A 144179-nucleotide genomic window follows, 5' to 3' on the forward strand; every position below is an offset into this window, starting at 1 on the left:
ATCCCCTCCACCCTTCCACCCTCCCTCACCCTTCCCAACATGTATCCCCTCGACCCTTCCAACCTCCCTCACGCTTCCCTTCCCTCCTCCCCTCCATCCTTCCACCCTCCCCTCACCCTGCCCATCATGCATGCCCTCCACCCTTCCACCCTCCCTCACCCTTCCCAACATGCATCCCCTCCACCCTTCCATCCTCTCTCACCCTTCCCAACATGCATCCCCTCCACCCTTCCACCCACCCTCACCCTTCCCAACATCCATCCCCTCCACCCTTCCACCCTCCCTCACCCTTCCCAACATGCATCCCATCCACCCTTCCATCCTCCCTCACCCTTCACTTCCCTCCTCCCCTCCATCCTTCCACCCTCCCTCACCCTGCCCATCATGCATGCCCTCCACCCTTCCACCCTCCCTCACACTTCCCAACATGCATCCCCTCCACCCTTCCATCCTCCCTCACCCTTCCCTTCCCTCCTGCCCTCCATCCTTCCACCCTCCCTCACCCTGCCCATCATGCGTCCCCTCCACCCTTCCATCCTCCCTCACCCTTCCCAACATGCATCCCCTCCACCCTTCCATCCCCCCTCACCCTTCCCAACATGCATCCCCTCCACCCTTCCACCCTCTCTCACCCTTCCCAACATGCATCCCCTCGACCCTTCCACCCTCCCTCACCCTTCCCAACATGCATCCCCTCCACCCTTCCATCCTCCCTCACCCTTCCCAACATGCATCCCCTCCACCCTTCCATCCTCCCTCACCCTTCCCAACATGCATCCCTCCACCCTTCCATCCTCCCTCACCCTTCCCAACATGCATCCCCTCCACCCTTCCACCCTCCCTCACCATTCCCAACATGCATCCCCTCCACCATACACCCTCCCTCACCCTTCCCAACATGCATCCCCTCCACCCTTCCACCCACCCTCACCCTTCCCAACATGCATCCCCTCCACCCTTCCACCCTCCCTCACCCTTCCCAACATGTATCCCCTCCACCCTTCCAACCTCCCTCACGCTTCCCTTCCCTCCTCCCCTCCATCCTTCCACCCTCCCTCACCCTGCCCATCATGCATGCCCTCCACCCTTCCACCCTCCCTCACCCTTCCCAACATGCATCCCCTCCACCCTTCCATCCACCCTCACCCTTCCCTTCCTCCTCCCCTCCATCCTTCCACCCTCCCTCACCCTGCCCATCATGCATGCCCTCCACCATTACATCCTCCCTCACCCTTCCCAACATGCATCCCCTCCACCCTTCCATTATCCCTCACCCTTCCCTTCCCTCCTTCCCTCCATCCTTCCACCCTCCCCCACCCTGCCCATCATGATGCCCTCCACCCTTCCACCCTCCCTCACCCTTCCCAACATGCATCCCCTCCACCCTTCCATCCACCCTCACCCTTCCCTTCCCTCCTCCCCTCCATCCTTCCACCCTCCCTCACCCTGCCCATCATGCATCCCCTCCACCCTTCCATCCGCCCTCACCCTTCCCAACATGCATCCCCTCCACCCTTCCATCCTCCCTCACCCTTCCCAACATGCATCCCCTCCACCCTTCCACCCTCCCTCACCCTTCCCAACATGCATCCCCTCCACCCTTCCACCCTCCCTCACCCTTCCCAACATGCATCCCCTCCACCCTTCCACCCTCCCTCACCCTTCCCAACATGCATCCCCTCCACCCATCCATCCTCCCTCACCCTTCCCAACATGCATCCCCTCCACCCTTCCAACCTCCCTCACCCTTCCCTTCCCTCCTCCCCTCCATCCTTCCACCCTCCCTCACCCTGCCCATCATGCATGCCCTCCACCCTTCCACCCTCCCTCACCCTTCCCAACATGCATCCCCTCCACCCTTCCACCCTCCCTCACCCTTCCCAACATGCATCCCCTCCACCCTTCCACCTCCCTCACCCTTCCCAACATGCATCCCCTCCACCCTTCCACCCTCCCTCACCCTTCCCAACATGCATCCCCTCCACCCTTCCATCCTCCCTCACCCTTCCCAACATGCATCCCCTCCACCCTTCCATCCTCCCTCACCCTTCCCAACATGCATCCCCTCCACCCTTCCACCCTCCCTCACCCTTCCCAACATGCATCCCATCCACCCTTCCACCCACCCTCACCCTTCCCAACATGCATCCCCTCCACCCTTCCACCCTCCCTCACTCTTCCCAACATGCATCCCCTCCACCCTTCCACCCACCCTCACCCTACCCAACATGCATCCCATCCACCCTTCCACCCTCCCTCACCCTTCCCAACATGCATCCCCTCCACCCTTCCACCCTCCCTCACCCTTCCCATCATGCATCCCCTCCACCCTTCCATCCTCCCTCACCCGTCCCTTCCCTCCTCCCCTCCATCCTTCCACCCTCCCTCACCCTGCCCATCATGCATGCCCTCCACCATTCCACCCTCCCTCACCCTTCCCAACATGCATCCCCTCCACACTTCCATCCTCCCTCACCCTTCCCAACATGCATCCCCTCCACCCATCCATCCTCCCTCACCCTTCCCAACATGCATCCCCTCCACCCTTCCAACCTCCCTCACCCTTCCCTTCCCTCCTCCCCTCCATCCTTCCACCCTCCCTCACCCTGCCCATCATGCATGCCCTCCACCCTTCCACCCTCCCTCACCCTTCCCAACATGCATCCCCTCCACCCTTCCACCCTCCCTCACCCTTCCCAACATGCATCCCCTCCACCATTCCACCCTCCCTCACCCTTCCCAACATGCATCCCCTCCACCCTTCCATCCTCCCTCACCCTTCCCAACATGCATCCCCTCCACCCTTCCATCCTCCCTCAAACTTCCCAACATGCATCCCCTCCACCCATCCATCCTCCCTCACCCTTCCCAACATGCATCCCCTCCACCCTTCCACCCACCCTCACCCTTCCCAACATGCATCCCCTCCACCCTTCCACCCTCCCTCACCCTTCCCATCATGCATCCCCTCCACCCTTCCAACCTCCCTCACCCTTCCCTTCCCTCCTCCCCTCCATCCTTCCACCCTCCCTCACCCTGCCCATCATGCATGCCCTCCACCCTTCCACCCCCCTCACCCTTCCCAACATGCATCCCCTCCACCCTTCCATCCACCCTCACCCTTCCCTTCCCTCCTCCCCTCCATCCTTCCACCCTCCCTCACCCTGCCCATCATGCATGCCCTCCACCATTACATCCTCCCTCACCCTTCCCAACATGCATCCCCTCCACCCTTCCATCCTCCCTCACCCTTCCCTTCCCTCCTCCCCTCCATCCTTCCACCCTCCCTCACCCTGCCCATCATGCATGCCCTCCACCCTTCCACCCTCCCTCACCCTTCCCAACATGCATCCTCTCCACCCTTCCATCCACCCTCACCCTTCCCTTCCCTGTTCCCTCCATCCTTCCACCCTCCCTCACCCTGCCCATCATGCATCCCCTCCACCCTTCCATCCGCCGTCACCCTTCCCAACATGCATCCCCTCCACCCTTCATTTCTCCCTCACACTTCCCAACATGCATCCCCTCCACCCTTCCATCCTCCCTCACCCTTCCCAACATGCATCCCCTCCACCCTTCCACCCTCCCTCACCCTTCCCAACATGCATCCCCTCCACCCTTCCACCCTCCCTCACCCTTGCCAACATGCATCCCCTCCACCCTTCCATCCTCCCTCACCCTTCCCAACATGCATCCCCTCCACCCTTCCATCCTCCCTCACCCTTCCCAACATGCATCCCTTCTACCCTTCCACCCTCTCTCACCCTTCCCAACATGCATCCCCTCCACCCTTCCACCCACCCTCACCCTTCCCAACATGCATCCCCTCCACCCTTCCACCCTCCCTCACCCTTCCCAACATGCATCCCCTCCACCCTTCCACCCACCCTCACCCTTCCCAACATGCATCCCATCCACACTTCCACCCTCCCTCACCCTTCCCCACACGCATCCCCTCCACCCTTCCATCCGCCCTCACCCTTCCCATCATGCATCCCCTCCACCCTTCCATCCTCCCTAACCCTTCCCTTCCCTCCTCCCCTCCATCCTTCCACCCTCCCTCACCCTGCCCATCATGCATCCCTTCCACCCTTCCATATTTCCTCACCCTTCCCAACATGCATCCCCTCCACCTTCCATCCTCCCTCACCCTTCCCTTCCCCCCTCCCCTCCATCCTTCCACCCTCCCTCACCCTGCCCATCATGCATCCCCTCCACCCTTCCATCCTCCCTCACCCTTCCCTTCCCTCCTCCCCTCCATCCTTCCACCCTCCCTCACCCTCCTCATCATACATCCCCTCCACCCTGCCATCCTCCCTCACCCTTCCCTTCCCTCCTCCCCTCCACCATTCCACCCTCCCTCACCCTTCCTTTCCCTCCTCCCCTCCTTCCTTCCACCCTCCCTCACCCTGCCCATCATGCACCCCCTCCACCCTTCCATCCTCCCTCACCCTTCCCAACATGCATCCCCTCCACCCTTCCATCCGCCCTCACCCTTCCCAACATGCATCCCCTCCACCCTTCCATCCTCCCTCACCCTTCCCAACATGCATCCACTCCACCCTTCCATCCTCCCTCACCCTTCCCAACATGCATCCCCTCCACCCTTCCATCCGCCCTCACCCTTCCCAACATGCATCCCCTCCACCCTTCCATCCTCCCTCACCCTTCCCAACATGCATCCCCTCCACCCTTCCATCCTCCCTCACCCTTCCCAACATGCATCCCCTCCACCCATCCATCCTCCCTCACCCTTCCCAACATGCATCCCCTCCACCCTTCCACCCACCCTCACCCTTCCCAACATGCATCCCCTCCACCCTTCCACCCTCCCTCACCCTTAACAACATGCATCCCCTCCACCCTTCCACCCTCCCTCACCCTTCCCAACATGCATCCCCTTCACCCTTCCATCCTCCCTCACCCTTCCCAACATGCATCCCCTCCACCCTTCCATCCTCCCTCACCCTTCCCAACATGCATCCCCTCCACCCTTCCATCCTCCCTCAGCCTTCCCTTCCCTCCTCCCCTCCATCCTTCCACCCTCCCTCACCCTGCCCATCATGCATCCCCTCCACCCTTCCATCCTCCCTCACCCTTCCCAACATGCATCCCCTCCACCCTTCCATCCTCCCTCACCCTTCCATTCCCTCCTCCCCTCCATCCTTCCACCCTCCCTCACCCTGCCCATCATGCATCCCCTCCACCCTTCCACCCTCCCTCACCCTTCCCTTCCCCCCTCCCCTCCATCCTTCCACCCTCCCTCACCCTGCCCATCATGCATCCCCTCCACCCTTCCATCCTCCCTCACCCTTCCCTTCCCTCCTCCCCTCCATCCTTCCACCCTCCCTCACCCTCCTCATCATACATCCCCTCCACCCTGCCATCCTCCCTCACCCTTCCCTTCCCTCCTCCCCTCCACCATTCCACCCTCCCTCATCCTTCCTTTCCCTCCTCCCCTCCTTCCTTCCACCCTCCCTCACCCTGCCCATCATGCATTCCCTCCACCCTTCCATCCTCCCTCACCCTTCCCAACATGCATCCCCTCCACCCTTCCATCCTCCCTCACCCTTCCCAACATGCATCTCCTCCACCAGTCCACCCTCCCTCACCCTTCCCAAGATGCATCCCCTCCACCCTTCCACCCTCCCTCACCCTTCCCAACATGCATCCCCTCCACCCTTCCACCCTCCCTCACCCTTCCCAACATTCATCCCCTCCACCCTTCCACCCACCCTCACCCTTCCCAACAGGCATCCCCTCCACTTTTCCACCCTCCCTCATCCTTCCCTTCCCTCCACCCTTCCACCCTCCCTCACCCTTCCCATCATGCATCCCCTCCACCCTTCCATCCTCCCTCACCCTTCCCTTCCCTCCTCCCCTCCATCCTTCCACCCTCCCTCACCCTTGCCATCATGCATCCCCTCCACCCTTCCATCCTCCCTCACCCTGCCCATCATGCATGCCCTCCACCATTACATCCTCCCTCACCCTTCCCAACATGCATCCCCTCCACCCTTCCATTATCCCTCACCCTTCCCTTCCCTCCTTCCCTCCATCCTTCCACCCTCCCCCACCCTGCCCATCATGATGCCCTCCACCCTTCCACCCTCCCTCACCCTTCCCAACATGCATCCCCTCCACCCTTCCATCCACCCTCACCCTTCCCTTCCCTCCTCCCCTCCATCCTTCCACCCTCCCTCACCCTGCCCATCATGCATCCCCTCCACCCTTCCATCCGCCCTCACCCTTCCCAACATGCATCCCCTCCACCCTTCCATCCTCCCTCACCCTTCCCAACATGCATCCCCTCCACCCTTCCACCCTCCCTCACCCTTCCCAACATGCATCCCCTCCACCCTTCCACCCTCCCTCACCCTTCCCAACATGCATCCCCTCCACCCTTCCACCCTCCCTCACCCTTCCCAACATGCATCCCCTCCACCCATCCATCCTCCCTCACCCTTCCCAACATGCATCCCCTCCACCCTTCCAACCTCCCTACCCTTCCCTTCCCTCCTCCCCTCCATCCTTCCACCCTCCCTCACCCTGCCCATCATGCATGCCCTCCACCCTTCCACCCTCCCTCACCCTTCCCAACATGCATCCCCTCCACCCTTCCACCCTCCCTCACCCTTCCCAACATGCATCCCCTCCACCCTTCCACCCTCCCTCACCCTTCCCAACATGCATCCCCTCCACCCTTCCACCCTCCCTCACCCTTCCCAACATGCATCCCCTCCACCCTTCCATCCTCCCTCACCCTTCCCAACATGCATCCCCTCCACCCTTCCATCCTCCCTCACCCTTCCCAACATGCATCCCCTCCACCCTTCCACCCTCCCTCACCCTTCCCAACATGCATCCCATCCACCCTTCCACCACCCTCACCCTTCCCAACATGCATCCCCTCCACCCTTCCACCCTCCCTCACTCTTCCCAACATGCATCCCCTCCACCCTTCCACCCACCCTCACCCTACCCAACATGCATCCCATCCACCCTTCCACCCTCCCTCACCCTTCCCAACATGCATCCCCTCCACCCTTCCACCCTCCCTCACCCTTCCCATCATGCATCCCCTCCACCTTTCCATCCTCCCTCACCCGTCCCTTCCCTCCTCCCCTCCATCCTTCCACCCTCCCTCACCCTGCCCATCATGCATGCCCTCCACCATTCCACCCTCCCTCACCCTTCCCAACATGCATCCCCTCCACACTTCCATCCTCCCTCACCCTTCCCAACATGCATCCCCTCCACCCATCCATCCTCCCTCACCCTTCCCAACATGCATCCCCTCCACCCTTCCAACCTCCCTCACCCTTCCCTTCCCTCCTCCCCTCCATCCTTCCACCCTCCCTCACCCTGCCCATCATGCATGCCCTCCACCCTTCCACCCTCCCTCACCCTTCCCAACATGCATCCCCTCCACCCTTCCACCCTCCCTCACCCTTCCCAACATGCATCCCCTCCACCATTCCACCCTCCCTCACCCTTCCCAACATGCATCCCCTCCACCCTTCCATCCTCCCTCACCCTTCCCAACATGCATCCCCTCCACCCTTCCATCCTCCCTCAAACTTCCCAACATGCATCCCCTCCACCCATCCATCCTCCCTCACCCTTCCCAACATGCATCCCCTCCACCCTTCCACCCACCCTCACCCTTCCCAACATGCATCCCCTCCACCCTTCCACCCTCCCTCACCCTTCCCATCATGCATCCCCTCCACCCTTCCAACCTCCCTCACCCTTCCCTTCCCTCCTCCCCTCCATCCTTCCACCCTCCCTCACCCTGCCCATCATGCATGCCCTCCACCCTTCCACCCCCCTCACCCTTCCCAACATGCATCCCCTCCACCCTTCCATCCACCCTCACCCTTCCCTTCCCTCCTCCCCTCCATCCTTCCACCCTCCCTCACCCTGCCCATCATGCATGCCCTCCACCATTACATCCTCCCTCACCCTTCCCAACATGCATCCCCTCCACCCTTCCATCCTCCCTCACCCTTCCCTTCCCTCCTCCCCTCCATCCTTCCACCCTCCCTCACCCTGCCCATCATGCATGCCCTCCACCCTTCCACCCTCCCTCACCCTTCCCAACATGCATCCTCTCCACCCTTCCATCCACCCTCACCCTTCCCTTCCCTGTTCCCTCCATCCTTCCACCCTCCCTCACCCTGCCCATCATGCATCCCCTCCACCCTTCCATCCGCCGTCACCCTTCCCAACATGCATCCCCTCCACCCTTCATTTCTCCCTCACACTTCCCAACATGCATCCCCTCCACCCTTCCATCCTCCCTCACCCTTCCCAACATGCATCCCCTCCACCCTTCCACCCTCCCTCACCCTTCCCAACATGCATCCCCTCCACCCTTCCACCCTCCCTCACCCTTGCCAACATGCATCCCCTCCACCCTTCCATCCTCCCTCACCCTTCCCAACATGCATCCCCTCCACCCTTCCATCCTCCCTCACCCTTCCCAACATGCATCCCTTCTACCCTTCCACCCTCTCTCACCCTTCCCAACATGCATCCCCTCCACCCTTCCACCCACCCTCACCCTTCCCAACATGCATCCCCTCCACCCTTCCACCCTCCCTCACCCTTCCCAACATGCATCCCCTCCACCCTTCCACCCACCCTCACCCTTCCCAACATGCATCCCATCCACACTTCCACCCTCCCTCACCCTTCCCCACACGCATCCCCTCCACCCTTCCATCCGCCCTCACCCTTCCCATCATGCATCCCCTCCACCCTTCCATCCTCCCTAACCCTTCCCTTCCCTCCTCCCCTCCATCCTTCCACCCTCCCTCACCCTGCCCATCATGCATCCCTTCCACCCTTCCATATTTCCTCACCCTTCCCAACATGCATCCCCTCCACCCTTCCATCCTCCCTCACCCTTCCCTTCCCCCTCCCCTCCATCCTTCCACCCTCCCTCACCCTGCCCATCATGCATCCCCTCCACCCTTCCATCCTCCCTCACCCTTCCCTTCCCTCCTCCCCTCCATCCTTCCACCCTCCCTCACCCTCCTCATCATACATCCCCTCCACCCTGCCATCCTCCCTCACCCTTCCCTTCCCTCCTCCCCTCCACCATTCCACCCTCCCTCACCCTTCCTTTCCCTCCTCCCCTCCTTCCTTCCACCCTCCCTCACCCTGCCCATCATGCACCCCCTCCACCCTTCCATCCTCCCTCACCCTTCCCAACATGCATCCCCTCCACCCTTCCATCCGCCCTCACCCTTCCCAACATGCATCCCCTCCACCCTTCCATCCTCCCTCACCCTTCCCAACATGCATCCACTCCACCCTTCCATCCTCCCTCACCCTTCCCAACATGCATCCCCTCCACCCTTCCATCCGCCCTCACCCTTCCCAACATGCATCCCCTCCACCCTTCCATCCTCCCTCACCCTTCCCAACATGCATCCCCTCCACCCTTCCATCCTCCCTCACCCTTCCCAACATGCATCCCCTCCACCCATCCATCCTCCCTCACCCTTCCCAACATGCATCCCCTCCACCCTTCCACCCACCCTCACCCTTCCCAACATGCATCCCCTCCACCCTTCCACCCTCCCTCACCCTTAACAACATGCATCCCCTCCACCCTTCCACCCTCCCTCACCCTTCCCAACATGCATCCCCTTCACCCTTCCATCCTCCCTCACCCTTCCCAACATGCATCCCCTCCACCCTTCCATCCTCCCTCACCCTTCCCAACATGCATCCCCTCCACCCTTCCATCCTCCCTCAGCCTTCCCTTCCCTCCTCCCCTCCATCCTTCCACCCTCCCTCACCCTGCCCATCATGCATCCCCTCCACCCTTCCATCCTCCCTCACCCTTCCCAACATGCATCCCCTCCACCCTTCCATCCTCCCTCACCCTTCCATTCCCTCCTCCCCTCCATCCTTCCACCCTCCCTCACCCTGCCCATCATGCATCCCCTCCACCCTTCCACCCTCCCTCACCCTTCCCTTCCCCCCTCCCCTCCATCCTTCCACCCTCCCTCACCCTGCCCATCATGCATCCCCTCCACCCTTCCATCCTCCCTCACCCTTCCCTTCCCTCCTCCCCTCCATCCTTCCACCCTCCCTCACCCTCCTCATCATACATCCCCTCCACCCTGCCATCCTCCCTCACCCTTCCCTTCCCTCCTCCCCTCCACCATTCCACCCTCCCTCATCCTTCCTTTCCCTCCTCCCCTCCTTCCTTCCACCCTCCCTCACCCTGCCCATCATGCATTCCCTCCACCCTTCCATCCTCCCTCACCCTTCCCAACATGCATCCCCTCCACCCTTCCATCCTCCCTCACCCTTCCCAACATGCATCTCCTCCACCAGTCCACCCTCCCTCACCCTTCCCAAGATGCATCCCCTCCACCCTTCCACCCTCCCTCACCCTTCCCAACATGCATCCCCTCCACCCTTCCACCCTCCCTCACCCTTCCCAACATTCATCCCCTCCACCCTTCCACCCACCCTCACCCTTCCCAACAGGCATCCCCTCCACTTTTCCACCCTCCCTCATCCTTCCCTTCCCTCCACCCTTCCACCCTCCCTCACCCTTCCCATCATGCATCCCCTCCACCCTTCCATCCTCCCTCACCCTTCCCTTCCCTCCTCCCCTCCATCCTTCCACCCTCCCTCACCCTTGCCATCATGCATCCCCTCCACCCTTCCATCCTCCCTCACCCTTCCCTTCTCTCCTCCCCTCCATCCTTCCGCCCTCACTCACCCTTCCCATCAAGCATCCCCTGCACCCTTCCATCCTCCCTCACCCTTTCCTTCTCTCCTCCCCTCCAACTTTCCACCCTCCACTTACCCTTCCCATGGCGCATCCCCTCTACCATTCCATCCTACCTCACCCTTCCCTTCCCTCCTTCCCTCCATGCTTCCCCCCCACCCCTCAAATCCTTCCTCCCCTCCACCCTTTCACCCTCCCTCACCCTTCCCTTCCCCCCTCCCCTCCACCCTTCCACCCTCCCTCATTTTTCCCATCTCTCCTTCCCTCCACACTTGTCTCCTCCCTCACCCTTCCCTTCCTTCCTCCCCTCCATTCTTCCACCCTCCCTCACCCTTCCCTTCAAGCATCCTCTCCACCCTTCCATCCTCCCTCACCCTTCCCTTTTCTCCTCCCCTCCACCTTTAAACACTTTCTCACACATTCCTTCCCTACTCACCTCCACCCTTTCACCCTCCCCTCACCCTTCCCATCCCTCCTCCCATCAACCCTTCAACCCTCCCTCCCCTTTCCCTTCCCCCCTCCCATCCACCCTTCCATCCTCCTTCACCTTTCCCATCCCTTCTCCCCTCCACCCTTGGACACTTCCCTCACCCTTCCCAAGGCGCATCTTCTCCACCCTTCCACCCTCCCTCACCCTTCCCATTCCTCCTCCCTGCCACCCTTCCACTATCCCCTCACCATTCACAAGGGGCATCCACTCCACCCCCCTGCCTCCCATCAACCTTTCCACCCTCCCTCATCCATCCCATTACATCTCCCCTCCACCTTTCCTCCCTCCCCTCAACCTTCCCTTCCCTCCTCTCCTCTACCCTTCCACCCTCCCCTCACCCTCTCAAAGGGCATCCCCTCCACCCTTTTACCCTCCCTCACCCTTCCCTTCCTTCCTCCCCTCCACCCTTCCCCCCTTTCTCACCCTTTCCATTCCTTCTCCCCTTAACACTTCCACCTTCCCTCACCCTTCTCATCAGGCATCTCCTTCACTCTTTCACCCTCCCTCAACCTTCCCATGGTGCATCCCCTTCACCCTTCCACCCTCTCCTCACCTTCCCATTCCTTCTCCCTTCCACCCTTCCACCCTCTCTCACCCTTCCCATGGTGCATCCCCTCCATCCTTCCACCCTCTCTTCCTCCTTCTTTTAACATCTTCCTCCATTCTTCCTCTTTTCTCTGTCTTGTTCTGTCCTCTGTTCCTTTCTCTCTTTCTTTTCGTGTTCTCTTCATGTCTCTCCCTTTCCTCTCTGTCTCCCTTTCCCCTTTTTTTTCCTCCCTCTCGGGTCCTTCCTCCTATTTCTACTTTTCTTCATCCTCCATTCTTTCCTTGCTTCCCTCTAACTATTACTCCTCTCTTCTTCTTCCCTCCTTCTTTTTTTCCTTTCCTTCTGTATTCCCTTCCCACCTTTCTTGTTTCAGTACTTCCGTACTTCCTTTTTTCTATCCTTCCTTCCTTTCTCCTGTTTCCTTTCTTTCACTCCCATTCTTTTTTTCCATTTTCTCTCTTTTGTCTCTCCCTTTTTTCTCTCTCTCCTCTCCTTACCTGCATCACATATGCTCATTACTTTGTACTTCCTCTTGTGTCCTTCAACTTTCCCTCATATGTGTCTCCCAGTACTCTCTTTATATTTCATTTATGCTCTTTTTGGAATCTGGTTCATGTTAGCTCTGCAGTATGGAACAGCCACAGTGCACTGTGCTTTTATCCTCATTTCATGATCCGAGCAGGAACATGGAAGTATTGCACTCAAAGTAGAGGAGATCATTATTGCTAACAAGTCTTGGATCAGAGGAGGTGGATTGGATGCACAGAGTGCGCTAAAGGTGGGGAAAGTAGGAGACCTTGATGCAGAGACAGATTGGCCAGTCAATGTGAGGTTCTTTTTCTCTTTGTTTCAGCACTCCAGAAAAGGAGTTTGAGGTGGGTGAGAGATGGATTCCAGGTTCACATGTAAATTACTTCAAGTACAAGCTTTGTGAGTTTGGTCACAGAAAGTAACATTTCTGGTACTCAGTTTTTACTTCTTGAAGATGAAACAATCTTGTGGCACCTACTCCAGAGTTCAGACCAATTTAGAAATATATGTAGAACACTGGTGTTTTTCACATAATATGCAGCAAATTATTATATTTTCAATAAAATACGAAGGTTATCAGCTGAGACTAGGAAGAGTGAAAGAGAAATGAAGGTCAACCTGAAGACATGGAAGCCATCTGCTTATTGGTCATAAGATTCACATGAAAGATTCAAGATGGTCAAATGGTTTTCTTGTGCCACATTTAATCACTTCAGTGCAGACATGGATTAGACCAGGGAGTCTCCACTCTGACTGTACGTCGGAATCTCAGTCTCAGTGCCCCCCACACCCCAATTCTGATTGCAGTCATCTGGGAAGAGGGTCCAGGAGACTTTAGAAGATACCCAGTTGTGTTAGTCAAGTTCCTGCCACTCTAACCAATACCTGGATAGACACATTTATAATTACAGTTTCAGAGGTCTCAGTCCATGATGGAGTGGCCCCATTGTCTTTGGACCTGCCCTGAGGATGCATATCATGGCCAGCTGAGCATGCTCGAGAGTAGCTGCTCCTGTCAGGGCTGCGAGTCAGTGAGAGAGAAGAGGAAGGGGCTGGGCTCCCACTCTCCCCTTCAAGGGTACACCCCAGTGACCAGAAGACCTCCTAGCAGACCTGCCTCTTTTCACTGCCTCCCAACTGTGCCAAGCTGGGGATCCCGCCTGTCACCATGGGCCTCTGGGGGACAGTTAAACTCAAACTAGAGCATGGGAAGAGCTGGGTTTAAGTTAGGATTGGGGTCTTCCCAGGGAAATTCAGAAGAAAATTCAGGCATGAAGGGAAGGGCTAATTATGGAGAGTAGAATCTAAGATAAGGAAAAACTTGAGGGCTTTTGTGATAGACAATGAAAAAGTGGTAAGTCAAGGGCCAGAAGCTTCCAGAACAGAAGTGGGAGGCCTCTGTGAGAGCTCACTTCCACTGAACAAAAAGCAACACAAACAATTAAGTCATTTAGGGCCACAGGGGAATTATCTTTGCTCCAAGGACTCTTTTTTTCCATGTCCAGGTAGAGGTTAGTATCTGAATCCTATTGACTTAAAGTGGTTTTGTTCTAAAAGGATCACAGTGCTGACAGTTCAGATAAAGAGAACAGGATCTACTTGAACCAATTTACGTAGGAAAGCAAGCATTATGGAGTTTTAAGTGGGTTGCAGAATTGATGAGAGGGCAGAAGTTAGACTGGATTTCCAGGAATGGATACTTGCTGGGACTCCACTATGGAACTAGGCTTAGCAATTTTCACGCCCACCCTTGTCCTTGCCCTGCTCCTGTGTCCAGTCGGCATTCAAAGAGCAAAGAGAACCATGAAATAAGAGAAGGCCTCATAGATATTCAGCAGTGTCACCTGAAGTCACCACTCACGGTGCTGCTTAGGTGAGGTAGAAAAGTGCTAAACCCAGTGGGAAAGTGTTTTACTGTACAAGATGTCCACAAAGTCCTTGAAGGTGGAATAAACACATTGTTTAAGAGTTGTTGCCTGCTTTGTAAAATAACACACCCAATATGATATTCTTTATCATTCTCATACCTTTTGGGATGGAGTACTCTAAATTTAATGGTTCAGTTGTTAATCTTAAAAAATATAACAGTCATACTTTTTCCCTGTTTTTATGATTTTTTTCCAGGTTGCCAATTAGACTCATTAATTTAAGAGTATCTTGCTGAACCCTTGTGGGACACATTATTTAAAATTATAAATCATATACTATTTAAACATAAGTTGATTCTGTATTTCTCAACGTTGTAACCATTTTGTAGTCAAAACAGGTATGCCATCTTTCCTTTCCTTATAAAGTTATTTTTCAGAGAAAGAGAAAGAATGAGTTTAAAAACAGATCTAGAGGAAATGCGAAGAATAGATGATTCATGGTAAAGCATTATTCTAGCCAGATGGGAAAAAAGCAGGGTTTCAAAGAGCCACCTGTTCAGTTAAGTGGAGTCGCCTGTTTAGGTTTTAAATTTCACTATCTTATTTTCTTTGTAATTGTTTTTTTTTTTGTGTGTGTGCGCCTCTTTTATATTTTCTTTAGTGCCTTTTCTTTGTTCTCTTTTCTCTTTGCATCCCTCAAGGCTCACAGGAAGCATCAACATTACTAAAAGCAACAGTCCATGTGGGGCCAGAGAGTCTAGATTTCAGCCTAGGCTCTCAAGTAAACTGACTGGGCCTTACATTTGCCCTTGTAACACACATATAACTGTGTTAAGTGGAGCGAGGATCAAGGGTCTTCTCCATGCACTACCCAAATTTCCCCAGCACAATTTTTCAAAGAGACTATCATTTCCCTCTGGCCCTATGTGGTCTGTTGTTATGAAATAGGACAGCATGTGCATGCTTGACTCTGTTTACAGGTTCTCTATCCTTTCTTTGGTTTATTTCTCTGTATGCATATATAGATATGTATATGTGTGTGTGTGTGTGTGTGTGTGTGTGTGTGTGTGTGTGTGTATATATATATATATATATACACACACACACATACTGGGCATATATATATTATGTATATATTATGTATATGTGTATATATACACACTTATATAATTTGTTCTTTTTAGATATAAATGACAGTAGAGTGTATTTTGGCATATTATACATACATGGAGTAAAACTTATTCTAATTAGGATTCCTGTGGTTGTACATGATATAGAGTTGCACTGATCATGCATTCATACACAAACATAGGAAACTTCTGTCTGATTCATTCTACTATCTTTCTATTCCCACCACCTTCCTTTCCTTTGTCTAATCCAATAAACTTCTATTCTTCCCTCCCCCTCCCTTATTATGTGTTACCATCCACATATCAGAGAGAACATCAGGCCTTTGGGTTTGGGGGATTGGCTTATTGCACTTAGTATGACAGTCTCCAGTTCCATTCTTTTACCGGCAAATAATGCCATTATTACATTCTTCTTTATGACTGAGTCTCTGTTTGCTCTTAAACCACGCTGAATCAATTACTATTTACACTAAGGTTCTTTTTGTTATTGTTCTAATGTTATACATGACAGTAAAATGCATTTTGACACATCAACATCAATGGAGTACAACTTCTCATTCTTCCGGTTGTACACAATGTAGAATCTCACTGGTCACATAATCATATGTGGACATAGGATAATAATGTCCAGTTCATTCTACTGTCCTTCCTATTCCCATATTCCCTTCTTTCCCATCACTCCCCTCTCTCTAAACCTAAGTACCTCTACTCGTCCCTAGCTCCTACCCCCTTACTGTGAATTAGCACCCACATATCAGAGAAAACATTTGGCCTTTGGTTTTCTGGGATTGGCTTATTTCACTTAGCTTGATATTCTCCAGCTCCATCCATTTACCGCAAATGTCATCATTTCATTCTTCTTTAAGACTTAGTAATATTCCATTAGTGTGTATATACCATATTTTCTTTACCCATTCATCTGTTGAAGGACATCTAGGTTGGTTCCATAGTTTGGCAGTTTTTAATTGAGCTGCTATACACATTGATAGGGCTGCATCTCTGTAGTATGCTGATTTTAAGTCCTTTGGGTATAAACCAAAGAGTGGGATAGCTGGGTCAAAGTTGGTTCCATTCCAAATTATCTGAGGATCTCCAAACTGCTTTCCATAGTGTACCGATTTGCAGTCCCACCAGCAATGTAACAGTGTGCCTTTTCCTCTACATCCTTGCCAACATTTATTTTTTCCTTGTATCTTTGATAATCGCTATTCTGACTAAAGTGAGATGAAATCTTAGGATACTTCTGATTTGTATTTCTCTAATTGCTAGAGATGTTCAACATTTTTTCATGTATTTGTTGATCAATTGTATTTCTTCTATGAATTATCTTTTCAGTTGCTTAACCCATATATTAATTGGGTTATTTTTTTCAGTGTTAAGTTTTTTGAGTTCTTCATATATCCTGGAGATTGATGCTCTATCTGAGCTGCATGTGGTAAAGATTTTCTCCCAATCTGTAGGCTTTCTCTCCACATTACTTATTGTTTCCTTTGCTGAGAAGCTTTTTAGTTTGGATCCATCCCATTTATTGATTCTTGAATGTACTTCTTGCACTTTAGGAGTCTTATTAAGGAAGTCAGTTCCTAAGCCAAAAAGGTGAGGGCCTCCTTTATCTTCTTTTAGACACAGGGTCTCTGTTCTAATGCTTAAATCTTTGATCCACTTTGAGTTTCATGAAGGGTGAGAGATAAGGATTTAATTTCATTTTGCTACATATGGATTTCCAGTTTTTCCAGCACCATTTGGTAAAGAGGCTGTCTTTTCTCCAATGAATGTTTTGGTGCCTTTGTCTAATATGAGATAACTGTATTTATGTGGGATTTTTTTCTATGTCTTCTGTACCATTGGTCTACAAGTCTGTTTTGGTGTCAATACCATGCTGTTTTTGTTACTATGGCTCTGTAGTACACTTCAAGTTCTGATGTTGTGATATCTCCTGCTTTACTTGCTAAGAATTGCTTTGGCGATTCTGGGTCTCATTTCTCCAAATGAATTTTATGATTGCTTTTTCTAGAATGTCATTGGGATTTTAACAGGAATTGCATTAAATCTGTATGATACTCTTGGTAGTATGGCCATTTTGACAATATTAATGCTGCCTATCCAAGACCATGGGAGATCTTTCCATCTTCTAAGGTATTCTTCAATTTCTTTCTTTATACACTAATGTTCTTTGTCTGTTTGTATAAGCATCCCCCCACCCTTTATTCTTCAAGATTTTCTTGCCTATACATGGCTTGTTGAATTTCCATATAAATTTTAGATGCAACTTGTTATGTTCCAGTGTGAGGGGGGATTTACTGTGGATTTATTGGAATTGTGTTGAATCTTTAGAACAATTTGGAGAGAAGTGATATTTTTAATCTAATATAAGCCACCAAGTAGATCTTCTTTATCTCTGGGATGTTTGAAGTTCTTAATAGAGAAGTCTTATACTTTTTTTCTGTTGGCTTTATCTCTAGGCATATGGTATATTTACAATTATATGATCAAACATTTTTCTTCTTGGTTATTTGCAGCAAACCCAAGGCCAACATCAGACTGAACACAGAAAAACTGAAAGCATTACCTCTAAAGTGAGGAACCAGACAACAATGCCCACTCTCATCACCCTATTCAACATAGTCCTTGAAACACAGACAGAACAATTAGGCAAGAGAAGGAAAATGAAGGGATACATATAGTAAAAGAAGAGGCCAAATTATCAGTCTGCTGATAACATGATCTTATATTTAGAAGACCCCAAAAAACTCCATCAGAAGACTTCTAGAGTTAAAAAAACAGATATAGTAAAGTGGCAGAATACAGATTAACATACATAAGTCAATCACTTTCCTATACACTCCATTAGTGATAATGAATCTGCTGAAATAGAAATTAGGGAAATTATCCCATTCACAATAAGCTCAAAAAATACAATAAATTGCTTGTAAATTAATCTAATGAAGGAGGTGAAGGACCTCTACAATGAAAACTATAGAATACTGAAGGCACTGAAGAAGACCATAGAAGATGGAAAGACCACTCGTATTATTGGATAAGCAGAATTAATATTGTCCAAATTGCTACACTACCCAAAGTGCTATACAGATTCAATGCAATTCCTGTTAAAATCCCAATGACTTTCTTCATGGAAATAGAAAAAAAACAGTCCTAAAATTTATTTGGAAAAATAAGAGACCCAGAATAACCAAAGCAATCCTAAAAAAAAGAAGAGCAATGCTGGAGGCATCTTAACAGCAGATCTCAAATTATATTACAGAGTTATAGAAAAAAAACAGCATGGCATTGACACTAAAATAGACCCAAAGACCAATGGAATAGAAGACACAGACACAAACCCACATACAAGCGGTCATTTTTTATTTTTCATTTTTGTATCAAGGATTGAACCCAAGGGTCTTTAACTACTAAGCAAATTCCCAGCCTTTTTATTTTTTATTTTGAGACAGGGTCTTGCTAGGTTGTTTACAGCTTCACTAAATTGCTGTGACTGGCTTTGAACTTGTGATCCTCCTGCCTCAACCTCCCAAGATGCTGGGATTATAGGCATGCACCACCATGCCTGGTTATACAGTTATCTCATACTACATAAAGGTGCCAAAAACGTGTTGGTTAAAAGGTAGCCTTTTTAAACCAATGGTGCTGGTATAACTGGATATTCCATGTGCAGAAAAATGAAAATTGACCCCTATTTCTCACACCACACAAAAGACAAATGAAGCTGATCACAGACTTAGGAATTAGACCAGAATATGTGCAATTGCTAGAAAAAATGTAGGCCCAACACTCCAACATACTGGCACAGGCATTGATTTCCTTAACAAGACTTCTAAAGTGTAATAAATAAAATCACAAATTAAAAAGTGGGATGGCATCAAATTAAAAAGCTTCTCCACAGCAAAGGAAACAATGAAGAATGTGAAGAGAGAGTCTACAAAATAAGAGAAGATCTTGCCAGCTATTCCCTGGATAGAGGATTAATATCCAGTAAGAAAAAAGAAATTTAAAATCTCAACACACACACACACACACACACACACACACATGCCCATGAAAAAAAAATAGCCCAATCAATAAATTGGCAAAAGAACTAAACAGACTCTTCTCAAAAGAAGAAATATAAAAAAATACAAATGGCCCACAAATATATGAAAAATGTTTAACATCTCTATCAATCAGAGAAATGCAAATTAAAACTACAATGAAATTTCATCTCACTCCAGTCAGAATTGCAATTATAAAAAATACAAATAAGAACTGTTGGTGAGCATATAGGAGGAAAGGTATACTCCAATGTTGTTGGTGAGACTGCAAATTAGTACAATCACTCTGGAAAGCAGTATGGAGATTCCTCAAAATACTAGGAATGGAACCAATATATAACCCAGCTATCTCACTCCTCAGTATATCCAAAAGCTCTAAAATCTGTGTGCTATAGAGATGCAGCCACATCTGTGTTTATAGCAGCACAATTCACAGTAGCCAAGCTATGGAACCAACCTAGATGCCCATCAACAGATGAATGGATAAAGAAAATGTGGTTTATTTACATATGAGAGTATTACTCAGCCATAAAGAAGAATGGAATTGTGGCCTTTGCCAATAAATAGATGGAACTTGAGACTAATGTACTAAGTGAAATAAGGCAGACCCAGAAAGTCAAAGGCTGAATATTTTGTCTGATATGCAAAAGCTAATCAAAAATAAGGGGAAAAAATAGAAAAGAAAAGGGGAAGGATTTCATCAAAATAGAAGAAGATCAGGAAGGGGGTTGAGGAAGAAGCAGGAGGGATGGGATAATTGAAGAGCAGTGGAATGAACAACTTTCCTAGGTACATATATGAATATACCTCAGTGACTCTCACCATTACATATATTCAAAAGGCACTAATTGAAAAGAAAAAATACAAGTAAATAGCAGAAAGATCAGTAGAAAAGAGGGAAGGGAATGGGAGAAGGGAGGATGGAAGGGAAAAGGGGAAATACTAGGGACTGACTTCAAGCAAATTGTATTTCAGACTTTTATAGTTACATCAAAACAGATCCTAATGTAATGCATAACTAAAAAGAACTAATAAAACTGAATAAAAATTTCTCCATGTGTTTATAGCTGCTATAGCTGATTTTAAAAAATTCAACCTGCATTTGATAGGTAACTTTAATAAATTCCATCATTAATTTTAATAGGTTATCTACAAAGTATTTTAGACTTTCTACAAAGCATATGCAAATAGTAACACTGAAAAGCTTCTAATTTTAACATAGTTTCAGACTTACAGGAAAGTTACAAGAACAATGGAGCCTGTAGATTCTTTGTGTACCTTTCCCAAATGTTAACATTTCAATATAGTTGCTTTTATGTCCCTTTCAATATATAAAACTACTTTCTTTTTCCTGGACCACTTGTGAATCAAGTGCAGACATGAGAATAAGTAATATTCACTCCTAAATATTTCATTGTACGTTTCTTAAAAACAAGGCAGTACAAGAATCAAAATCAGGGAATGAACATTCCCACAATACTATCAGCTAATCAAAGTACAAATTTGCCAGTTGTTCCACTATTCCTATCACAAATTGCATTCATCAGATATATGTCTCTAATCAGAATCAGGTTTCCCACATTTACTTATCACTCATGCTCTGCATTTTGAAGTATGCAAGCCAGGAAAGATGCTCCTCAGTAAATATTCTGAGGCTAAGTAAATATCCTATAACTTATTATACTTTTATCCCACTAATTATAGCATTTATTGGTGATTCTTGTCTAAATGACCTAGTACATGTACTAGAGATTTTTGAAATTTATTATCTCGTCTGAGCTCATGCAATGCAATTCTACTGTGAGCAAAATATTTTCTTTATTTATTCATTAGTATTTTAATTTTTTTTATAATTGTATGGGCTTGTGGTTTCTTATTTTACTCAGTGTTATGACCCATTACTATTGTCAACTTACATGCTCAAAATGTCCTCAGATTTGGCAAATGGGAGCCACTTCAAGGTGATAAGTTCATTTCGATGTGCCCCACCATTCTCTGAGCACTTTCTTACTTTTTGGCATAAGATGCTCAAGGCTCATCTCATTCATTCCCAGCCATACTCCTGGAGTCCACTAATTTTCAAAAAATTCTGGTTCCTTTTTGGTGGAGAATGGTATTAAGAAATCAAGGTCTGGGTGCCAAGGGTACTCACCAGTACTCAGGTGATACTGCTGCCAGGACCTCTCAGTAGACATATCCAGGAGTTCATAAAACTCAATTCCAATTCAACACCACAGAGTTTGTTTTAGCCTTCCTCCTTTGCACATTCTGACTCCCGTTATCCATAACATGTGTAGTTATTTTTCAATTTTTCAATCCTATTGCAAAAGTTATTCCAGGCACCTTCTGTTGGGATGATTACATTCTAGGAAATCCCTCAAGGAGGGTTTATGGCTACAAAATTCCCTGAGTTGTAACATATATAAAATGATTTTCTTATAGCCTTTAAAACTAAAGGATAACCATTTTTACTTTCTACAGATTATATTATATATATTACTTTTTTTTAGATTATATTATATATAATATATATATATATATTATAATCTTCTTATTATATATATAATCTTCTTATTCTCTTTTATTGCTGAGTAATATTCTATTGTGCATATATGCCACATCATCTAGGTTGGTTCCACAATTTAAGCATGTGTGTGTGTGTGTGTGTGTGTGTGTGTGTGTGTATCAGCAATAAAAGAGAATAAAATAAGAAGATAGTACTAAGTGAAGTTAGCCAATCCCCAAAAAACAAATGCTGAATGTTTTTTCTGATATAAGGAGGCTGATTCATTGTGGGGTGGGTGGGGGAAACAAGGGAGGAATAGATGAACTATAGATAGGGCAGAGGGGTGGGAGGGGAAGGGAGGGGGCATGGGGTTAGAAATGATGGTGGAGTGTGATGATCATTATTAACCAAAGTACATGTATGAAGACACAAATTGGTGTGAATCTACTTTGTATACAGCCGGATATATGAAAGATTGTGCTCTATATGTGGTAGTAAGAATTGTAATGCATTCGCTGTCATATGTAAATAAAAAATGATTTAAAAAATAGCTCTACTTGTTGGGTAAGTGGAAACATTGTACACAGTTCTCGTGAGTAAATAAGATTTATTTGCTTTTGAGGGGTATTTCTAATCTAAAAGAAAGCCCCTCTTGTTTTATTTGGTGGAAACTGTTTCTTTTTTTTTTTTTTTTTCATTACTTTTTTTGTAGCGGTTTTGAATTTATACAAAATTGAGCCGAAAATAGAGTTCCCCTGTACATGTTCTTGCCCACAAGCAGTTTTCCTTATAAAATGGTGCCCTCCACGAACTTCATTGATATATCTAATTAATTAATGATTGTTTACAGTATTCTCTTATGACATTTATATGTCTATAACATGGTTAGTATTATTATTTTTGTATTGTCTCTCTGATTTTTTCTTTCCTCCTTCTAGCTTTGAGTTCAATCTTCTTTTTTCTAATTCCTTAAAGTTGAGTTATTGGCGTGAGATCCTTTTTAATTTATAGCCATAAATTTCCTGCTGAGTCCTTCTGACTTTGCTACACTTCCTCCTAAGTTCTATTACATTTACACTTTCATTCATCTTAAGTATTTAACATTCATCTTTAAAAGTATTTTCTTCGTAATTCGCGTGTGCTGTGTAATTGCTACATGGAGCATGTTAGAACATGTTAGAATTAATGAATCCATACTGATACATTATCATGGAGTCCACAGTTGACCTTAGGGACTCAGCTTCATGTTGTGCAGTTCATGAGTTTTAACAAATGGCAGACATGAGTCCACCCACACAGTATCATACAGAGTAGTTCCACTGCCCTAAAAACTCCCTGTGCTCCACCTCACCATCCCACTTCCTACCCTCTCCCCTCACTCCTGGCAACCCCTGATTTCTGTCTTTGTAGTTTTGCCTTCTCCACAATATCTTGCATTTGGAATCACAGTCTGTAGCAGTTTCAGACTGGCTTCCTTCCCTTAGGAAACCTTAGGTCAAAGGTTCCTCCATGTCTTTTTGTAGCTTGATAACATTTCTTTTTACCACTGAATAAGACTGGATGGTATGGGCATATCCATTTGTTTATCCATTCACCTTCTGAAGGACATCTTTGTTGCTTCCAAGTTTGGACGATTATAAATTTACTGAGAACACTTCTGAGCAGATGCACTGAATGTAGGTGTATGTGTACTATAAACATTTCTGTGAACATTTGTTGTTGTTGTTGTTGTTGTTGTTTTAATTCAGTTGGGTAAATGCCAAGAAAGGAGAGCAATTGCTGGATTGTGTAGTAATGCTGTATTTACCCTTGTAAGAAAACTGCCTTCCAACATAGCTTGTCACTGTGTACTTCTGTCAGCAATGGATAAGAGTTCCTGTTGCTCCCAATTGTCACCAGCATTTGCTGTTTTCAGTGTATTGGGTTTTAACCATTCTAATAGAAATTTAATGGGATCTCATTGTTGTTTTAATTTGCAATTCTCTAATGATACAAATGTTGAGCATCTTCTCATATGTTTATTTATTATTTATCATCTGTAGTTTTGTGTCTATTTAGATCTTTTACCCATTTTTAATTAAAATTTTTGTTTCTTTCATGGCTTGTGCCTTTGGTGTTTTATCTAAAGGGCCATTACAAAACCCAAAGTATCCTATAAACTTGGTATAATTGCTTATTAGATTCAGCAGATTTTGTTTGGGGGTACTGGGAGTTGAACCCAGCGGCATTCTACCACTGAACTATATCCTCAGCCTTTTAATTTTTATTTATTTATTTTATACTTTGAGACAGGTTCTCAATAAATTGGTAAGGACGGGCTTGAACCTCCTGCCTCAGCCTCCTGGTTCACTGGGATTACAGGTGTGTCCCATGGTGCCCTGTCAGCATGTATTTTTCTGTTGATTATTTGTGATTTTCTACCCAATGATGTCACCTATAAAACGTTTTACTTCTTCCTTTCAAAGCTGTATATTTTAATTTTCTTTTTCTTGCCTTTTTGCATTAGTTATATATAAAGCAAAAACTATTCTAAGCCAGGTATGCTGGTGCACACTTGTAATCCCAGTGACTTAGTAGTCTGAAACCAGAGGATTGCAAACTCAAGGCTAGCTTTAGCAACTTAGTGAGACCCTGTCTCAAAATAAAAAATAAAAAAGGCTGTAGTTCAGTGGTTCAGCACCCCTCGTAACTACCAATAACAAACATACAAAAAAAAAAATAATAATTTTAAGGTTGGTGATGTTTTTAAAATGATTAGAAAAATGCATTCAAGTTTTGGGCCTAGAGTTTTCTTTATGGAAAAGCATTTAGTTAACATGTCAATTTAATATCAGGTAATTCAAATTTTATTTCTTATGTTTTTTTAAAAATAGTGTTTTTCAAGAAATTTAATCAGTTTATCCTAATTGTCAGATTTGTTGGTGTAACCTGATCATCCACCTGTTATCTTTTAAAAATCAGTAAATTCTGTAATGTATTTTCTTTATTCCTGATATTATTAACTTGTATTTTCCTTTTTACTTCATAAATCTGGTTTGGAGTTTATCAGTTTTATAATCTTTTTAGATAATCAATTTTTGGCTTTGTGGATTCTCTACTACATACTTATACACTATTTCATTGATTTCTTCTTATTAATGTACTTTCTTTCTCAAAAAAAAATTTAAAGATTTAATTGCTAGATTTTCTTTTACTTTCCTCAAAGTTTAAACTGTTAATTTGAGGCCTTTCTTTTTGCATACTACACATTCTGAAAGCTGCTTTCTACAAGATTTTAGGAATTTTTCTGTGACATAGCATAAAAGTCATCATTTTAACTGTTTTAAGGTGTCCAGTTCAGTGGAATTAAGTACATTCAACGTTGTGAAACCATCACCACCATCTAGTTAAAACATTTTCTTCATTTCAAATTGAAATTGTGTCCATCAAGCAGTTTTTCCCTTTTCCCTTCTCCTCTCTGTCTCTGACAACCAGGAAGCTGTTCTCTCTATGGATGAGCCTATCTAGATATGTCACACAAATGGAATTATAAAACAAATGTCTTTTGTGCCAGTTCTCAAGGTTCATCCACATTGCAGCATGTATCTGTCTTGTTTCCTGCAATTCTACAGTGAGTTTGGAAATGGAAATTTGTGAAAGACCTCCAACTTTCTTCTTTTTAAAGTTGAATTTAGCTATTGGGAGGCCTTTCAATTCCACTTAAATTTTAGAATTAGCTTTTCTGCAAAAAAATGGCCATTGGGATTTTGATAGGAATTGCATTGATTCTGTAGATCACTTGGGTCATCTTATGGTGCCCTCTCCCCAGTCCTATGTTGAAATGCTAAGCCCTACTGCCATGGTATGGGTGGTGGGGGGGTTGCTTCAAGAGGTAATCAGGTCATGAGGGTAGAGTCCTCATGAATGGGACTAGTGACCTTATAAGGAGACATGCACTTACTTTCTCTGTTCTTCACCATATGAGAATATACAATGATTGCTCTGCACACCAGAAAGTGGGCCCTCATGACACTGCATCTATTAGCACCTTCGTCTTGAACTTCCAAGCATTCAGAAGTGTGAAAAATGTTGCTTGAACCACCCAGGATTCAGTAGCCCAAACTGACTAAGACAGTGAGTACTGCCATCTTAACAATATTGAGCTTTTCAATTCCTGAATATGGGGTATCTTTCTATTTATATTACATTGATTTTCACTTTAATCCAATCTGAATTCCTGGAACAAATCCTACTTGGTCATTGTGTTAGTCAGATTTTCATTGCTCTGACAAAATAGAACTTGGGGGAAGAGAGTCACTTTGGCTCTGTTTCAGAGGTTTTAGTCCATGGTCAGCTTGCTACATTGTTCTGGGCCTGTGGTGAGGTAGGGTATCATGGCAGAAAGGTATGACACAGCAAAGCTGCTCACCTCATGGCAGCTGGGAAACACAGAGGGAGGAAGAGGCCCTGGACAAGATACAGCCCTCAAGGGCACACTGCCAAGGACCCACTCCCTCCAACTAGGTCCCACCACTGTCCAATAACCCATTCAGCTATGGATTTATGGATTAACCCATAAAGAAGGTCAGAATTCTCCCGATCCAATTACTTCCCCAAAGACCCACATCTGCACTGGGGACAGTCTTCAACCCATGAGCCTTTGGGGGGCAATTCAGATGCAAGCCCTGACAGCCATGGTATCTATTCCTTTACCTTACAGAGTTCTGCAGCCACAGTCATCATTGATATTGGTCTATAGTTTTCTTCTAAAGTTTTTGTTTGGTTTTGGTATAAGGCTAATACTCTCCTAAAAGAATGAGTTAGGAGATGATCTTCACCTTTTTTTGGCAAGGTTTGGAAAACATTTGATAGAGTTTGCTGGTGAAGCCAGTAGGTCCCAGAATCTTATTCTGAAAAGTTTTTAAAAAATATTATTTATTTTTAAAATTATTATTTAAACTATTGACTGTTACAATCTCTTTTTTGTTATGCCATATTATAATTTTGTTTCTTCTTAGATTTTGGTAGTTTTTTTTTCTAGGAATTTGACAACTTCATTGGTATATCTAATTAATAACTGTTTACAGTATTCTTTTATGATTTTTATGTCTATAAAATGGTTAGTATTGCTCCAATTTCATTTCTAATTTCATCAAGTAGAGTCTTTTCTTCTTTTCCCTTGGTTTGTCTAATTGAGTCTGCCAATTTTATTGATTTTTTTTTTCAAAGAATGAACGTTTTGTTTCCATACATCTTATTATTTTTGTATTGTCTCTCTGATTTTTTCTTTCCTCCTAGCTTTGGATTCAATCTTCTTTTTTCTAATTCCTTAAAGTTGAGTTATTGGCCTGAGATCCTTGTTAAACAGAGGCATTTACAGCCATAAATTTCCTGCTGAGTCCTTCTGACTTTGCTACATCTCCTTCTAAGTTCTATTACATTTTCACTTTCATTCATCTTAAGTATTTAAAATTCATCTTTAAAAGTATTTTCTTTGTGATTCTTTGACCCCACTGGTAGTTTAAGCGTGTGCTGTGTAATTGCTACTTATAATATTTGGTAGTGATCATCAGAGATCTCCTTCAATGCCGACACTCAGGCTGATTTTTTCCTTGACTGTTCCCTCATTGCTGTACACTCTTGATCAATCTCCAGAGTTCCTACAGTCACATTATGCTTTCTACAATTCCTTAGTTAATTGGCTAATTTTGTAGAGGAACAGGTGGTCCATTGAAGCTCCCTATACACCATTTTTCTCTGATATCTCTCAGTATTCTGTTTTTAATCTAAGAAAGGAGGTGAAAAGTCTATCTACCTATATTGTCTACATAAAGGTTAGGGGAGAAAAAGTAAGTCATACACAAGGATAAAAGCAACCTTTCTTATAAATATATTTTATTTTGTAGATTATGAATCTACATATTATAAATAATTATAAAAAAATAAAATATTAAATAAGCAATACAGAGGAGTTGTGGTTATACTTCAGTGGTAGAATGCTTGCCTAGCACGTGTGGAGGTGCTGGGTTTGATCCTCAGCACCACATAAATAAATAACATAAATGTAATGCGTCTACTTACAACTATTAAAAAAAAAAAAAAAAAAAAAGCAATACCCAAAGCAACTGTTCCCAGAGACAAAGTTGTCCAAGTCTAACTTTATGCTGAGAAGTTGAGATTTGGGTTCAGATATCCTAGAATGCTACAATCTTATTATTCTGCTAAGAGAAGCAGAACATAAAATATCTAGCAAATCAAACATTAGCTCCCTCCTACTAACACCTTTCTCAAGGAGGCAAAATAGTTTTGCCATCTGTACTCCAGGTTCTGTGTAATAGTGAATAAACCAAGGCTACTTTTTGGAGTAATGATGAGGGAGAAATGTGCCTGTTAGAACAAGGCTATATGTTAGTTCACATTTTCCTTTCAAAATTAAGTTTCAATAAAAAAACTTACTTTTGCAAATCATACACACTATGGGTGCTCTACCACTGAGGTACATCCCAAGCTCCTTTAATTTTTGATTGGTGTCTTATAATCCTGCTGCCTTAGCTTCCTGAGCAGCTGGGATTATAGGTGTGCGCCATTTTGCCCAGCTCCCTGCATGTACTTGCGTAAAAGTGTCCACCAGAACTGAATCCCTCAACTCCTACATTCTATTACCACCACCATTTATCCACTAATATCTGAGTCCCACATCTCATTTTCAACACTTACTGACCATTCTGCTCCTTTTAAACTGTATCTTGAATCCAACTCTCATTTTATAAATATTACTGACCTACCGCCTCAGTCTGATTGTGTATTTAACTGTACTATCCAATGACAAACCTTGCCATTTCTGGCCTCCATTCTTAGCTTTTTCTAAATCCATTTTCCATTATGACTTCGCAAAGCTTTTACTAAAATAAATTGAGTGAGGACACTATTTTGCTTATATCCATTATTTGTTTCCCATCATCTACAGCAGTGATTTTTCAATATATTCCTAGAAGACTCAAGATCAACAGAATTGCCTCAGTTTCTAGGGATTAAGGCAGAGCCTCAATGTATGAGATTACCTTGTTGGCCCAGTTCTTCAACCTTCAATTGGCTGCTTCATTTCTTTAAATATTTGTGCAAGTCTCTTTGTAAAAAACATTTCCCGAACTCTTTGTGGTGTTGCTCCTAGATTTCTATTCAGACTTAATTTACTAAATGAAACATTTCTAATTCAGCACACTGGATTCAGAAATGCTTGTGAATATGAATGAATGTGAAAATATGTAGGTATATGTACATGGAAGAACCCTAATTCACCCACCTATAGAAAATATACATGAAATCGCTATGAACCAATCTATATTCATTTAGAAAGTTTAGCATTAAATCTTTTTTAACATATAGGTATATATTCACAAAATATAAAGTTATGTATAAAATACATATATTTATATGTAAGATCATAGGTATCAAGGAATTGAGAATCCCTGAAGTTTCTTTTTTTGACCACACCTTTATTCTTTTTGGATAATATCCTGTTATCCACACAGAATAAGAAAACACAAAGAGGAGAAATTGTTGCAATTTTATTTTATATTTAAAAAAAATTATTTGTCTCATATGCTTCAGTCATAAAGTGAATATAAATAAAGATACATATAGGTGCTTTAAACACTGACAAAATCTATAACAATATATATTTTCAAATCAAATTTCCTATTTTTACAATACAATGAAAAACTATGTTCATAGAAAGATTACATACGAAAATATAATAGTATATTAGTTCATTCTCTGAATATATGGCTCTGAAGGTAGGTTAAAATATTCACTTCACTTGAAAAAAATCCAGACACTACACTGCATGTAGATTTAAATTAAGTATAGTCTTCCTTCCGTTAACAGTTTATTCAGTGTGAATCACAGAAGATCCATGAAGGTTCATCACTTAAGAAACTCTCCTTAGAATCACAATCAAAATTGAAAGCCTGGTTGAGAAGCATGGAAATGCCGGCTCTTGATACAATGAGGAGACCTGAGTATTTCCAACTCAGGCACCACTCTGGCTCTTAACTAAACTCCTCAGTAACCTCAGGGCAAGTAGTACCTCCCTCTGATCAGAGAGAAGTCCTTACTGCTGAGGACACTGGGTCTCCAGAGTGGATTTGGAGGACACGTATACAATAGGGTGTGATTTCTTACAAGGTTCTTTTTCCAATTTGCTTGCAGGTTCTTTCCCTTCATTAACGTCTGTTTGAAGCATTGACTCAGCGGCTAACCTACAGGCATTAAAGCATCCACTCTGAATTCAAATGTAGTTAAGGAAAAAAAATAGAGAAACAAACCCGTAATATATTGAGCCTCTAAGGAGGAATGGTGCTATTTTTTTTTAATAAGGAAAAAAATTAGTTGACTCCAGTACCATTAAAATACTAAATGACTCTTGAAAGGAATTATTCTTATCAATAGACTTAATTTTTAAATGTCTAGTAAATATGTTAAGGTTGATAAAAAAGGCCTGTTAAGGCCTAGATTAAAGAATTAAATCTGATGAGATATCTATCATGATAAGTACACATAACACAAAAATTGAAATGCTGGAGCAGTATTTTAAAGATAACATGACACACAAAAGGCCCATGCACAAGATGAAAACACCATGGGATCCTGGCTGCACAGATGTCTGACTCAGACAATGAAAACACACTCAAACTGAGTTTCAACTAGGAGAATACTTAAAGAAAAATATAAACAGTCGGGAGATAATAAAATAGGCCTGCGAACACTTTAAAGAAGAGCATGAATTAAAATTATAAAGCATGCGACAGTGAAGTTTCCAATAAAAGCCACTTTTGTTATAAAATCATCTTCAGATTGTGTATCTAAGTTAAGCATGCAATACACAAGGTTGGAAATGTCTGCAGTGAGCAGATGGACTCACACACACGCAAAAAAAAAAAAAAAATCAAGTGTTTTGTGGTATTTTATTTGTTTTTGTTTAACTAGCAAGGCAAATAGTTTCCAATATGCAATTTGAGTCAAACAATTTAACTAGATACATTGAAGCAATATTTTTTTCAAGCACAAAAGGGCAGAAGAAGAAATGAAGGCAACATAGCTGGCAAGATATGCACTGATGGGTTCTGGAAATCCACCTCTGGAAGACCATACAGGCCACACACACACCTACACCGTGAGCCACGCAAACCCGCACTGGCCATAGGCACACTCCCACAGTGAGCAACACACACATGCACGGCCTGCGGAACTCGCCTCAGAACAGTTAGCGCTATGGGTACTGACAGGTAGCATCCATTTGTCATTTCCTCAAGAATATCAAGCTCTTATTTTATGTGACTTACAACATTATACGAAAACTCAAGGAAGGAAATAATTAATTAGTCTTCCTTACAATAACAACAGCAGCTAGAGTTTTATCATTGTTGAGTACATTTAGTAGCACTGAAAACTTAAAGAAAAATCAGATAAAACATACAAGGAAGTTCTTTCACATACGATGGACTGTTTTACTTTTTCGATCGAATGCACACAGAAAATGCCTGACTCTGTTCCCTTCTTTCTAAGAACAAAGTAGCCCTAGTAGCACCTTAAAAACCTCACTTCATTGGAGACAACCCAAGCTGGCTACTTTCACAGAAACAAGTTTGAATTTTACATGTCTAAAAAGTGTTTATTTTTAATATACCTGCCATTGTTTTACACAACCTTCATCTTGATTTCCCCTCCATTTCCCTCACTCACTTCTGTTTATCCTACCCAGATCCTGCTGTGCATGCCCAGAACTCCAGCTGCAGCCAGTTACATCCTTTTCCCTCTGTTCACTTGCTCTTACCTTCTCACTTCTATTCCTTTTAAAGGACAAGGCCCTTCAACTGGTCCTTCAGATACACATATCTGACACTTTCTCTTTTAAGTCACAAATTCAATTATGCAGAAATTGGAGGCTTTGATGTTTTAGAAAAAATGGAAACAAAGTACCTTGAATATTTAAAAATGTCAAAATAATTAAAAGTAATGTCTGAAGGACTGGTATAAACATCATCAAAAGCCATAGAAAACTTCACCTACATTTTCTTAACTAAACTGTCTTCAGACTACTGGAAAACCTTTGAGAAGGTAAGTTGATTGTTCCTTCATGGCTACTCCTTTACCAGGAGAAAAGTAATAGCACATTTATTCAAACCAACAAGAGAGATGTGTGGCTTTCTAATGACTCCCTTCTTCAGGAGTCCTTTCCCCTTGCAATCATTTTTGTCTTTCTCAAAGTTTTAGAGAAGTTGAAGGAGGGCAGATGAAACTGGGGGATTAGACTGCATGCAATATTGAGAAGACAGATAAAGAGACAAAGAGCATAGCTCATGCAGCGAGAAGGGAGAGAAAGGGAGGGCTGCTGGCTGCCTTGAAAAGAGGACACTGACCTGAGAGAGCCGGGCGTGTTCTCACTTCTTTTACTGAAGGCTTGAGCAAGCTTCACACATTTCTTCTCCTTCTTTGGCTGCACATCCACGGGCAGATTTTTGTGAGGACAGAGAGGGGCAGTGGGAGTGTTTGCAGACACTGACTTTTCTAACTGCAAGTCACCTTCTGAAGGGTTAGGACAGGACTGTGTCTCCTTGTGAGGTGGGAATCTAGAAGTTCCTTCCCCGGCAGCACCACTGGCACATTCGTCTTCAGCAGGGGTCACATCCAGAGGTAGCACCTCCCGCCTCTTTTTGAGTATAGGAACTTCGATTTTCTCTGAGAATGAAAACCATTAGAAAAATCCAGTCAATGAACAAAAGACAGACCAAGGGAGAGCAGTTATACATAAAGTCTTTTCCTTTTTTCTATTCTTTCAAAATCCACTCATCACCTCACTGAAATCTATTTCTTTTTCTTTCTTTTTCATAGACTGCATTAATTAAAGCTTTTATAGGTTATTTTGACCATAATTTTTTCCTTGGGAACTCAATACAGGAATTCTAGGAATGAATAAAATGTTCTCTTGTGGTATTTTGATAAAAAATTCTGAGGGGAGATGGTTCCTAAGGGAGACCTTGGTGCCATGGAGATAAAGATGCAGTGGCAAACAGTCAGGGAGTTTAGGATCAAGTCTGGCACTTAGCAGCTGGATGAATCTGCAAAATGCGGATTAAAAATACTTACTTTGCTTTGTCTGTTACAAGGGTTAAATGAAAAGAACAGGTCAAACTCTAAATATTGGATATCCCTTGCTGCTCCTTTGAAACCCAGATCATCTGGATTTACTAACCATCCTCCTGTCCCTTTCTGTGTTCCATTCAGCACACTACCCCTGAAATTCCTAATGGGTAATTTTTACTCACAGGAGCTTACTAGGATCAGGGAAGAGAAAAAGGACAAAAGAGAAGTCTTTTAAAACAATATAAAAAACTTCTCATTGTTGACATTTTCCCCACTATTGACCACAATGAACAGAGTTCAGCCTGTCAACAGGGTGGGGGCAGAAACCTCTTGAGAATCCTTAACCTAAAACATGTTGACAATACCTTTTGGGGAGGGGAGGGGAGGGAGTTAGGACCATCACATTCATGGACTTCTTTACATTTGGCCTTTTATTTTAAAATTTATACATAGCAAAGTTCATTTTTTTGTAGTATACAAGAGGCAGAGGGTGTACTGGGCTATTTTTTCTCAGTGATGTGACTTGCTCTAATAACTGTCCAAACATTTTTCCTTAAAGGCTACAACTGTACGAGAAGAGGTCGGGTAGAAATCTCCAGTGATAAATCCCCTACAGAACCACCAAGCTAAATAACTATATGCCACAAAAATACATTCACAAGAACTCAGAAAACCAGAACAGGTAAGTTAGACTGTGAAGCCCACAAGGGGAAAGGTTCCCTGTTACTGCAATCCCTTGTCCCCAAGCTTTCATGGTACCACCCCGCAGAAAGCCCCCAGAACTCAGTGTGTACACTGAAAAAAGTAAGCAAGAAATAGATATTTGACTTCCTCACCACCAGAGTCCCTCTGTGGGAGTCTCACTGCATGGGCTCACAGCAAGCACTGAGAATACTCAGTGGGATGCTCCTGAGACCAGCTAGAAGGAAGGAGAAGTAGGGCTCGAACTAGCACACAGAACTCGGCACTGGCCCTCCATCCCTGCCAGAGGAGACATGCTAGCAGACAGAATGTTTAGGAATGTTTACTGCTGGAGGCGGGGTTCATAGATCCTCTGGACTCAAGAGCCTGACTGGCTCTCCCACATGCCTTGAGTGTACTCCATGAATCTCCCATGGGTCCATCCAGGTTGGAAACTGCACCAGCAGCAGAGTTGTCAAAAAACCTGCATCTAACCTGAGCTCAGGGTGCCCTCTAATGCTGAAATGGAATACCATAGGCAGTCTGCTAAAAATGTCTAAACAAGCCTACTGAAGTAGAATAGTCACAAACAAGTCCAGACTGGGGAAAAAAAAAAAAAAAAAAGGGGAAGAGATACCTAATTCATCAATGCAGAAACAAAGATATATGTTACAAGACTAAAAAGAGCCAAGGAAAGATGACCTTATCAAATGGACAAAACATATTGCCAAAGATAAACCCAAAAGACATTCATATGCATGATTTGGCAGACAAAGAATTCAAAATATCTGGTTTAAAAAAAAACTCAAGAAACTTCAAGAAAACAGAGGACCAATTAAGAAAATTTTATAAGGAGACATTTAACAGATTGAAATAATTTTTAAAAATCAAATCATGGAGCTGATAAATAAATGAAATAAAAAAGCCACTGGTGGGCATTAATAGCAGAACTGATCAAGAAGAGGAAAGAATTGGTGAGCTTGATAACAGGCTATTTGAAAACAGGAGAAAAAAGAATGAGAAGGAATGAAGAAAATTCATGAGATCTCTGGGACGCCATTAAAACAGCAAATCTATGTCATTGGTGTCCAAGAGGATCTAGAGAATGACAAAAGGTTAGAATTAAGTTTATTCAAAAATATAATAGAAAACATTCCAAATCTAAGATACAAACACCCAATTACAGGATAATCAAAGGTTGCCAATCAGATTCAACCCAAATAACTCTCAAAGGTCAAAGACAAAGAGGACTATGAAAGCAGCAAGAGGAAAGAAAGAAGCAAGTGACACAGAAGGCAATTCCAATATGACTGGTGGACTTCTCAGCCAAAACCCAAAGGACATAAGGGAATGAGATGATATCCAAACTGCTGAAGGAAAAACATCTGCCAACCAAGAATAATGTACCCACCAAAGCTTCTTCAGAAGTAAAGGGAAGACAGACCTTCCCAGACAAAACCTGAATGCACTCATGGCAACCAGACCTATCTTACAACAAAGGCAGAAGGGAGTTCTTCAAATGCAAAGAGAAAAAAAAAAAAAGATGAGAATGTCTAATATGAAAACATCTGAAGGTATAAAAGCCCACAGGTAAAAGTGAGCATTCAGATAAATCTAAAATAACACAGGAGCTAGGGGATGTAAACCATTTATATCCATAGTAAGAAGCCTAAAGGACAAAACTAATACAAATACAGTAATCTGCTAAGGAATATGTAATATAAAAAGATGTAAATTTTAACATCGAAAACTCAAAATATGGGAGAGAAATGGAGTTGAAGAGTTGAAGGCTTTTTTCTTTTTTGCTTTTGAAATTAAGTTATTGCAGCTCAAAATAACCTGTTGTAATTATAAGATGTTCTGTGAAAGCCTCATGGTAATCACAGAGCAAAAACCTTAAATAGATACACTGAAAATAAAAACCATGGGATCAAAACATGCTGATAGGAAAAAAAAATCACTTAACAACAAAGGAAGAAAGGAAGAAAAGAACAAAGATGTTCAAAACAACCAGAAAACAAGTAATTATATGACAGTACCCAAATCTGACTCTGCTGCCTACAAGACACTCACTTGTAAGGAATATAGTCAGAGAGTGAACAAATGGAAAAAGATATTCCATTCAAATGGAAACCAAGAGTAGGAGTGGTTATACTTAGAAAAAATATGCTTCAAGTCAAAAACTGAGGAGACAAGGCCATTACAGAACAAAAAAAAAGAGTATACAACAATTGTAAATATATGTCTAAATACATAAAGCAAGCATTATTAAATGTAGAGCGATAGGCAGCAATTTTTTTGCAGTGATAAGGTACTTTAACGGCCCAATTCTAGCAATGGAAGAGCATCTAGCCAGAAAACCAGCAGAGAAACATCAGATTTAAACTGTACTCTAGACCAAATGGAGCTAACAGAAAGAAGTTACAGACCTTTCCATGCACCAGCTGCAGCACATTCCTCTCAACTGCACATGAAATGTTCTCAAGGGTATCATGTCAGGCCACAAAAGAGAACATCAGAAACTGTACAAAGATGTAAAAATTAAACACACTTAGAAGCAACCAATAAGTCAATGAGGAAATTAAAAGATAAATGTAAATATTTCTTTTCACAAGTAAAAATGAAAATATACCAAATATGCCAAAACTTTATGCTTTCAGCAAAAGCAGTTCTAAGAAGGAAGTTTATAGCAATAAACTCCTACTTCAAAAAAAAGGGAAGAGAACAGCTTAGTGGTGGAGTGCTTCCCTAGCATGTGAGATGCACTGGGTTCAATCCTCAGCCCTGCATATAAACAAAATAAAGGTTCAAAAACAATTTAAATTTTTTTTTTTAAAAAAGAAGGAAGATCTCAATATCTCATCTCAATAAACTAGAAAAAAATAAGAAAAAAAAGAGATAAGACCAAAATTAGTAGAAGGAAGAAATGGTAAGGATCAGAGCACAAATAACCAAAATAGAGGAAAAAAAGAAAATAAAAGATAAATGAAGAATTGGTTTTTGAAAAGATAAACAAAATGAATAAATCTTTAGCCAGACCAAAAAAAAAAAAAAAAAAAACAACAACAACAACAAAAAACTGAAATAAATTTTAAAAAATCAGAGGTGAAAAACGAAACCCCACAAAAAGAAAGAATTTTAAGAACTAGTAAATACAAACAAATTGGGAAACCTGAAAAAAAAAATTTCTGGAGAGCAGAAGGCAACAGCATATCAAAATAATTAAATTCCACCATCAAATGGAATTTACCCTAGGATCTAAGAATGGATTAAAACAAAAATCAACAAGCTGATATATCACATTACAGACAAAAGGGCAAACACCATACGATCATTTCAATAGAAAAAAAATTGACAAAACTTAACATCCTTTTTTGATAAAAACTCTGAATAAATTAGGCATAGAAGGAACACATCTCAGTATATTAAAGGCCATAGATGATAAACCCACAGACATCATACTCAACAGGGTCAAAATCAAAGTGTTTCCTTTAGGATCTGGAACAAGACAAGGATGCCACCAGCATTCACTGTTATGACTCAACACAGAACTTGAAGTCCTAGCCAGAGAAATTAGATAAAAGGAAGAAATAATAGGCAGCCGAATTGTAAAGGAAACTGTCCCTGTTTTCAGATAATACAATCTTTTACAGAAAATTCTGAATACTCTACTTAAAAACTATTAGAACTAATAAATACAGTAAGAATATAAGATACTAAAGCCAATATATAAAAGTCAGTAGTGTTTCCATTCAACAATAGCAAATTATCTGAAAAAGAAATAAGGAAAGTAATCCCATTTATAAAAGCTATGGTTTTAAAAAAAAAAAAGTGAAGTAAAATACCTAGGAAAAAATTTAATCAAGGAGATGAATGAGCTCTACAGTGAAAACCATAAAACACTGGTGAAAATTGAAAAGACAAAAAAACATGGCATTTATCTCATAATCATGAACTAGAAGAATTAATATTGTTAAAATATTCATTCTACCCAAAGCAATCGACAAATTCAATGCAGTCCTCATCAAAATTCCATAATTTTCTTTACAGAAAAAGAAAAAAATAATCCTAACCTGTCTTAAACAATAAAATTTCAAATAGTCAAAGAGCAGAAAGAACAAAACTGGAACAATCCTAGTACCTGACTTCAAAATACACTACAGTGCTAAACTGACCAAAATAGCATGGTACCGGCAAAAAAACAGTGAAGAGAGCAATGGAGCTCAGAACACATACTGGGGAAAGGACAGTCCTTTAATAAATGGTAATGAGAAAACTGGGTCTCCACATGTAGAACCATCAATATTCATTGTTTCTTCATTGAGAACATTCTCAATTTCTACAAAATCAACCTTTTTTAAATTTCACAGATGAATAGGATCGTGTGGTATTTGTCTTTTTGTGCCAGACTTCTCTCTTATCATATACAAAAATCAACTGAAAACTATAAAATTACTTGAAGAAAACATAGGAAAATGCTTCATGACCTCGGTCTGGGCAAAGGTTTTTTAGACAATCCCTCAAAAGCAGGAGAAACAAAAGCAAAAATAAGCAAACTGGATAATAGCAAACTAAAAAATTTCTACAGCAAAGAAAACAATCAACAAAGTGAAGAAAAACTACAGAATAGAAGAAATTGCTTGCAAATTATACAGCTGAGAAAGCATTACTATGCAGTATCTATCTATAAGGAACTAAAAGAACTCAATAGCAAATACCCTTCATATAATCTGATTTTAAAAATGGGCAAAAGACCTGAACAGACATTTTTCTAAAGAATACAGAGGTTTTCAAAAAAATTCTCAACACCACTAAATCACTAAACATCAGGAAAAATGCAAATTAAAACCACAATGAGAAACTATTTCACCCAAGATAGAATAACTATTATCCAAAAAAAAAAAAAAAAAAGAAAGAAATTCTGGTGAGGCTATGGAGAAAGGAGAACTCTCATATACTGTGAGTGGGTCTATAAATTAGTAGTCATTATGGAAAATAGTATGGAAGTTTCTCAAAAATTAAAAATAGAATTAACATGTGACCCAGCAATCCCAATACTAGGTGTGTGTGTGTGTGTGTGTGTGTGTGTGTGTGTGTGTGTGTGTGTGTTTTTCCAGATATCTGAACTCCCATAAATGGAGAAAATGTGATATGTATAAGTAATGGAATACTATGCATTCATAAAAAAGGTACGAAATCCTGTCATTTGTGACAACTTGAATGAACTAAGGATCTTGTGTTAAATGAAATAAGTCAGGCACAAAAAGGCAAACACTACACGTTCCTATTCATCTGTGGGAATCCAAACCAGGTTGATTTTGTAAAAGTTGAGTGTTCTCAATGAAGAATGAATATTTAAGGTGATCACATGCTAATTACCTTCATTTAATCATTACACAATGTATATATAAATAGAGACATAATAAATGCCCAATTATTATGTGTCAATAAAAAATATAGAATTCCCAATATTTACTTGGAACACGGCCCCTGAGAATCAAGATTTAATTTTCTCAATCTTGCCTTGTTGTGACAGCAAGGCCACATAAATAAACTCTGCTCAATGGGATGGTGGCAGACAAACACAAAAGGAGTCTGAATCCTGCAATGCCTCCTCAGACTTTCATCGGCGGAAGAATAATCACAAGCACTTAAACCTAAACTGTGTTTAGATCTTCTATAAATAATCTGAATTAGCATAACTTCCAACATTAGCTGCTTATTTATCTTTTCGGTATGACAATATGCTACGATTTTCAGTGGAAAAGCCTCAAGTGTCAGTATGATGAAGCCTAGACATCCAAAAAAGCCACATATCACATTCATGCATACCTAGTTCCCTTTGAATTTTTCAGCTGTAAATTTCCCTTATTAACTACAGATTGATAACCACAAAATTGGTTTGTAATGAGATTTGCTAAAAGCTATAGTTTGAAAAAAATGTTGACACACTTTCTCAGAGCTATTTAGGACTTAAAAGACAAAAAAATAGGAAACTTGCATACCTTCAGGTTCATACTTCAGCTTTAATTCATCTAGCTTAGCTCTCAGTTTCATATTTTCACTTTCTGCAAGCTGAAGGCATCTTTCGTTTGCAAAAAGTTTTCGCTCGATATCTAGGGCCCGCTGGCTCTCAAACAATGCTTTCCTCCGCTGTATGGACAATTCGCTTTTGCTGCTTTCATTTTCTTTGCTACAGTAACAGAAAAGAAGAACCAAGGAATGTTGATATATAATTTTGTGAATAATTTAGTGGGATGAAATCTTTAATTTTACATTTGAACACTTGGTTAAAAATATATTTCTTTGGGATTTCTAGTAACAAAGAAACAACAAATAATTAAAGTTTAACAATAGCATCCCCCGCTGCCAAAATTCATGCATTATTCCAAGGTGACTCATGCATAAATTCCTTTTAAGTTATGAAATACTTATTCTTGAAAAATTTGGATTATAAGAATATTTTCTACATGAAAGTCCTTTTTACTTACCAATCTAAAAAGCTAAACACAAATTATTTACTGAAAGTATTCTTCAGTAATTAGTAATTATTAAATCTTGCATAAAACTCATGTATTACACAAAGACATGTTATTGACTTTCTTTTCTGTGGAAATTTCTTTTAGCAATTTGAACTTAAAAATTTGTTATTATATGAATACCATCTATTAAAATAAATAAAAAGTCTTTATCTTCCATCTGCCAACCCAGACACCTACTTTAAGTTCTCAAGCTTTAGCTGACGTAAATCTGTATAATAGGTGTTATCTTCCAGAGCACCAGAGTTGCCTGAAGGTTTTGAATCCATACTTTCATATAAATTCTAAAGAAAGCAAAAATTCTTATTACTTACAAAACAAATTAGGTTACTGTATGCTTATTAACAGTGGCAGCAGCCACATGTTAATCTCTCATCCTTTGACAAATACTCTTCAAAGATCCACCCACTTACCTGAGTGCAGTAGGTACAAGAACCACCAGTCCTTCCTCAGGTAAGAAAAGTGGCTCAAGGTACTACCGGCAAGTAAATCAAGAGCTACGTTGTGAATCCAGATCTAATTCACACTCATATCTCTGACTCCAACTATACCTGTCTTAGGATTTCACTCTCCTGGCTTTTAGAATGAGAGAAGCAAATGCTTTTGGGGTTGAATTCTGGTATGACAAAGCTATACAATGGAAAAATAGGAAAAAGAGAGGAGATTCTTGAGGTTACTTTTGGTATCCACGCTTTAAATATTCTGATTCACTCTTTGAATATTTTCTTTACTGGAAAAAAAAAGCAGATGTTTAAAAACTTGCAAAGAATTTCAGAGATTGTACATTTAAAAATCCTCCTAATTTAAGGTCACAATTTTCAAAGTATAGCACAAAGCCCCAGGGATAGACTATAGAAACAGAGATAAAGTCATATAAACAACTTTTTCTTCAAAAATGTCAAAATAAAGAAAGAGAAACTGTTCCAGATTAAGGAAGACTGAAGAGACTTCATGGTAAAACATGCAACCTTGGATTAGGCGCTAGAATTGAAAACACTAGATTTTTTTTTTCTATTAAAATTTGCTTAGCGTATGTTTTCATCAGCCTTGTGTGTGTGTGTGTGTGTGTGTGTGTGTGTGTGTGACTCTGTGACCAAAAGATCTAACAAGAAAAATGTAAGGAGAAGTTTACTTGGGGTTCATGGTTTCAGGTCTCAATCCACAGGTGGCCAACTCTATTGCTCTGGGCCCAAGGTGAGGTAGAATATCATAGTGAAAGGGTGTGGGGGAGGAAAGTAGCTTAGAAAATGGTAATCAGGAAGCAGAGAGAGAGAGAGCTCTCTGCTCACCAGGGACAAAATTCCAGTCACCCCTCCAGTAACTTAACTCCTCTAGTCACACTCTACCTGCCTAAAGTTACTACTCAGTTAATCCATATAAGTGGATCATCCACGGATCAGGTTAAAGCTCTCATAATCCAAACATTTCCCCTCTAAAAATTCTTGCACTAACACAAGAGCTTTTGAAGGACATCTCATATCTAAACCATAACAGGGTATCAATGATAACTGGCAAAATGTAGAAAGTAGCTTGGTTAATAGCATGGTTCAATGCATATCAATGTTAATTTGTAATTTTGACCATTTGCTTATATCTCCAACAACACCATGGTGCTTAGGGGTAAAAGGACATCTGGTTTGGAACTCACTCTCAAAGTTTAAGAAAAAACATATAAAAACAGAAAAAGTTATAAATCAAGCGTACAAATAAGAAATAGGGAGCTCTGAGTCAAAGGCATGTAGAAGTACTTTCACTTTCCTGGAAGGTTGCACTAATTGCAAAATAAAATAAATTTATTAGAATTTATTAAAGACATCCATAAATTCCAGTGGATATCCAAGGTTGAATTGACAAAGCTCTAAAAATAATGGAACAGATAGCACTAAAAAATAATTACTGATGACATTCAGGCAAGAAATCTCACTGACATAACACTGAGCAGAAGACAGAAACAAGGGTATAAATATTACATGATTCAATTTATATGAAGTTCAACAGAATGTTCACATAATGTTGACACAAAGTTAGGAGGTGGGAGCACTTCATTTAAATGGGGCTTTTCTGGAGTGCTAGGAATATTTTATGTAATCTGATAGTAATTGTAAGAATATGCATATACAGATATAAATACGTGTGTGTGTGTGTATACATATAAACATACATATGTTAAAACTCACTGAGTTGTACACTAAAGGTATAGGTACTTACAAACAATAACCAGATAATAACAACAAAAATAAAATAGATTGGTTTGTCTTTGCTATAGTAAAAGAAGCATGGTCAATAATACTGAAAAGCAGAGACAAGAAAAAAATAATTTAAAGATTGGGTCAATATGTACTGAAACTGAAAGTCAATTATACGATGAGAAACCTATTTAAACTGAAAATTTAAGATATTCAAATAAAAATCCAGCCACATCTTTTCAAGATATTATCCGTACCTTAAATTTCTCCAGATTTCTAATTTCACCTAAAAGATGTTTTATTTCACCGTTCTTCTGCTCTAACATGGCAAACAACCGTTCCTGCTGCTCAAATTCAGTTTGAGATCCTTTCATCTGTAGCAATGTAGCAATCTGTAACTAGAATCCCCCGACCACAACAATATTGAGATATTCTGATAAGCATATTTCTGGAACAATTTGTATTTTGTACTAATATTATTTAGAACTTGTTTTGAAAACTAGTTATTTCTAGTCTAATAATTGGAAAATATACATCAATTAGTTTTGTTGTAGACATAACTTTGGAGTACTTCTACTTTTTAATGATATCTGAAGTCTTTAATATAGTTTTACCTAGTTTGTGATACAAAATTGAACAGCATGACTGTGGTCCAGAGGGTGTCATTTAACTGGTAAGTAAGCCTGGACAAATGTGGCCTGCTATTCACCATCTATACTAACTCCTGTTAAAGCGATTTCTCAAAATTCTCCATTAGCTTTACTTAAGTAGGGAAAATTGTTAAGCAGCTCAGTCACAAACATGATATTCACAATGATAAGAATGGGAAGTACCATATGAGTATTTCTCTACACTTTAACCCCAAGACAGTTCTGAGAGGCAAGTTCTATCACCTCTACTTTGTAAATGAGGTATGCCTTTTAGATGCTCTCAGAATATATGTCCCAGGTAACACAACTAGCAAATGACAACTATGCTTCAATCCAGACCATCTAATTCCAAGTTCAATCAGTGACCTTTCCCATTTCTCTGGTAAAACTGACATCTTGAAAAAAAAAAAAAAATCTAGACTTTCTTCCAAACACCACCTTAGGAACATCAGGCAGAACAGACCATACATTGGAATTCTAAGGACTGCTATAATCTTGGAATCTTTCTAATTGCCATAAGGTTTTCTGTTACTTCTTGTTTGTGTGCAGCAACAACCAACAAAACCCTTAAAATTAAAGGGGTTAATTACATGCTTTGAGGAGCTGCAAGAAAAGGGAACCCTAAATAGTTCAAATTTCCATCTAAAATAAGCCTTCATGAGAAGTGAGAAATGGCAAAAGCTAGTCTCATTTGATGCTGGAACCCAGAAAGACTCAGAATAAGTGAGAAACAAACACTTTTAAATTCCTTTTCCCTATTCTACAAAGATTTAAACCTCCCTGGCAAGGTTAGTGAATGATTATTAAAATAAACAATTAGTAGTTGCTAAACACACTAATGTTTTTCCAAGATTAACTTTTTGAAAAAATAAAAGTATCTTATGATCTACCTGGAATTTCTAATTTTTAAAAAAATCATGCAGTTCTAGAAAAAAATATAAAAGTATACGCCTTGAAGGAAAAGATGGCTTTTGTGACATATTTATCTATATAATGCTAATATGAAGTAGATTTAACAAACATTTAAGAGCGGTAATTCCACACCTTCATTCTTTGCATCTGTTCTCTATTAAATGCATTTTGCTTCTTTAGTGACTGATACTTGACTTTCATACCGATAAGCTGGCGTTCCATTGCCGCCCTTCGATCTTCTACCTGGAAAACATTATATGTTTAATTGTTCTTGTACTAAATGAAATAACAGTTTACCCAATTCAATTATTAGAATACTTGTAAGTACCGCTGCAAACAAAGAGTTGCCCTTACTATTGGGATCCAAGGCTTGCTGGAGGGCTTGGCCCAATTGCACCTGCAGATCTTGATTTGCTACACGAGCTTTCTAAATTCAAAAGAAAACAGTTTAGCTAATAGAGATTAAATTAGTATGAAAACAATTTAAAAACTGGAAACAATACTACTGTAATCATAATACCTCTAAGGCATTATAGTATGAAACTGCTTCTTTCTCCCGCTCTTCTTTTTCTTCTTTAAGTCGGTCTACCTGGCGCATTAAGTTAGTACTAAGACGTTCTAGTTGTTCCTGTCTGTACTGTAGTTCATTCACTTCTTCCTTGAGAGCATTCTATTCAACAGAAATCGAAAGACAAAATTCTCTTGAAAATGCTTTCATTTAGCAGCTGCTCAGCTAACTTATCTGTAGTGGTTCACATTCAAATTAAAACTACAAAAACCTGTCAAAGTTGTCAGATACCTATTAAAATTTTAAATATTACTTAATTTTTGAGCAGGAAACCAAACAAAAGGCTCTAGAGACTGCTCTTGCTGACTGTGAATTCAGGGCTTTAATTTTTAATGACTCATAGTCTGAAATGAAAAATCTATGTTCACACAAATTTCAACTTCCACTGTACTAACATTTTATATTATGACACAAACTAGGATCAGAAAATGTCTATGTCTTTTCAGAGCGTTCATTAATCTAAAGGTACTGTCTGCCTTATTTAATCAGGTCACCTAATACTATTTTATAAATAAAGTAATTCACCTAAACTACATAAAACATTTTTTGGATAGTTACATCAAAGTAGGTCAAAAAAACATTTCTTCCTCCACACTAGCTCATTAGAATTATTATAAAAACACAAAAAATGTATGCAAAAGAAAAATTTAAAAATCTAAGAAAACACATGCCATAAAAATTACCTTCACACTTTCCATTTCAGTCAGCTCGACCTGAAGAGCTAGCATCTCTGAAGACATGCTTTCATGAACTCGCTCAGACATCATCCGTATTTCCTCCGATTTATGAGATAGGAGTTCCTTCTGGTGGTCTACTTTGTGCTTTAGCTGCTTTTCACTAAGCCTAGCTTCATCTAACTCTCCTTTCAGTTTTTCTATCTAAAGTATAAAAAAAAAAAAATTTTATAAATCAAAAGGTATTTTCTTTCTGTAAAACATCACTGAATGATCCAATCTTGTACAAAAGACTACTAGAGCTTCCAAGGAAACTCCAATAGTGCCCCACCTTGTTTAATAAACAGTCCATTCTAGCCATCCAAGTGCTTAGGATGCACTAAAGCTACCAGAAGCACTGTGTAGCTGTGTAAACGATGCTGTGACCAGCCATGCCAAAGCAGAGGCCTGATTGGAAGGCTACCACAACAGTCTAGGGGAGAGGGGATGGTGGGGACTAGAGCCACAGTAGTCTACATCAAGGTTCTGTTGGCCAAATTCCCACAACAGGCCGATGAATTCAACATGATTAGTAAGAGAAAGATATTGGGGGAAAAAAAAAAGCCAAACTTTTGGCAAAAGTGATTTAAGAACATCAGTAAGACTGAAAATTTTGTATTGATTTACTCTTTGCTCTACCACCTAAGCCATCTCCACAGTTGGTCCTTACTTCAGGCCCTGAAAAAATATCCCCTATACTGCTACTTTTGTTTATGTAATGAAAACTACATGAAAAAAAAAAAAAAAAAAAAAAAACCCACCAGGAGAAATGAAAATGCATCATTACCAGTCATTACTGTCTAAAACCAGACTAGTTCCAGACAAGCTAGACTATTTGTCAGTAATGTGCAGGAGGACGATGTATTTCACAAAAGCATTATTTGTTTGTTTTACGGACTATAAGGAAAAAATAAACCAACTCAAATATGTGATTTCATTACTAAAAATAGAAAAACAGCGCTAATTCAATAAAGAATTAAGGCAGCAGTATAGGTTGTACACAGACATGGAAAAAAATCTTAGAAGATGTACATAAAAAAAAAAATCTAAAAATTGAAAAAGACTTCTTAGAAGACAATAAAAAAGTTAAGGAAGTTTTGAAAGAAAGGGTTTGTAAAAGTCTGGATTCCACACCAAGAGGAGCCATGGTGAAGTTCTGGATTCCTAAGTAGCAATCTGAAGGCTGAATGGGTGGGGGTGCTAGAAAGGAATGGGTATTCATGAACAGCTGTTGTCTATTTCGTGTTTATGTATGAAGTGGAGCTAGTATGTAATGTGTCATCAGATTATGTACACACTCAGTGACACAGAATTTGGTGTGAGGAAGACTTGCTTCAATTCACAACGGACAATTTCTAGCTCTCACCTTGTCCAATTTGCTTCATCTACCTAAACATTGGCTTTCTCATCAGTAATATGGAGATAACAATAGGATTTCCCTTAAAAATATATTTTGAGAACTGGATCATGTTTTTCCTCAAAAAATAAATTATAAGGTATCAATACTAATATATAGTAATTTATAAGGAACTACTGATTTGCTCTACAGAATTACAAAGCACACCACTAGCTGCAGTAAAGGCTAAGGGACCACTCTTTCTGAAAGGAGACTGCTTGACTATGACCAAGGATGCCTCAGTAGTTACTAAATAAATGAATCATAAAAAAAATTGCTGTTATCAAAATTGGAAAATTATATGTAATTAGAAGGCTATATTGATACAAGTCTCACTTTTACAAGTCATTTTATAAGTTTTTGTTTCTCAGTGTTTCTACTCTCAACATTAAAATGACAGAAAACTGATCTATGCTATTTTCACAGTGGTACTTGAGAAAAATCTTTATCACCTTACATTAACAGATGGTTGCATCAACACGGGGCATTTTTGCTCTGAAAACATACATATATTCAAACCTTGTTTTTTAGTTCATTCACTTCCTGTCCATGGCTTCTGCTTAGCTGCTCTTCTAATTGTTCTAGCTGCATTTTTTGTTGTTGCTTAATAGCTTCACATTCACAGCTCAAACTTTCTAACATGCGACTCTTGAGCTCAACTTCTCTCTGAAGAGTATATTTTTCTTGTTCATAATTCTGAAAATAGATTCAATTACAATTCAATTACATAAAAATCACTTAAAGCTATTACATAGAATCAGTTCTCACCTTCAACTGGCTTATTCCTGTTTCATACATTTGCTGCTTTCTGAGGTACAGCCACATGTTAAATCTGGAATAACTTTGTAGCTCATCAGTTTTAGTGAATCCCTAAGGTATATTCTGAAAGTACAGTAATGTCAAAAACACTCAGGCTGAAGTTAGTACAGGCATCAACTCTAGAAAAGATGCAAGGTTACCACTTTCCAATCTGGGGCTCTGATGCCCTAGTAACCTGCAATGCAAAACGTAACTGGGGAGGCATTCTCCGGATTCCAAAATCTGAATAAAAACTTTGTATGATGAGTACCACCAGGCTACCTTAAAATGTCCCTGCTTTTGGCTGGAATATCAACTGTCAGAGCAGCATGTCTTATCTCATGCTGACCAAAAACTAGGCATTTGTTTGACGATTAGGAAAATAAGCTACTTATTATTTAGTACAGTTTGATAGCACAACCTTCAAATCTGGAGTCCATCTGAGAGAGAACATGAAAAAGTAAAGGGACTTTTGGTAACAAAAGACCAGAAACAAGGTCTTAGGCATTCAACCTTCCATCTAATCCACACATACTTACTAAGAACCCAGCAAATATGCCAGGTAACAGAGAAACTCAAATAAATATAAAAAATGATGCCTGACTTCAAGGAGGATCAATGTCTAGAGGAACAATAAACATACAATTCAGCAACTACATTAAGTCACAGTAACTGGTAAGTGCTAGCTCAGAATACACTTCCTGAAGGAAGTAATGTCTATATTGGTTTTGAAAGTATTAGGACATATGCTTACATACTACGTTCTGATGCAGAGAACATCATAAAGTGAATAACTGTTTAACTAGTCAGATCATTCAGGTGTCTGAGCTCCACACACCATCAGATATCATTTGCATTTTACATGCAGGGATTGTTCCAAGACCCTGGGTGGATAGCTGAAACCACAAGTTGAACCAAACTCCATATATACATATGTACACACATATCTTGATCAGTTTTAATTTTAAATTAGGCAAGTTAGAGATTGGTAACATAACTAATAACAATTATAATAATATGCTGTAATAAAATTATGTGAATATGATCTCTCTCAAAATATCTCATTGTACTATGTCTAGGTGAGGAGAGGAAGTGAGGTGGAGCAGGTGGGATAAAGTAGGATGGCACCGGATTTCCTCACACTATTCAGAATGGCATGCAATTTAAAATTTATTATTTACTTATGACACTTTCTATGTAATATTTTTAGACTACAGTTGTCCAGAGGTAATTCACACTAAGAAAAGTGAAACTAGAAATAAGGAGGGGGCCTACTGTATGGTAAAGTCCATGATAGAGATATGGTAATTGCTTCACTACCCTGTAGAAGGCATTGACAGAGAAGTAGTAGCTCAAACTCCTTCATGAAGCTTTAAAATATAAGATAAAATGAAACTAGAAAAAAGACCTAAAACAAGTAACATTATTTCTCCAAAAGCACTTCCATTTTTGATAAGTTATTTCTCCAAATAAGTATATATAACATGGTTTTATTTTCTACTATTAGATTTGTTTTTCTTTGCTTTGCTTTATAATTAGGTATTGAGCTCGTGGTCAAGAACAGTACCATCTGGAAAAACAAGAGCTGTCATTAGTAACTTTTACCTGCTATATTTATAATTTTCAATTTTAGTTTATACCACTGAGGATTTACTAAATTAAACTGATTTATTCATTCTTTCAATAAATATTTGTGTGCAAAGCACTAGAGAATATAGCAGTGAACAAGACAAAATTCTCAAGGACCTTGCAATCCTGGAGATAATTAGTACTGCAAAGAATTAAGAGTAAGTGATGCTACCAGGTGCAGTGGTGCACACCTGTAATCCTGGCTGCTCAGGAGGGAGGCAGGAGGATCACAAGTTCAAAGCCAGCCTCAGCAAAGGCAAGGTTTCAAGCAACTCAGTGAGACCCTGTCTCTAAATAAAATACAAAACAGGGCTGGGGGTGTGGCTTAAGTGCCCCCGAGTGCAATCCCTGCTAACTATACCCCCTGAACTCCCCCCACAAAAGAGTGAGTGATGCCGACTTTAGTTAGGGCTGGTCTCTGTGAGTGACATTTAACTGAAATCTGAAGATCGAGGATTCAATCTATGAAGAGTGGGTGAGGAACAACTAAGCAGGAGGAAAGAGCTCACATAAACCCATAAGGCAAGACTAGGATAGCCTGAACAAGGAAAAGCAGTTTCCTATGTTTGCAAAGTCCAGCAGAAGTCAAATCACATAGGGATGTATAAACCCTCAACTGTCTTTTGTAAATACAATTGAAAGCCTTATGCAGATTGAGAAAGGAGATAACATGATCTCTTGTGCTTTTCCATGAGAAAGAATGATTCTATATTGAGAAAGAATGATCTGAATGGCAATGATGGAGCAGGCTTTCTGGTTAGAAGGCTGGGAGAAAGAAGACAGTGGCCTAGATAGATGTTTTATAAATCATGTCCTAAGAATTTCTGGACTAAATGTGAGACTTCTAGATTTTTGGGTCAAGCAACTGAACGTCATTCAATTTACTAAATAAATAAGCTAAAGACAGAGAATGTTGGATTAGTAGACAGGGAATTAAATATTCTGTTTGTTTATATCAAGTTTGAGATAGTCTTAAGTGGGCAAATAAATACACTAATTAAGAGTTCAAGGGAGGACTATTGCTCCTCCCGTGAACTCTTAATTAATTGTTAATTAAACAGTTTAGGTTGCTAAACTACCATGGGGGCATTTAGATGATATTCAGAGCTCCAAAATAAGTGAGATCACCTATGTAGAGTGTGGACAAACAAAACTTAGTGATAAATATGGTAGGTAAATTGTGGTAGAAAGAGTAAACATAATTGAAACTCAGAACCAGCTGCTTTGGAAAGAATATCAGGAATTCATTAACTCATTCACCTTTAATGAAAATGGCATAGATAGGAAATTAGATCTTCAGAAAATAAAATAATTACTGCTAGACAAAATAAACCTTCAATAGCTAAGCACATCCTCATAAACAGAGGAATCCACAGTCTTACCTCAGTCATGGTCATCATTTCATTACGACATTTATCTAATTGATTTTGCAATTCACTTTGGCTCTCCAATAGTTGTAAACCATACTGTGCAGCTTTTAGTCGCTCTTTTTCAACCTCTTTGAGCTTGCTTCGAAGATCTGCAATATCTGCCTCCATGTTCTTTTCCTGTTTTTAGTCTATTATAAATAGAAGAAATACAATTTTTTGAGCTTAAACAAACAACAAAAAACCCCTACAATTAAACCAATAATAAAGGAACCATGTAACCCGAGTGCTACTATCATATAAAAACATAATATTAAGATTTTATTCCTGACTTATAAGGAGTCAAATTTGCATTCTTGTTCTAAGAGCAAAAATGGTTTTGATAATTTTTTTTACTTGAGACCAAACCAAAAAGAACAGAAAAAAAAATACACTTAATTGTGCTCCTAAGAAACTCAACATTAGGAAACTATTCAATTGTTATATGTTAAATGTCCATAATTACTAAGGTAGAATTAGTCTCATAATTGTGTTACTGTCAAAATAATCAAAGTAAAAAGAGAGCAATGACAGAAACCAAGAAACTTTATGGTATGCATGCATGACTGCTACTTAAGAGTATAAAAAGACAGTTTTAAATCAGACTCACAAGATAAAGTAAAGAATATCCTGTCTTATTTTTTATAGTGGTACTACTTTGCTGAATGTATTTGTTTCATTGGAAACTGATTCACAGTATTTTTCTAATTACTTTTAACAGAGTATGTAAAATAGAAACTATGTTCAGAGCAATTTCCAGGCTAAGCCTTACAACTTTATACACAGGATAACTGTACTTTAACTTAACCTCAATTATTGTCCCTTCCTCTTTGGCCCTAGTCCCTTTAAGTCAAATTGAAACTGGACTTTGCTTTCATAGAGCATCAGATGATTCCCTATGTCTTAAGTTTATAGAATCATGCATTTAACAAACATTTACTGAATGCCCCATTAGCTAGGCTTCATTATGGGCACTTCAGATCATTATGGCGTAAAACTGGCAAAGTTACTCATTCATTAACCTTACATTCCAAGAGGGGAAAATAATAAGTAACAGTGTAATAATTAAATACATTAGAAAATAGAATTGGAAGAAAAAAAAAAAAGCTCAAAAGAGATAGGTGGTGTAAATAGGAGACAAAAGATGGAAAATAGGTATGCCTCATTGTGTGGAAGAATGCTCCAGGCAGATGGGAAACCCTAATATGGAAAAAGAGTCCAAGACATGAACTAGAATTTAGGTCACAGATAATAAACGAGCCGGCAGATCAGTCCATTATAAAGAGTTTGGCTTCTAGCGTGTGTGAAATGGGAAGTCACTTCAAAGTCTGAAGTAGACAATTTGGTAAAATTTAAAAGAATCATTTCACTGCTGTGTTGAATAGTTAGGATGGAACAAAACTGGAAGCAGAGAGACCATCTGAGATAATAATGCCTCATGCTAGGTGGTGGCATAGTAGGTGAGAAATGCCCAGATTCTGCCTATATTTTAAAGGTAAAACCAACATGATTTTCTTATATATGGAATATAGCAAAATAAAAAATGCCTTTAAAAAGTAAAAATACCTTCAAGGCTCTGCCTGAGCAACTAGCAGAATGGAGTTGCCCTCATTTGAGATATTGATGTAAAGTTTTTTGGGGGCCAGGGGGACCAGGATTTCAAGTTTTGCATGAAAGATGTCAAGCAGGCAGCTGAATGAATATATGTGTAGGAGAGGGGTGTAGGCTAGAGATATAAATTTGGAAGTTATCAGCACAAGTCCTTCAGATTGAGTGTCAACAGAGGATGAACATAACAAAGAGAAGAGGACGAAGCACTGAACCCTACTAGAAGGTGAGGAAAAAGATGTAAAGTATATTCAGGAGTTAACAGTGAGGTAAGGAGGAAATCAAGAGCATGTGCTGTCTTAGAAGCCAATAAACAAAGTGTATTAAGGAGGTAGGAGAGATCATACCAAACGCTGCTGCTAAGTCAAATTGGCCACTGGATTTTGAATTTATGGAGGTCACTGGTGACCCCAAGAGAATTTTGGTGGGAAGATGGGGTAAAAGCCCACTTGAAATGAGTATGATAGAGAATGGTAGGAGATGAAAAAGTGACAGAAAATACAGTTTTGCTTCAAAAAGCAGACAAATAGAATAGTAGCTGGAATGGAAGTAGAGACAAGTTTACTTACTATTTTAAAGATACAAAACAGTATGTGTGTATACCCTAGGACAAATTCAGGACAGAAGATGACATAGGAGATACTGGAGAACTGCCAGGGTGATGTCCTTGACTAGAGGATGAGGTCTAATGTACTGAGAATGTAGCATGGATATCTTCTCTAAAAAGAAAACAAAGCATACAATATAGATGCTGATTAACTAGGAACATATAGTAGGGACTATATTGAAGTAAACCTAGTTGGTTTTTTGTTCATTTATGTTTTGGTAGCAGGGTATTGGGGATCGAACCCAGGGCCTGGCCCATGCTAGGCAAGTGCTATACCACTGAGTTACATCCCGAACCCTAGTGTGACCTTTTAAATGCCTCACTTATCACTGAATTAGAAAACAAAGTTCTTAACTGAGAATCAGTAGGTAGGAGATATAGGGTTTTATAATAGGGTAAAATAGATACCATAAACTAACCAGTGCAGACTACTTTAAAATGCAAGACCTTTTCAAAACCTATATACAGTGAAGCTAGCCAGCTAACTGTTGCTTTATTAACAATAACTTATACTTGTTGGGGATTTACCACCTGCTAAAAGAAGTGCTTCAAATACATCATCTCATTTAATGCTCTTCATGAGCCCATGTTAAGCCATTATTATTATCTCCATCTATCAAAATAAAAATGAGGTTAAGCTCAAGGCCTCCCATTAAGGAATACACAAGGAAGCCAAAACATTAGTTCTCATTCATTCAAAAAATTTGCTGGAATTTTATTACATGTCAGACAATGCACTTAGTGTTAAGGATAAAATAATGATCCAAACACTAGAAAATACTTTGAATTTTACAGTCCATTAGTAGAAAGGCATCAAATCAAATAACTAAACTATAAGGTTACAAGTGTGATAAGTGCAAAAGGGAGAGCTGTAACTAAGGTGGTATCTAAGCCTATAACAAGAGGGAACTGTTCCCTGACTACGTGACTTTTCAGTTGAGCTCTAATGAGTGAAAAAGAATTAATCTATCAACCTGCAAAGAGTTAACCTATATCCTTTAGCCGTGGACGAACTAAAACTAATATGTGCCATATATTTTGCTTGGTGCTCTATGTACATTTTCTTAGCAATGTTCTCAAAGATCTCATAGGGTAGAAGAACTTACATTTTAAACATGCAATCTTAATGTGGCACAGAAAGGTTAAGTAACTTGCTCAGGGTTATCAGTCACTCAGGAGCTCAATGAGATGGGAACCAGAGTCCATCTCCAAAGCCTGGTGCTCTAACCGCATTTCTGTCTGGCCTCTCAAAAACAGCATACAAGCCATGCGCAGTGGCTCACGCCTATAATCCCAGTGACTCCAGAGGCTGAGTCAGGAGCATCCCGAGTTCAAAGCCAGCCTTAGCAATGGCTAGTCCCTAAGCAGCTCAGTGAGATCCTATCTCTAAATAAAATACAAAACAGGGCTGAGGATGTGGCTCAGTGGTTGAGGGCCCCAGAGTTCTATCTCCTGTACACCGCTCCACCCGCACCCGCACCCCCCCCCCCCCCCCGAGAAAACAGCATACAAAAAACACTGGAACACAGGAAGCTCTAGAAATCAAAGCTGCCTAGGCCCTTCCACCTCCATCCCTTACTGGTGGCACAATATCGGACAAGTAACTTAACGCCTTGTTTCATCATCTTCAATACAAGGAGGGTAATGACCATCTTACAGGCTTATTGAGAACATTAAACATGATAATGGATGGAATACAAATAGGGCAGGGAGACACGCATGATTTGAAAGTTTCGAGCAACGATTTAAAAAAGTAAACAAAGGACAAAATTCATCTCGACGTTTTACTTGACCCAATGCATCCAAAATATCATTTCAACTCGTAATCATAATAATTGCCAGAGATACAGCTCTTGTGGGATACTACCTTTAAAATCCAGTGTATAATTTACATTTAATTCGGGTTGCCACAGTGGCTAGGGGGCCATCGTACTGGACAACGCACCTCCAGGGGCCATCAGTCTGAGGCCCCCAGCAGCCGCCTGGCCTTCCCTATTTATCCAGAGTTCCCCAGAGAAGCGAGAACGTCCAACCGAAGACTGGGGCCCGACTGGAAGCCAGCTTATAAGAATTTAGGGTTCCGGGTTCGAAGGCGTTCCGGCCAAAGCCTCCGCCAAGACCCAGACCCCAGGCTTCCTCAAGCCCTGCTCCCCGCCGCCTACCGCTCGTCTCCACTCTCACTAGTCTTTACCTCTGTCGTCCTCACTCCTTCCCCCAGCTGCTGGCAAGAGCTGAGAGGTCCCGGCGTCCAGATCCGTGATGCTAACCTCAGCCGGCCAGAGAGTTGCCTTCCTATTCATTTACCTAGTAGTCCTGTAAGCGCCAGGGCTTTTTGAACACACTTCCCGCGAGAACTCTCACTTCTCAGGAAACGTTCCTCTAAGCGCGAGAAAAGCCAACGCCGAGGAGCGTTCGGCAGAAGCGCCCCGCCCCCCGCAACGACTACGCAAGTGCGAGTGGCGAGCCCTGGGCTGGCGCAGGCGCGGACCTGGCCTCTTGGCGTGTCAGTTTTACCTCAGGTGGTTTTCCAGGCTTTCGTCTAGGTGTCTGCTTAAAATTGCTGTGTTTGTGGGGCTTGTGGTTGTTTATGTCAGGGCCTTCTGGAGGGACAGTGTCGGTTGGCGGGGCTGGGTGGGACTGACCTTGGGGGCCGTTGACAGCGTTGTCCACCCACCAACGGACTGCGCGCGTGCCCTCGGAGGACCTTCCTGCAGAATCTCTTGTGGTTCTAGGACCCGGAGTCTGGGTGGCGACGTGGGTCCACGGTTACCATGTGGCTTTGTGCCCCACCTTGTAGCGCCTTGGCGCCAAGTTGCACACGGCAAACAGCCCAATAAGGTGCACAGGATACCTGTCACCTTCAGAGGAAAGCAAAGCCCCAGGAAGAAAAAATGACTGTCTTAAGTGACAGAATCTCATATGAACTAATGCAGTCCGATTCCAGAATCCAGGCTCTTGAGAGCGTGCGTGTTTAAATAATCTTATTTTGTTAACCCAGTGTCTATACGTTATTTAAAAATTTAAGCATTCATAAAGAATGGCGTCCAACGTTTAGCCAACACTGCTGAGTCCTAGTAACCGTTATGGGGTCATCTTTTCATGCCTATTTTAGGACTTGGTTTTTGGCTCCCCTCCCTTCCATCATCAGCTTTTTTTCTTTTCTGTTGGACGGTCCCTCTCCACAGAAAAAAATGTTGAAATAACTACCATTGCAAAGTGAGAATAGTAATAATAATAATAATAGATAAAATTTTGTAATAACTGCCATTGAAAATAACAACAATTTCCCTGACTCCAATCAGGTACAACCCCATTTTTTTGCTTCTCTTTGTAACAAAACACCTGAAAAAAAAAGTGTTTACAATTATTAACTTCATTTTCTTACATTTTAACCTTGCCTGCTCCAACTTCAGCTGGGGTTCAATTCCAGCCAATATAGTGAAATGACACCTCAAGATCACCAGTGATTTTTTTTTTTTTTTAAATACTGGGCATTGGACTACTTGTACATGCTAAGCATGTGCTCTACCACTGAGCTACACCACAAATCCACCATTGATTTGTATCTTGCAACATCAAGTAGTCAATAATTAGTACTTCCTTCTAATGAAATTTGTCAAGAGTTGATTGCTTTCAATGAATTTTTGTTTTATGTTTTGGGGTGCCGCACTCTCCTTGATTTTTCCTCTTTTCACTTTCTTTTGGATACTTTTATTCTTGACTGAGTAGACCAGATTACCAAAGACTAATCTCAGTTTTAAGATAAGCAACAAAGATAACAGATGCATCTGGGGCCTGAATGAACCAAATGCTCATTCATTTTTAATCAACCCTGTGTTCTTTGATAAATGAAATAAATACCATTTCCCCTGTCATTTAACAAAGATTCCTCAACTCAGAAGTCAGGAAGACACTATTCTAGCCTGGACCAGTAATGAAATGAAATAACTAATCCAAAGGTCTTTCTTAATTTTTTTTTTTTACCTCCTCCTTTTACAGGAGAAAGTAAACTCAGTATCATCATTTATGTAAAGGATTGAGTGGCCACCATGAGGTAGACATAGTGGAAGGAATTCAGAGATATGATAACTACTTTCTGGGAGATGCTTACAACATAGTGGAGTATTGAGAAATACAAAAGTAACTATAAGGCTGTGTATGAATGCCACTTTCGTGGTATAAGCCTTACAGTAAATATTATATGGACAGATATGTTTTGTTTGGTCATTTAAAACTTCGCAGTGTAGGTGACATTTTAAGAAAAGTCTTGAGGCATGGCAGAGCTAAGGAGGAATGAATTCAGGAAGAGGGAACAGCATTATCATAGAAGCTACTCATATAAAAATTGTTAGATAAAATTTGTAGGAGGACATAAATTTGGAGTAGACTCCTGTACAGGGTTCAGTAAACCAAACCAATATGAAAGCACTCTTGCTAAATGTTTAATGAATAGCTGGCCTTCAGTCAATTTCTACTATTGAGAGTAGCTATCTGATTCAAATCAGTCAAAGTGCTGAGCTGTAACCCATTAAGCTATCCATATGCCTTATTTTTGTTTACTATCCGTAAATAACTGTCTGATCATGCTGCTGGAAGGAGGTCTTTGAACTTGTGGTCGTGTAGGCTGCCCAATTTTAGAGTTGTTAAAGCTAATTATGATTTTTAAATTAGTTGCAATTTGTCTAGGAATGGTCTAATGAGAGTGCTACCAGTACCACCACTAGACACTAGATGTCACAAGTGAAATGAATTCTAAAGAGTCTCTGCTTTTGTTAACATACTTTGGATATATAGTTCAAAATGCAGATTCCTATACCCCGATAAGGTCCAGATACCATTCCTTAAAGGCCAGACAAATAAAAACATAACCTTTTATCTGTAATTTTCAGTTTATATAATGAGAGGCCGTTTCCTCCACAGATAGAAGGGGACTCTAGATACTTGGAAACAGCAACAAAAAAATCCGGCCTACTTCCCATCCTAACTCCTAATATTATAGCTGTTCAAAATGTAGATAGATGTAGCAGGCTTGTTATATTTCCTTCATTGTGACTGCTTTAGACCATTTAGTTAGCAGAAGTGGTGTAGAAGGAGGTGTTGTATTGCATTGACAAGCTGTGTTTATTTTGACACAAACTTATTTAATAGTTGCTTTAGGTACTACAGATGAAGTCTTCATGCTCAAGGAGCTTAGAGTTTAGAGAAGAGTAATTCCCAAACAATGAATTCTTATTTAGGGGATGAATAGTTTCTTGTTCCTTCACATTGGGTAGAGTTGTAAGCCAGATTTTGGTGAGATCAAGCAAAAACAAGCTCAGGACTCTGCAACACAGAATCTTAAAATAAGAATTAGATGATTTAATAAAGTTCTGTGATTCATAGGATGGACTTGGAGGTGATGTTCTGGAAGTTACACTCAAGGTTGTGGTCATTGAAGCCTTCAAAACGGCTGAGATGAAGAAGAGAGAAGAGAGGGCTGAGTGCAGGACCTGGGGATTATTCTAATCCATGAAATAGGGGGTGTATAGGATTCAACCAGAGAAACTGAAGAGCCATCTGAGACCAGGAAATTGAATTGTCACAATTCCCACTGTGATAATTAGATATCAAAATGAATAATTGTTCCAGGCAGGCAAATTTGACTGTTTAATAGTAACAGCGGTAATGAAACCCAGTCTCTTTGGGAGCTACAGTGTGTAGCACCATCTTCAGGTCTTTAACAAGCTCTATTTTGCTCTTCATAGATGAAGTCCTCACTCAAAGCAAGTGTGTGCTATCCCAATATGGTCAGCATTTGTTGGTTAACTTCTCAGCATCAATTTCTCTCACTCCTGCCAAAAGCACTGCATTTGTTCTTTGAGTGATTCATCTTTCCTTTCATTTTCAGCCATGTTGGTTCCTTACAATTTATTCTACCATTCAGCTCTGGGATACCCATCACCTTGATTCCTTGATTGTTTAAAAGATGGGTGTGTGAATGAATCCAAGCCAATGAGATTTGTCACTGGGACTGCAGAAAAGTGGATTTTTTTATTGATACCCTGTGTTATGGACTGATTTGTACCCCCAAATTCATATGCCAGAGCCCTAATTTCCAATGTGAGTTGAGATAGGGTCTTTAAGGTTAAATAAGGTCATAAGCTTGGGACCCTAAAATACAACTGATGTCCTGTAAGAAGAGGAAGAGACACCAGATATGTCTCTCTGTCTCTATCTGTGTACACACATAGGAAAGGTCACAGGGAGAAGGAAGCTGTCTACAACCCAAGGAGAGGGTCTCACCAAAAACCCACTCTGCTGACACTTGATCTTCCAGTCCCTAGAACAGTGAGAAAATAGGTGTGTTGTTTTAGCCAATCTGTGGTATTTCATTATGATTGCCTGAGCGGACTAACCCAACTTCCCACATGCTAGGCAGGCCACCTTCTATAGTTAAACTTTGTAGCCTACATATTCTAGCCACCATCTTGGGTCCATGAAGGACAGGTTAGCTTGGGAATAGAATCAAAAGCAAAGCTGACAAATGGAGAGGGAGGAAAGCATCCCGCTCAACCCATCGTTGTCCAGTATGCAACCTCTCAAGATATTAGGGGTGGGCCTGCAATGTTTATTTTTTTTGCTCAAACAGCTTCCATTTTGAGGTTTTTGTTGCCTGAATCACAGGAGTTCTAATCAATATAGGCAATAATACTTGTGTATGAGCTTGAGTGGTCTAAGCATCAGAAGTTCCTTTTCTATGTTCATGAATTTATGAGATTAACATAATACTGAAAGTTGCTTACTTCCAGAGGTAGGATGGCTTCTTTGAGAAAAACGCCTTGGTTGAATGAAAAGGAAGGTTTATTCTAAATTAAGGGGTCTGGGGTGAATAGTGGAGGAAAAGAAGGATTCAGGTTGTGTGTAATCACTCTTGGTTGCACTTCAGATTACCCCACAACACATTTAAAATGAATTTTTTTAGAAGATTCTAGCACCTAAACCAGGTAGAATTAAGATTGCATGTTATTATCAGATATGGTTTTTACTTGCCAAAAACAGTATCCACTCTTATTAAAGATGTGTATATAACCACAGAGTCCTAATTTTTGCAACTATTCACAAGATTGTAGTTGTCTCTTATGACCTCCTACTTTCCAGTACCCATTATATATTCCTTTTCTTTTCTGTTTTGCAGCTAATTGGTGCTCCTTATCCATTAGAGTGACCCAAATCTTCACTGCTGAATAAAATATAGTCACTAGTTATGAATTATATTATTCCCCATTCTGTTGGTTTAAATTTATTTAAAGTCATAGGGGTTGGGGTAAAACTTCAGGATTAAATCTTACATCTCTCTGAGGACTTGAAACTACCACACTACTTCTCCGCCCCCCCATCCTCCCTCCCTTCACCTTCTCCCTCCATTCTCTTCTCTTTCTTTCTCCCTCCCTCTTTCTCTTTGTAAATATAGTTGAAAGAGATGGTGACTATCTTGTTGTTGTAATACTTACTGTATTTCTAGGAATAGCAACTTGGAATATACATGATACACAGGGAAATTGATGAGTTAGCATCTCTCAATAAGCAGCTAACTGTTCAACAGTTCAGCCCATGCACTGCCTCCTGCTTGTTGCCACTAGGTGACAGTCTTTGCAAATATTTTTTCTGAACAAAACATATTCCTGGCACAGAAATTAAATTCTGTTGGAAGAGGTGGTTTCAGTTAGATTAGCCAAATGCACATATTTTTTTAAATCCTGAGACTTGAAGTTCTTTTTTTTAAAGAGAGAGTGAGAAAGAGATAGAGAGAATTTTTTAATATTTATTTTTTTAGTTTTCGGCGGACACAACATCTTTGTATGTGGTGCTGAGCATCAAATCCGGGCCGCACGCATGCCAGGTGAGCGCGCTACCGCTACCGTTTGAGCCACATCCCCAGCCCTTGAAGTTCTTCAAAATCGTAGTTACCCCTCATCTGGAATACTCTTTCTCTACTTAATTCACTTTTCTCATTCTTTCCTCTGAAGAGATCTATGACTAATGTTTAAGTCATATGCATATAACACACATTCAAGAGTCAGGATCTGTGTTCCTACTGCAGGCTCTGTTACTTCCTAGCTGTGGTTTTCTTTAACCAACTAGTTGGCCTTTCAGAGCCTCCATTTCCCTATGTACAAAATGGGATAATCAGTGTACCTGATTTAGTATGTGTGAAGCTTAAATGAGCTAACACTCTTAAAGTACTTAGCATAGTGTCAGCAAATATTAGTTGTTATTTTTGAGAGCATTGTCTTGACTCAAATGTCTTTTCTGTTGAGACCCTTTTCTGAATTCCTAGCCTAGGGCTTGTCTTCTACATAGAATTCATAGCACTCTGTGCTTATCTTTCAAAACACTTATGATAATTTGAGTAGTTTATGTCTGCCTCCTCCACTAAACTGGAAGCTCTTGGAGGATGCTCACCTCACTACAGGTTCCCAGCAAGTGCCACATTGTCCAGGACATCCCAGTGATTGAGTCTGATGAGTGAATAAAAAATACATATTCAAAGCACTAATATTAAATGCAATTTATTGATATAAATAATGAATCTATAAACCTTTGTATCTCCTTGAGAGATTAAAGTAACTTGTAAAAGAATTATGATTATTTATCCTTAGTGAAAAATTCTGAACATTTGTTAAAAATCAGTTTTCATGAAAAAAATCTCCCTGGGAGTGTATATTAAATAAGTGTTCGGATTATTTGATATCCTCTGCAATTTCAATTGCTTTATCTACCTATGACATTATAGGTGTTCTTCATTTGAACCAATATTTCCTCACTGAGAATTCACCCCTTAATGTTATGATTCCAATTCAAACATTTTTTTTTTTCCAGTGCTAGGGAACAAGCTTGGGCTTTGCAGAATCTAGTCAAATGCTAGATCCCTATCAAGCATTTAAAATGAAATAGTGAATTTAGAATGCAAAATAGCTGTTTTGAAGATGACTACAAAGCAAAGAAACCTTGGCAGAAGTAAATGTTCATTGTGTCTAATACAGAGCTTTATATATTAAGTTCTCTTAAAAGGAGAACTATGCTTGATGAATTTAAAGTTTTACAACTTGTACTTTTCTAATATTTCCTCAGGTCCTGGGCAGGTTTATTTATATCCTGGTAAAAACAATGTGGTACATGACCTATTCATTTTCACACATAGAAAATATTTGAGTGTATGATTTCACTAATCCTTAAAATCCCTTACCTATGAAATGAGCAACTAAAAAGGCCCAAAAGCACAGTCGTGAGAAATGCTAGAGAAATGTTAGTTGTTTTCTAAAATATAATTTAATGTTTAATATAAATATGTTTAATGTTTAATATAAATATAATTTAATCCGTGGTACTTGGTTGTGACATCCCTAGCTGACCAATACACGAGATAGACCCATAAAGTCCCTACAGAAGCCCCATCCACCTTGATTTCTGTAAAGATTGTGACTTGCTCAAAGGAAGATGCCATATCTCTAAAAGCTGCTTCATCAGTGACTCCCTGGCCCTGGAGAATCTTAGCTTAGCCCAGAATGCTGGAACGCAGATTCTCCTCTGGAGGGTGTGTAAGTGAGTGATCCTTACTGAGAACTGGGCTCCAATCTGCAGTGTCTCCCAATTCATTCTACTTAGAAGAACATTTGTTGAACCAATCAAGTGAGGTTCTCAAGTTCAGCTGCCAGGTTTGGGGGAAGCAGGATGATGGAGCCTCAGCACCATCTGAGTAGCGATGTTAACATTCCTTTTACTGTCCACTCCTGTTTCCTGTGTTAGCAGTGACCCCAGATGGGCTGAGTCTCCGGGAAGGAACCCGTGGCACATGCTGCTTTCCTCTGGCCCGGCCCAGGAATATTTATGAGGCAGACAGAGGGGACATCAACTGTCGGCCAGATCCACACGCCAGCTCTGTGAGCCCAGTGAGCAGAAAATCTGTCCCCAGAGAGGATACTAGACAAAACTGACATCCAGAGGGGAGAGTCAGAGGCCAGCCAGGCACATGGCTGCCAACTCTTGGCTCTTGTCTACCGGGAGCACCACCACGACACCCAGTTGAAAGGAACATCCAGGCAAACGTGGTCTCCACACTCACTTCTGATTATCTATGTTGTCTGCAGTGCTTTCCAACCAGGCTCCTGCTTCGTTATCCACTTATTTATTATCTAACACCCTCCACCCATTGCACCATGACAGGAAGGACTCCATCACCACTGTCTCCCAGCACCCAGCAGAGAGCTCATGCCTAGCAGGTGCTCACTGGATCACCCCAGAATCAGTACAAGCCATGAGACCACCATGACCTTCCTCCCCAAAATGAGGACTTCCCCATCTCAACAGAGAGAAGTACCATGGAACCAGAGTCCTCGAGTTCCCTGGTTCTGAGAAGCAGAGCCCTGGCCCAGGCAGAATTCCATGAAGGCAACCCACATCGTCATTGACACCACGTGACACCAATGCCCTTCCTTCCTACTGACATCAGGGATGCATTCTCTGCCAAAGGAAGAACAGATTGATTTCCCGTCCTCCTCCCTCTCATGAAGCATCTGTCTCATGGTTTAATCAGGAAGCCCCGTGGGACACTCCTATTTATCAAGAAAACAAATAGGCTCCTCCTGCTAACTGATAATAAACAGAATTGAGGCACATTTGTATATGCCAAGAAAACTCTGTCTAAGCATTTAGGGCCTATGATCCTATCCCACGCCTCTGGCCTATTTTTCAGGAAATAACAAACAAAATAAATCAGCTATACCACAATCTATCGCGAGGCAACAGGAGACATTGCACTTAATGGGCTATAACTGGGAAATTATCATAGAGCAAGGTAGGTTAATCTAGCGTGTCGGTCACTCCCGGCCCAGCGCGTCCATTTGGTCAATGCCCAAACCCCTCCCTGGCTCCACCTTTGCCATTTCTTGTGCTAATGCAGGCAACACAGTGAAAAATCCCATGGGTGGTCTTCTCCCCGAAGGAAATGATACCCATAACCTCAGCGTCCTGAGGTCACACTCTTAACATGGCCTGTGAAGAAGGGACAAGAGAGCAGTCTCTGCTGGAAATTATAACTGTTATTTATCCCCTTTCTTCCATTGCTTCCCCCTGCTCAGAGCAGAAAAAGCCGAGTTTATTCTTAGAAATAAATCTTCCAAATGACAAATTTTAGCATTTCTACAGGTAAGCCTTGCCCAGTGGGCACTAGTGTTCCGAAGGACACTCTCAAGTCCCCCCTACCCCAGACTTTCAGTCATCCAGGACTCAATCATGTTCACGATATCCAATTTACCAAGGCGGCCAATGTTGTAGGGAAGCGCTGGGTTTTCATACACATTTTAGAAAGTTTTCCAGAAAGGCCCAAAGTGAAAAGAGGAAGAAGCTGAGTTAACCATGAATTAACTGGGAAGTCAGAACAGTAGCCACCATGCCCAGTACCAGGCACTACTGATCAGGAGGTGTGTGCTGTTCTCTGTGTATACAGGAGTGAGAAAGAGGGCGGGACGGAGAGAGAGAAGGAGAAGAACTGTCCTCCTGAAGGCTTCCTCGGGGTGCAGAAGGCCTCTGCCAGCTCCAACTCCCTCCATCAAGCTGGGAACACAGCCCCGCACTGAAGCCACGCCCCCTCCTGACCAATGGATCAGCCATACTTCCAAGATCAGATCCCCCTGAGGTGGACGTGGTGACAAGAAGAGGGGTACACTCACCGTGAAGACCACCTTCAGGTTGTTGAGCATCTCGATCTCCTTCGGGAAGCCCCTGCTGCCCCATCGTACCAAGTAGTTCTCACTGTGGGAAGATGAGCGGTAGCCTATTACTGCAGGGGCTCCACGGCTGTCTGTCAAAACCATTCAACGAGCACCTACTATGTGCCTGCACCAGCCTGGCAGCTGACGAGGTGCTAGTGTTTGTGGCATGGTCCTTTCCTCTGAGAGATCCCAGCTGTGTTGGCAAACCGACCTTAGAGGAGCAAGGGAAGAATGACGGACACACATGTGGCCATGTCCTCTTTCCTCCCCTATCCGCTGAGCACTTTCTGCAACAAGTGCTTAATACTTTTGAAGAGCCGCTGAAAGGTTATCAAGAAAGAGATGGGAGGCAAAACGATTTCGGCATGCTTTTCTGGACCTTATGAACATATTGCTCTCCCCCGTCTCCCCACATTTGAGACTGAGTAAATATTTGAATTCTTTTCAATCGGGAGTGTTTGAGGCAGGAGTGTTTCCTTGAATGGAATGTCGTTCTGTGGTGGCTCATGCAGGATCTTCGCCACCATCCAAGATACTCTTAAACAACTATTTAAATGTATTTGTCCTACTATTTATGTGAAATTGTGCTTGATGCAACTAAGAAGCAGATTCAAGGGTTAAGCAGTAAGACAAAAGGTAGAGGCCAGACCATGTAGGCCTTGTAGGCCATGAAAGGCTTCAGACTGGACCCTGAGAATAATGGAGCCTGCTGAGGGTTTTCCTGAGGGGACAGGGACTGAGCAAGTCCCATCAGGCAGGGATCCCCTGACACTGATGCATACTCGCTTTCCATCTCACCCCCCTCGAGTCACCAGACCCAGTGTGATTACAGTGTCAGCACAGCCACGCCAAGGAGACAGGGAGTCAGCACGGGTCTAACTTAAAACAAGCAGGGCACCGCTCGCTGAATGGAGTGGCTAGGTTCTCCAGGCCCTCCAGGACCATATACTTGGTGCCAAATAAATGCCATTATTTTGAATCAGAAAAAAATAAATAACACCCTAAACCCAAAGTTAGCTCCAGAGGGCGTGATAAGTGACTTCAGCAAAGCTGAGGGGGCCGCCTCCCTCTAAGGAGCTTTGTGCCGCTCACATCTTACTTTCTCTCCACTCATCCCTGGAAGATTAATGAAGGCAGTTGAGTAAAGTTCAAGAAGGAAATGGAACCAGTAGCAAAAATGAGCACAGCCTCAGATTAGCCAACGTTTAAAAAGTCAACTTACATGTAACTTTTTCATCCTTTAAAAAAAAATTCCTCAGTAATCTAAAAAAGAATTTTTTGGAATTCACAGCAAACTAGGGAGATTCTACCAAAAAAAAAAAAAAAAAAGAAAAGAAAAAGAAAGAAAAGAAAGAAAGAAGAGAAAAGAAAAAAAAAGCAATCATGAACCTATATCAATATTATTCCTTCCTACTAGTTATTTATGGACTGTTCCTATTGAAATGCATAGGCATTTTCCAGTACCTTCCATCACATGTTGCCATCCCCTTAGTGACCCAGCCTGCTACATCCAAACAGCAGGAGCCAGCAATTTTCTTCTAGGAGAAATGCAATCATAAATAAGAAAAGCAATTTAGAGGTCTGAGCTGGTCCCATCCATCCTTGCCTGGAACACCTGGGTAATAAAACCTGAAGGCTCAAGCCACCAGGACAGGTGGGACCGCCTTTGATGATGCCCTCCTCACAGGAAAGGAGGCCCATTTCAATTCCCTCCTGGGCCCTATGTGGACAAAGATTACCATGGCCTGATGCCCAAGCTGCTACTGCTTTGCCCTACAAAACTTTACTTTCAATTTCTCAAACCAGATTTCTTCAGGAATCCACTGCGAATCTCACCTCGATCCAACCCAACAAGATCAGGCCCAGAAAAATTCTCTCCAGCCCACATCAGGGCATGCTAAGGAGGCCCCAATTCTGATGCCAGGGCCAGGTAAACCCTGACTAGAGCAGGCAGGAGTGGAGATTTCTTTCCTAGAGAGTGAGCAGCTCTGCAGGGTCAGACTGATGTAGCAAGTGTTTCCCAACCCCCCACCCTTCTCCTCTCCCCATCTTTCTCTCATTTCTCCTCCTTCTGTCTTTATAGCTCTTCATTCTCTTGCTCCTCCTGCTCACCTCGCACCCCACCTCCACCCCAAGGGATGCTCCTGAGGTATCACTCCCACATGCCCCACCAGGCATGTCACCCAGGGTGGTGCATCAGAGACAGAGCTGCCATCTCCCTGCTCCACAAAGCTAGCTCAGGCCATCCATCACTGAGAGGGGTCAGTGGCCCGGGCACCCTCGTCAATGTGGCAGTAAGGAGTCCTCGTGCTTTCTAAGAGATAGGGAGGGTTCTGACAATGTTTTTAGGATCTTTCTCACAGGAGCCTTGGGAGTGACTGTCAGGGAACCGCAAGGGACCTTTGACACCGGCCACTATAAGGTGGGTTCTGAGGGATCAGAAAAACTTGTTCTTAGTGTCATATGCACTGAGGTATACTGGGCTGACTCTGTAACTTCAGGGTCCTGGGTGAGCCACCAAGCATAGCTCTCTACTCCAGTGGTACTGAAGCTCTGGTGAAAACCATTTATGCTTTTTGATGCAACTCATTTCTTGGTGACAGACAATGGTTTGCCTTTGAAGTCAGATAGACCTGAGTATAAATCTCGGCTCTGCCATTTATAACTATGTGGACCTCTATGTGGGCGCTGGGCTTCCTTGGTCCTCCTTTTCTTACCCAGATGGCAGGGAGTAATGAGGACCAAATGCAATTATTTGCAGGTCTCAGCTCAGTCTTCTTAGATGACTCCGCGCTTCTGAGATGTCTTCAGGGAAGCGGTGATTGATTGAAGCACCGCCACTTGCAATGTGGCAACAACCAAGCTAGGAAGATGTCCATGTCTCCATTTTTTCCCCATGAAGACAGAGAGATAATGCTTCAGCTCTGTTTTAATATGTCAACCAGTGACCACTGGCCCTAAACTCCAGGGCATGGGACAGGCAGTAGTCCCCTAGGAGGAAGGTTGTCTGAACCGCAGAAGAGGTCAGGGGGTTGACTGTGGGGGCTGGTGGTGCTCCACAGTCTCCTCCTTGGTGATCCCCAGAGGTGTTTTCCCTTCTTTAAGGAAGGCACCCAGAAGTTCCCTCACCTCCTCCATTCCCAGAGCAATTAATCAAAGTAGCAATAATAATAACCACTGCCTCGTGGAGCGCATGTGCCAGGCCCATGCTTTACAGGCTTTTCTCATTAAAACCAGAAAGAAAGGGTAGCACTCATATTTTGTGAATGTAAAACTCAGGCTTAAGAACGGTCAACAGCCTAAGGTCAAGAAGAATGAAAACACAAAGGTGAGGTTGTGCACATGGACAGACCTTAAGGAGGATTTGGAGATTTCTTCATTCACTTCTCAACTCCTATAAAACTAGGTATTGCTCTATCCAACGTGACAAGTGAATCTTGTAATTTCTGGTTGTTTTCTTGTCATCAAAACCTACTGACAAAACCCTGTAACTATAACTGCACTGTGGAAAAAGTCTGGTGGGAAGTCACACTTTTATCTGACCCCCAGGCTCTCCAAAGGAATGATTTCCACATTCTCAGACTGCTTTTCCTCCATGTGGGAATTTATTCCACAAGTGATGGTGGGGAGAAGAGATGCTGGGTGCTCTGCCAAACTCCAACCTCCCACGCACACGGAGGTCAGGCAATGCTGAGCGTACCTACCTTATGACCATTTGCTTGTTGGGGTCATAGAGAGACATGAAGAGTTCAGCATCTTCCCCAATTCTGCACACAAAGTTCCTCACAAAGACATAGAGGCTGTGGGTGGGAGAAGAAGAGATCCCGGAGTACATTCCATAATCAGGCTGGTCTTTTGACTACGTGGTGGAAGGAAGAAGAAAGATGGAATATATTAGCTCAGCATCACTTAAGACAACAGAAACAGTCCTGGATATTAGGAGTCAGTCAGGGTTAAACCTAAATATTTCAGCACTACATGCAGCTCTACTGTCAAATTTCTGCAGTCTGAATGAAGTCACTTTGACTCTATTGACTTTAATCTTCCTATTCTGGGAAACACCATCATGGACCCCATATTCTTCATGAAGTTATTTCTTCATGAAGGAAAAAAAATGCTTAATGGACTTTATCAGAACTACAATCTTTTGTTCTTTGAAAGGCGCATTTTAAAATGAAAAGGTGAGGCACAGACTGGAAGAAGTCTGTAAAACACACCTCATAAAGAATCTGTATCTAGACTGGGCATGGTGGCACGTGCCTGTAATCCCAGCTGCTCGGAAGGCTGAGACAGGAGGATCGCGAGTTCAAAGCTGGGGTCAGCAATGGCGAGGCACTAAGTAACTCAGGGAGACCCTGTCTCTAATAAAATACAAAATAGGGCTGGGGATGTGGCTCAGTGGTTCAGTGCCCCTGAGTTCAATCCACCACCACCACCACCCCACCCCCCCGCAAAAAAAGAAACTATATCTAGAACATACAAATAATTTGACAATTTTGATTAATGAGACAAACAACCCAATTTAAATGGGTAAAATATTTGAACAGTCACTTCACAAAAGAAGATACAAATGGAAAAGGCCAGTAAGCACATTAAGAGATGTTCAACCTCAGGGGACAGCAGGGAAATGAGAATTAAAATCATCACAAAAAGCCTATAAAGCTATCACTACACAACAGCTAGGATAACTGCAGTGAAAAACTGACAACACTGCATGTTGGAAAGACTGTAGAGCAACTGGAATGCTGATATGCTGCTGGGGGTGGGGGTGCAAAATTATACAGTTGTTTTGGGAAACTTTTTGAAAAGTCGCACATACACTTATCATATGGTCCAGGAATCCCACTGTGAAGTGTTGCCCAAAAGGGATGAAAACATGTTCATGCAAAGATTTGTTTGCAAATATTCTTAGCAGCATTAAAATTATACACACACACACACACACACACACAATTATACACACACACACACACACACACAACTGGCCAGTAGTATATCAATTGACAATGAAAAGGGCCAACACATTAATATGCACAATAACCTGAGCCTCCAAAACATTATGCTGAGCTGAAAGAAGTCTAACACAGGACGCTGACACTGAAACTCCCCGAACTCATGAGAATGAGGAGGAAGTACAAGAAACATTGGGGGCCATGGAAATGTTCTATAAGTTGTTCTACGTGTTCTGTATGTGCTGGAGATGAGTCAGCAGCTTATATTACTAAGATTCATTAAAGTATAGCTTAAAATGAGTAAATTTTACCATGTGCAAATTATATCTTAAAAAAATGAAAGTAAACTTGCTTTCAAATAATACATACATTTAAAGTGTAAATTATATTTTTACCCCTCCTTGAAATGTCTTCTTGGCTTGTCATCATACTAGGACCAAGCCTAGTGACTCCTAATGTCAGGAACTCAGTTCCTTCAAGAACCAGATCTTGCCACCCACCTCTCCAAATCACTGCCCCATCTATTGGGCTTTCTATTCCTCAAACATGTAGAACTCAATTTTGCCTCAGGACCTTTGCACTTGCTGCTCCCTCTGCCTAGCCCACAGGCCTTCCCAGGCAGTGCCTGCATATCCCTTAGGCTCCTGTTCAGAGTTTACTCTCAACAGAGGCCTTTCCTGACCAGCCCTTCTAAAGTAGCTCCTGATTCACAAAACCCTGGTTGATTGCCTTTTAGAAATGTATCACCATCTGGAATTGATTTTTCATTTATTTATTTACTTTTTTACTACCTCTTTGGTCTTTTTTCTAGAATTCAAAAACTCCAAGAGATTAGGAATCTTGCCTGGCAATTAACTACCTTTGGGATGCATGCTGAATGAATTACAGATCTGAGTACAAAAACACAATAAAGTGTGTGTGATTACTGATCATTTCAGGTCATAGGACAGATGGCCCCTTGAATAATACACAGTCTGGTTAATTAGCATATTATTTTAAGTTTATGGTGTGTTAAATGCCTGCCTCACTGGCCAAAGCCTCTTTAGCAAAGCTCACCATTTCCTCCTTGATGCGCTCTGTGATTTTATCAGTTGCTTCTTCATGAGCGTGGAATAGGCTGATGACACTGGTGTTATCAGGGTCCAAGATGTTCCCATCCTCATCTCTGACAATCAGATCGAGCTCAAGGATTCTGAAAAGCAAAACCTGGAGATGAACAGAGATCGGGGAGGCCTGTGGGATACTGGTGAGGAGTGTTTAGTAGGAAGCTCAAGCGGTTGAGGACCTCATGGTCACAGAGACACGCTGCACACAGATGGCCTGGGACACAGCTTGGGGGGCAGATCTGTGCTGAACCCCTCTCTCAGGACAGGGCACACCATACAGTGCTCCAATGTGGTGTTTCCTGTGATGTCACAGCAGGAAGAACAGGGGTGTGTGTCGCAGCACAGTTTACATCAGCAAAGTGTTAAAGTGTGTGTGTGTGTGTGTATCTCAAAAGAGAAATGGCTGATCTGTGATGGAAGACCTAGGGCTTAAAAGGATGATGTAATTTTGATGTGTTTAATGACATAAATGTATCAGAGGGGAAAAAAGATACAGAAAGATGGCAGTGTATTTTATGTGGAAAAAAATCAAACAATAAAACAACAACAACAACAAAAAAAACAGGCCGGATGTGTCACATGGGTATGTGTATAAAAGTAATAGGGAACAGGGAAAGATCTGGACAAAAAAGGAGCACACGACCAATAAGGGTCACCTGTGAGAGAGAGAGGGGGGGTCAGGGCTGGGAAGACAGGAGGGGACAAAGGCAGGATAAGACAAATGTGCTTATCTCCACGTGCTTACTGTTTATAAACACACACACACACACACTCACACACACACACACAATCACAAACACACATTCTCAAATAGTATTCAATAAAAATTTGAAAATAGCCATGGGAGAAAGCAATCTCAGATATATTGATTGTCACCCATGGCTGCTCTTCAGCCGCTGGACTTGCAGGCCACAAGCTTGTTAGATATTGATCTGTCTCAGCAGCATGTCTCATTCTGATTGGCATCAGCAATGCTGACAGCAAACACTCACAAAGCAGTTAGGATAAGTTCGCATACGTTAAATATTTTACATGTGACAACGCTTTTAATCCTCCTGGCAATGCTGTAACATCCAGACTGGGGATGGGGCGGGGTGGGGAGGGCTGATTAGTTTGCTCAAGGTCACAGAGCTAGTGAAGACCAGCATGCAGTTTGCACTCCTAACTTCTGAAGATCCTTCCTGGATAGGAGGAGCCCAGGAGCAGTTATGGGTTGGGTTGGGAGGGCAGTTGGGTTACGGCAGCCTTAACTTGAAGCTGCTCTTGCACTTGGCATTGAGTGGCAGAACCCTAGCTGCCCACATGTACAGGTAGGGGAGGTGGCTCACAGAGGTGCTGGGAATGTAACAGTGGTCCCGCTCGGGCACCTCCACCTGGTACCAGACTCCAGAAGGGCAGCAAGGACAAATGAAGGAGACCAGGTCTTCATCTCTTATTTGAGAATCAAATTGAAAAACACATCTCTCATCTCATCAAAATGCAAGTGGAAGGGAGCAAAGGAGCGTCCATTTGTCCACCCTCATTAGGAAATTAATTCCCAACGAGATGTGACTCAGAATGCTGCAGGGCCACGCTCCCACACAGGACGCTCTCGGGGGACAATCGCACGCCGCTCATGCTGAGCAGAGGTGCCTGTGACCTCGGAAAAGATGGAGCAGAGCCGATACATAATTTAATGCCCAGATCTCTCTAGCTCTTTCTCTTCAAAATTTATCAAAGTGGATTTGGTTCTAAAATGCATGAATAAAACATCCTCCCAGGATCCGGCTATCTTGGGATTTGGAGAAGTCATTTGAGGATTCCTCACTCCTTGGATACCAAAGAGTCTGTCCATTACCAGCCTCGCCTGGAATTTTAGAAGCTTTAACAGTCAAGTGGCAAGATTGACAGCATCGCTGGGGCCGAGGTCAGGAGAGGCTGTTCTTCAACAGCCGCCACCCCCCTGGGCTCAGCAGCTGTTGGTGTGGGGAGGGAGCAGTTTGACATGTTCTCTTCAGGAAGTCGCCCTGTGGCTCTTCTCTGTTCAGGAAAGTGATCAAATGAATCCAAGATGAGGGTGAGAAAGAAGCTCCCACTTTAAGCATTTTGAAAAGTAAAAAAGGTAAAGAAAACAGAGTGGCTCTTGCTGTGGCTCCTTCTTGCACTCAGAGCAGGTCCAAAGTTCAACACTTGGCCCTCGGTCCTCAAGTGTCCAGGCCCTGTCTACTTGCCTCTGTCTCCCCCACTTTCTCTCTCTCTCTGCACCATTTCTCCAGTCAGATTCCAGGCAGTGTCGCCCTCGCCCTGCCTCCTCGGGCCTTTCGTCCATGCTCCCTGCCTTCTTGAAGCACCTCCCTTCACGGACCCACAGAGCCACATTGGGCTGCGCCCCGAACTCTGTAGCTGTGCTCCCTTGTTCAAATCCCACTGCCTCTTGGGCCAAAGCTCCCAATCATTCTGTGAGCTTCTTTCCCTTTCTCTGAGAAATAGGGAGAATACTAATGACAGCCTCGTAAAGTCATGGTACTAAGGAACTGAGCTAATAGATGGAAAGTACTTAAAAGCTAGCACCTGGTGTGCGGAGAACACCCAGTAACTTATCACCAGCTCTCCCTGCTTGCTTTCCTAATAGCTGTTGTCCTTAAAAATAGAGGCCATACCTCTGTCCCCTTGGGCCCTACCAGGTGTGCAACAAAAGTGTGCTGAGTGAAGGAACACAGGAAGGAGAGAACAGGCTGACCCTAACCTCTCCTCCAAGACTCAGCTCAGGGCTGAGCTGAACCTGCTCCAGGGCTCCTCTGACTACCGCTGCAGCTCTGCCCAGACTCTGGGCCTCCAGGGTTTCACATCCCATAGTGAAGCTCTGAGGCCCCAATATGCCAGGCCAATGGTAATGTGTCCAGTTCATCTCACTTGCAGCTGAGTGGACAGGGAAGAGAAGCAGAAGCAAGGGACCCTTTGGTGGGGCCCCCAACCTCAGTGGCAGGGCATCTCTCACTTCCCCAGAGGACGCTGACTGGAACTGAAAGCTCAGGGCTGGGCAGGGAGGTGGCGAGGAGGAAGGCCTGGGTTAAGGCAGCCTCTCCTTCCCCTTCCTCCTCACCACCCATTTGGGTACCGCTCCGTGCACACCCACTGTTGCAGACCCTGACCCAGGCACAGGCCATAGGGGTGAGTTAGACAGTCAGGGTCTCAGAGGAGTCCCCTGGGGCAGCAAAGAGGCAGAGTTTGAGGGAAGTGACTGCTGCCCAGGTGCCAAGGGTTAGGCGCACCTGGCACAGCTGCACCTGAGGGCAGGAAATTGGGGAGGGCTTCCTATGAGTATCAACCATGTCCTTCCTCCCTGGTCCTGCTTGTCGGGAGTCCTGATGGAGGAAATAGCATCTGAAGGTCACAGATGTGACCCTGACTCCTAGCTGCAACTGTGCTCCTCTAAAGATGCCGCCACATCGCCAGCAGCAGCTGCTGCATGGCAAATCCTTCCTGTCACTTGGGGATGACGTGCCTTATAAGCAGATCTGAACACGCTTGCCAGAAGCCAACAGGGGACCATGGAGGGACTGTGTCCTGGTGTGGGAAGTGCTCTAAGTTGGACTTATTGACTTTCTTCTTTGACTCCTCTCCCTAGGGCACACAGCAAGGGCAAGAAAGCCTGGCTGCTGGGGCAATCTCCTGGCATTCCCATTGCGTGGGCTTCCCGATCTCCCCTCAGCCCAGTTTTCTAGGCTCCTGGCCCACCCTGCAGCCTCCTGACGTGCCGGACACTCTCCTTCTTAGCCAACCACCCCTTAGGGGCCGTCTCCTCTAGGTAGCCTCCCTTGACTTCCCTCTCCAAGTGGTAGTAAGAGCTCCCTTGCTTCCAAAGCCATCAAACTTGGCACAGTTCATGTCAACTCACAGCTTACTCCTAAGTGGCTAGTGATCTCTTAGTGGGTAGGGACTTTAGTTTCTGCAGCCCCAACATCTCACAGGAGATCAGCCCGACCATAAGTGTTCCCCACGTGCTTGCTGTTTGAATGACTGAACACATGAGCAGAAGCTTGGAGGGCAATCGGGAAACAGGAGGCAGGGAGCCCTAGTTCTCAAACGCCATCTACGTCGCAGAGTGGCCAGGCCCAGCGACTCTGGACAGACTGCCCATATTTGCATTCTGGTTTTGCCATATACTAGCTGTGGAACTCTTCACAAGTCACTTAACTGAGAGCCTCCATTTCCTCATCCCAGACCCTGGGATAATCAAACCACATGCCCCGTCGAGTCATTGGAAGAATTAAATGAGAATTAAATAAGAATTAAATGAGACAACACATGGAAAACACTTAATACAAAACCCTGTGCAAAATAAACTCAGATCAAGTATGACAATAATGTCCCAGCTATTATTAGTAGTGGTCACCCTGCCTCAAAGAATTACTTTGTTTTCTCTATTTTGCTTTCTCCGTAACTTCATTCAAAGGCCAACCAATGCCTGCTTGCCTTCCCCTTTCTGGAAAATACTTTTGTCACTGTGCCTGTGAGTTAGTTGGTGGCATGTGGCTTGGATAATTTAGGATGGGAGAAGAGGCTTCAAGTCTCACACTGGGATTTAAAGGAGCGTTTTGTAAATGCAGGGATAAAATGACAACTGAAAAGCTGAAAAGCGACCAGCAGTGACTTTGCTCCCGATCCCTCGGAACTAGGTTAAATGAGTGTCCTAAATCTCTCCCGCCTGCTAATAAGCCCTGCTTAAGCAAGCCGGCTCTGCCTGCATGTCCCTGGGTCCCCGGGGGGCGGGGGGGGGTGATAACAAAGGCACACAGGCAGGGCCCTTGGTAGCCGCCATCTCCCAAATAGAAAGTGGCAAACAGGCATCTAAAAATGAAACCAAGCTTCTCAGGAGGGAGAGAGAAGAAGGAGGGTGGCCAGGAGGAAAGTGGCTTTTCTGGGGCACAAGAGGTTACTTGTTGCCATAGTCGATCTTGGACGTGACTTTCTGCTTCAGCTCCTTCAGCTCGTCCTTGGGCAGCGTCCCCGAGAGGAGCTGGGACCTCCACTCCATCAGGTCGTACATCATGGACTGCACTTGCAGGAAGCGCTCCTTTTTGCTGGTCTAGGACAGGAAACAAGGAAACGATCCTTAATGACCTGTGCTGAGGGCACTTGGTGAGCAGTGCCAAGGTCGGGCAGCTATTCGGGGCCCGGCTCTGACCTGCTCCAGCCCCAGCCAGCAACTGAGGATAGGATGGTGAGCTCAGCTGTGCACATATTTGCTCCCCAGACCTGTGGGGTTCTCAACAGCAGAAGTCACAACCCCAATAACTTCCTAGTTAAAGAAAGGGTGACTTCTGCCTCATTGACAAAGGTGGCTTGTTCAACAGAAATGCCAAGGGAGTCTGCTATAGGGAGGTCCCAGAGCTCAGGTCCTTAAGGCAGTGAGATGGCAGTACTCACTGAAGCGGAGTGTGTGTGTGTACCTGCAGGATGCATGATGGCTTTGGGTGGTGCAAAATACGGCCCCAGATGACACTGGCCCACCCGGTGACTCTCCTCCACTCTCCCCGCCATCCTTCTGTCTACAGGGGCAGGGAAGAGGATGCAGTTCCATGGCAAGATGTCTCATACCCCTTACAGTTCGTTGCTTTCTTTTTTTAACAGAGAGAGAAGGCCTGGCGCTCAGAGCTTCCTTGGGCACTGCAGTAAGCACCTAGCAGCCCTGTCTCGCTTTCCCTGAATGTATCTGAATGATGTTTTTCCAATCATGCCAGACCCTTTGGGCTTTCTACTAGAGAAAGAGCACGTGGCATAATAAAATCCACACACATTTGGTCTTTGTCCCTGGTGCCTGGTGCTATGCTCCAAATACCCTCAAAGGAGGCAGAGTGACAGGAACACCTCTTTATTGTCAAAGGCTACCTGAGTTTATTCTAATGGAACAACTTTTGGTGGCCCCCTCGATAGCTGCAGGATATATAAAGGATCCGAGAGTCGTACTTTCAGCCCTACTCTCCTTCCTCCCGGTCACCCTTACTTGGATGGAGTGGCTGGGGCTAGATTTCAATCACCAGTGGCCAGTGACTTGATGAATTCTGACCACGTAGTGCGACTTTGATCCATACCCCACCAGTTCGAGGAGCTTCCAGGTGGTGGGATGGTGATGCACCCAGAGAGAACAAGGAAGCTATGTGACCCATGTTCCTTGCCCTACATTTCTCTTCCATTTGGCTCTTCCTGAATTATCTCTCTTATAATGAAGTTGCCATCATGGGCAGAGCAGTTCCCTGAGATCTGGGAGATGTTTTAAGGATTGTGGGGCCTAGGTGGGGCAGGGAGGGCACCCAGGCAGGGAAAAGTATCAGGAGTCCCTGAATTGTAGCCAAGTCTGACAGAAATGTGACAGCCTTGGGGCTGGCATCTGAAGTGAGGGAAAACTCATGGGCCTTTAAACCCATGGAGTTTCTGCCAACTCTAGGGGCAGCACCCACTGAATATGGCATGGCAGGCCCCCAGCTAGGGTTGGGATGGTGCAGCACACTACTGAGTTCTTTATGTAAATTATCTAATTATCTAAATAAGTCATCTAAACTATCTACCAAAAAAGGGATCCAATCTGGGTGTGAAGTAAATACGACACAGGTGGCATGCAGGGATGGCACAAACCATGGAGGTGGTACTGAAACAATAGAGGTTAAAGGAGTTCTTCCCTGGAGTGAAAGGCATGATGGACCAGCTGGTCAAATATTTCTTAGTGGAAAGTGCCAAGCCTCCATGGTACAGGTGTATGGATGTTTTGAAAGAGGAAGTGGAGACAAACAGGAAATCATTTTAGCTGCAAGCAGACCCTTCATCCCCTGCTAGAATATGATCAGTGTCCCTCAAAGGTTTCAAGTATTAAAATTTAATCCTCATTGTAAGATGCTGAGAGGTGGAAATTTCACCTAACTGTGGGGTTTAGAGGTGGAGCCTTTGGGAAGTGATTAGGATAAGAGAAGGCCATTAAGATGGAGTCCCCATGATTGAATCTGGGTGGCTTTAAAAGAAGAGAGAGAGATCCCAGACAGAAACCTATACATGCCCATGTCTTGCTATGTAGATACTCTGTGCCCACCTGGGACTCTGGAAGCAAGAAGGTCACCCCCAAGGACATGCATTAAGAGCCACATTAGACCTATTTTCTTTATAAAGTATCTTCCCTCAGGTACTTCATGATGGTAATGAAAAAATGGACTACACTCACTAAATTTTCCTGAGGACATTTAGGAAGCTTATAGTATTGGTGGGCCAATCATAGCATTCTGAAATGTCCATGTGGGTATCAGCATGTAAGACCATTACAGGTAGCCTACAAATGGCCACACACGCCAGCAAGGTGTGCCCAGTGCAGCAAGGAACATGCAGCAGCCTCCTCTGACTGTTTTCATTCAGCTTAAGAGCCTGCATAGCTAATTGCTCTCATTAGGAGCTGTGGAGCATCAAAGAAAGATTTTAAATTAGATTTGCTTCAAAACAGGGAAAACACACGCATGATGTGCTCTTTGTTTTTTCAGGGTCGAAGCTTCTTCATAGATCTTGGGACAATAGCCATCAGTTAATTAATATATGAGAGCACTGGTTCCCAAGGCACTGTTAGTAGAATACCAAATCTGATGCCCTGAGTTGATAAACATGTGGATCGCTAAGCCCCATCAGAAGAAGCTTTATCTTTTTATAGATATCAAGATGATTTATATGCAAACCTGAATTCAACAACTTTTGCACTAGTTTAAAATGCAAGGGACTGGATGTGTATCTCCTTGGTAGAGAGCCCTGGCCAACACACCCGAGGTCCTGGGTTCCATCCCCAGCACCACAAAACAAAAACCATAAGGCTCACACCAGGACCCACTTATTAAAAATCTGTCACTAGCTTAGCTGTGTAGCTTCGAGAAAGCTGCTTAACCCTTCTGGGCCCGTGATGTCCTCATACATGGTAGTGTGTGCTCTGCTACATCACAAAGCCACCTTGGCCGGCCCACTCAAAGCTAAATGCTAAACTTAAACTAAAACGAAAGTCACAAGAAGTTCCTGTCCCGGGCAGCAGGGTTGAGTCTTACCACATAGAGCTGTCTCCAGATGCTCCCCCATTCCCAAAGTGTCGTTGTCACTTCTTGCGCCAGAGGAATTTCTGCAGGAATGATGTTCTCAGTATTTCTATTTAGGGTGAGAAAGAGAGTGGCATGAAATTGGGATCCAGGTTTTAATAAGATGTGGGTAGATGTACATTAAGCTACAGCTGCTGAGAGCCTTCTTGACATCACAGGCAACAGCCATGCCAATTACATTATGCAAATACAAGAAGGGACTTCCTTCCATTGTCCCCCTTCAGCAGGGTGGGCTCCTCGTGTGCTCAATATGCAAGATTAGTCCATTTCAATAAGATTCTAAAGCAACTGCCAAGGAAAAGTCGGCTCCTCCAGACTGACTAATCCCCCCTAGAATCAGATCCGAACCCAAGCAATTCAGATTAGCTCTCCCAGGAAGCCAGGAAAAGAGGCACAGACAGAGGCACCAAAAGAGCCGAGCTGTGCATCCTGCACATCTGCCAAGTCAGTCGCAAAGACAACAGGACAGCGGCAGCCACGAGCCAGGGAGGGTCAAGCATGGCGAAGAGCAGCAGGTACCTTCTTTTCTCGACAGTCACTTCCTTGATGTGGATGAAAGACTTGGGAAAGATGCCCTGTTGGAGACAAAAATCAAATGAAATGAAAGGACATATCCCCCGAGAGTCACCAAGGTCTTCATAGCTTTTGTCAAAAGCCAGTGACTGACTTTTAAAACCATAAAACCTTAAAGGAATCTTCTCAGCGTCCGAGCAGGGGTGGATTCTAGATCCATATGTTTAGGTCTAGTTGTTTTAGATTCCACAAAACCCCTTGGTCCCAAAGGGTGCTCCAACCCCATCCTGGATGCTCACACTCTCAGGGGAGAAGATGGCAGTCTTGGCAGAAAAGCCATCGGAGCCACTGCCTTCAGTGAGAAGAGACCCTCTGCTTCTTCCCGACCTGCCCAATTTCAGGAACAGCTGGCCCTGAGCTAACAGTCCTGTGGGCTGGCTGGATCTGAGACCTCTTCCCTGGTTTTGCTTTGTTGTTCTTTGGGAGAGTAGAGTAGGATGGGGCCTCCCAGCTCAGCATGTCGGGAAGAAGAAAGGAGCCTCTATTGTGCTCTTGCTGCATAAGCTCAGCTAACAAGAGAAACTTATCAATTGCTCAGAAAGTCCTCAGTAAAACCAAGCAGAATGCACACTGGGTCACCTGGTCACTGTTGCTAGACTCCAGGAGAGAAAACGTAATGGGCAAGGCAGGTACCTGCTCTCGAGGAGATGAGAGGATGGAGTCAGGTGAGGCAGGAGTAAGAGAAGCCTCAAAGGGAGACCCAGCCTGCCCTTTCTACATCATGCAGAGGAGGACAAAGGAATGTCCCAAACTCTAAAGGACAGCAATAGAAAACAGATGTCAAATAGAAATGGCACCATCCCACAGGGACTAATGGGAAGGGAGAGTGCAATTCAAATGCAAGTAGCACCAGAGAAGGCTGCAAGGAGGGGTGGCACCAGAGACCAGGAGAGGCCCTGGGGCCAAAGTATAGGGGCCAGAGGGAGGTCAGAGAGCACAGGGCAGCGAGGAGGGACAGGGCAGCGAGGAGGAACAGGCTCAGCTTGCTGAGGAGCCAGGCTGGGCGAGAGCTGCCCAGGTGGGGTGGTAGCTGAAGACATGCAGCACTGTCCCAAAGGGAAAGAAAGTGACCTTACCTGTAACATTTTATGCTTTATGAGGTATCCCCTATACCAGTCTGCAAAGAGAAAACAAAGAAACAGTTCTCTCATTTACTCTTACAGGTTTGTTGCTGGCATTTTTGTTTTGCTTTGCTTTGCTTTGGTTCTCTCTGTTTATCACTGCAAACTGCCTGAGGCCTTTGTTACAAAGTCTGGAAGCCCTTGTCTTTGAAATCAGTCTGATTGGTTGCCAACAACTCAAAGCAACATCTAAAGATACACCGGGAAGGACACAGGAATTTTTTTTTTTATGTTTTTTTTTTTTTATTAGCTGCTCAAGACAATACAATGATCTTGACATATCATACATTTGATTCAAATGGGGTATGAATTCTCATTTAAGATGTAAATCCCTTCCTGTTGCCGAACGAGGAGCCTCAGTGATGCTGGTCAGCGTCCTCATTCCTCTGGCCACCATGGTCAGGGGCTAGGGGCAGCAGCGCTCCTCAGAGAGAACAGGAGCTGCCCACCCACCAGCGTCTGCTCCTCCCTCACCCGTTACCTGCTGGCCTGGGGGCCAGGTGCGTGATTTCAATTGCTGCTGCAGGGGCACAGGAAGTCTCAGGTATTTTGGCAAACATCCCAAATAATATGGACAGTTCTAGCAGCAGCAAATGGTGTCTAAATTTGTTCAACTCAGTCATTAAAAAACAGCTAAGTTCAGGGACAGGTAGAGAGACAAGAATTTTAAAGGATTCTTCCCTTCATGGGAATATCAACGATTCAATCAGCAGAAATCCACACGCACAAAGTCCTCTCACAAAAGAGGCAGCACTGATGGCCACGGTGAGTCTGCTGGGCTCGCAAGTGATTGGGGCACAGCCGGGCAGTGGCATTTGGCATCTTAGTAAGTCAAAAGCACCAGGCGAGTGACGCATCAGCACACTGTCACTGCTGGGCTCACAGATCGTCACCAGAAAGTGTTCTCAACAGACACACGTGGAAGCCCCCAAACACCTTACAACGCAAGGTCAACCCTCACAGTCACCAGCCAGCTCAAAGGCAGGGACCTAAAGGAAGTGCTAAAGCAAAGGAGGCTCATTGTGGCTTCTCCTTTGAGTGACAGAAAGTGGGAGGGAAGAGGGAAAAAGAAGAGGACCCGGAGAGGGAAATCAGGAAGTTAGGGAGGGAGGGGAAGAGCATAAGGTTTGGAATAAACTGACATCCCAGACACTTCATATAGAAGCCTTCTAATCTTCATAACGACCATATATTTTGGTTCCATTTTACAAGAAAGTGGCCTACCTGAGGCCCAGAGAAGTTAAATGACTTGCACAGGATCACACAGCTAGTGACTGAGAGTGTCAGGATTTGAACATAAGCCGCCATGACATCATAGTTTTTTTCTCATGGGAAGGGAGTTTGGTGGGTACAATGTTCCCATCATCTTTAACATCCGAAGCCTCTAAAGACTCCACTTTCCATCTACTTTCCAATTGGGTACTTTCAATGAGGGAAGCTCTTTGCGAAGTACCACATTCTATTTTCAGTTGACTCTATTTGTCAATTACTATTGAAAACAATTAATTAGCAACTGCAGTTATACTAAGTGCTTGCTGTGTGCTAGGAATTCTGGTAAAGGTTTTCGTTTTGTTTTTTCCAGTTATAAATTCATCCTCACAACAATTCTATAAAAGTTGTATGATCATTTCAGTTTTGCAAATGAAGATAGAAAGGCACAGAGGTTAAGCAACTTGCTGAGGGTCACATGGCTTGAAATTTAAACACAAGGCTCTGACTGCAGAAGTAACATTCTCCTGCATTCACTACACAGCCACCCCCTTTGGTGGCAATTCCACCCCCCTGCCACCAGCTAGATGTAGCTGCATCTTTGAAACAGCATTACTAGCCACCCTTCACTGATGGCTTGAAGCCAGCAAAGCTGTATGCTAAGTGTTGTGCCTGCGTTATGTCACTGAATCCACAGGACAGCTCTGTGAGCTAAGTAACATCATTCCTCCTCTATAAATGATGTTGAAGTCCAAGTCAGTTGATGTAGCAGGCCAAGATCATGCAGCCAGCGCTTGAGTCCAAGTCTCTGTGAATTCAAAGCCAGCCCTTGAAACTGTTCAGGCATTTTGATGGAGGAAGACCACAAATCTAGTTGAGGTTACCTTAGTTGCACATATCTGAACTGACTTGATGACCAAGTCCACCAAAGCCACCAGAAATCAGGACTATATCAGGGAACTGGCAGTCCATACCCAATGCTGGTGCCCACATCTGTGTCTCTGTGAAAGGGACTCTATACAGGGTCCCTTGACTTCCTGGGTCCAAGGACTTTGCCTGCTGTGACCCAGGGAACTCAGTTACGTGTGCACACCATGAGGGGTTCCAGGTTCTCAACAGCTTCGGCCCACTCCTGGCCCCGGGAATCTGCTGGCTCTTCCCTCAGCATCCACACTCAGGTTCCCAGACTCATGTTCAACCAGCACCAACTGTGTGCCTGCGATTACATAATGCTGGCACTATCCTGGTGCTTCCAGAAACAGATCCCCAGTGATCTTGAAAGGGAAGCACTGACTACCATCTACACCTGCTGCGCTGGGGTTAAGCAAGACAGGGAGGGATCCCCACACTCTTTGGCAGGAGCCAACCCAGGCCCGAGGCATCTGCTGCAGGAGGACAATTTTCTTGACTTTTCCTGACATCCCCACTCCTGCTGGGTCACTGGCCTCTGACCTCGGCATCAGTCCCTGACCTGGTCACCATTCAGCTGCTTCTCACTGTGCTCCAAGACCTGATGGGGCAGATTACAGTGGCACACAGGAAAAAAAGAAGAGAGGACACCCTGCTCAAGTGTAAGTGTCAGACAGCATTGATCAGATCCTGTCACTTGCCAAAACTCAACGCTCTTTCCGGTTCAATAATAATGAGAGATATTTTTACTAACCCTGTCCGTGAGACTGCCACTTCTGTTTTTTATCATAAGACTTATAAAATGCATTGCTGTGGTCTGAATGTCTGTATCACTCCCCAATTCAGTTGAAGTCCTAACCTCCAACTTAACCGTATGAGGAGGTGGGGTTTGAGAACGTAGTTCATGAGGGTGGGAGGAACACAAGGAAAGGGAAATTTTTTACAGTGCTTTTGGACATGAATAAAGCACCAGCTATTCAAACCATCCTCCCTATCTGCATTCCAAATTCTAATACGAAAAATACCTAAACTCTCAAGTAATCTAGCAGTCAAGGGAGGGAGAAGATTCAAAATATCTCAGAACATCAAAGAAGAATCCATGGCCTCAAAATCCAGTCCTCCCTCTGCCAATCCAGGCAGTGTGATCTTTGGTCTGTCACTCAAGCCTTAGAGTTCGAGTCAATAAAATGAGAAAGAGAATACCTCCCCTCACAGGAGTGTTGCAAAAACTATATTTTAAAACATGATGTGAAAGTCTACACATCTGGTAAATACATGAAAACCTGGACAGAGCCCAGCATGGTGGCATACACCTATTATCCCAGCAACTGGGGAGGCTGAGGAAGGAGGGTTGCAAGTTTGAGGCCAGCCTCGGCAACTAGGTGAAACCCTGTCTATAAATATAATATAAGCATAAAGGTTGGGTGGTATGTGGTTTAGTGGTAGAGCACCCCTTGGTTCTACCCCCAGTACAAAAAAAGATGGAATAGTGAGAGATCAAAGGAGATTTTAATTGCATGTGAGATTTTTACTTTAACAAATGTCTAAAGCAGGAATGGCAAAATATTAATATTTGTCTGAGTCATGGGTCCTTGAAAGTTTCATGATTCTTCTCTATGTTGAAATGTATAATATTAATATCAGATAAAAGTTAGTTCCTGTCAGTAGTTAGTGTGAGTTGTGACTGACAATATTTGGCAAAGCAATAAAAAAACATTAAACAGTAACCCGTGGAGTGGGAAAAAATATTGGCAACCATATATCTGATAAGAGGTTAATATCCAAAATGTATAAAGGACTCACCTGATTCAATAGTAGAAAAAGCAAATAACCTGATTAAAAAATGAGCCAAGAATACAAACAGGCATTTCTCCAGAGAATACCTAATAACAGTCAATGGTGAAAAGTTGCTCATCATCATTCATCATCACAGAAATGCCAATCAAAACCACAATGCCTGGCTATTAGGATGCTATTGTCAAAGGTCAAGGGATAATGGGTATTGGGAGGATGTAAGGAAGGGAATCCCAGTGCACAGTTTGTGGAGATGGAGGCTGGTGCTGCCCTTATGGAAAACAGTATGGTGGTTCCTAAAGGAATCAAAACTGGAAGGACCATATGACCAAGCAGTGTCTCCTCTGGGCAGATTCATAAAGGAGATAGAAACACCACCCATAAAGATGGCTGCCTTCCTGAGTTCACTAAGTGCTATTTGCAATAGCTAAGTTATGAATCAGACTGAGTGTCCACCAGGGGGTGGATGGGCAAGACACCAAAGCATATGTATATCATGGAGTATGACCCAGCCTTGAAGGAGATCTTGACATTTGCCTCCACATAGACGAGCCTGGATGACATTCTAAATAAAACCAGACAGGCACCACAAAAAATCAAAAGATATATTACACGATCTCACTGATGGGAGAGATTTTAAAGAGAGTCAGATACACAGATAGAGAATAAAACATTAGTTACCAGGGGCAGCAGGAGTGGGGGGTGGAGAGGAAACCAGGCAATGGAGGTTAGAGCTTGCACGGTAGCAGATAACTAGGACAAATGAGTCTAGAATCTAATGTACAACTCGAGGACAACAGGTAATAACATTGCACTGTTTTTGGATTCCTGCTAAATGATTATATTTTAGCTTCTCATGTCCCCAAATCAGCAACAACCAAAAAAAAAAAAAAATGGGTAATACTATGGTAGTCATGTTAGTTTGTCTCACTGGAGTGACCTGCTATTTACATTTATCACCTAGCAGCATGTTGAATACCTTAAATATCCACAATAAAATTTATTTGGAAAAAAAACAACAGAGTAAGCTCTGGAATCAAAGCCTGGATCTGCATGGAGATCTGCGATACACAGTCTGCTTGACAAGCAAATGTGTTTCTCTGCGTCTCGTTCCTCTCCTCTGTAAAATGGAAATAACAAGGGTACCTGTCTTATCAGGCTTAAGTTAAGGGGAAAATATAGAATTTTCCTAGTGCCTGACATGAGATAAGGGTCCAAAACAGTAGATACCATCCTCTCTTCTTTAAAAATTCAATTAAAAGAATAATTATAATCCAGAATATATCAGGCATATTTTCTGTTTTGTTCCCAGTACCTACAGACTTGGAATACTGCTCTTTTCTTGAAGCCATTTCAACCTATTTCTATAGCAACAAAGCAAAGAAGACGTGGTGCAAGTTTGCTGACATTTAGCCTCATCTTCATTCCAAAGGAGGAAACCTCTCGGGGTACTCCCAATGACAGAGCACCGTCACTCCAGAAGACAGAGACCTTTCCACATCAACCTGCCTCTACCGCGCAGCCAAAGAGAGAAACAGCTCCTACAAAGTGGTGCTTTAAAAATACCCCTTCTCAAGATGTCATCATGTCCCCCACTTGTCCCCAGAGCAAAGAACTTGGGGGCGGGTCAAGATCACCCTCCATGTAATTGCTAGTGTCTAAGTTGCTCCACAGCCCTGTGCACCCACCCTGTAGGCAGTGAATGAAATCTCATGGTGGGGAGGAGCCGTCTGCAGCCTGAGCAGTAATGCAGTCATGTGCATGGGCTGATATGAAGGAGCTTCCATTGTGAGAAGTCTCACAATGGTAGGCAGTGAGGTCCCGGTTCCAGAACAGAGTAGCAACCACCAACCACCAGTCTGTATCCATCGCTTGAAAAAGTGAAAGGTCCTCAATCCCCAACCTTCCTCCCCTCTCCCCTGGTTTTATATTATTCCTTTTTGAAACCTAAAAGTTCCTTGGGTGAGTCACTGTCTAGAAATCCCATTTCCTTCATCCCTAAGATGGACCCCCATGACCCTGATATGTGTAGGTATCAATAGGTAGTAAGTGACTTTTCTGGTTATTTCAAAGAGAGGAGTTGGGTAGCGACTAATTGAGCATGGCGCATACATCCCTCCTGAAGGACTTACACAGAAGCATCTAAGCAAGCTGTGCTACCCCAGAGAATATCGCCCACCATGGCCTGTGTGGTCTGAAGACAGGATAGACAAGAGGGGTCTTTGGAGGTGGGAGGTGTTTTAGGAAACATGGTACAGCTTCTCCACCCAAAAACCGTGGTGGGGCATAGCATGCATACAACCTAGCAGCTTCACACCAAAACATCAGAAGCACCTGGCATCTCATTCCCCAGATGCATTACTATTTATACAGGAGCTGATGACCACCATTGGGCTTGACTGAGTAGGGAAGACAGATGAGAAGTGGGCACCTTCTCCCAGGTCCTCCATGTCCTCTCATCCCCATGTCCTCTCCAGGCCTCCTTGTTTAAAGTGAGGAAACGGAGGAAGGAAGTGAGCATCTCACTGGATGTGAGATTTAAGCCTTTGGATGTCATTAAATATGGGGAAAGGTGTCAACCAAATAGGACTAATTGAGGAAAAAAAATAAGTATTTTTTTTCTCATATTTGTACCTCCTACAAGGAGGTTCATTCCTACTGCCCAATGAATACTAACATGGGGTTCCCACATCCATAGTCGGGACATGCTTCTCCCAGGGAAAGCCCCACCTCTGTACCCAGAGCCTGTTTGGCAACACGTAATGGCAATTCTTATACAATGTAAAGTGTTCTCTCTTTGGTTCCCGTTTTTCTTGGACAGTGTACCCTGTCAGAGATTGATTGTGTAGAGGTTAGTAACCATTCTTTAACTTGTACACAACTAGGGACATTTTGGCCCACTCTCTTTTCTGCTTATGATTTTAGATCTCATGACGTTTGTTTATGATTTTGAATCAGAGCAACAGCCACTTACGCTTTAATATGGTTTTAGCCTATAAAACGTGTACTCACACCTCGGGAGGGGGCCTGAGGGTGTAGATTTACAGCCCACCCCTTGGACCACCAGCTGGTAGATCTGGACCACCAGCTGGTGACCAAAATTTTTGTCTCCTGCTTTAAGATCAACTCAGTGATTTACTGCCATCTTGCCTTAATGGCCGAGTGTTGGTCCAGACACCAGAAAACAGCCACTAGCTCCCAGGTGACCTGGGGAGGAGCCACTTCCCTCTCCCCATCTCCTCACCTGCAGATGGAGGTCTCCTGCCTGTCCCTAGGCATTAGTCCATGGAGCATACAAGAGACACCGAGCAGAGTACTAGTGCCTGGTTCTATCTTGATTCTTTGCCTTTGCGTGACACCTAGGTTCATCCAACTGAGCAAACTTAGTACATCAGCAAGGCATGCTGGCCTCACTTGTTCCAGGCAATCACTCAGCTTCCAGGCCACCTGGACCATGTTGTAAGGTTACACACTGGCCCGTCTAGATGGCGTGCCACATCATGGGGAAGGATGGAGTTAGCCAACCCTGAACACCCTCTGCGATCCAAGCAGTATGTGCATTTGTGCACTGAGTGTGTGTGTGTGTGTGTGTGTGTGTGTGTGTGTGCCTCTTTACCATCTGCAGAAGGCTGGGGGCTCTGTGCCTGCATCCTCACATCCACCCACAGGACAGGTGGTACCACCTCCAGGGCTGCAAGCAACTGAGAAGTGTCTGGTTTGTGGAATGGACTGAAGACACATGTTCCTGTAGGAACCTCCTTTCCCTTGGCCACATGCTTCCCAACGAGAGGCCTACCCTGCAGTACACTGCCTCCTGCCACCCCTCTCCCCTTCCAGGGCTTTATCTGATGGATCCACTGGGGGAAGGGACACTTCCACCTCCATGAAGCTCAGGCCACTCTCACGTCCTCCTCCTCTGTTCTGCCCAGGCACAGGGAACACATGCTCTGCATCCTCTGTGCAGTGGGTGCCATGGGCAAGCGTAGCAAGGGAGAACCACAGCTATTCAGCTGGACTGGTGGGGGTGGGACAGCTGACCACAGGTGACAGGTTAGCAAGTTCATTCAGTTCTTATACCCAGGACAAGCTCACAGTACAAGCTGATCAGTGATACAGGTGACGGAATGTGTTTCAACTGCCAGACTCATGAATCCAAAGCCATTAGCCTTGTGTAAATTGTAAGAAGCACCCCTCCTGCCACTATCACCATGGCTAGACACAAAGAGACACTTGGTTTCACTTGGGGGTGACGCCCTTGTGGGAAGAAAGAGGTGCCAGTTGCCCAGCACGGGGCGTGACAAGGACGCGATCCCTGCTCCCTGGCTGGGCCCATTTGCGCAGTACACAAATCACACGGCTATGCACAGCGGACCTCCTGGAACCAGGAAGATATTTATGGCTCCCTCCCAAGTCCTAATAATGCTGATTTTCCTTCGCACTGGCATTATGACTAATCAAGAAGTGCATCCAGAAGGAGCCACAGGCCAAGCGGTCCCATGGCTGTGGCAAACAGTAAGTGTAACAAACATTAAGCCGCCCAGTTATGACTTGGTTGTGGAACAGAATTTCCTAAAATAATAAAGCATTTTTGTTCAGGAAATTCTAATTACAGTTATCCCTCAGTGTCCTGGAGGGCGGACCTAAGGGCCTCACTGCAGGTACCAAACCCCACGGCTGCTTAAGTTTCTTATAAAATTGCATAGTATTTGCGTATAACCCAGGCACATTCTCCTGCCTACTCCAAGTCACCTTTAGGTGACTTACTATGCCGAATACAAGGCAGACGCTATGGAAGATGCTGCACGGCGTATGGAACAGCAAGAAACGTCTGTATGTGTCCTGTAAAGATGCAGGTTTAGCCACTTGCAGTTGGTGGCTCCTCGTGAGGAGGCCCTGGGCTCACACACAGAGATCCCAGGAGCAGCTCTGGAGCACAGTGAAGGTGCCTGGTGTGCACCCGGCGGGCTCCACCATCCAGGGCCTGTGTCTGCGGGGACAGGACTCACCTCCACAGGTCTCTTGGATTCGCACCACATCGCCGATCTGCAGCGGGAGCTGGGGGGCTCCATTGCCTTGGAAGTTGTATATGGCTGGAAAAGGGAAGAGGGAGAGACAGTCAGGTGAGGCCTGTGGTACCTGGACTCTGCTCCCTCCTGCTCTCCCTGCCTGAGGCTGTCCCACACCCAGGAAGCCCAGGTAGGATGGAAAAACCAATGCAGACACCTATTCCCTGCCACAGTGGGGAATCCAGGCCCTCCTGGCTCCAACGCCCCGCCCCTTACTCCCTGGACCGGACCTCCTCAGAGCTCAGGAGGGGCTGGTTCTGTCTGCTCTGGAGTGCGCTCTTGCTACACCCCAAGCTGTGCATCGCTTCCCAACCTCACAGCAACCCTGCGATCCTAACAAGAAAAATGAAGATGGCCAGAGGTTAAGCAATTTGGACAAAGCCATCAGGCTAGGAAGTGCCAGGAAAATAAGCATCCAACTTCCAGCCACCGAGATGTTCTGCTTTCTGCTCCCTAATTGCTCTATTCCAGTGACAACCCAAGTGCCAGTCTCCCCCACCCCACCCCCCAAGGCCACGGACCTTCACTAAGTAAGCTGGATCTGTTTCCTCCCCAACTCCAGCCAACCTTTGCTCCTCAGCCTTCATGAAGGCCAAACCTTGAGGCCGGAGTCCGCCTCCTCCCTGAGCCCTCCTTGCTTCCCCAGACACTCTGGGCCCTTTCCCAAGGTTGGGGTTACAGAGATGAGCATTAACCTTCAGGAATGTGGCCTTCACTCCCATGTTCACTAGGAGTCGGCTCTGCACCCTTGGAGCTTCCAAGGAGGACCAGAGCCTGAGGATGCGGCCCACCATTGCAGTGCTGGGGCCCCCTGAGCATCGCCTGCACCCAGCCTGCACCCACTGCGGGAGCCATCTTGGAGAAGGGAGCCCACGTCTCTGCTATGGGTTCCAGAGCCAGAGGCAGCCGAATGCAGTTACCTGTTTTGACCTGACTGACACCTAGAGCTTGCCTGTGTTCCCTGCCTCTGAACTTTCCCAGGGTAGAGAGGCACCCATGCAGAGGGCATTGGTCAAAAATACCAAAAGGCCAAAGAGGTAGCTCCTCCCCCAGAGGACAAAGAGGAAAGGCTTGGGAGTGGAATGCTCTGGAGACTAAGGGCTGGGAAGGACACCGCACGCCCCAGGCAACCTGGAATTCTGGCTGCACTAGGGCTTGGGCACAAGCTGAGAAAAGATGTGAGGAAGTGAAACTCAACTTGCCTGACCTTCAAGCACCAAGCAAGAAGAAGTGAGGCTTGCAGAAGTGAGAGGGCCACAGGCTAACCCCCAGCAGCACAGCAAGCTGCAGGCCAGAAGGAGGGGTGTGTTGGTGACAGCGGAAGCAGATGGCAGCCTTGGACAGCCTGCCCCTGCCCTCAGTCCAGCCCGGTTAGCATCCAGCTCGGACACCAAGGTCACTGTGGCAAAAGTCCTTTATGGGAAAGACAGAGATGTGCATCTGGTAAAGAGCCTGGCGCACAGTGACGCTCCATCAACAGTAGCCAGAAAGACGGGATCAGAGGGCAAGGGCTCTGCAGCCAGGGGAGGCCTGAGAGGTGCACATGCAGTGACCAGATGCGTGGCCTGGTGCTTAGAGAGCACCCTAGGGGGCTGCTGGACCCAAGCAGGGCCACAGAGGACTTCCTGGGGGTGGGGCCAGCTGAGCTGAGCTGTGGCCCTCAGCCCCTGCCTAGGCTGTTGTGAAGATGGAGAGGCCTGAGCCAGTGGTCCCTTCTGTGTACCTTCCCAGGAGAGCTGGTGTGAGCTCCAGTCCATGACAGGGCCCTCAGCCCTGGGGCTGCCCACACCCAGGCAGCAGCAGACAGATATCCCCTACATGCCTAGGCATGGACTCCCTTTCCGGGGCAACCCGACTCCCCATTTGTAAAAGAGATTTTGTTATGCATCTCTGACCTACTCCACAAGGTTGGGAGGTGGGGAATGAGCTGAGAAAACTGCACCTTAAACAGGTTGTTATTCCTCCCAAAGAGAAACTAAAGGTCGTCAAGCCCCCACTTATCTGGTAGTGAGTTATAATCCTAAGAAGAACTAATGTTTATCAAAACTTTATACTACCAGACATGAAGTTCTCCACATGCGTTTGCTCATTATACTACCTGACAGCACTCTTTCCAAGGAGAAAGCATTATTTCCAAATTTCGAATGGGGAAACTCAGGCATAGAGAAGTTAGTTAACTAACCCAAGGTCACACAGGACTGGAGTTGGGAGTAGAGGCCTGGGCTCTTTACTAATATTTTACTCTGCGGTTATGTCTTCCTGTGGTATCTCCCTTTATCTCTGAGGACAAGAACAGTGGTTTGAGTGACAAAGTGACCAAGATCCAAGTGGATGGTGTGATCTGTACACCCTGGGGGAAACATCCCTGGATTGTGTACAGATTATTTTGGATCACAGACACCACCTCCAGTGCCCAGCTCTGCTTTTATCCCTCCCTCCCCACTCATCTCCGTCCCTCTCTCTTCTCTCCTTTCTTCTCTCCCAGCCCCCTCCCTAACACCTGCCTGTGTAAACCACATCAAAGAGAGCAGAGTAGTATAGAAGGAAACCCAGTTCTGCCGTGTACTGCCTGTGTGATTTGGGGCAAGTAAATGCACCTCTCTGGTTCTCACTTTCTTACTAGGGAGGTGTTGACAGTACCTGTCTCATGGGGTTATTAGGGTATCTCGCTGGCAGTGAGCATAGGGAGTTCATCCCCAGGGCATGCCCCCCACACACCCCCCCTCCTCTGTGGGTGCTTATGTCATTGATGGGGAGTCTCTATCCTGAGAGAACCTCAGGCCTGCAGGCTATGAGCCAGTGTCCCTGGAGTTAGACGGATGTGGCTCATGAGGCCAGTACTGTCCACTGAGGGATCACAGAGTGCAGCTGTTCAAGCTGTGGTCCTGCACCAGGCCCCAGGACAGCCATGGAGGCTGGCACCCCATTTCTATCTGCTTGCCAACGCCTGTGCCCTGTGCCGTACTGCATCCACAGGAGGAGAGAGGACAGTGTCTTTCTGTAGTCCTTGTGAAAGCCCAGCGGGGTCAGGGACAGCCTGCCTGGAACAGCAACTTCCCCTCTCTGGGCCTCCACTTCTCCAGCTGTGCCGTGGAGGAGAGGCCCTGCCTCCCAGGTGCCCAGGAGGAGGAGAAAAACAGAGCAGCATTGGTTCAGGGCCCCTAGAGTGGGGCTGGGAGGCCCTGCTCCTCTGGCCTCAGACACCCCTATGCTGAGCCACTGAAGGCCAGACTTCTGCACCTGCACCCAGAGCGCTGCTGACCTTTGCCCTGGGCCACACTGCAGTCCACTAGCTTTTGTTAGCTGCTTGTGAAACCTCCCTGCTTCCCCGTGAATGACCTAGACATTGAGGAGACAGCGATGCCTTTTCTCACAAAATGGCTTGACCCTTGCTAGTACGCATCACGATGCCCGACGCTCCAATGATGTCCCATGCCCCCCTCATGGACCAAAGCTATAAATACAGGCCCTGTTTTGGAAAACCTGGGAGCACATTTGAGAATGCTGGAATCTGCGTTTCCCTAGATTGCAGTCCTAATCTCTGCCTCCCAGTAAACGTAATTATCTTTGTTCTTGATTAGGTTGATTTTCCTCTCTGTCAACACAGGGCTCCTGCCAGGCTCACCTGGGATTAATGCACATAAAAACCTTGACCCCATGTCTGGCCCCAGTAAGTGCTCAATAAATGGCAGTCACTGTCCCTCTGAGTGGCATCATAATCCCCCCTGGAGCGTCCACTCGGAACAACTCCAATTCCTTCCACGCTTATGTCACCTGTAAAACCACTTCCCTGCAGCTTGTAGCCAATGGCACTGTCTGTCAACATCAAGTAACATCAATCCTTTGTCCAAGAGCAAATCTTGAGAGCCCTTGGCCTCTGAGGCCTCCTTTCTCCTGCTTAAACATGGCCTCCACCATCAACCTGATTGCAGACGCTCTTGCCCCACAGACTGCGGTCTCCTGGACCCACTCCAGTCTGCCAATGTCCTCCCTCTTCCTTCAGCCCTAAGGGTCTGCCTAGGGACTCGGCCAAGAGCTGGCAGGGCCAGGAGGCAACTGAGGTTTACAGAAGCAGAAAACCACACACCCCCTGGGCTTTCCCCAGAGTGCCCCAAAGGGAGGGCGGGGCACACTGGGATTTGCAGAGGGTGAGGGACCCCTCAGTGTTCCTCAGGGGTCCCTCACCCTCTGCCCACCAATGTCAGGTGCAAAGTTTCCAACTGATCGGCTTAAGATGTCTTGGACAGATCTGGAAATGGGGAGATCTGTATCCATCCCAAGGACTCACTGATTGTGAAAATGAAAGCGACTGCCTGCCATTTAACTTGCAAATCGTATCTGCCTTTGCAGAAGGGCCTCGGCTCTCAAGGTTTCGTTTGGAGGAGAGCAGACACTGCTGACAAAGGAAGTGGCTTGGCTCATGAATACCCGGTTCTGCTAACTCCTCTAAATGACTAACAGGAAGTGGAGTCGGGGTGCCACTCAGTGCCGAAGTGTGACTGCTGATCTCTGATCCGCCCTTCTTTCTGACCAGGGTGACAGCAGGTCATTTTGTCCCTACTCACCGAGGACCTCGCCACTCTGGACTTTGGAGTGAGGGATGGAAAAGGCAAGAAAACATTTTGTGCCATGTTAGGAAATAAATACAAAGTCTCCCTTTGCTTCTAAGTGAGGAAACTGAGGCGCAGGGAGGAGGATAAACAACTTTTCTACAAGATAGATTGATGCACTCAGGTAGGTGGATAGGTAGGCAGACAGACAGTAGGGAAATCTAAATTCTAACCTCTGAACACAACACTGCTTTCCAAGAAAATGGTAAATGTTTATTAAGTATCTATTCTATACCAAGCACATATGCCATGATTTTTTAGGTTTTATTTTTAAAATTTATTATATATATATATATATTAGTTGTAGGTGGATACAATACCTTTATTTTATTTATTTGTAGGTGGTGCTGAGGATTGAACTCACGGCCTCATACATGCCAGGTGAGCGCTCTACTGCTGAGCCCCAGCCCCAGCCCTGCCATGATTTTTTGAGATACTGATGGGAACATGTGCTGTGTGCTAGGCACTGTTGTGGGTACTGAGGTTAGAGTGACAGGTAAGACAGGCCAAAGCCTTATCATCTTACTTGTATCTACTCATTCATCTTCATGCCAATGCTCCAGGGTGTTACCCTCCATGTAACCTACAAGAATCTCACAGAGAGGGTCTGGAACTTGCCCTTGGCCACACAGCCATGGTGGAGAGTAGATTCAAACTCAGAGCAGAATCCAAAGTTCTTGCTTCCCTGACCAGCCCACTGCTGATGTCACCCTTTTTCTTTTGTTTGTCACAGTACTGGGGACTGAACCCAGGGGCCCTTCACTACTGAGATACATCCCAGTCCCTCCTCTTTTATTTTGAGACAAGGTCTCACAAAGTGGCTGAGGCTGGCCTTGAACTTGCCATCATCCTGCCTCAGCCTCCCAAGTAGCTGGGATGACAGGCATGAGCCACTGTGCTGGGTGACATCACACTTTCCTATATGTGTGTGACTTGCTGATGTCCTGTGTCTCCCTCAGCCTCAGAGAGGGTGCAGACTGAGTCCATCTTCAGTACTGAGCTCCTGGTGCCAAGAACAGTGCCCAACCCACTGAAGAAACAAGATCATAAAAACTCATTGGACTGAGGGATGTGATTGGATTTGAAGGACAGGCATGTCCCTTCTTCTGGCTATAAGCCTTGTATTTCTTGGATTGCTTCAAGAGATGCTGACCAAGCCGGCTGCTAATTTGTATTGCAGCCGGCCAGCTGTGACCCGTGGGGAAGCACTGGGTCCTCCTGGGGGCCCTGCCATTTACTGACATGTTTGAAAAAGAGAGCTTCAACCAACACCAGGTGTTAATAGAGTTTGGACAAGTGGCTGTGCAAGGGGAACAAACACAATAACACAGAGAGAGAATGTAATTGCCTGGAGCTCACTTCAGACGGAGCGGGCTCTGGAGAGCCTCCACTCCAGGGGAAGAGAGACCCAGCGCAGGTGCAGGTGGGCCCAAGGGCACTGCACACATGGAAAAGCGCAGGCAGTGTGAAATGCGGGGCGTCTGTATCCTGATGTCACCAGGGAGGGCCACTGTGGAGACCCGGCAGCAACCCCGGCTCAAAGCCAGGCACAAGCTGGCCAACCAGGAGGCAGCAGAGGATGGAGATGGAGGAGGACGAGAGGGAGGAGGGGCAGGGGACCAGCGCTCGGAATGACAAGAGCCAGGCTCTTAGAACACCCCCTGCACCGGACACCTTCCCGAGGGCTTTAGACAATCTAGTTAACCCTCAGCACGATTCTTAGGGTGGGTACAGCTGTTGCCATCTTTATTTTACAGAAAAGGAAACTGAGGTGGTGTGGGATGCAGAGGGTGGCAGAGAGGAGGGAGCTGGCTAGATCCCTCTACAGGCAGCGGTGGGAGCACAGCCTCCGCGCTGCGCCTCCTCTCCCTAGTGGAGATGCACTTGGTCCCTGCATGCTGCTGGCAGCTTCAGTCCCCTCTTGGGTGGTGACAGCCACCTTCTGGGCAGAGCATCATTGTGCTGTCTTTAGTGAGCCAAAGTGACATCCCCAGCCAACAAGAGGAGAGTTAGGATTCCCCGGCTTCTCTAAACCAGTGACTCACAGTAAAGGGTTATTTTGGGTCCTGGAGAAAGTTTGTCTTTGTAGCAACTTGGGGTGAAGTGGGGGCAGTGGGGCTCCCAGCACCCAGTGGGTAGAGGCTGTAGGGGCTGCTCAACCCCTGCTATAGTTCCACATTGTCTGAGTGTGTCCTAGAGGCTGAGGTGCTGCAGGCTGGGTGCCAGGGTGGGGTAGTAAGAGTGCTGGAAAGAGCTAGAGTCTAAGGGAGGTGGTTAGATCATGGGGGCGCCACCCTTGGAAATGATTAATGCAGTTCTCATGACACTGCGGTTTGTTCCTGGAAGAGTGGGGGTTATAAACACAGCCAGCTGGCCACTGCCTGGCCTCTGACTTCCAGTCTCCTCTCCACTCTCCACTCTGTGGCACCAAGATGTCCACACAGAGGCTGAGCAGATGAAGTCACCCCATCTTAGATCTTAGACTTTTAGCCCCTGAAACTCTGTGCTAAAACATACCTCTCCACTCTCTATAAGTATCCAGCTTCAGGTATTTTGTTATAGCAACAGAAAGCAGAGTAACATACCATCCCACACCACACAGGACGGCCCCATATCAGAGAATCCTTTGACCCAAAACATCAAGTGTTCAAGGCTGGTCAGTTCTGCTCTAAAGCCTCTTGCTGGAATTCTACTGTCTCCTTTCCAGTACTCCTGGAGGATACAGAATACACACATACACTCACACACTTTACACACTCCTGCAGTCACACGCACCCCATTGAGTTGGAAGAGGGGCTTTAGAACAAAATCCATCCAATCAGCTCCCTACCCCAAATGCAGCGTCTCCAGCTGTTTGCCGGATCCGTCGCGTTGGGAGAGTAGAGAGAGGAGAGGTGGCTTGGGCGCTCCTGCAGCTTTCATGAAATTGAGTTGAAGAGACAAAACAAACATTCTGGGAGCAGGGAGCTGTCTCAATAATGAAGTCCAAGCTGCAAGCCCTACAGCCTGGCTCTCGGGGGAAAGGGAGCCCGTGGGGGGAGTGAGGCTGGAGGGCAGAGGAAGGGCGAGGGGAAGGACTCAGCAGCCCCGAGGTGGGAGGGCTGACAGAGCAGGGAGGGGAAGGAGAGGTTGGGGGGACTCTTCATGGAGTCCCTGAGGTGTCACCTGCAGGGGTCCAGCCTCTGGGGAGAGCCTCTGTTGTGTTCTTATGGGACCCAGCCTCTCGGCAGCGAGGAGAATAAAGTGGCAAGATGAGGACAAGATGAGGCGACTCAGTCCACCTGAACCTTACGAGGCCACCAAAACTGAAAAGCCTCCTCCCCAGCCCATGTGTCCATCTGTCCACTCATCCATCTGTCCCATCGAGCACTGCTGCAGACGGAGCCCCTGCCCCATGTGGGACAAAGAGACGAGGACATGGTCTTGCTGTCCTGGAGCTCACATTCTGGGGAGGACCCAGACCCTGCCACCCAAAATGCAGAGAGCCGCGACGGGTGGTAGCAGGAGCCACCTAACATCACCCAGAAGGTGGTGCTCCAGTCTGGGAAAGGCAGACGTGAATGCCACTGATGCTCTCCGCTGCCTCCTGCAGGAGAGACCCCCCCACCCCCAGCCCTGGCTTCCTAAAGACAGGCGCGTTCTCTGGACCTGAAACTAGCTCTCCACCACAGAGCAGAAGAATCGTTGAACGTAACTGATCTGGACAGGTTATAAGACCTGTGTCTGATTCTTGGCAGCTCCTGAGTTCAGGAATTCATATCTTGGGCAGAGTGCCACAGCTACCAAACTCACGTATCTACTGTACCAGTTTTACAAGATAGTGAGTGGGCACGCTTGGCCAGGCCCTCCTGCTTCACGAATGGGGCTCAGTGAATTCATAATGCACGCTCACATGTGCACGCCTTTGTGAGAAGACAGCTTATAGCTTCCATTGGCCCCTCCAGGGGACCAACTGTGAGGATGATGATTAGTTTCTCTGACCTCCCAGAACCCTGCGATTGCTTTGGAGCTAGATGGACTCGGAGTTAATCCCCAGCAGAGCTCTGACCTCCGGCAACGAGTCATCCAGGGGAGGAGAGGACATGCAGTCACAGAGCAAAAGAGACCAGGGGCTATAGTTGAACAGGTCCCCCAAAATTCATGTTAGAAACTTACCCCCAGTTTCATATGTTGATGGCATTTAGAAGTGGGACCTCTGAGAAATGAGCAGAATTAGCTAAGGCCATGAGGTGGCCCTGTGTGGGTATTAGTGCCCGCTCTGTCTCCTGTGGACTGCGTCCACCATGTTGCCATGCAGCAGGAAGGCCTCGCCAGACATGTGCAGGTGCTGGCACGCTGCTCTTGGGCTTTCTAGTCCCCAGATCCACCAGCTAAATAAACCTCTCTTCTTTGTAAACTTCCCGTTGGGTGGCGTTTAGTTATGACATCAGAAAATAGGCCAAGGCCAGAGGTGAAGAGTGACCACCCAGATAAAATCCCAGGGGTGAGATGTGTTTTTTTAAAGTGCCTGCAACAGGCTGCATCCCCCTCAGACTGGGGAGGCTTCTACCTCTGCTTCCTCTTCTCAGTTGAGATTAAGGTCCCACCTCCCAGGGTGGTGGAGTATCAAACCATATACACAGTCTCTCTAAATGCGCCATTCTGCAACAGGGTATTGATGGAAACGTTGGTGACGCCTCAGATCCAGGGTTAAACTAGAGAGAGCCTATGTGCAATTCCCATTGTTCCAGCTGTCCCCGCCAAAAAACGCTGGGGTCACTCTTGCCCCCCCATACCCATGTTCTGTCCACGAGGGACATCCCTTTTGCTGCGCTACAGCACACACACCCAGAATGGAAGCCCATCCTGCACCTCCACCGCCCCCTTCCCAGCGTGGGCTCTGCTATCTCTAATCTAGGCTATTACAGCAGCTGTCTAATTGTTCTCCCTGCTTCCACACTAATTCCCTTCATTATTCATCAGGAAACTGCTAGAATAGTCCTCTTACAAACTAAGGCAGGTCGCTCTATGATTCTGCTCCAAACTCTGTAACACCCCGCTCCACCCTTCCATGAAGAGTGAAAGCACCTACCATGCCCTGCTCCATGTGACCTCCCCTCACAGAACCCATTTTTCCTATCGTGCCCCTTGCTCCCCTAATGCAGCCACTCTGACCTCCCACAGAGCCCACAGACCCTCCTCAGGATCTTTGCACAAGCTATTCTTTCAACCTAGGACACATTTTCCTCCTGCCACTCCCTACTGCCACTCCCAGTCAAGCAAGGACAATTCCACTTTCCAGGCAAACACTCAGGACTGCGGAGTACAGGGATGCCTCTCTGCTGCAGCCAAACATGCCAGTCAGCGTGCATCTAGGCCTGGCACTGCCACCACTTAACCCAATCCCACAAACACCTGCGGAGTATCTGCTCTGTTCAGCTCTGGTGCTGTGTCCTGGGGATTTCATGCAAGTCACACTGTCTGTCTATCTGTCACACTGTCCACCTGTGTCTCCTCCCACCAGTCTAGTCCAGACTTTGTCCCAAGGGATCATGTGGTGTCAGGGAACCCTAAGTCCTCTGAAGAATGACTAGGGAGAGGTCTGGAAAGGGTCCCTGATATCAGTCATGTTATGCCACTGAAACTCCTAACCAGTACAGAAGCCTCAAGTGTCCTGGTTGGGTCAGGGTCAGGGATGACTTTCCCCATGCAGAGTAAGACTTGCACAGCTCACAAACTCAGCCTGACAGCCTTTTAATTCCCACCAACTAGGGGAAGTGAGAAGCCGGGAGAAAGTGCCTGTGAAGGGAACATTCATGCTGTCTCTGCCCAGATGCCCCTGGAGGCGGGTGGTGGTAAGTGTCGGCATCCCTGTTGGCCAAACACATGCTGCAGAACACAGGCTGTGGCACCGTGGGTAATTGGCTATTAAATTAAAGGCTGTAAGCTTTAAAAACAACCAAGGTCCAGAAGTTAGCAGAGCGTGATGGTGACTACATTTCCTGTCTCAAAACACAGCGGCAACATAACGAGGCCTATCTCAGGAGGAAGCAGAGCTGAGAAAACAGTTTTTTCAAGCTCATTCAAATCCTGACAATTAAGGGCAGGGCAGGCTGGCCACTGGTTTCTGTGGCTTCTGTATACCTTCCGTGTACATGGCCTTAGGATGATCTCCTCATGTGGACTCCACCAGCAGCCTCCCAAATAGCCCCGAGTTGTAGAAGCATCAGAAAGTAGGAGTCCCGGGCACCCAAGATTTGCAGCAGGAAGGAATTAGATTTCCAATCCATGAGTTTTGCTGCATGATACTAATTTTGGGGAACCAGTCCAAAGGTATAGTCCATGTGGCAAAGATGGTGAATGGAAAGCCTCCAATCTGATGGGCCCACAGAGTTCTTTTTTTCCCCTTCACTATTAGTACAAGTTCCAAAAGGTCAGCGCCCATGCTAGCCTGATTCTAGTATCTCAGTGGCTAGCAGAGTGCACACAGGAAATGGCCCACAAATGCCCAGAGAATAAACGGAGAAGGAGTGGAGGATGGATGGAGTGGTTAGTGTGTGGAAGGTGATCTCCATCCCTTCTCATCTGTTGCCTTTGGCAGCCAGAGCACACACGGGTCCCTCTGGGTGTTTGCCATGCACACTCTTCTCGTGCCTTTTGGAGAGAGAGACTGACACACTGAGAACACCAGGCAAGGACAGAAGCCAAAAGCAAATGATGGTGTACACGCCAAGGAGTAACAGAGCTTGCCAGAATACCACCAGGAGGTGGGCGAGAGCCACAGAACAGATTACCCCTCCTTGCCCTCAAAGGAACCCACAAAACCTCACCAAACCCAGGGACAGAGCCACAGCTGGAAACAGGTTGTCCACAGAACATGTTTCTGATCCGTAGGGGGTCAGAATGTGCAACCCAAAATAGGCCACCTTAGCATAATGGCTATTTTGTGCTAGCAGCAAATGAGAATCAACAGTGCAAAAAGAAGTCCTCCTGGATCTTCCTGTAAAAGAAGAAACTCCTAAGAAAAAGGAAACGGGGACAGCCATAATGCCCTCTCCCAGGGAAGTTCAATGACCATGAATAAATCAGAAAGTTGGCTGCCCTTCCCTCCGTCCTGCAAGGAGAAAATTCTCATCACTGACCAGAGTCTCAGGCTGGGGGTGTTAAGATGGTGAAGGCTGAAAGGCTTTTTTTTTTTTTTTTTTTTTTTTGGTGGTGGTGGGAATGGGGAATTGAACCCAGGGGGACTCTACCACTGGGGTACATCGTCAGCCCCTTTTATTTTTTATTCTGAAACATGGCCTCGCTAAGGCTGTCCTCAAATTTTTGACCCTCCTTCCTCAGCCTCCTAGGAACCTGGGACTACAGGCCTGTGCCACAAGGACAGTGCTAATTCTAGGTGGACTCTGCTAGGTCACCACCCAGGCAGTCAGTAGACAAGTGAAAGTGCTCTGCTCTTCCCTTCTAGTTGGTGTCCAGTACTTGTCCCTTTCCCAATTAGCTAATGTTAACTTCTTACCAGTGATACTCTTGCTTGGACCTCAGTGCTCACAGGAAGTCTAGCCTCAGCTTGGCTCTCACAGCCCCTCAAAATCTGGCCAAAATCTGCTTTTGCCACATCCTCTCCAAACACCCACTAAAGCTAAGTTAGACCACTTCTTGTTTGACCCACATCTTACATGCATTCCAGCTTTCTGCCTTTGCTCAACATGTCCCCTCCTAGATGCCCTCCTGGCATCTCCAGAGGGCCAGGTGTCTGCAGGTCATGGCATTTAAGGGTCAGCTCCAGTACTTCCCTGTCATGTGAACTTGGGGACCCGTTTCTTCATCCATAACAGCGCTGCATCAGAATGGGCTTTGCAAACTTGGCATGCAACATTCCTATGAGAATTGATGTCCTAAAGTCGGTGCTGGGTGCATCACTGACTTGCCTGGTTCGGTCATTTACTAGTGGAGCCAGGCACACTCCTCAGTGCCCCAGGCTTTACCCCATTCCATCCTCACAACAGCCTGCGGGACCGTCATCACTCCCCAATTCAGAGACAGAGCAACCGGTCACGATCAGATCGCAATCCCCACTTCACACACGAGCTTCTGAGCCCACACACCACTTCTCATGCAGGACTGCACCCTTTTCTACTCTGAACGCACACTGCCTCTATCACACTTGTACCCCAGGTCTTCTCACGGCTCTGATGGATCACATGTCACGGCTGCAGCAGAAAGAAGAAACCCTGGCTGGAGAGTGACCTAAGGATGCTCCTGGCTGCCCACCAGACCATGCAAGATAACCAAGAAGCATCTTCCTCAAAAGCCCCAGTGGAGAGCACAAGCAGACATCAGCAGCCCTGTCCATGAGACCACGGGAGGGAAAGTTAAATGTCACCTGTCCTGAAGAGATGGCAGAGAGAGGTTGCCTAAGCACCCATCTCACACAGAGAGAGCTCCAGCTCTTTATCTTCCAAACCCCCATATCCATAGATTCTCAAATGATCTTCATAAGACAATGGTTTGAAATAGGAAAGTATCAATGTCTGGACCAAAGTGAGAAGGTAGAATAGAGATCCACCTGCAAAGAGAGATGGGGTCAGAGCTAGAACCTGGCTTCCTTTCTCTCGGCCACTTGCTGGGTTTTCATGTTGGAAGACCTGTCCCCACACCATCACAGCCTGAGCCTCCCTTTCCTTCCCTTTCCTTCCCCCAGGGCTCAGGGTTGGAGATTGCAGTCACTGATCCTGCAGAGAGAGGAGATCTCTTCGATGGGCAGGTGCCCACCAGGTGATTTCTGACCCTCATGTTTTCATAAGTAGGTGTGGAAAATATCAGCCCTCCCACCAGATCCAGAAGTGGTGGGGGCTGGAGCCTGACAGTGTAATCCTCCCAGGCCACACTGGCAGGATAGCTTCTGTCAGGGAGGGTGAGAATCCTCCCTACTCCATCATGGAGCCGCCTCCCATTCTGTGACATCAAGTTTCAACTGGACCCAAAGGAGACACAGTATAAAATAAAGATTGATGACATTTAGAAGGGTGCTCTGTACCTCAGTCTGTACCCGGGAAGTAGGTTCTGTGATGAACCCCACTGTATGGACAAGGACGCCAAGCCCTGGAGTAGGTAAGGAGAGGCATGGGGCTTAGGTCACAGGGCTGGGGAGCCTGGAACCCAGGCTCAGGCCAGCTGGCACCATAGCCAGGATGCACACCTTAGCATGAGCCTGTGCATCAGGTTACTGCAGCCCCCGGGCCCTGGGGGAACACCGTTTTGCAATGCTCAGTCTCCCCCATGAACTCCTCTAATTATCCTGGACGACCAATACTGTCCCTGGCCTGTGGCGTGACTCCCTTATCTTTTGTCCCCCCAGCCTCCCCCCATGCTGGCTTAAGCACAGAACTGCTCAAGTCCTGCCTGCTCAGAGCCCTCGGTGGCCTAAATGGAGAAAGCCCAGTTCCTCAGCCGGGCATAACCGTGGCTTTGTTATTCCCTTCCCTGCACGCTTCCAGCAGGTGAAGATGCTATCAGCTCTTCTTGCCTGGATGTGCTTTCTTCTTCCTGGACCAGCCACACTGGTCCCTTCTGGACCACAGTGGTCCCTCTACCCACATGGCTTGCCCTAGTTAACAGTCTCCATGGTTCCCAGGGTAGATTTTTAGCCTGATACCCCAGTTGGAAGGGCCAGAGAAGCCCTGAAGTTAAAAAAGGGGTCTTGATTGAGTCTAGTTCAAATTTCCCATTTTAGAGATCGAGAACTTGAGACCCCTGGAGGCTAAGGATCCTGTGTATTCTTTGGATGGGGACTATTCATCTATGCCCTGCAGTGCCTAGTGCCCAGTATGTGGATGATATATTTGAGCTGTCAGAGAGCTTCTCCAACAGTGGCCTGGGGAACCCCTGCCTCTCCTTGCCCAGGGCTGGGGCACCCAGGGCTTTACCAGCTGAAGCGTCACCTCTGCCGCGTGTCTGCCAGTGGCCTTTGTGGCAATCTCCAGGGCACTTTTTAAGTTCACACTCAAGTGTATGAGGATTGCATCACCCATTACACTTAGAAGGAGCCCCAGTACCTGCTGCCTCCCTTCCCCCAGCTGCCACTTCCGCCCCTAGCTTGAGGCTGAGGCCTCTAGGAGCTTAGATGGCTGAAATTAGAGGGGCTGGCTTCTGAGTTATCCCCAGGTCCCCTGAAAGGAGCTTCCTTCTCCAGAGGCTGTGGGCTGAGTGAAGGATCCTGCCCTCCCGCCCCACTCCCCAAATGTGCAGGGGCCCCTGGATGCTCTGCCAAATCAGGGGTCATCTGACCCAGGAGGAACAGGCCCGGCAAAGGGCAGAGGGAGGTGCTTTGGACGGGGGAGGCAGAGGGCATCCTGAGTGGGCCATGGCAGACCTGGGGGACAGTGGGACTCCCTCCACCCAGCAAGTGAACAGATGGAGAAGGCTGAGACTGGCACAAGGGAGCAAGCAGCCTGCTGGACGCAACCTCTGAAGCTCAGCAGCACTAAGGAGAAAGGGCACCTTTGGAAGCCAGAGTCATGGGCAGGTGCCCGCCTTTTCCCAGACCCCAGCCTCCCCTTCATACCCGCAGCCTCCCCTTCCAGCAGGCAAAGGGAGCCCCTGAGCCCTGGGGCCTCCAGGGGTGCCCTTGCCCTCACCCAAGCTGCCAGGTGCCATAAGCATCTTCCCACGTGTGGCTCTCCAGCCGCCTGCCCATTGCCCAGCTGCTGCCCAGTTTGCACACCTACCCACACCCTGCCGCTCCTTGTCAGTTTTGCGCCAGGGGGTCATGGCTGGGCCGGGGTGCCTGCCTGCGGGCCTTGAGTCCTCCGTGGGGAAGCCAGCAGGAGTGGCTAGCGTTCTGCTGGGCCCCACTTCCTTCCTCTTTTCAAACTCTCTTTCAGGGCCCGCCCTCCCAGCCCTCCCCTCCCTGGGCTCCCCGCTCCCTCCTCCCTACTGTCCTCTGGCAGGGGCACCCTAGGCTAGTGGCTAGAAGGCCTCTTGCAAAACTTGGGGGCCGCCCCCAACTTATCTCTTCCCCAACCAAGTGGCCAGAGGCCAGGCGGGCACCTGGGGCCATGGGGACCACCTGGGCTGAGAGGTCCCCGATTTCTGAACCAAATGACTGAACAGATGCTTAGCATGAACTTTGCTGTCAGATCTGGGTTCAAATCCAAACCAAAACAAATGACTTCATGATCTAAGGTTGAGGTTTCTCTTCTGTAAAATGGACAGTGCCTCTTTCATAGGACCATTGTGAGGCTCAGAGAGGACAATGTACACAGCAGGTGACACAGAAGAGTGAAGTGGCTGCTAGAGGGCAGTCCTTCAGAGTTTTTATCCTTATCTTACCAGGGACCCACTGGAAAATCCCAAGAAAGTTTAGGAAACTCTCCTCTGAAAGTACCCAGCATGGAATTCACCAACAGTGAAGGGGTGAAGGGGGGGCAACAGTGGGCCCAGAGCAGCCCCAGAGTCAGGCCAGGGGAGACCTTCCCCACACCCCAGCTCCTGCCGTCACAGTGACAGGAGCAAATTTAAGTCAGCCGAATTCTCTTTCTTCATGATTCTCACCACCCTTTTCTGTTCTAGAGTCATTAAGAGAGATGAGGAAATACCAGTCCACAGGCAGCTCCTCCAAAATATGAATTTTATTTAAAGTGATTTACTTTTTAGTTTTTAACAGCAAAAGTTAGGTGGTGCCTTTAGAGAGAGCTGTTGTGGTCGTCAGGGTTCCGGCGGAGGACCAGAGCCAGTGGCATGTGGGTATAAATAAAGAGATTTATACAAGGAATTGGCCGAAGCCATTGTGGAGCTAGCTAGGCACGGATGAAATCTGGATTTCAAAGCCTGTTTTCTGAAGGGCGTAACTACCAATATCCTTGGTTTTGCCCTTTCTGGGCCTGCAGGGCAGGCTGGAAACTCTGACAGGAGTGGGAACTGCCACCACAGATGAACTCCTTCTTCTTCAAGGAACCTCGGTCCTCTTAAGATCTGTCAACCGGTTGGATCAGGCCGACCTAGATTATTAAGGATAATCTCCTTTATTTAAGGTCAACTGATGATAGATTTTAATAACATCTACAGAATACTTTGCAGCAAGCAACACCTTCACTGGTGTTTGACTGAATGACTGGGGATGACTGCCTGCCAGGGTAACTCAGAACAATTCCAACTGTTCTACAAATCCCCACTACACATCAGAGGTTGGTAGACATTTTCTATAGAGGCCCAGATTGTAAATAGTTTAGTCTTTGTAAGTCAAGAGGCTGTATTAAGGATACATAAGCACTAGCCCTAATGAGGAAAAAAAAAAGTCTCTGATTTTTTTATCAGTAAGATTCAAAATATGATACTAGCAATCGAGCTTGTTCTTTTGAAAAACGGGTCTAGCAATGACAAAAATAGATTTGGGTGGGAGAAAATAACTTTATAGCTTTGTAGTTGACAGCCAATGCTCCATATTATTAGATTGATCAAAAATATTCATCTGCTTATGCTGTCTCTAATAAAGTGTTCATTTTAGAATATCTTCTCACACAGGTAGTATGTAGTACAGTCTTTTGATTTCTTTTCAAATGTTTAAATATGCAGAAAGAATTCTTACCTCGTGGGCCAAACAAAAACATATGCCAAGCCACATTTGGCTGAGGAACCCTAATGGGCCAGCCCCTGCAATATGCGATTACCTTGTCTTCATGGACCAAGGCCAGGTGATCCACAGTACAGATGAGTCTCACCTGAGTTCTGATGGTGACAACATCACACAGGCAGTGCAATGAAGTTGCTGGCAGGGAACAAAAGCAGGTGGGGAGGCCACAGGCCATGAGGTAGAGACCCGAGGAGCACCGAGGATTTTTTTCCCCAATGGCTGGTGACATAACCCAAAATAACCATCTGTTCCTTAAATAATGTTAAATGAACTACCCAACATATTAAAATAATTGAAAAATTGCTTGAATTAGAAGATGAAGTTTACTAAGTCATTTTAACTGGATGTTAATTAACCTCTTAATGGGGCAGATTTTAATATAGAAATCTCTGAACTTCATACCATCTAGGGGATGGCTTTTATGTTTCTGAAATACTCTTTATTACAGCCATAGACTATATTATAGTTCTATGCCATCATGAAAAAAAATTTTGGCAAGAGAGTCAAATAAAAAAAATCCAGCTAAAAACCACTTAAAATTTATAATTGTGGCCACAGGGTTTTATTAAACACCACCTGTCAGATACCTGGCTTTTAGGCAGTGGGCTCTTGAGGAATATAATTTCACATGCACTCTGAGGGATGGTTATTAGGAAAAGGCAATGCAGGCCAAGATTTCTCCTGAAGTCCAGTCTCATGAATTACCCCCCCTTTCCCCTACATCACAGTCCTCTCTCCAAAGCCATCCCATAACCACAACCACAACCTAGCCCTGTCCCGCTTTTGATTGTTTCCATCCTGTGCAACAGGTGAAATCACCAGACCCTGATCCAGAAGTGCTGGCATCCCCAACCCCACCCCTTCCCTAGCTGTGTGGTTGGGGTAGGTGTTTAATCTTTCTAAGCCCCATTCGTTGAACACTTTCCCTGATCAAACATTTTACATGCATTGTCTCATTTAATCCTTAAAGTAGCCCTGTGAACTCGGTACCATCGTCAACCCTGAATTTGGCTAATAGAAAAACCAAGACCAGAAGGACAAGGCCCCTCATTATAACCATCGACCACTGTGCCTGCCTTAGTGGCTAAACTATCCAGCTAAAACCACTCTGTCCTCCACTCAGAGACGTGACCCATCTTCTTCTCCCTTTCACTCCAAGGGAAGAGTTCAAAACCAGCTGTTGAAGCAGTGTCCCCACAGCCTTATGAAGATGTCCCCTCCTTTCTTTTTCTGATCTCTTCTCCAGGCTCTGACTACAGCTCTTTCCCCAAGCAACTGTGGTCTCCTCGAGCTGCCAGAATAAGGTAAAAAGATAAAAGGAGCAGATTCATGACAACTTGGGAGAATTTACTACCTTTGTGAAATAAGGACATTCCACAGAAAGAGCCATGCAAAGCCTCAAGGGCAGGCCAGAGCAATGACTTTGGGCCCATGTTCAGGTCAGCTACAGAGACCCGTTCCCAGGACACAGCATAAGGGGAGTCTTTGGATGTCCATCTTTATCAGGATTGAAATTCAAATCTGAGATTTAGCTGGAATTCACTAGCGTGGTTGTGAAAATTATAAAATACATACTGGGCACAGTGGTGCATACCAGTAATCCCAGCTACTCAGGAGGCTGAGGGAGGAGGCTTGCAAGGCCAGTCTGGATAACATAGCAAGACGCTGCCTCAAAATAAAATAGAAATGACTGGGGATGTAGCTCAGGGTAGAATCCATCTGCAAAGTACTGGATTCAATGCCATGTACCACTAAAAAATTTAAAAATTAAAACAATTATATGTATACACACACACACACACACATACATAGATATACATATGTGAAATGTGTCTATAAAAGTTGGAAGAGCCAGTGCCCCAAGGCCCCTCGAGTGCTTCCCTAAGGCATTTCTGCCCTGGGTGTCACTGCAGTGCTGCCAACTGGTTCCTTCTAATTCAAAGGGGTGCCCCTCTTCCCTGTGTGTCTCCCTAGTCCCAGATAGAGTGCACCTGGAACAGGGAAGGAAGAGGTCTTCCTGGAGGTAGTGCAGATACATCAGTATTAAATGTTAGGGTCCCTGGCCCCCTGCACTGGTGTACCTCAGGGGGCTGCTTTGGGGACCTGCAGTCTCCATGGTGCCATTTGCTTTTGTTATGGTTGGGGATGTGATTCTGCGCAGCTCAGAGAGTGGGGACTAGAGTTGTACTCACCTAACATCGCCTTTCCAGAAAGGATGGAAACCCCACAGGATGAGAGTCCCAGGACAGGGAACACCACCAAGGGATATGCAGGTAACTAGGCACTCAAATAACTCTGCCTGAAGGTAACTGTCAAGTACCTAGGAGTGAATGTGAGGGGGCTGGATAAGAGGGAGGATCAAAAGCTCCCCTGCTTATTTAAGGTTTCCCTTATTCCCTTAAATGTCAGCCTCAAACTCACCACTAATTAACCCACCACAGACTGCCAATGGGATCCACGACAACTGTAAGACAGAGATGTGAAGCCCTAATTGACTTCCCTCTGTGCATCCCCCGTAGCCATTGGGACACCTTTAAGTCCTAAGCGTGCCGTGGGAGCCCCCACAGTGAGATCCAGCATCCTCCACAGCTTCAGTTCCTGCTCCTCTGCCCCTTCCTATGCCACACAGTCACTTGGGCCTCCTATAGTACCACAGTTCTCACCTCTGTGCTCTACTGTCCTTCCTCCAGCCAAGAGTCCTGCTCCTTCCTATCCGCCTCCCTATTCTGGGAGGATTTTCCTAGGGGCCCCCTCCATTTACACAGCCCTCTGGGTACCCACAGCAACCAGGCTCCTGAGTCGCTGCCTTCCCCTTTAACTACCTGTGCTACCTGAAAGTTCCATGGGCTCTTTCTGCACAGTGGAGGGCAACACTCATATTGTGTACATGGTGACATCAGCCTTGCTCCTGTCCGTGTCTGATCAGCACTTACTGATTCCTCATCTAGAGACAGTATATTGGACACAGGCCTGGCACTAGCTATCTGAAGGCCAAATCTGCAGCATGACCTATTTGTTTAATTGGCACATTTATTTCTCGTGGTGTTCAATTAAAAAAAAAAAAAAGAATTTCCAACAGTTAACAATCAGGGTAATTCCCCTAAATGGCTAGATTCCTGGTCCCTAAATAAATGCACACTGCTTTACCACAAGCATAATCGGGGGTAAAATGTCAGTACCATTCTTATCTGGAGCATGTACACGGTCCTAGCACTCCTTCTTCTCCCCCAATTGAGGCAAGTCTCCACTGCCGTTGACCATTAGATTTCCACAATTGCTTTCTTAAGACAAAAAAACAAAAATCTGCTTAAGCTGTGTACCACCCAAAGTAGGTAAAAAGGGAGGAGAGGAGGATGTCTATTTCAGGAAACCTGGGAAAAGGAGTATCTGAGTTCAGATCTGAAAACCAGTCCTAGATGTCCAGCTGGGTTGAAAGCTTTTTTCTTAGAGTAGCCATGATAAAAACAGACCCAGTTTGCCTCATCACTTCAGTTGCCTGCTGAGGCCTTATTTGAGGGCACTGAGCTGTGACCACTAGTGACTGTATTGGAGGTCACCATTTCTGGTCAGGCCTAAGGAAGGGATATGGGTGATAGCAACCAACCCAGTCAAGCCCTCTCATTTTCGAAATATATAAGACACTTGTCCCTGGAGAGAGCCAAGCAAGACCTGGCTGCCTCTGCAACAATCGCTGACTTGGAGAAATAGAGACCAGAGCAACTGTGTGGCTCCAGAGGAGACAGTGAGGCCTCCTAAGGTCTTGTGTTGCACACTAGGCCTTCAGCAATGTGGGCACATCTGTCCCTTCCCCAGGCAGTCCTAAGCACATCAAGAAACCATGCTGTGATTATTGACTTACTGGACTTCCATCCATGGCCAGGGGGTGAAGGCTCCTGGGTTCCACAGTTATTGAGAGCCCCTCCTGTTAGGAGCCATTTAGGTACTGAGGATACACCTCAGAGAACAACAAGGTTCAGGCTACTGTGGATCAGATCCATTAGCAGGAAAGGCACAAAATCAACAAGTGTACAGTCAGGTTTCCTAGAGAATCAGCAAAGAAATGATAGAAAGAGCAGCCCAGGGTAGCAGGGGTGGAGAGTAGAGGGAAGGGCTTTCTGAGAAAGTAATATTAACAAGGGATGACTGGGAAATCAGAGCTCACTGAGACAAACCACAAATGCAAAGGTCCTAAAGGGAACAGAGTTGGTACATTCAAGATGTACCAAACTTTTCCACTCCTTACTACTCCCCTTCCTGCCCACTAACCCTTGCACCCTCCTTTGCTCATTCCCTTCCAGACGCCCTCCACCCTTCACATTCCAATCACTCTTTGATTCACAGCTCCCCTCCAACATTCCACCATAACTTCCTACTTCCCATCCCACTTCCCCCCCACCATTCTTCCTTCATTCACCCTTCCCTTCCCTCCTCCATTCCACGCTCACTTCACACTTCCCTTTACACCAGACCTCCACACTTCACCCTTCCACACTTCCCAAGGCACATCCCCTCCACCATTCCACAAACCCTCACCCTTCACATCCCCTCTCCCCTCCACCCATCTCCCCTCCCTCACCCTTCCCATTCCTCCTCCCCTCCACTCTTCCATCCTCCCTCAACCTGCCCTTCTCTCCTCCCCTCAACCATTCCCCCCTCCCTCAACCTTCCATTACCTCCTCTCTTTCACCCTTCCAACTTCCAACCCTTCCTTTCCCTTCTCCCCCTCACTCTTCCCCCCTCCCTCACCCTTTCCTGCCCTCCTCCCCTCCACCTTTCCACCCTGCACGCACCCTTCCCAAGGCACGGCCCCTCCACCATTCCACGCTCCCTCACCAATCACATCACGCATCCCCTCCACCCTTCGATCCTCCCTCACCATTCCCATTCCGCCTCACCTCCACCCTTCCACCTCCCTCATTTTTCCCATCCATCCTCCACTCCACCCTTCTCCCCTCCCTCACTCTTCCCATTGCTCCTCCCCTCCACCCTTCCATCCTCCCTCACCCTTCCCTTCCTCCTCCCCTCCATCCTTCCACCCTGCCTCACCCTTCCCATCAAGAATCCCCTCCACCATTCCATCCTCCCTAACCCTTCCTTTCTCTCCTCCCCTCCAACTTTCCACCCACCACTCACCCTTCCCAAGGCGGATCCCCTCCACCATTCCACCCTCCCTCACCCTTCCCATCATGCATCCCCTCAAACCTTCCATCCTCCCTCTCCCTTCCCTTCCCTCCTCCCATCAACCCTTCAAACCTCCCTCACACTTCCCTTCCCCCCTCCCCTCCACCCTTCCATCCTTGCTCACCCTTCCCTTCCCTCCTCCCCTGCATCCTTCCAACCTCCCTGACCCTTCCCATCCATGCATCCCCTCCACCCTTTCACCCTCCCTCACCCTTCCCTTCCCTCCGCCCTCCATCCTTCCACCCTCCCTCACCCTGCCCATCATGCATCCCCTCCACCATTCCACCCTCCCTCACCCTTCCCAACATGCATCCCCTCCACCCTTCCATCCTCCATCACCCTTCCCTTCCCTCCTCCCCTCTACCCATCACCCTCCCTCACCCTAACCATCCCCCCATCCACCCTTCTCCCCTCGCTCACCCTTCCCATTACTGCGCCACTCCATTTTTCCACCCTCCCTCATCCTTCCCTTCCCTCCTTCCCTCCTCCCCTCCACCCTTCCACCCTCCCTCACCCTTCCCATCATGCATCCCCTCCACCCTTCCATCCTCCCTCACCCTTCCCTTCCCTCCTCCCCTCCATCCTTCCACCCTCCCTCACACTGCATATCATGCATCCCCTCCACCCTTCCATCATCCCTCACCCTTCCCAACATGCATCCCCTCCACCCTTCCATCCTCCCTCACCCTTCACAACATGCATCCCCTCCACCCTTCCACCCTCCCTCACCCTTCCCAACATGCATCCCCTCCACCCTCCATCCCCCCTCCCCCTCCCTTCCCTCCTCCCCTCCATCCTTCCACCCTCCCTCACCCTGCCCATCATGCATCCCCTCCACCCTTCCATCCTCCCTCACCCTTCCCAACATGCATCCCCTCCAACCTTTCACCCTCCCTCACCCTTCCCTTCCCTCCTCCCCTCTACCCATCACCCTCCCTCACCCTAACCATCCCCCCCATCCACCCTTCTCCCCTCGCTCACCCTTCCCATTACTCCGCCGCTCCATTTTTCCACCCTCCCTCATCCTTCCCTTCCCTCCTTCCCTCCTCCCCCTCCACCCTTCCACCCTCCCTCACCCTTCCCATCATGCATCCCTCCACCCTTCCATCCTCCCTCACCCTTCCCTTCCCTCCTCCCCTCCATCCTTCCACCCTCCCTCACACTGCATATCATGCATCCCCTCCACCCTTCCATCATCCCTCACCCTTCCCAACATGCATCCCCTCCACCCTTCCATCCTCCCTCACCCTTCACAACATGCATCCCTCCACCCTTCCACCCTCCTCACCCTTCCCAACATGCATCCCCTCACCCTTCCATCCACCCTCCCCTTCCCTTCCCTCCTCCCCTCCATCCTTCCACCCTCCCTCACCCTGCCCATCATGCATCCCCTCCACCCTTCCATCCTCCCTCACCCTTCCGAACATGCATTCCCCTCCACCCTTTCACCCTCCCTCACCCTTCCCTTCCCTCCGCCCCTCCATCCTTCCACCCTCCCTCACCCTGCCCATCATGCATCCCCTCCACCATTCCACCCTCCCTCACCCTTCCCAACATGCATCCCCTCCACCCTTCCATCCTCCCTCACCCTTCCCAACATGCATCCCCTCCACCCTTACATCCTCCATCACCCTTCCCTTCCCTCCTCCCCTCTACCCATCACCCTCCCTCACCCTAACCATCCCCCCCATCCACCCTTCTCCCCTCGCTCACCCTTCCCATTACTCCGCGCTCCATTTTTCCACCCTCCCTCATCCTTCCCTTCCTCCTTCCCTCCTCCCCTCCACCCTTCCACACTCCCTCACCCTTCCCATCATGCATCCCCTCCACCCTTCCATCCTCCCTCACCCTTCCCTGCCCTCCTCCCCTCCATCCTTCCACCCTCCCTCACCCTGCATATCATGCATCCCCTCCACCCTTCCATCATCCCTCACCCTTCCCAACATGCATCCCCTCCACCCTTCCATCCTCCCTCACCCTTCACAACATGCATCCCCTCCACCCTTCCATCCTCCCTCACCCTTCACAACATGCATCCCCTCCACCCTTCCATCCTCCTTCACCCTTCCCAACATGCATCCCCTCCACCCTTCCACCCTCCCTCACCCTTCCCAACATGCATCCCCTCCGACCTTCCATTCCCCTCACCCTTCCCAACATGCATCCCTCCACCCTTCCACCCTCTCTCACCCTTCCCAACATGCATCCCCTCCACCCTTCCAACCTCCCTCACACTTCCCAACATGCATCCCCTCCACCCTTCCATCCTCCCTCACCCTTCCCTTCCCTCCTCCCCTCCATCCTTCCACCCTCCCTCACCCTGCCCATCATGCATCCCCTCCACCCTTCCATCCTCCCTCACCCTTCCCAACATGCATCCCCTCCACCCTTCCATTCCCCCTCACCCTTCCCAACATGCATCCCCTCCACCCTTCCACCCTCTCTCACCCTTCCCAACATGCATCCCCTCCACCCTTCCACCCTCCCTCACCCTTCCCAACATGCATCCCCTCCACCCTTCCATCCTCCCTCACCCTTCCCAACATGCATCCCCTCCACCCTTCCATCCTCCCTCACCCTTCCCAACATGCATCCCCTCCACCCTTCCATCCTCCCTCACCCTTCGCAACATGCATCCCCTCCACCCTTCCACCCTCCCTCACCATTCCCAACATGCATCCCCTCCACCATTCCACCCTCCTCCTCACCCTTCCCAACATGCATCCCCTCCACCCTTCCATCCTCCCTCACCCTTCCCAACATGCATTCCCTCCACCCTTCCATCCTCCCTCACCCTTCCCAACATGCATCCCCTCCACCCATCCATCCTCCCTCACCCTTCCCAACATGCATCCCCTCCACCCTTCCACCCACCCTCACCCTTCCCAACATGCATCCCCTCCACCCTTACACCCTCCCTCACCCTTCCCAACATGTATCCCCTCCACCCTTCCAACCTCCCTCACCCTTCCCTTCCCTCCTCCCCTCCATCCTTCCACCCTCCCTCACCCTGCCCATAATGCATGCCCTCCACCCTTCCACCCTCCCTCACCCTTCCCAACATGCATCCCCTCCACCCTTCCATCCACCCTCACCCTTCCCTTCCCTCCTCCCCTCCATCCTTCCACCCTCCCTCACCATGCCCATCATGCATGCCCTCCACCATTACATCCTCCCTCACCCTTCCCAACATGCATCCCCCTCCACCCTTCCATTATCCCTCACCCTTCCCTTCCCTCCTCCCTTCCATCCTTCCACCCTCCCTCACCCTGCCCATCATGCATGCCCTCCACCCTTCCACCCTCCCTCACCATTCCCAACATACATCCTCTTCACCCTTCCATCACCCTCACCCTTCCTTCCCTCCTCCCCTCCATCCTTCCACCCTCCCTCACCCTGCCCATCATGCATCCCTCCTCACCTTCCATCCGCCCTCACCCTTCCCAACATGCATCCCCTCCACCCTTCATTTCTCCCTCACACTTCCCAACATGCATCCCCTCCACCCTTCCCTCCTCCCTCACCCTTCCCAACATGCATCCATTCCACCCTTCCACCCTCCCTCACCCTTCCCAACATGCATCCCCTCCACCCTTCAACCCTCCCTGACCCTTCCCAACATGCATCCCCTCCACCCTTCCATCCTCCCTCACCCTTCCCAACATGCATCCCCTCCACCCTTCCATCCTCCCTCACCCTTCCCAACATGCATCCCCTCCACCCTTCCACCCTCCCTCACCCTTCCCAACATGCATCCCCTCCACCCTTCCACCCACCCTCACCCTTCCCAACATGCATCCCCTCCACCCTTCCACCCTCCCTCACTCTTCCCAACATGCATCCCTCCACCCTTCCACCCACCCTCACCCTACCCAACATGCATCCCATCCACCCTTCCACCCTCCCTCACCCTTCCCAACATGCATCCCCTCCACCCTTCAATCCTCCCTCACCCTTCCCTTCCCTCCTCCCCTCCATCCTTCCACCCTCCCTCACCTGCCCATCATGCATCTCTTCCACCCTTCCATATTTCCTCACCCTTAACAACATGCATCCCCTCCACCCTTCCACCCTCCCTCACCCTTCCCAACATGCATCCCCTCCACCATTCCACCCTCCCTCACCCTTCCCAACATGCATCCCCTCCACCCTTCCATCCTCCCTCACCCTTCCCAACATGCATCCCCTCCACCCATCCATCCTCCCTCACCCTTCCCAACATGCATCCCCTCCACCCTTCCATCCACCCTCACCCTTCCCTTCCCTCCTCCCCTCCATCCTTCCACCCTCCCTCACCCTGCCCTCATGCATGCCCTCCACCATTACATCCTCCCTCACCCTTCCCAACATGCATCCCCTCCACCCTTCCATCCTCCCTCACCCTTCCCTTCCCTCCTCCCCTCCATCCTTCCACCCTCCCTCACCCTGCCCATCATGCATCCCCTCCACCCTTCCACCCTCCCTCACCCTTCCCAACATGCATCCTCTCCACCCTTCCATCCACCCTCACCCTTCCCTTCCCTGTTCCCTCCATCCTTCCACCCTCCTCTCCCTGCCCCTCATGCATCCCCTCCACCCTTCCATCCGCCCTCACCCTTCCCAACATGCATCCCCTCCACCCTTCATTTCTCCCTCACACTTCCCAAACATGCATCCCCTCCACCCATCCATCCTCTCTCACCCTTCCCAACATGCATCCCCTCCACCCTTCCACCCTCCCTCACCCTTCCCAACATGCATCCCCTCCACCCTTCCACCCTCCCTCACCCTTCCCAACATGCATCCCCTCCACCCTTCCATCCTCCCTCACCATTCCCAACATGCATCCCCTCCACCCTTCCATCCTCCCTCAGCCTTCCCAACATGCATCCCTTCTACCCTTCCACCCTCTCTCCCCCTTCCCAACATGCATCCCCTCCACCCTTCCACCCACCCTCACCCTTCCCAACATGCATCCCCTCCACCCTTCCACCCTCCCTCACCCTTCCCAACATGCATCCCCTCCACCCTTCCACCCACCCTCACCCTTCCCAACATGCATCCCATCCACACTTCCACCCTCACTCACCCTTCCCCACATGCATCCCCCTCCACCCTTCCATCCGCCCTCACCCTTCCCATCATGCATCCCCTCCACACTTCCATCCTCCCTCACCCTTCCCTTCCCTCCTCCCCTCCATCCTTCCACCCTCCCTCACCCTGCCCATCATGCATCCCTTCCACCCTTCCATATTTCCTCACCCTTCCCAACATGCATCCCCTCCACCCTTCCACCCTCCCTCACCCTTCCCAACATGCATCCCCTCCACCCTTCCACCCTCCCTCACCCTTCCCAACATGCATCCCCTCCACCCTTCCACCCTCTCTCACCCTTCCCAACATGCATCCCCTCCACCCTTCCACCCTCCCTCACCCTTCCCAACATGCATCCCCTCCACCCTTCCATCCTCCCTCACCCTTCCCAACATGCATCCCCTCCACCCTTCCATCCTCCCTCACCCTTCCCAACATGCATCCCCTCCACCCTTCCATCCTCCCTCACCCTTCCCAACATGCATCCCCTCCACCCTTCCACCCTCCCTCACCATTCCCAACATGCATCCCCTCCACCATTCCACCCTCCCTCACCCTTCCCAACATGCATCCCCTCCACCCTTCCATCCTCCCTCACCCTTCCCAACATGCATCCCCTCCACCCTTCCATCCTCCCTCACCCTTCCCAACATGCATCCCCTCCACCCTTCCACCCACCCTCACCCTTCCCAACATGCATCCCCTCCACCCTTCCACCCTCCCTAACCCTTCCCAACATGTATCCCCTCCACCCTTCCAACCTCCCTCACCCTTCCCTTCCCTCCTCCCCTCCATCCTTCCACCCTCCCTCACCCTGCCCATCATGCATGCCCTCCACCCTTCCACCCTCCCTCACCCTTCCCAACATGCATCCCCTCCACCCTTCCATCCACCCTCCCCCTTCCCTTCCCTCCTCCCCTCCATCCTTCCACCCTCCCTCACCCTGCCCATCATGCATGCCCTCCACCATTACATCCTCCCTCACCCTTCCCAACATGCATCCCCTCCACCCTTCCATTATCCCTCACCCTTCCCTTCCCTCCTCCCCAACATCCTTCCACCCTCCCTCACCCTGCCCATCATGCATGCCCTCCACCCTTCCACCCTCCCTCACCATTCCCAACATGCATCCTCTCCACCCTTCCATCCACCATCACCCTTCCCTTCCCTCCTCCCCTCCATCCTTCCACCCTCCCTCACCCTGCCCATCATGCATCCCCTCCACCCTTCCATCCGCCCTCACCCTTCCCAACATGCATCCCCTCCACCCTTCATTTCTCCCTCACACTTCCCAACATGCATCCGCTCCACCCTTCCATCCTCCCTCACCCTTCCCAACATGCATCCCCTCCACCCATCCACCCTCCCTCACCCTTCCCAACATGCATCCCCTCCACCCTTCCACCCTCCCTCACCCTTCCCAACATGCATCCCCTCCACCCTTCCATCCTCCCTCACCCTTCCCAACATGCATCCCCTCCACCCTTCCATCCTCCCTCACCCTTCCCAACATGCATCCCCTCCACCCTTCCACCCTCCCTCACCCTTCCCAACATGCATCCCCTCCACCCTTCCACCCACCCTCACCCTTCCCAACATGCATCCCCTCCACCCTTCCAACCTCCCTCACTCTTCCCAACATGCATCCCCTCCACCCTTCCACCCACCCTCACCCTACCCAACATGCATCCCATCCACCCTTCCACCCTCCCTCACCCTTCCCAACATGCATCCCCTCCACCCTTCCATCCTCCCTCACCCTTCCCTTCCCTCCTCCCCTCCATCCTTCCACCCTCCCTCACCCTGCCCATCATGCATCTCTTCCACCCTTCCATATTTCCTCACCCTTAACAACATGCATCCCCTCCACCCTTCCACCCTCCCTCACCCTTCCCAACATGCATCCCCTCCACCATTCCACCCTCCCTCACCCTTCCCAACATGCATCCCCTCCACCCTTCCATCCTCCCTCACCCTTCCCAACATGCATCCCCTCCACCCTTCCATCCTCCCTCACCCTTCCCAACATGCATCCCCTCCACCCATCCATCCTCCCTCACCCTTCCCAACATGCATCCCCTCCACCCTTCCACCCACCCTCACCCTTCCCAACATGCATCCCCTCCACCCTTCCACCCTCCCTCACACTTCCCAACATGCATCCCCTCCACCTTTCCAACCTCCCTCACCCTTCCCTTCCCTCCTCCCCTCCATCCTTCCACCCTCCCTCACCCTGCCCATCATGCATGCCCTCCACCCTTCCACCCTCCCTCACCGTTCCCAACATGCATCCCCTCCACCCTTCCATCCACCTCACCCTTCCCTTCCCTCCTCCCCTCCATCCTTCCACCCTCCCTCACCCTGCCCATCATGCATGCCCTCCACCATTACATCCTCCCTCACCCTTCCAAACATGCATCCCCTCCACCCTTCCATCCTCCCTCACCCTTCCCTTCCCTCCTCCCCTCCATCCTTCCACCCTCCCTCACCCTGCCCATCATGCATGCCCTCCACCCTTCCACCCTCCCTCACCCTTCCCAACATGCATCCTCTCCACCCTTCCATCCACCCTCACCTTTCCCTTCCCTGTTCCCTCCATCCTTCCACCCTCCCTCACCCTGCCCATCATGCATCCCCTCCACCCTTCCATCCGCCCTCACCCTTCCCAACATGCATCCCCTCCACCCTTCATTTCTCCCTCACACTTCCCAACATGCATCCCCTCCACCAATCCATCCTCCCTCACCCTTCCCAACATGCATCCCCTCCACCCTTCCACACTCCCTCACCCTTCCCAACATGCATCCCCTCCACCCTTCCACCCTCCCTCACCCTTCCCAACATGCATCCCCTCCACCCTTCCATCCTCCCTCACCCTTCCCAACATGCATCCCCTCCACCCTTCCATCCTCCCTCAGCCTTCCCAACATGCATCCCTTCTACCCTTCCACCCTCTCTCACCCTTCCCAACATGCATCCCCTCCACCCTTCCACCCACCCTCACCCTTCCAAACATGCATCCCCTCCACCCTTCCACCCTCCCTCACCCTTCCCAACATGCATCCCCTCCACCCTTCCACCCACCCTCACCCTTCCCAACATGCATCCCATCCACACTTCCACCCTCACTCACCCTTCCCCACATGCATCCCCTCCACCCTTCCATCCGCCCTCACCCTTCCCATCATGCATCCCCTCCACACTTCCATCCTCCCTCACCCTTCCCTTCCCTCCTCCCCTCCATCCTTCCACCCTCCCTCACCCTGCCCATCATGCATCCCTTCCACCCTTCCATATTTCCTCACCCTTCCCAACATGCATCCCCTCCACCCTTCCACCCTCCCTCACCCTTCCCAACATGCATCCTCTCCACAATTCCATCCTCCTTCACCCTTCCCTTCCCTCCTCCCCAACTACCTTCCACCCTCCCTCACCCTACCCATCATGCATCCCCTCCACACTTCCATCATCCCTCACCCTTCCCAACATGCATCCCCTCCACCCTTCCATCCTCCCTCACCCTTCCCTTCCCTCCTCCCCTCCATCCTTCCACCCTCCCTCACCCTGCCCATCATGCATTCCCTCCACCCTTCCATCCTCCCTCACCCTTCCCAACATGCATCCCCTCCACCCTTCCATCCTCCCTCACCCTTCCAACATGCATCCCCTCCACCCTTCCACCCTCCCTCACCCTTCCCAACATGCATCCCCTCCACCCTTCCAACCTCCCTCACCCTTCCCTTCCCCTCCTCCCCTCCATCCTTCACCCTCCCTCACCCTGCCCATCATGCATCCCCTCCACCCTTCCACCCTCCCTCACCCTTCCCAACATGCATCCCCTCCACCCTTCCATCCACCCTCACCCTTCCCTTATCTCCTCCCCTCCATCCTTCCACCCTCCCTCACCCTGCCCATCATCCATGCCCTCCACCATTACATCCTCCCTCACCCTTCCCAACATGCATCCCCTCCACCCTTCCATCCTCCCTCACCCTTCCCTTCCCTCCACCCTCCATCCTTCCACCCTCCCTCACCCTGCCCATCATGCATGCCCTCCACCCTTCCACCCTCCCTCACCCTTCCCCAACATGCATCCTCTCCACCCTTCCATCCACCCTCACCCTTCCCTTCCCTGTTCCCTCCATCCTTCCACCCTCCCTCACACTGCCCATCATGCATCCCCTCCACCCTTCCATCCGCCCTCACCCTTCCCAACATGCATCCCCCTCCACCCTTCATTTCTCCCTCACACTTCCCAACATGCATCCCCTCCACCCTTCCATCTCCCTCACCCTTCCCAACATGCATCCCTCCACCCTTCCACCCTCCCTCACCCTTCCAACATGCATCCCCTCCACCCTTCCACCCTCCCTCACCCTTCCCAACATGCATCCCCTCCACCCTTCCATCCTCCCTCACCCTTCCCAACATGCATCCCCTCCACCCTTCCATCCTCCCTCAGCCTTCCAACATGCATCCCTTCTACCCTTCCACCCTCTCTCACCCTTCCCAACATGCATCACCTCCTCCCTTCCACCCACCCTCACCCTTCCCAACATGCATCCCCTCCACCCTTCCACCCTCCCTCACCCTTCCCAACATGCATCCCCTCCACCCTTCCACCCACCCTCACCCTTCCCAACATGCATCCCATCCACACTTCCACCCTCCCTCACCCTTCCCCACAAGCATCCCCTCCACCCTTCCATCCACCCTCACCCTTCCCATCATGCATCCCCCTCCACCCTTCCATCCTCCCTCACCCTTCCCTTCCCTCCTCCCCTCCACTTCCCCACCCTCCCTCACCCTGCCCATCATGCATCCCTTCCACCCTTCCATATTTCCTCACCCTTCCCAACAGCATCGGCTCCACCCTTCCCACCCTCCCTCACCCTTCCTAACATGCATCCTCTCCACAATTCCATCCTCCCTCACCCTTCCCTTCCCTCCTCCCCAACATGCTTCCACCTCCCTCACCCTACCCATCATGCATCCCCTCCACCCTTCCATCATCCCTCACCCTTCCCAACATGCATCCCCTCCACCCTTCCATCCTCCCTCACCCTTCCCTTCCCTGTTCCCTCCATCCTTCCACCCTCCCTCACCCTGCCCATCAATGCATTCCCTCCACCCTTCCATCCTCCCTCACCCTTCCCAACATGCATCCCCTCCACCCTTCCATCCTCCCTCACCCTTCCCAACATGCATCCCCTCCACACTTCCATCCTCCCTCACCCTTCCCAACATGCATCCACTCCACCCTTCCATCCTCCCTCACCCTTCCCAACATGCATCCCCTCCACCCTTCCATCCTCCCTCACCCTTCCCTTCCCTCGTCCCCTCCATCCTTCCACCGTCCCTCACCCTGCCCATCATGCATCCCCTCCACCCTTCCATCCTCCCTCACCCTTCCCAACATGCATCCCCTCTACCCTTCCATCCCCCTCACCCTTCCCAACATGCATCCCCTCCACCCTTCCACCCTCCCTCACCCTTACCAACATGCATCCCCTCCACCCTTCCACCCTCCCTCACCCTTCCCAACATGCATCCCCTCCACCCTTCCATCCTCCATCACCCTCCCAACATGCATCCCCTCCACCCTTCCATCCTCCCTCACACTTCCCAACATGCATCCCCTCCACCCTTCCATCCTCCTCAGCCTTCCCTTCCCTCCTCCCCTCCATCCTTCCACCCTCCCTCACCCTGCCCATCATGCATCCCCTCCACCCTTCCACCCTCCCTCCACCCTTCCATTCCCTCCTCCCCTCCATCCTTCCACCCTCCCTCACCCTGCCCATCATGGATCCCCTCCACCCTTCCACCCTCCCTCACCCTTCCCTTCCCCCCTCCCCTCCATCCTTCCTCCCTCCCTCACCCTGCCCATCATGCATCCCCTCCACCCTTCCATCCTCCCTCACCCTTCCCTTCCCTCCTCCCCTCCATCCTTCCACCCTCCCTCACCCTCCTCATCATACATCCCCTCCACCCTTCCATCCTCCCTCACCCTTCCCTTCCCTCCTCCCCTCCACCATTCCACCCTTCCTCACCCTTCCTTTCCCTCCTCCCCTCCTTCCTTCCACCCTCCCTCACCCTGCCCATCATGCATTCCCTCCACCCTTCCATCCTCCCTCACCCTTCCCAACATGCATCTCCTCCACCCTTCCATCCTCCTCACCCTTCCCAACATGCATCTCCTCCACCCTTCCATCCTCCCTCACCCTTCCCAACATGCATCCCCTCCACCAGTCCACCCTCCCTCACCCTTCCCAAGATGCATCCCCTCCACCCTTCCACCCACCCTCACCCTTCCCAACATGCATCCCCTCCACCCTTCCACCCTCCCTCACCCTTCCCAACATTCATCCCCTCCACCCTACCATCCTCCCTCACCCTTCCCAACATGCATCCCCTCCACCCATCCATCCTCCCTCACCCTTCCCAACATGCATCCCCTCCACCCTTCCATCCTCCCTCACCCTTCCCTGCCCTCCTCCCCTCCATCCTTCCAACCTCCCTCACCCTGCCCATCATGCATCCCCTCCACCCTTCCACCCTCCCTCACCCTTCCCAACATGCATCCCCTCCACCCTTCCACCCTCCCTCACCCTTCCCAACATGCATCCCCTCCACCCTTCCAACCTCCCTCACCCTTCCCTTCCCTCCTCCCCTCCATCCTTCCACCCTCCCTACCCTGCCCATCATGCATGCCCTCCACCCTTCCACCCTCCCTCACCCTTCCCAACATGCATCCCCTCCACCCTTCCATCCACCCTCACCCTTCCCTTCCCTCCTCCCCTCCATCCTTCCACCCTCCCTCACCCTGCCCATCATGCATGCCCTCCACCATTACATCCTCCCTCACCCTTCCCAACATGCATCCCCTCCACCCTTCCATCCTCCCTCACCCTTCCCTTCCCTCCTCCCCTCCATCCTTCCACCCTCCCTCACCCTGCCCATCATGCATGCCCTCCACCCTTCCACCCTCCCTCACCCTTCCCAACATGCATCCTCTCCACCCTTCCATCCACCCTCACCCTTCCCTTCCCTGTTCCCTCCATCCTTCCACCCTCCCTCACCCTGCCCATCATGCATCCCCTCCACCCTTCCATCCGCCCTCACCCTTCCCAACATGCATCCCCTCCACCCTTCCATCCTCCCTCACCCTTCCCAACATGCATCCCCTCCACCCTTCCATCCTCCCTCAGCCTTCCCAACATGCATCCCCTCCACCCTTCCACCCTCCCTCACCCTTCCCAACATGCATCCCCTCCACCCTTCCACCTACCCTCACCCTTCCCAACATGCATCCCCTCCACCCTTCCATCCTCCCTCACCCTTCCCTTCCCTCCTCCCCTCCATCCTTCCACCCTCCCTCACCCTGCCCATCATGCATCCCTTCCACCCTTCCATATTTCCTCACCCTTCCCAACATGCATCCCCTCCACCCTTCCACCCTCCCTCACCCTTCCCAACATGCATCCCATCCACCCTTCCACCCTCCCTCACCCTTCCCAACATGCATCCCCTCCACCCTTCCACCCTCCCTCACACTTCCCAACATGCATCCCCTCCACCCTTCCATCCTCCCTCACCCTTCCCAACATGCATCCCCTCCACCCTTCCACCCTCCCTCACACTTCCCAACATGCATCCCCTCCACCCTTCCACCCTCCCTGACCCTTCCCAACATGCATCCCCTCCACCCTTCCATCCTCCCTCACCCTTCCCAACATGCATCCCCTCCACCCTTCCATCCTCCCTCAACCTTCCCAACATGCATCCCCTCCACCCTTCCACCCACCCTCACCCTTCCCAACATGCATCCCCTCCACCTTCCCACCCTCCCTCACCCTTCCCAACATGCATCCCCTCCACCCTTCCACCCTCCCTCACCCTTCCCAACATGCATCCCCTCCACCCTTCCACCCACCCTCACCCTTCCCAACATGCATCCCCTCCACCCTTCCATCCTCCCTCACCCTTCCCTTCCCTCCTCCCCTCCATCCTTCCACCCTCCCTCACCCTGCCCATCATGCATCCCTTCCACCCTTCATATTTCCTCACCCTTCCCAACATGCATCCCCTCCACCCTTCCACCCTCCCTCACCCTTCCCAACATGCATCCCATCCACACTTCCACCCTCACTCACCCATCCCCACATGCATCCCCTCCACCCTTCCATCCGCCCTCACCCTTCCCATCATGCATCCCCTCCACCCTTCCATCCTCCCTCACCCTTCCCCTTCCCTCCTCCCCTCCATCCTTCCACCCTCCCTCACCCTGCCCATCATGCATCCCCTCCACCCTTCCATATTTCCTCACCCTTCCCAACATGCATCCCCTCCACCCTTCCACCCTCCCTCACCCTTCCCAACATGCATCCTCTCCACAATTCCATCCTCCCTCACCCTTCCCTTCCTCCTCCCCAACATCCTTCCACCCTCCCTCACCCTACCCATCATGCATCCCCTCCACCCTTCCATCATCCCTCACCCTTCCCAACATGCATCCCTCCACCCTTCCATCCTCCCTCACCCTTCCCTTCCCTCCCTCCCCTCCATCCTTCCACCCTCCCTCACCCTTCCCATCATGCATTCCCTCCACCCTTCCATCCTCCCTCACCCTTCCCAACATGCATCCCCTCCACCCTTCCACCCTCCCTCACCCTTCCCAACATGCATCCCCTCCACCCTTCCAACCTCCCTCACCCTTCCCTTCCCTCCTCCCCTCCATCCTTCCACCCCCTCCTCACCCTGCCCATCATGCATCCCCTCCACCCTTCCACCCTCCCTCACCCTTCCCAACATGCATCCCCTCCACCCTTCCATCCACCCTCACCCTTCCCTTCCCTCCTCCCCTCCATCCTTCCACCCTCCCTCACCCTGCCCATCAGGGATGCCCTCCACCCTTCCACCCTCCCTCACCCTTCCCAACATGCATCCTCTTCACCCTTCCATCCACCCTCACCCTTCCCTTCCCTGTTCCCTCCATCCTTCCACCCTCCCTCACCCTGCCCATCATGCATCCCCCTCCACCCTTCCATCCGCCCTCACCCTTCCCAACATGCATCCCCTCCACCCTTCATTTCTCCCTCACACTTCCCCAACATGCATCCCCTCCACCCTTCCATCCTCCCTCACCCTTCCCAACATGCATCCCCTCCACCCTTTCCATCCTCCCTCACCCTTCCCAACATGCATCCCTCCACCCTTCCACCCTCCCTCACCCTTCCCAACATGCATCCCCTCCACCCTTCCATCCTCCCTCAGCCTTCCCAACATGCATCCCCTCTACCCTTCCACCCTCTCTCACCCTTCCCAACATGCATCCACTCCACCCTTCCACCCCACCCTCACCCTTCCCAACATGCATCCCCTCCACCCTTCCACCCTCCCTCACCCTTCCCAACATGCATCCCCTCCACCCTTCCACCCACCCTCACCCTTCGCAACATGCATCCCATCCACACTTCCACCCTCCCTCACCCTTCCCCACATGCATCCCTCAACCCTTCCATCCGCCCTCACCCTTCCCATCATGCATCCCCTCCACCCTTCCATCCTCCCTCACCCTTCCCTTCCCTCCCTCCCCTCCATCCTTCCACCCTCCCTCACCCTGCCCATCATGCATCCCTTCCACCCTTCCATATTTCCTCACCCTTCCCAACATGCATCCCCTCCACCCTTCCACCCTCCCTCACCCTTCCCAACATGCATCCTCTCCACAATTCCATCCTCCCTCACCCTTCCCTTCCCTCCTCCCCAACATCCTTCCACCCTCCCTCACCCTACCCATCATGCATCCCCTCCACCCTTCCATCATCCCTCACCCTTCCCAACATGCATCCCCCTCCACCCTTCCATCCTCCATCACCCTTCCCTTCCCTCCTCCCCTCCATCCTTCCTCCCTCCCTCACCCTGCCCATCATGCATTCCCTCCACCCTTCCATCCTCCCTCACCCTTCCCAACATGCATCCCCTCCACCCATCCATCCTCCCTCACCCTTCCCAACATGCATCCCCTCCACCCTTCCATCCTCCCTCACCCTTCCCAAAATGCATCCACTCCACCCTTCCATCCTCCCTCACCCTTCCCAACATGCATCCCATCCAGCCTTCCATCCTCCCTCACCCTTCGCTTCCCTCCTCCCCTCCATCCTTCCACCGTCCCTCACCCTGCCCATCATGCATCCCCTCCCACCCTTCCATCCTCCCTCACCCTTCCCAACATGCATCCCCTCCACCCTTCCACCCTCCCTCACCCTTCCCAACATGCATCCCCTCCACCCTTCCCACCCTCCCTCACCCTTCCCAACATGCATCCCCTCCACCCTTCATCCTCCATCACCCTTCCCAACATGCATCCCCTCCCACCCATCCACCCTCCCTCACCCTTACCAACATGCATCCCCTCCACCCTTCCACCCTCCCTCACCCTTCCCAACATGCATCCCCTCCACCCTTCCATCCTCCATCACCCTTCCCAACATGCATCCCCTCCACCCTTCCATCCTCCCTCACCCTTCCCAACATCATCCCCTCCCACCCTTCCATCCTCCCTCAGCCTTCCCTTCCCTCCTCCCCTCCATCCTTCCACCCTCCCTCACCCTGCCCATCATGCATCCCCTCCACCCTTCCATCCTCCCTCACCCTTCCCAACATGCATCCCCTCCACCCTTCCATCCTCCCTCACCCTTCCATTCCCTCCTCCCCTCCATCCTTCCACCCTCCCTCAGCCCTGCCCATCATGCATCCCCTCCACCCTTCCACCCTCCCTCTCCCTTCCCTTCCCCCCTCCCCTCCATCCTTCCACCCTCCCTCACCCTGCCCATCATGCATCCCCTCCACCCTTCCATCCTCCCTCACCCTTCCCTCCACTCCTCCCCTCCATCCTTCCACCCTCCCTCACCCTCCTCATCATACATCCCCTCCACCATTCCATCCTTCCTCACCCTTCCCTTCCCTCCTCCCCTCCACCATTCCACCCTCCCTCACCCTTCCTTTCCCTCCTCCCCTCCTTCCTTCCACCCTCCCTCACCCTGCCCATCATGCATTCCCTCCACCCTTCCATCCTCCCTCACCCTTCCCCAACATGCATCCCCTCCACCCTTCCATCCTCCCTCACCCTTCCCAACATGCATCTCCTTCACCCTTCCATCCTCCCTCACCCTTCCCAACATGCATCCCCTCCACCAGTCCACCCTCCCTCACCCTTCCCAAGATGCATCCCCTCCACCCTTCCACCCACCCTCACCCTTCCCAACATGCATCCCCTCCACCCTTCCACCCTCCCTCACCCTTCCCAACATGCATCCCCCTCCACCCTTCCATCCTCCCTCACCCTTCCCTTCCCTCCTCCCCTCCACCCTTCCACCCTCCCTCACTCTTCCCAACATTCATCCCCTCCACCCTTCCACCCACCCTCACCCTTCCCAACATGCATCCCCTCCACTTTCCACCCCTCCCTCATCCTTCCCTTCCCTCCACCCCTCCACCCTTCCACCCTCCCTCACCCTTCCCATCATGCATCCCCTCCACCCTTCCATCCTCCCTCACCCTTCCCTTCCCTCCTCCCCTCCACCCTTCCACCCTCTCCTCACTCTTCCCAACATTATCCTCTCCTCCACCCTTCCACCCACCCTCACCCTTCCCAACATGCATCCCCTCCACTTTTCCACCCTCCCTCATCCTTCCCTTCCCTCCACCCCTCCACCCTTCCACCCTCCCTCACCCTTCCCTTCCCTCCTCCCCTCCATCCTTCCACCCTCCCTCACCCTTGCCATCATGCATCCCCTCCACCCTTCCATCCTCCCTCACCCTTCCATTCCCTCCTCCCCTCCATCCTTCCACCCTCCCTCACCCTTGCCATCATGCATCCCCTCCACCCTTCCATCCTCCCTCACCCTTCCATTCCTCCTCCCCTCCACCCTTCCATCCTCCCTCACCCTTCCCTTCTCTCCTCCCCTCCACCCTTCCATCCTTCCTCAACCTTCCCTTCCCTCCTCCCCTCCATGCTTCCCCCCACCCTTCAAATCCTTCCTCCCCTCCCACCCTTTCTCCCTCCCTCACCCTTCCCTTTCCCCCCTCCCCTCCACCCTTCCACCCTCCCTCATTTTTCCCATCTCTCCTTCCCTCCACACTTCTCTCCTCCCTCACCCTTCCCTTCCTTCCTCCCCTCCATCCTTCCACCCTCCCTCACCCTTCCCTTCAAGCATCCTCTCCACCCTTCCATCCTCCCTCACCCTTCCCTTTTCTCCTCCCCTCCACCTTTGAACACTTTCTCACACATTCCTTCCCTACTCACCTCCACCCTTTCACCCTCCCCTCACCCTTCCCATCCCTCCTCCCATCAACCCTTCAACCCTCCCTCCCCTTTCCTTCCCCCCTCCCATCCACCCTTCCATCCTCCTTCACCTTTCCCATCCCTTCTCCCCTCCACCCTTGGACACTTCCCTCACCCTTCCCAAGGCGCATCTTCTCCACCCTTCCACCCTCCCTCACCCTTCCCATTCCTCCTCCCTGCCACCCTTCCACCCTTCCCTCACCATTCACAAGGCGCATCCACTCCACCCCCCTGCCTCCCATCAACCTTTCCACCCTCCCTCTTCCATCCCATTACATCTCCCCTCCACCTTTCCTCCCTCCCCTCAACCTTCCCTTCCCTCCTCTCCTCTACCCTTCCACCCTCCCCTCACCCTCTCAAAGGGCATCCCCTCCACCCTTTTACCCTCCCTCACCCTTCCCTTCCTTCCTCCCCTCCACCCTTCCCCCCTTTCTCACCCTTTCCATTCCTTCTCCCCTTAACACTTCCACCTTCCCTCACCCTTCTCATCAGGCATCTCCTTCACTCTTTCACCCTCCCTCACCCTTCCCATGGTGCATCCCCTTCACCCTTCCACCCTCTCCTCACCTTCCCATTCCTTCTCCCTTCCACCCTTCCACCCTCTCTCACCCTTCCCATGGTGCATCCCCTCCATCCTTCCACCCTCTCTTCCTCCTTCTTTTAACATCTTCCTCCATTCTTCCTCTTTTCTCTGTCTTGTTCTGTCCTCTGTTCCTTTCTCTCTTTCTTTTCGTGTTCTCTTCATGTCTCTTCCTTTCCTCTCTGTCTCCCTTTCCCCTTTTTTTTCCTCCCTCTCGGGTCCTTCCTCCTATTTCTACTTTTCTTCATCCTCCATTCTTTCCTTGCTTCCCTCTAACTATTACTCCTCTCTTCTTCTTCCCTCCTTCTTTTTTTCCTTTCCTTCTGTATTCCCTTCCCACCTTTCTTGTTTCAGTACTTCTGTACTTCCTTTTTTCTATCCTTCCTTCCTTTCTCCTGTTTCCTTTCTTTCACTCCCATTCTTTTTTTCCATTTTCTCTCTTTTGTCTCTCCCTTTTTTCTCTCTCTCCTCTCCTTACCTGCATCACATATGCTCATTACTTTGTACTTCCTCTTGTGTCCTTCAACTTTCCCTCATATGTGTCTCCCAGTACTCTCTTTATATTTCATTTATGCTCTTTTTGGAATCTGGTTCATGTTAGCTCTGCAGTATGGAACAGCCACAGTGCACTGTGCTTTTATCCTCATTTCATGATCCGAGCAGGAACATGGAAGTATTGCACTCAAAGTAGAGGAGATCATTATTGCTAACAAGTCTTGGATCAGAGGAGGTGGATTGGATGCACAGAGTGCGCTAAAGGTGGGGAAAGTAGGAGACCTTGATGCAGAGACAGATTGGCCAGTCAATGTGAGGTTCTTTTTCTCTTTGTTTCAGCACTCCAGAAAAGGAGTTTGAGGTGGGTGAGAGATGGATTCCAGGTTCACATGTAAATTACTTCAAGTACAAGCTTTGTGAGTTTGGTCACAGAAAGTGACATTTCTGGTACTCAGTTTTTACTTCTTGAAGATGAAACAATCTTGTGGCACCTACTCCAGAGTTCAGACCAATTTAGAAATATATGTAGAACACTGGTGTTTTTCACATAATATGCAGCAAATTATTATATTTTCAATAAAATACGAAGGTTATCAGCTGAGACTAGGAAGAGTGAAAGAGAAATGAAGGTCATCCTGAAGACATGGAAGCCATCTGCTTATTGGTCATAAGATTCACATGAAAGATTCAAGATGGTCAAATGGTTTTCTTGTGCCACATTTAATCACTTCAGTGCAGACATGGATTAGACCAGGGAGTCTCCACTCTGACTGTACGTCGGAATCTCAGTCTCAGTGCCCCCCACACCCCAATTCTGATTGCAGTCATCTGGGAAGAGGGTCCAGGAGACTTTAGAAGATACCCAGTTGTGTTAGTCAAGTTCCTGCCACTCTAACCAATACCTGGATAGACACATTTATAATTACAGTTTCAGAGGTCTCAGTCCATGATGGAGTGGCCCCATTGTCTTTGGACCTGCCCTGAGGATGCATATCATGGCCAGCTGAGCATGCTCGAGAGTAGCTGCTCCTGTCAGGGCTGCGAGTCAGTGAGAGAGAAGAGGAAGGGGCTGGGCTCCCACTCTCCCCTTCAAGGGTACACCCCAGTGACCAGAAGACCTCCTAGCAGACCTGCCTCTTTTCACTGCCTCCCAATTGTGCCAAGCTGGGGATCCCGCCTGTCACCATGGGCCTCTGGGGGACAGTTAAACTCAAACTAGAGCATGGGAAGAGCTGGGTTTAAGTTAGGATTGGGGTCTTCCCAGGGAAATTCAGAAGAAAATTCAGGCATGAAGGGAAGGGCTAATTATGGAGAGTAGAATCTAAGATAAGGAAAAACTTGAGGGCTTTTGTGATAGACAATGAAAAAGTGGTAAGTCAAGGGCCAGAAGCTTCCAGAACAGAAGTGGGAGGCCTCTGTGAGAGCTCACTTCCACTGAACAAAAAGCAACACAAACAATTAAGTCATTTAGGGCCACAGGGGAATTATCTTTGCTCCAAGGACTCTTTTTTTCCATGTCCAGGTAGAGGTTAGTATCTGAATCCTATTGACTTAAAGTGGTTTTGTTCTAAAAGGATCACAGTGCTGACAGTTCAGATAAAGAGAACAGGATCTACTTGAACCAATTTACGTAGGAAAGCAAGCATTATGGAGTTTTAAGTGGGTTGCAGAATTGATGAGAGGGCAGAAGTGAGACTGGATTTCCAGGAATGGATACTTGCTGGGACTCCACTATGGAACTAGGCTTAGCAATTTTCACGCCCACCCTTGTCCTTGCCCTGCTCCTGTGTCCAGTCGGCATTCAAAGAGCAAAGAGAACCATGAAATAAGAGAAGGCCTCATAGATATTCAGCAGTGTCACCTGAAATCACCACTCACGGTGCTGCTTAGGTGAGGTAGAAAAGTGCTAAACCCAGTGGGAAAGTGTTTTACTGTACAAGATGTCCACAAAGTCCTTGAAGGTGGAATAAACACATTGTTTAAGAGTTGTTGCCTGCTTTGTAAATTAACACACCCAATATGATATTCTTTATCATTCTCATACCTTTTGGGATGGAGTACTCTAAATTTAATGGTTCAGTTGTTAATCTTAAAAAATATAACAGTCATACTTTTTCCCTGTTTTTATGATTTTTTTCCAGGTTGCCAATTAGACTCATTAATTTAAGAGTATCTTGCTGAACCCTTGTGGGACACATTATTTAAAATTATAAATCATATACTATTTAAACATAAGTTGATTCTGTATTTCTCAACGTTGTAACCATTTTGTAGTCAAAACAGGTATGCCATCTTTCCTTTCCTTATAAAGTTATTTTTCAGAGAAAGAGAAAGAATGAGTTTAAAAACAGATCTAGAGGAAATGCGAAGAATAGATGATTCATGGTAAAGCATTATTCTAGCCAGATGGGAAAAAAGCAGGGTTTCAAAGAGCCACCTGTTCAGTTAAGTGGGATCGCCTGTTTAGGTTTTAAATTTCACTATCTTATTTTCTTTGTAATTGTTTTTGTGTGTGTGTGTGCGCCTCTTTTATATTTTCTTTAGTGCCTTTTCTTTGTTCTCTTTTCTCTTTGCATCCCTCAAGGCTCACAGGAAGCATCAACATTACTAAAAGCAACAGTCCATGCGGGGCCAGAGAGTCTAGATTTCAGCCTAGGCTCTCAAGTAAACTGACTGGGCCTTACATTTGCCCTTGTAACACACATATAACTGTGTTAAGTGGAGAGAGGATCAAGGGTCTTCTCCATGCACTACCCAACTTTCCCCAGCACAATTTTTCAAAGAGACTATCATTTCCCTCTGGCCCTATGTGGTCTGTTGTTATGAAATAGGACAGCATGTGCATGCTTGACTCTGTTTACAGGTTCTCTATCCTTTCTTTGGTTTATTTCTCTGTATGCATATATGGATATGTATATGTGTGTGTGTGTGTGTGTGTGTGTGTGTGTGTGTGTGTGTGTATATATATATATATATATATATATATATATATACTGGGCATATATATATTATGTATATGTGTATATATACACACATATATAATTTGTTCTTTTTAGATATAAATGACAGTAGAGTGTATTTTGGCATATTATACATACATGGAGTAAAACTTATTCTAATTAGGATTCCTGTGGTTGTACATGATATAGAGTTGCACTGATCATGCATTCATACACAAACATAGGAAACTTCTGTCTGATTCATTCTACTATCTTTCTATTCCCACCACCTTCCTTTCCTTTGTCTAATCCAATGAACTTCTATTCTTCCCTCCCCCTCCCTTATTATGTGTTACCATCCACATATCAGAGAGAACATCAGGCCTTTGGGTTTGGGGGATTGGCTTATTGCACTTAGTATGACAGTCTCCAGTTCCATTCTTTTACCGGCAAATAATGCCATAATTACATTCTTCTTTATGACTGAGTCTCTGTTTGCTCTTAAACCACGCTGAATCAATTACTATTTACACTAAGGTTCTTTTTGTTATTGTTCTAATGTTATACATGACAGTAAAATGCATTTTGACACATCATACATCAATGGAGTACAACTTCTCATTCTTCCGGTTGTACACAACGTAGAATCTCACTGGTCACATAATCATATGTGGACATAGGATAATAATGTCCAGTTCATTCTACTGTCCTTCCTATTCCCATATTCCCTTCTTTCCCATCACTCCCCTCTCTCTAAACCTAAGTACCTCTACTCGTCCCTAGCTCCTACCCCCTTACTGTGAATTAGCACCCACATATCAGAGAAAACATTTGGCCTTTGGTTTTCTGGGATTGGCTTATTTCACTTAGCGTGATATTCTCCAGCTCCATCCATTTACCGCAAATGTCATAATTTCATTCTTCTTTAAGACTTAGTAATATTCCATTAGTGTGTATATACCATATTTTCTTTACCCATTCATCTGTTGAAGGACATCTAGGTTGGTTCCATAGTTTGGCAGTTTTTAATTGAGCTGCTATACACATTGATAGGGTTGCATCTCTGTAGTATGCTGATTTTAAGTCCTTTGGGTATAAACCAAAGAGTGGGATAGCTGGGTCAAAGTTGGTTCCATTCCAAATTATCTGAGGATCTCCAAACTGCTTTCCATAGTGTACCGATTTGCAGTCCCACCAGCAATGTAACAGTGTGCCTTTTCCTCTACATCCTTGCCAACATTTATTTTTTCCTTGTATCTTTGATAATCGCTATTCTGACTAAAGTGAGATGAAATCTTAGGATACTTCTGATTTGTATTTCTCTAATTGCTAGAGATGTTCAACATTTTTTCATGTATTTGTTGATCAATTGTATTTCTTCTATGAATTATCTTTTCAGTTGCTTAACCCATATATTAATTGGGTTATTTTTTTTCAGTGTTAAGTTTTTTGAGTTCTTCATATATCCTGGAGATTGATGCTCTATCTGAGCTGCATGTGGTAAAGATTTTCTCCCAATCTGTAGGCTTTCTCTCCACATTACTTATTGTTTCCTTTGCTGAGAAGCTTTTTAGTTTGGATCCATCCCATTTATTGATTCTTGATTGTACTTCTTGCACTTTAGGAGTCTTATTAAGGAAGTCAGTTCCTAAGCCAAAAAGGTGAGGGCCTCCTTTATCTTCTTTTAGACACAGGGTCTCTGTTCTAATGCTTAAATCTTTGATCCACTTTGAGTTTCATGAAGGGTGAGAGATAAGGATTTAATTTCATTTTGCTACATATGGATTTCCAGTTTTTCCAGCACCATTTGGTAAAGAGGCTGTCTTTTCTCCAATGAATGTTTTGGTGCCTTTGTCTAATATGAGATAACTGTATTTATGTGGGATTTTTTTCTATGTCTTCTGTACCATTGGTCTACAAGTCTGTTTTGGTGTCAATACCATGCTGCTTTTGTTACTATGGCTCTGTAGTACACTTCAAGTTCTGATGTTGTGATATCTCCTGCTTTACTTGCTAAGAATTGCTTTGGCGATTCTGGGTCTCATTTCTCCAAATGAATTTTATGATTGCTTTTTCTAGAATGTCATTGGGATTTTAACAGGAATTGCATTAAATCTGTATGATACTTTTGGTAGTATGGGCATTTTGACAATATTTAATGCTGCCTATCCAAGACCATGGGAGATCTTTCCATCTTCTAAGGTATTCTTCAATTTCTTTCGTTATACACTAATGTTCTTTGTCTGTTTGTATAAGCACCCCCCCCACCCTTTATTCTTCAAGATTTTCTTGCCTATACATGGCTTGTTGAATTTCCATATAAATTTTAGATGCAACTTGTTATGTTCCAGTGTGAGGGGGGATTTACTGTGGATTTATTGGAATTGTGTTGAATCTTTAGAACAATTTGGAGAGAAGTGATATTTTTAATCTAATATAAGCCACCAAGTAGATCTTCTTTATCTCTGGGATGTTTGAAGTTCTTAATAGAGAAGTCTTATACTTTTTTTCTGTTGGCTTTATCTCTAGGCATATGGTATATTTACAATTATATGATCAAACATTTTTCTTCTTGGTTATTTGCAGCAAACCCAAGGCCAACATCAGAATGAACACAGAAAAACTGAAAGCATTTCCTCTAAAGTGAGGAACCAGACAACAATGCCCACTCTCATCATCCTATTCAACATAGTCCTTGAAACACAGACAGAACAATTAGGCAAGAGAAGGAAAATGAAGGGATACATACAGTAAAAGAAGAGGCCAAATTATCAGTCTGCTGATAACATGATCTTATATTTAGAAGACCCCAAAAAACTCCATCAGAAGACTTCTAGAGTTAAAAAAACAGATATAGTAAAGTGGCAGAATACAAGATTAACATACATAAGTCAATCACTTTCCTATATACTCCATTAGTGATAATGAATCTGCTGAAATAGAAATTAGGGAAATTATCCCATTCACAATAAGCTCAAAAAATACAATAAATTGCTTGTGAATTAATCTAATGAAGGAGGTGAAGGACCTCTACAATGAAAACTATAGAATACTGAAGGCACTGAAGAAGACCATAGAAGATGGAAAGACCACTCGTATTATTGGATAAGCAGAATTAATATTGTCCAAATTGCTACACTACCCAAAGTGCTATACAGATTCAATGCAATTCCTGTTAAAATCCCAATGACTTTCTTCATGGAAATAGAAAAAAAACAGTCCTAAAATTTATTTGGAAAAATAAGAGACCCAGAATAACCAAAGCAATCCTAAAAACAAGAAGAGCAATGCTGGAGGCATCTTAACAGCAGATCTCAAATTATATTACAGAGTTATAGAAAAAAAACAGCATGACATTGACACTAAAATAGACCCAAAGACCAATGGACTAGAAGACACAGACACAAACCCACATACAAGCGGTCATTTTTTATTTTTCATTTTTGTATCAAGGATGGAACCGAAGGGTCTTTAACTACTAAGCAAATTCCCAGCCTTTTTATTTTTTATTTTGAGACAGGGTCTTGCTAGGTTGTTTACAGCTTCACTAAATTGCTGAGACTGGCTTTGAACTTGTGATCCTCCTGCCTCAACCTCCCAAGATGCTGGGATTATAGGCATGCACCACCATGCCTGGTTATACAGTTATCTCATACTACATAAAGGTGCCAAAAACGTGTTGGTTAAAAGGTAGCCTTTTTAAACCAATGGTGCTGGTATAACTGGATATTCCATGTGTAGAAAAATGAAAATTGACCCATATTTCTCACACCACACAAAAGACAAATCAAGCTGATCACAGACTTAGGAATTAGACCAGAATATGTGCAATTGCTAGAAAAATTGTAGGCCCAACACTCCAACATACTGGCACAGGCATTGATTTCCTTAACAAGACTTCTAAAGTGTAATAAATAAAATCACAAATTAAAAAGTGGGATGGCATCAAATTAAAAAGATTCTCCACAGTAAAGGAAACAATGAAGAATGTGAAGAGAGAGTCTACAAAATAAGAGAAGATCTTGCCAGCTATTCCCTGGATAGAGGATTAATATCCAGTAAGAAAAAAGAAATTTAAAATCTCAACACACACACACACACACACACACACACACATGCCCATGAAAAAAAAAATAGCCCAATCAATAAATTGGCAAAAGAACTAAACAGACTCTTCTCAAAAGAAGAAATATAAAAAAATACAAATGGCCCACAAATATATGAAAAATGTTTAACATCTCTATCAATCAGAGAAATGCAAATTAAAACTACAATGAAATTTCATCTCACTCCAGTCAGAATTGCAATTATAAAAAATACAAATAAGAACTGTTGGTGAGCATATAGGAGGAAAGGTATACTCCAATGTTGTTGGTGAGACTGCAAATTAGTACAATCACTCTTGAAAGCAGTATGGAGATTCCTCAAAATACTAGGAATGGAACCAATATATAACCCAGCTATCTCACTCCTCAGTATATCCAAAAGCTCTAAAATCTGTGTGCTATAGAGATGCAGCCACATCTGTGTTTATAGCAGCACAATTCACAGTAGCCAAGCTATGGAACCAACCTAGATGCCCATCAACAGATGAATGGATAAAGAAAATGTGGTTTATTTACATATGAGAGTATTACTCAGCCATAAAGAAGAATGGAATTGTGGCCTTTGCCAATAAATAGATGGAACTTGAGACTAATGTACTAAGTGAAATAAGGCAGACCCAGAAAGTCAAAGGCTGAATATTTTGTCTGATATGCAAAAGCTAATCAAAAATAAGGGGAAAAAATAGAAAAGAAAAGGGGAAGGATTTCATCAAAATAGAAGAAGATCAGGAAGGGGGTTGAGGAAGAAGCAGGAGGGATGGGATAATTGAAGAGCAGTGGAATGAACAACTTTCCTAGGTACATATATGAATATACCTCAGTGACTCTCACCATTACATATATTCAAAAGGCACTAATTGAAAAGAAAAAATACAAGTAAATAGCAGAAAGATCAGTAGAAAAGAGGGAAGGGAATGGGAGAAGGGAGGATGGAAGGGAAAAGGGGAAATACTAGGGACTGACTTCAAGCAAATTGTATTTCAGACTTTTATAGTTACATCAAAACGGATCCTAATGTAATGCATAACTAAAAAGAACTAATAAAACTGAATAAAAATTTCTCCATGTGTTTATAGCTGCTATAGCTGATTTTAAAAAATTCAACCTGCATTTGATAGGCAACTTTAATAAATTCCATCATTAATTTTAATAGGTTATCTACAAAGTATTTTAGACTTTCTACAAAGCATATGCAAATAGTAACACTGAAAAGCTTCTAATTTTAACATAGTTTCAGACTTACAGGAAAGTTACAAGAACAATGGAGCCTGTAGATTCTTTGTGTACCTTTCCCAAATGTTAACATTTCAATATAGTTGCTTTTATGTCCCTTTCAATATATAAAACTACTTTCTTTTTCCTGGACCACTTGTGAATCAAGTGCAGACATGAGAATAAGTAATATTCACTCCTAAATATTTCATTGTACGTTTCTTAAAAACAAGGCAGTACAAGAATCAAAATCAGGGAATGAACATTCCCACAATACTATCAGCTAATCAAAGTACAAATTTGCCAGTTGTTCCACTATTCCTATCACAAATTGCATTCATCAGATATATGTCTCTAATCAGAATCAGGTTTCCCACATTTACTTATCACTCATGCTCTGCATTTTGAAGTATGCAAGCCAGGAAAGATGCTCCTCAGTAAATATTCTGAGGCTAAGTAAATATCCTATAACTTATTATACTTTTATCCCACTAATTATAGCATTTATTGGTGATTCTTGTCTAAATGACCTAGTACATGTACTAGAGATTTTTGAAATTTATTATCTCGTCTGAGCTCATGCAATGCAATTCTACTGTGAGCAAAATATTTTCTTTATTTATTCATTAGTATTTTAATTTTTTTATAATTGTATGGGCTTGTGGTTTCTTATTTTACTCAGTGTTATGACCCATTACTATTGTCAACTTACATGCTCAAAATGTCCTCAGATTTGGCAAATGGGAGCCACTTCAAGGTGATAAGTTCATTTCGATGTGCCCCACCATTCTCTGAGCACTTTCTTACTTTTTGGCATAAGATGCTCAAGGCTCATCTCATTCATTCCCAGCCATACTCCTGGAGTCCACTAATTTTCAAAAAATTCTGGTTCCTTTTTGGTGGAGAATGGTATTAAGAAATCAAGGTCTGGGTGCCAAGGGTACTCACCAGTACTCAGGTGATACTGCTGCCAGGACCTCTCAGTAGACATATCCAGGAGTTCATAAAACTCAATTCCAATTCAACACCACAGAGTTTGTTTTAGCCTTCCTCCTTTGCACATTCTGACTCCCGTTATCCATAACATGTGTAGTTATTTTTCAATTTTTCAATCCTATTGCAAAAGTTATTCCAGGCACCTTCTGTTGGGATGATTACATTCTAGGAAATCCCTCAAGGAGGGTTTATGGCTACAAAATTCCCTGAGTTGTAACATATATAAAATGATTTTCTTATAGCCTTTATAACTAAAGGATAACCATTTTTACTTTCTACAGATTATATTATATATATTACTTTTTTTTAGATTATATTATATATAAAAAATATATATATTATAATCTTCTTATTATATATATAATCTTCTTATTCTCTTTTATTGCTGAGTAATATTCTATTGTGCATATATGCCACATCATCTAGGTTGGTTCCACAGTTTAAGCATGTGTGTGTGTGTGTGTGTGTGTGTGTGTGTGTGTGTATCAGCAATAAAAGAGAATAAAATAAGAAGATAGTACTAAGTGAAGTTAGCCAATCCCCAAAAAACAAATGCTGAATGTTTTTTTCTGATATAAGGAGGCTGATTCATTGTGGGGTGGGTGGGGGAAACAAGGGAGGAATAGATGAACTATAGATAGGGCAGAGGGGTGGGAGGGGAAGGGAGGGGGCATGGGGTTAGAAATGATGGTGGAGTGTGATGATCATTATTAACCAAAGTACATGTATGAAGACACAAATTGGTGTGAATCTACTTTGTATACAGCCGGATATATGAAAGATTGTGCTCTATATGTGGTAGTAAGAATTGTAATGCATTCGCTGTCATATGTAAATAAAAAATGATTTAAAAAATAGCTCTACTTGTTGGGTAAGTGGAAACATTGTACACAGTTCTCGTGAGTAAATAAGATTTATTTGCTTTTGAGGGGTATTTCTAATCTAAAAGAAAGCCCCTCTTGTTTTATTTGGTGGAAACTGTTTCTTTTTTTTTTTTTCATTACTTTTTTTGTAGCGGTTTTGAATTTATAGAAAATTGAGCCGAAAATAGAGTTCCCCTGTACATGTTCTTGCCCACAAGCAGTTTTCCTTATAAAATGGTGCCCTCCACCAACTTCATTGATATATCTAATTAATTAATGATTGTTTACAGTATTCTCTTATGACCTTTATATGTCTATAACATGGTTAGTATTATTATTTTTGTATTGTCTCTCTGATTTTTTCTTTCCTCCTTCTAGCTTTGAGTTCAATCTTCTTTTTTCTAATTCCTTAAAGTTGAGTTATTGGCGTGAGATCCTTTTTAATTTATAGCCATAAATTTCCTGCTGAGTCCTTCTGACTTTGCTACACTTCCTCCTAAGTTCTATTACATTTACACTTTCATTCATCTTAAGTATTTAACATTCATCTTTAAAAGTATTTTCTTCGTAATTCGCGTGTGCTGTGTAATTGCTACATGGAGCATGTTAGAACATGTTAGAATTAATGAATCCATACTGATACATTATCATGGAGTCCACAGTTGACCTTAGGGACTCAGCTTCATGTTGTGCAGTTCCATGAGTTTTAACAAATGACAGACATGAGTCCACCCACACAGTATCATACAGAGTAGTTCCACTGCCCTAAAAACTCCCTGTGCTCCACCTCACCATCCCACTTCCTTCCCTCTCCCCTCACTCCTGGCAACCCCTGATTTCTGTCTTTGTAGTTTTGCCTTCTCCACAATATCTTGCATTTGGAATCACAGTCTGTAGCAGTTTCAGACTGGCTTCCTTCCCTTAGGAAACCTTAGGTCAAAGGTTCCTCCATGTCTTTTTGTAGCTTGATAACATTTCTTTTTACCACTGAATAAGACTGGATGGTATGGGCATATCCATTTGTTTATCCATTCACCTTCTGAAGGACATCTTTGTTGCTTCCAAGTTTGGACGATTATAAATTTACTGAGAACACTTCTGAGCAGATGCACTGAATGTAGGTGTATGTGTACTATAAACATTTCTGTGAACATTTGTTGTTGTTGTTGTTGTTGTTGTTGTTGTTTTAATTCAGTTGGGTAAATGCCAAGAAAGGAGAGCAATTGCTGGATTGTGTAGTAATGCTGTATTTACCCTTGTAAGAAAACTGCCTTCCAACATAGCTTGTCACTGTGTACTTCTGTCAGCAATGGATAAGAGTTCCTGTTGCTCCCGATTGTCACCAGCATTTGCTGTTTTCAGTGTATTGGGTTTTAACCATTCTAATAGAAATTTAATGGGATCTCATTGTTGTTTTAATTTGCAATTCTCTAATGATACAAATGTTGAGCATCTTCTCATATGTTTATTTATTATTTATCATCTGTAGTTTTGTGTCTATTTAGATCTTTTACCCATTTTTAATTAAAATTTTTGTTTCTTTCATGGCTTGTGCCTTTGGTGTTTTATCTAAAGGGCCATTACAAAACCCAAAGTATCCTATAAACTTGGTATAATTGCTTATTAGATTCAGCAGATTTTGTTTGGGGGTACTGGGAGTTGAACCCAGCGGCATTCTACCACTGAACTATATCCTCAGCCTTTTAATTTTTATTTATTTATTTTATACTTTGAGACAGGTTCTCAATAAATTGGTAAGGACGGGCTTGAACCTCCTGCCTCAGCCTCCTGGTTCACTGGGATTACAGGTGTGTCCCATGGTGCCCTGTCAGCATGTATTTTTCTGTTGATTATTTGTGATTTTCTACCCAATGATGTCACCTATAAAACGTTTTACTTCTTCCTTTCAAAGCTGTATATTTTAATTTTCTTTTTCTTGCCTTTTTGCATTAGTTATATATAAAGCAAAAACTATTCTAAGCCAGGTATGCTGGTGCACACTTGTAATCCCAGTGACTTAGTAGTCTGAAACCAGAGGATTGCAAACTCAAGGCTAGCTTTAGCAACTTAGTGAGACCCTGTCTCAAAATAAAAAATAAAAAAGGCTGTAGTTCAGTGGTTCAGCACCCCTCGTAACTACCAATAACAAACATACAAAAAATAATAATAATAATTTTAAGGTTGGTGTTGTTTTTAAAATGATTAGAAGAATGCATTCAAGTTTTGGGCCTAGAGTTTTCTTCATGGAAAAGCATTTAGTTAAAATGTCAATTTAATATCAGGTAATTCAAATTTTATTTCTTATGTTTTTTTAAAAAGTGTTTTTCAAGAAATTTAATCAGTTTATCCTAATTGTCAGATTTGTTGGTGTAACCTGATCATCCACCTGTTATCTTTTAAAAATCAGTAAATTCTGTAATGTATTTTCTTTATTCCTGATATTATTAACTTGTATTTTCTTTTTTACTTCATAAATCTGGTTTGGAGTTTATCAGTTTTATAATCTTTTTAGATAATCAATTTTTGGCTTTGTGGATTCTCTACTACATACTTATACACTATTTCATTGATTTCTTCTTATTAATGTACTTTCTTTCTCAAAAAAAAATTTAAAGGTTTAATTGCTAGATTTTCTTTTACTTTCCTCAAAGTTTAAACTGTTAATTTGAGGCCTTTCTTTTTGCATACTACACATTCTGAAAGCTGCTTTCTACAAGATTTTAGGAATTTTTCTGTGACATAGCATAAAAGTCATCATTTTAACTGTTTTAAGGTGTCCAGTTCAGTGGAATTAAGTACATTCAACGTTGTGAAACCATCACCACCATCTAGTTAAAACATTTTCTTCATTTCAAATTGAAATTGTGTCCATCAAGCAGTTTTTCCCTTTTCCCTTCTCCTCTCTGTCTCTGACAACCAGGAAGCTGTTCTCTCTATGGATGAGCCTATCTAGATATGTCACACAAATGGAATTATAAAACAAATGTCTTTTGTGCCAGTTCTCAAGGTTCATCCACATTGCAGCATGTATCTGTCTTGTTTCCTGCAATTCTACAGTGAGTTTGGAAATGGAAATTTGTGAAAGACCTCCAACTTTCTTCTTTTTAAAGTTGAATTTAGCTATTGGGAGGCCTTTCAATTCCACTTAAATTTTAGAATTAGCTTTTCTGCAAAAAAATGGCCATTGGGATTTTGATAGGAATTGCATTGATTCTGTAGATCACTTGGGTCATCTTATGGTGCCCTCTCCCCAGTCCTATGTTGAAATGCTAAGCCCTACTGCCATGGTATGGGTGGTGGGGGGGTTGCTTCAAGAGGTAATCAGGTCATGAGGGTAGAGTCCTCATGAATGGGACTAGTGACCTTATAAGGAGACATGCACTTACTTTCTCTGTTCTTCACCATATGAGAATATACAATGATTGCTCTGCACACCAGAAAGTGGGCCCTCATGACACTGCATCTATTAGCACCTTCGTCTTGAACTTCCAAGCATTCAGAAGTGTGAAAAATGTTGCTTGAACCACCCAGGATTCAGTAGCCCAAACTGACTAAGACAGTGAGTACTGCCATCTTAACAATATTGAGCTTTTCAATTCCTGAATATGGGGTATCTTTCTATTTATATTACATTGATTTTCACTTTAATCCAATCTGAATTCCTGGAACAAATCCTACTTGGTCATTGTGTTAGTCAGATTTTCATTGCTCTGACAAAATAGAACTTGGGGGAAGAGAGTCACTTTGGCTCCGTTTCAGAGGTTTTAGTCCATGGTCAGCTTGCTACATTGTTCTGGGCCTGTGGTGAGGTAGGGTATCATGGCAGAAAGGTATGACACAGCAAAGCTGCTCACCTCATGGCAGCTGGGAAACACAGAGGGAGGAAGAGGCCCTG

General features: G+C 46.0%; 2 protein-coding genes across 2 annotated transcripts; both read right to left on the minus strand.

The window, feature by feature from the left end:
- Positions 1–29456: 29456 nt before the first annotated feature.
- Positions 29457–55055, minus strand: LOC143399586 (protein Spindly-like). Its single transcript, XM_077109455.1, has 12 exons — positions 54886–55055; positions 50456–50631; positions 47166–47342; positions 45221–45415; positions 44490–44639; positions 44298–44396; positions 44102–44212; positions 42665–42805; positions 40402–40505; positions 39688–39875; positions 32278–32596; positions 29457–30117 (listed from the first exon to the last, which is right to left on the minus strand). Exons 2-12 carry the CDS (start codon positions 50609–50611, stop codon positions 29970–29972), a joined length of 1788 nt encoding a protein of 595 aa, XP_076965570.1. The 5' UTR covers positions 50612–50631; positions 54886–55055; the 3' UTR covers positions 29457–29969.
- A 3032-nt stretch (positions 55056–58087) lies between these two features.
- LOC143399585 (dedicator of cytokinesis protein 2-like) lies at positions 58088–104685 on the minus strand. The gene is made up of 10 exons (XM_076856357.2): positions 104590–104685; positions 89211–89294; positions 80248–80288; positions 79118–79173; positions 78551–78647; positions 75422–75570; positions 70453–70588; positions 68149–68303; positions 64403–64484; positions 58088–58143 (listed from the first exon to the last, which is right to left on the minus strand). Exons 1-10 carry the CDS (start codon positions 104630–104632, stop codon positions 58135–58137), a joined length of 852 nt encoding a protein of 283 aa, XP_076712472.2. The 5' UTR covers positions 104633–104685; the 3' UTR covers positions 58088–58134.
- Between the last annotated feature and the right edge of the window lie 39494 nt (positions 104686–144179).

This window comes from Callospermophilus lateralis, chromosome 5 (genome assembly GCF_048772815.1).
Source record: "Callospermophilus lateralis isolate mCalLat2 chromosome 5, mCalLat2.hap1, whole genome shotgun sequence".
Taxonomy (NCBI): Eukaryota; Metazoa; Chordata; class Mammalia; order Rodentia; family Sciuridae; genus Callospermophilus; species Callospermophilus lateralis.

Coding starts and splice junctions, on each gene's coding strand:
- LOC143399586 (XM_077109455.1), bottom strand. CDS start 50,611: ATGGAGGCAGATATTGCAGATCTTCGAAGCAAGCTCAAAGAGGTTGAA. Junction 47,343..50,455: donor AAATGATGACCATGACTGAG/GTAAGACTGTGG, acceptor ATCTATTTTCAG/AATTATGAACAAGAAAAATA. Junction 45,416..47,165: donor TGAATGAACTAAAAAACAAG/GTTTGAATATAT, acceptor TTTATACTTTAG/ATAGAAAAACTGAAAGGAGA.
- LOC143399585 (XM_076856357.2), bottom strand. CDS start 104,632: ATGACCCCCTGGCGCAAAACTGACAAGGAGCGGCAGGGTGTGG. Junction 89,295..104,589: donor CAAGGAGCGGCAGGGTGTGG/GTAGGTGTGCAA, acceptor TCCCTTTTCCAG/CCATATACAACTTCCAAGGC. Junction 79,174..80,247: donor TAAAGCATAAAATGTTACAG/GTAAGGTCACTT, acceptor TGTCTCCAACAG/GGCATCTTTCCCAAGTCTTT.